Source organism: Siphateles boraxobius, unplaced genomic scaffold (assembly GCF_051911475.1).
Source record: "Siphateles boraxobius isolate OS27281-9 unplaced genomic scaffold, OSU_SipBor_1 6, whole genome shotgun sequence".
Taxonomy (NCBI): Eukaryota; Metazoa; Chordata; class Actinopteri; order Cypriniformes; family Leuciscidae; genus Siphateles; species Siphateles boraxobius.
In genome coordinates this window covers 19,358,215-19,487,500 of record NW_027509186.1, presented here as the reverse complement: position 1 = coordinate 19,487,500, position 129,286 = coordinate 19,358,215, and the positions used below count along the sequence as shown (strand labels likewise).

Genomic DNA, 129,286 nt, shown 5'->3' with positions numbered 1-129,286 from the left:
AGCAAAACATTTAGCTCTTGATTAAAGTGGACAAACTAATCTCACGTTAGGCCAGGACATTTTAAGCACTTCTGCACCATGTGTATTGAAAACAAGCAGTGTTAATTTTATACCCTGTACTTTGCTTACTGACTACAAATCAAATCCATACCTAAATATTCCATGCAGCACTCGCAACATGATGGCAAATTATCAGGGCCTTCAGGTCAGAATGGAGGATTTGCTTTAATCATGAACTGCATCTGGAAATATCAGTATTCGAGTGCAATATTCAGGCTTTTAAGCCACCCCACCCTTTTTCATCCTAGGCAGTCTTTGTCTATTCCTGATTACTTGTCATTTGTCATTCATTATATGTATTTACCCCGGTAATAGCTTTTAGAAAATACGGCGGCTCAATTTTAGTGCCTCAATTTCTAGAGCCAAAGTAAAGCAACACTAAACAGGGAGTCTGTAAAAGTGTTCTCGTCTAAAGACGGAGAACAAAAAGATGACACGAGGGCTGGTGTATGGTTCCCCTTGATTTGAGCCAGCTGTGAACCCATGCGCCGTTTGGGGTCTGGCTAAGGTTTTGTCCCCTGCTTAAAAGTACTTTGTCAACACATGCAGACATGCACACATACACCATTACTTGGTAATTTGGTAGTAAATATACATTTGAATGGCTTTGTTTACACTTAAAAATGGAATCTACCATTTGTTTTCAATCAGTGGTTGAATGCAGTGCGCTGTTTAGACCCCTTTTAAGACTATTGTAAAGATAAAAAGTCAGGTGTTGCCTTTTTTTTTTATCTACTCAAGTCACCATACAGATGTTTAAGTATGTGTTTCCTGGTTTCAGTGTGTAGAAATAATTGACCCAAGCTCAAATTTCCTTGTCATAAATAATGTTTAGGTACAAACTGCACTGGCTTTTTTTGTTGTCTTTGTTACTAAAACGGTATGCTTGACCAACCATGCACTATATTTCTGTTGCTATTTTTTGCATTGCTTTGTTTTGTTCTCCTTTGCTTTGCATTGTTTTGATATGATATGATTTGTTTTTTGTTTTGTTGCATTTTGTTTTGCTTTACATTTTGTTTAGTTTTTTTGCTTTGCATTTTGTTTTGCTCTACATTTTGTTTTGCTTTGCTTTATTTTGTTTAGTTTTGCTTTGTTTTTGTTTTGCTTTGCATTTTATTTTGTTTTGCTTTGTATTTTTCCCTTTCCTTTGTTTGTTTGCGACTTGCTTTGCCTAGACTTTTTGTTTTGTTTTGTTTTGTTTTGTTTTGTTATGCTTTGCTTTGCTTTGTTTTGCTTTGCTTTGCTTTGTTTTGCTTTGCTTTGCTTTGTTTTGCTTTGCTTTGCTTTGTTTTGCTTTGCTTTGCTTTGCTTTGCTTTGCTTTGCTTTGCTTTGCTTTGTTTTGCCTTGCTTTCATTTCGCTTCGCTTTGCTAGCAGTGGTTTTGTATGTTTCAAGCTACTTTATACTGTTATTTTTGTTATTGTAATTATTTTGTTACATTTTTGTTATTTCTCTCCAAAATCAAACTTCAATATTTAATTTTATATTATAATAATAGTAAAGTTGTCACATCTATTTTGAATATTATGATTCATATAATTTGTTAATTTTATTATGTGTTGCCCACATGTGTTGTTTCATAATTTCTTTTCTGATACATAATTGTTTTACCTATTTATATTTAGCTGAAAAGCACATGATGACATTGTGACAGTATTCCCCACTATTTAAGGTTTAAGTCTACATCTATTTGCGGTTGAATGCAATACTACTAGATGGGTGCTTGGCAAGACTTTGGTGCGTTCCATTATTGTATAGTTAGAAAAGAATGAAATATAAACCAAGATCAAGCCTGTCTGGATCACACTGTATCCATTACATCAATTAAGCTAGAGTATTTTGACAGAGTTGTAAATCACTGCAGACAGACCTGTTGAGATTGCCAGGGATGTGTCTCTCTGATATGACAGGGATTGTGTAAACAGACAGAAGAGCCGTCAAATAAGGGCCTCAAGCAGCATGTAAGGACCATTTTCTCTAAGGTAATATTAAAAAAGAATAAAACTGAACTGTTTGTTAAAAAATGTGATATGTTCCTTACCTTTTCTGTACATGTTCACAAACATCTAAATCTACCTCTTGTTATTTCACAGCAAGATGGGAAGGTTTCAGGCACTCTCTTATGCAAAATCGTCTCAAACACACCCGGCAGTGCTGTGGACTGCAGGGAAACTGGCCAAGAGAAGAGAAAAACAGTCAGTAAAGGGAGCCAATTTGAATGAGGTAAGTGACAGTTTGATGTTATGTGAAGGGACTCGACTAGCAGGTGCTTTGGAGGCTTTTTTTAAACAGACACTTGAACTTTTGTGATTTGTAAATTTTTTCCCCAAGCCAAGAACAGCGAGGTAACAAGAGTCAAATAATTGACCAAATTAATTAGCTAAATGACTTTTCATTTTGCCTTGCAATAAATCTCTCAGTATATCAGAACAAATCAATAGGTCAGACCACCGATCACAACTGACTCTTGCATCAGCGCACCAGCATAATTCAGACCACTGTCACTGAAATAGCCATGGAGCAATTTCAAAGTCTGTGATTGTGTGATGTGGCCAAAGGACTGACCACAAAGTACTGCGGCAGATCCTTCAAAACATTACCTGGCTTTTCCACTCAAGTGTTTTATAAGCTAAAACGGGCAATATCCCTCAGTTAACAAACAATTGTGCTGTGCACGTCTTGATGTTTGGGTGATAAATGCATGAGATGTGAACATTCGAAATAAGCAACAGAGTTTGTTTGGATTCTTTGCAGTCAAAAAACCAAGATGGCAATGGAAAAATGTTGTTGACTACCAGTACAAGATATAAATCAGCCAATATAAACACATTTAAACACATAGCAAAGAATTCTCACTGAATGTGAGTTGGTTTTATACATTTGATAAGGAATTTGCTTATATTTACGTGTTTGTGGAAAGTCATTGAAATGTTTTTCCAGGAATGACAGTGACATTGCAATGTGTTCAAAGCATCTTAACTGTGCTTTCCTGTGGTTTACACAAAAGCTTCGAGACAGTTGTGCAGATTCACGAGAGCTCGGCTGTCTCCACTACTTCTCTGACATGTTGGCTACATATGCTCCCCTGATAGATCATCCTAATCAGTGTTAGCATTGTGCAGACCGTAAACATTTCCAACGTAAGATTAATCTTTCAGTGTGTGTTTTGTATCTTGCTGTAGTTTGCTGGCGGCAAAGTTAGACTGACGAATCTTTTCGGTTTTTCATAGTATCCTGTTTATGATGGTTCAGCTTTGAAATTAAAATTGGTGTGACAATCTATCTAAAAAATCTATATTAAGTCTATTTTATTTATTTATGTCTCCTGTCAGCAGAGGGCCTGGATTGAATTCTTCTGATTAAAGCGGTTTGTGCAGTGCTGGTGGGGATTTATTTTGTGATATTAGTCCAACAACTAAGACTTTTATTACCCCAAATTGCTTCAGAGGGACTGTGTTTGCAATTGACTTACAGTAAATTGCTTAGGATAAATGTCTGCTAAATTATACATTTTAATTTCCGCTTCATTTTATTCGGTCAAATCAAAGACGTTGTACTGAAAGTACTTTACTCTGCACCCATTACCCTCCCTTCTAGCATGCATCAGGCTGACATGTAATAAACATTGTAAACATGACCTCATTGTGCAAAGTGTAGTGTGCAAACTGCCATTAAAGTCATAATCCGAGTCATACAGAGTAAAGGAATGACCCAGCCCCACCTCAGTTTTAACATATTTATCCGCAAACAAATAAAAACAGAATGACAGTTTTGAATTCAACAGGAAATAACTGTGGTCGCTCAGACATCGTGAATCAACTACATGCTGAAAATGAGCTTATGGGTTTACTTGGTCTTGTTGGCCTGATGGGTTCCGCTCCACCCAGATACAAATGTTCTGGTTTCCCTGCAGATCCCAATAACATTTAGTCATGTTGTAAACATTTAATTGAGAGTTTACCAAATTGTGGGCATACGTTCATTAGCTCAGATCCATTCATAGTTGTTTTGGAGGCCATTTTTAACCTGGTGCACATACCTAGGGCTTTTCAGTGTTGACGTCAATTTGACGTCAATTTTGACGCTAGCTTGGAAAGCTATTTTGTTCCTTTGGGAGTTTATAATGTGTTTTAAGCATACCAGTTGTTTTAATTTATAGGAAAAATAAGGTCTGTGATTAACATTACTTTCAGATATAGTAATAAATGACACCTATTTATACAGCAAATGTGAATTTTGAAATGGTTTAAAAATTGTAAATGCAAACATGGACTACAGCTACCACAAGGATGCATTTACATGCTTGACCAAGTTAAAAAATTAAATGATCAATTAGTTATGTCAATATATGCTTTTACATTGCTTTAACCCATCAAAATAAGTTAAGCAATTAAGTTCTACAAGATTCAACTCGTTTTTTAAAGTAAGTTTTTAAAGTTTTAACAGCAACTTGTAATTTAAGTTGAAATGACTTAAATATCCAAGTTGATTGTACCTAAAAAGCAGCAACTCTTTTTTAACAGTATACCAACTCTTTCTATTTTTGAAAACAGTACTTTTAGTGACCGTAAAAACATTTATAATGTTACAAAAGATTTCCATTTCAAATAAATGCTATTCTTTTGAACTTTCTATTTAACAATGTAGCATGTTTTCATAAAAGATATTAAGCAGCACAACTGTTTTCAACATTGGAATGATTTCTGAAGCATAATGTGACACTGAAGACTGCTGAAAATTCAGCTTTGTCATCAAAGGAATAATATATTAAATTGTAATAATATTTAAAGCTGCAGTCCATAGTTGTTCTTCTTTTTTGCCAACTTTGTTTGAAATCTGCAATTGCAGTTATTTGCGGAATTATCAACTTTACGTGGGTTGTGCCTCGGCACGGCACAGTGCGGATGAATCCAATGTTTTGAGGAGAATATGCGGCTGTCAGGCACCAAGAGGTGTGGATATACTGTCATTCAGAATCACAAATTCTACTTTTTCGAAGTATGACCAACATAAGAATTTTCACCAGAGAATGTCATCTGAACAAGTAACATGCACTTTTGTTCTGACCAACTAAGGGAAAAAAAGCATTGCAATAAATAGCTCTGATTAAATCTAACGATCGCTTACCATATCACGTCAAACCGTGCAACTTTTGACGCACGGTCACACAACCGTGCTACTTTGTTCTCAAATTGTTAATGTTAACAACATCAGCATTGCGTGATTACATTTAATGCCCTTCAGATATTTATCCTTGGTTTCGCATGGGCCCGGTTGCAGTCTGTTTTGTTCTGTAGCCACTCCAAAGTCCAAAGTCTCTTGCATTTTACAATGGGTGAATCTCCAGTTGTCACTGGTGATTGTCGTTTGAACCTTTCTGGATCCACCATCAAATTAATATGTTTAATTATATCAAGTGCTGTGTGAAAAGGCTATAAATTTATACCTCCAACATCCTCACACGCAATATAGCCTACTAGCCGAGACTCCTGCTTTATGTGTACAGATGTGACTGTGGCGAGCAGGACGAGGCCGAGGGACGTGAAGCATAAAGGAGGGGCAACAACAGTGAAGATTGAGAATGGAATGGGCCTGATTATATGTTGTGTTTTATTTCTGTTTTGTGTAGCCAGCAGTCATCCGCGAGGGGCTGCTTTTTGGATCCTTTTCTATATGTATTTCTTTTATTTTGAATATTAAAAGTATTTTGATTGTTCGCCAGTTCCCGCCTCCTTCTACCCAGAATCTTAAACCTCGTTACAGTGACGTAATGATGCAAAGTCATGCTTGAATTTCCAGTGGAAATCCACAAGTACCGCTGGAATTAAAAACATTGTTACAAGCTTGCTGTTTTGAATCGAGCTAAGGCAAGCAGATAGTTTTGAACACTGGCTGATTATGTAAGCTACTTGCTCAAAAATGTATTTTGGATAATTTTTAACCCAAAAAAATTTACGGACCGGAGCTTTGACAATTTAACTATTATTGATCAAATAAATGCAGCCTTGGTGAGCATAAGAGTCTGACCCATTTTGAATGATTGTGTAAGCTGTAGAATTAAACAGGAAAGTTTCTTAAAGTAATGTTAACCACAGACTTATTTTCTTATCCTAAGCTTATAAAACTACAAACTGAACAGCTCTATTGCCTTGTATCGATAACAGTTACATCACCACTAAGTAAAAATATTGTTAAGGAGTATAACTGAGTGAAACATACAAAAGTTTCTGACCTTATTTCCTGTCTCCATAATAGTCAGATGTCTCTCAGCCATGTACTACCGAAGGAAGAGAATCTGTATCTTTATTTTCTTTCCCATCAGCACACATAAAAAAATTGCAGGTTTTTTGGACTCGAGGGTGTATGAGACAGATTTTTCTTCATTTTTCAGCCTAACTGACTGCCAAGCCTGTCTTCTCCCTAAACTCCTTTCATATAAATAAACTATATAGTATATTTTTTCAAGAAAACTTCATCTCCTGTCTAATGTATTTTTTTATCTAGATTTTTGGCATGGCCTTGTGATCCCATGGGCTCTTGAACGTTATCACTTGATATACCATGTAGACTGCACTATATGTCGCTTCTGAAAATTCAGGTCATTGTCAAGGTTTTGTACTCTTTAACGGCGAAATATTAAATATTAATTGATTCCAAACTATTTATTTATACATTCATTTTTTTAATGAAACATGAAATACTGCACCGTTATTTCTTTAAGAGGCTTTACACAAATTCACAACCAATGTTTGTTGCATGTGGTTTAGTGTTATTTATTCTTGAAGGACTTAGAATATAGAATGAGTTCACTTACTCAAAAAAATTGAGTAAACCCATTGCCTTAAAATTATTAAGTAAATAAACTTAATGCTTAATTGAAAAAAAATAAGGTATGTGAACTTGACAATTCCACATTACATTTTTTGATTAAGCATCAAGTTTATTTACTTAATAATTTAAGGCAATAAAATCCTCAATTTTTTTCCAAGTTAAGTCAGCGGATCACTTGTTACGGTGTAATATATGGAACAAAATAGCTGTCAATTTATAGCCTGTAAAAACCCAGACGAACTTCCGGCAAATTTAGATTTGCTCTGCAAGTTAGTCTGGCGAAGAGATCATTCAAGCTCATTTCCAATCTTTCCAAATCGAGGCACCAATCACAATCGTTGAGGCGGGCTTTACAAGATGACGATCAATCTGATTGGTTTTAAAGGGATAGTTCATCCAAAAATGAAAATTCTGTCAGTATTTACTCACCCTCGTGTTGTTCCAACCCCGTAAGACCTTCGTTCATCTTCGGAACACGAATTAAGATATTTTTGATGAAATCTTAGAGCTGGATATCTCCTCCATACCAGTCCATAGGCTTCTTCAGGGATTGAATCTTGCCAACCCCGAAAAGTCATTAAAGACATTTTTAAAATAGTCCAAGTGACTACAGTGGCTCAATCTTAAATTTATCAAGCGACGAGAATACTTTTTGTGCGCAAAAAAAATAAAAAAATAACGACTTTATTTCAACTATTCATTTCCTTCTCTGTTGGCCTCTAGTCAGTTAACTTAGTGATTGCGTAGAGCTACGTCACACGTAGGCTCACTATTGGCCGACGCTGGTCATGTGGGAGATGCGTGTGATGTACAACAGCAGAAGCTTACGCTACTACACTAGTGAACTGACTCGAGGCCCAGAGAGAAGGAAATTAATAGTTGAAATAAAGAGGTTTTTTTTGCGCACAAAAATTATTCTCGTCGTTTGATAAACTTAAGATTGAGCCACTATTGAGTCACTTGGACTATTTTAACAATGTCTTTAATGACTTTTCGGGGCTGGCAAGTTTCAATCCCTCAAGAAGCCTATGGACTAGTATGGAGGAGTGATCCAGCTCTCAGATTTCATCAGAAGTATCTTAATTTGTGTTCCGAAGATGAACGAAGGTCTTACGGGGTTGGAACAACATGAGGGTGAGTAAATACTGACAGAATTTTCATTTTTGGGTGAACTATCCCTTTAATGTCTATCCAATTGCAACCATGGCATTTGAGCGACATCCGTTGGTGACGCCCCTTTGGAAGTGAGCTGTCAATGAACCTTCCCCAGAGGCCCAGACCCTAACTCAGTTACTACTGAGAAGGGTCTGGTTTTAACCAGGCTAGTCAATTTATAGTTTAAATAAGATGAATGGAACTTTAAATGATTTTTTCATTCTTAATACATGGGAAATTATCCAAGTAAGACTGCAGTGAGGTTTCCTATAGGAGGCTAAAATACATTTCTGATGGATGTATTGATAAAAATATTTGGAAAAGTGTTTTGCACCATAATGGAACTACTGAGTATGTTCTGTACAGTACAAAGTCCTTAGGAATACTTTGCCTTTATCTGTGTCAGAGGGATTTACACTCACCTAAAGGATTATTAGGAACACCTGTTCAATTTCTCATTAATGCAATTATCTAATCAACCAATCACATGGCAGTTGCTTCAATGCATTTAGGGGTGTGGTCCTGGTCAAGACAATCTCCTGAACTCCAAACTGAATGTAAGAATGGGAAAGAAAGGTGATTTAAGCAATTTTGAGCGTGGCATGGTTGTTGGTGCCAGACGGGCCGGTCTGAGTATTTCATAATCTGCAAAGTTACTGGGATTTTCACGCACAACCATTTCTAGGGTTTACAAAGAATGGTGTGAAAAGGGAAAAACATCCAGTATGCGGCAGTCCTGTGGGCGAAAATGCCATGTTGATGCTAGAGGTCAGAGGAGAATGGGCCGACTGATTCAAGCTGATAGAAGAGCAACTTTGACTGAAATAACCACTCGTTACAACCGAGGTATGCAGCAAAGCATTTGTGAAGCCACAAAACGCACAACCTTGAGGCGGATGGGCTACAACAGCAGAAGACCCCACCGGGTACCACTCATCTCCACTACAAATAGGAAAAAGAGGCTACAATTTGCAAGAGCTCACCAAAATTGGACAGTTGAAGAATGGAAAAATGTTGCCTGGTCTGATGAGTCTCAATTTCTGTTGAGACATTCAGATGGTAGAGTCAGAATTTGGCGTAAACAGAATGAGAACATGGATCCGTCATGCCTTGTTACCATTGTGCAGGCTGGTGGTGGTGGTGTAATGGTGTGGGGGATGTTTTCTTGGCATACTTTAGGCCCCTTAATGCCAATTGGGCATCGTTTAAATGCCACGGCCTACCTGAGCATTGTTTCTGACCATGTCCATCCCTTTATGGCCACCATGTACCCATCCTCTGATGGCTACTTCCAGCAGGATAATGCACCATGTCACAAAGCTTGAATCATTTCAAATTGGTTTCTTGAACATGACAATGAGTTCACTGTACTAAAATGGCCCCAACAGTCACCAGATCTCAACCCAATAGAGCATCTTTGGGATGTGGTGGAACGGGAGCTTCGTGCCCTGGATGTGCATCCCACATATCTCCATCAACTGCAAGATGCTATCCTATCAATATGGGCCAACATTTCTAAAGAATGCTTTCGGCACCTTGTTGAATCAATGCCACATAGAATTAAGGCAGTTCTGAAGGCGAAAGGGGGTCAAACACAGTATTAGTACGGTGTTCCTAATAATCTTTTAGGTGAGTGTATATGCAAACAGACCGTGATTTGTACTTTTTGTTGTCTTTTAGGATTGATGGGGTCAGAAAGTGATTCAAGGTCATGGCTCCAGCTCTGCAGCAGATGAAAGTAAACGTCCTCCAGGGCGTTCAGCATGCTTCTCTTAGACAACCACCAGATGGGAGGAACATGTTACATGACCTGACTGTTGTCTTGGCCTTCGCTCGCTCACTCTCACCCAGACCACATCGCAATTTGCAAACCTTTATGATCGATTTCTCAAGATTACTTCTTTTTACACTTTTTTTTCTCCTTATATTTTTTGGATATGTGTGTTTATTTTTCTCATGTCATGACTGTGTATTATATAAAAATGGATTGCATGGTTTCAATTAGTTATAAATCAGAACGTGAACTAATTTATTCTCACTGGTAATATTTCTGAACAAATAAACAGTAGGCCTACTAAAAAGTTAAATTAAAAGTTTGTCAGGTAGGATGGATGTACAGACAGATAGATAGATAGATAGATAGATAGATAGATAGATAGATAGATAGATAGATAGATAGATAGATAGATAGATAGATAGATAGATAGATAGATAGACTCTAAAAAATGCTGGGTTGTTTTAACCCAGATTTGGGTCAAATATGGACAAACTCAGCCGTTCGGTTACATTTTTTTATTCAAATCCAACTGTTAGGTTCATCCATATTTGACCCAAATTTTGGTTAAAAAACCCAGCCTTGTTTAGTGTGTAGATAGATAGATAGATAGATAGATAGATAGATAGATAGATAGATAGATAGATAGATAGATAGATAGATAGATAGACTGATTGACTGATTGACTGATTGATTGATTGATTGATTGAGTTAAATTTAGATTAAATTTATAGAAGACATAAATTCAATTCCTTCTGAAAAAGACTGGTGGCACTAAAGTCTGATCAAATCACGTCACAATGTTTTGGCTCGGTGTCGCCCCCGTTTGGTGAGGTCACGCTATTACCACGCTCTTGCACGTGCTATATGAATATTCACGCGGGAGTGGGACGGCTGGTGTCGAGTTTCACTCAAGGAGGTTGAGAGCGTGTGTTGGAAGTGTGGGTTCTGGAGTTGGATGCTGTTGTCGATGCTGACGGACTGATTTCATCCTGTCTGCTGCGCTCAGTTCGGAGGACAGAGCCCTTTTGGACTGGTGCAGCGTATTCTGAGCTTGACAACAACAGAGGGAATACAAAAAACTGGAAATATACTAGTGGAAGTTATTGTGGCACACGAAAGTTAACTTTTGGGAAGATGGATATAATCTAAAACGGATTTTTTGAAACGACATTTCATTTTTGGGTGGTTTCCCTGCAGTTGAACGTTGAAACAGACTGGATCTCTCTCATTGAAAAGCACGAACAGATGAGTGTAAGTGTTTCATGTACATTCTGAGATTTTATTTCCCATAATTAAGCAACAAAACTACAACGCTTTCATCTTAGTCAACGCGCGCGCTTATGGCAAGCCTTTTTAACATTAATTTCTTCAGGAATTGTAAAAATACAGCAGCCGCACACTCAAAACACTGTGCAAAATCAATTTTAAAAGCAAGCTTTCGGTCTTCCGACCTTCTTCAGGCATACAAACAAAGTATGACTTTGTTTGTATGCCTGAAGAAGGTCGGAAGACCGAAAGCTTGCTATTAAAATTGATTTTGCACAGTGTTTTGAGTGTGCGGCTGCTATATTTTTACTATTCCTGATGATTTAATGTAGCAGCACCTCTCTACAAGACATTTTTGACGGATGAGCGGTGGTTCTTTTCTATTTTTTTAACATTTATTTCTTAAAAACTGACTCGTATCTATCTTTATATTACTAATATTTTGTATTGTAATAGCTTAAATAGCCCTATAAGCCAATAGTTAACCAATCTATCTAATAAGCCACTTATTAATTTGGACACTATTTGGACAATACACTTATTAACTTGGACAGTTACCAGTAAAAATGGGAAAAACCCTGGTGTCTGATAGTGTAGAAGAGTAGGCCTATAGATTACGAATAGATAGGCTAACTAAAGAACAAGACCTCATGGTTAGTTACTGGAAATAGGAACGGCCCGGTCAATTTTGGAACATGTTATTTGTACAAACATTACAAGATTTTTGGTCCAATTGGACTACTTACTATTTTTATATTAATAGTAACTTAAAGATAGATACTAGTGAGTTTTAAGGAATAGGTATACATGTTAACACAGCTTGCCATAGTCGCTTTTAAGTGTATACTTTGTGAACTAGAATGGAAGCATGGCATAATGTCAAATTTTGTCGCTGTGCATGTTGGGTACCTGTCATACACATGAACAGAGGTTTTTGAATTTGTCATTGCAATAGACATCGAAATTTATTGATTGAGCATTGTCTACGTTTAGAAGTACATGCCCACGCATTTAGTTTTACTGCAGTGTTTCATGTGCAATCCAAAGCTTTTGTGAGACCATTGAGATGTCAAGGGAGAAGTTGTAATTCAGACTTGAGAAAATTGTTTGTTTGAGTACATTGCATTTGTTTTTGGGCTTAATACATCTTCAGGTCAGTTGTTTGCATATAGTAATCTTTCTGAAGTGGAAATGCATGCATTGTTTTTGTTTCTTGTAGACGGGGTAGAAATGGAGGTTAGGCAACTCTAAAAAAATGTTTCTTGGAACGAATAAGACCTGCACCATACTGTTAGAAAAGATAATCTGTCATAATGCAGCTGATATTAATATCAATACTAAGTTAAGAGAGATACTATATTTCTTAACCATGACTCACAATACGCAGTAGAAGTCGGTTGGTTAAGAGATTTTCTGTGGTTCACTGCTGTAGTTTGACCACTGAGCTACAGTTATTTGCACCGCTGTTTTTAATCTAGCCTTGTATTGGTGTAACCCATGTGCGGGCCACAAAAGCCTCCCAAACGTTTATTTTCATTGAGGGGGTGATTTGTATTGCATAACTTTAGTTCTTTGCTTTTGAGAATGAATTAGAGAATAAATAAAATGCCAGAGGAGCAGCTGTGGCAGCCTGTGAAAACCTTGGGAGGTGAGCTTTATAAATCTCGAAGGTTACTTATCAAACTAAAGAATAATCCCTACAAAATGAATGTATCTGATTTCAAATTCAACAAATAAAAGTGTTGCATCCACTATATCACATGCAACATTTCCAATTAAATTACAGTTTTAATTTATATTAATGTCACCCACAGCCTGACCTTTCTTGGCCAGTGTATCTCAGATTATATTTTTGGCAATGTGTTGGACCTCAGAGGAAATCAGTTGCAGAATAACAGAGGCAGATGTCCAGGGGTCATTTATTTAACTTGGTTGGCATGGCAGAGCATATAGATTTTCTGTCCTGGCAAGACATTCCTCTTAAATTGGTTGATCAGTGGAATTCTTTTGTTAGCCATAGAGAAGTGCTGTGCTTTTGTGTTGGTGACTGGCTGGGGTTCATCTAGACCGCATTCCAAATCTCCCTCTGAGGATGAGAATAATTAATATTCATCAAGATTATAAGGTTGTTTGCACTCATTCAGCTCAGTTGACTTCCATTTCTCTGGTTTGTTGGTTGCCAGTGCGATACTGCAGATATAACGTTTCCACTATTCTCGCTACTGTTTCCACCTCTCTCTTGTTGAATTTTGAGGCTATTAGATTATAACGCCCCACCCATCACCATCCGTTTGCTAAACTCCACATGTTCGCACTCACGGTTTTGGGATCTATCCATAAGATTAGTCAGTCACATCCAAAGTTAATTCATGTTTCAGTTTGTTCAGGTGAAGTCATGAGCTTGAAAATGAACCGTGTTCCTCACACAAATAAGCAGACTGCATCAGGTCGTTTATAGTATAATGGTGTTTAAATAAGAACAACATGTTTGATTCAACAGCCACAATGAAACCTTGAGAATCTAATAAATCAAAGATAAAACTAGAAGGCGACCGTGCTAGACAGGAAGTGTAGTTGATTCTGGAGCAAGCCGGGCTGAGGAAAGGTTTAGAGCTTGAACCATTTTTTATTAGTTTCTAGACTAAGCGAAATGTATAAAGTTTGCTAAGAAAATAGCAGCAGAATTGATGTCTGACCCTCAGACAGAGCAGAACCAGATCGAATGCTGAAGGGCTTTCAAGACATTCCAGGGATTATGTCACCAGACTCTCGTCCCAATGGACGATCGGTTAATTTCTCAGCTCCGTCCCTGACCTCGGACTGTCTCGGGTGAGCTGAGATCCATTCGGATGTTGGGGGGAAAAAAGCGGGGTCGTTGTGCAGTCACACACTCACAACTTTACATCACTCTTGATCTCATCCTTTTGGCTCAGGAAAGGATTCTCTGATGATCATAGTTCCAGTACCTCTGCTATTGTGTAGTTAAACCCATCAATTCAATTCAATTCAATTCAAATTTATTTGTATAGCGCTTTTCACAATACACATTGTCTCAAAGCAGCTTTACAGAAATTGCATTTCGGAAATGTACATAGAAAAATACAGTTAGTTAATCAAGTATTAATTTATGGCATAACATATCGCCGGCTTTGAGTCGTCTCTTCACAGGCGTCGAGTCGTCTCTTCACAGGCGTTGGGGCATCTGAAGTCTCCGTGAGAGGCTGGATACAAACTGGAGCTGACGAACGCTATTTACCTCGGGACTAGCGTCCCGAGATAACAGCAGAAAGGCAGATGGGAAATAATTAGCATAGCTGATGTTCATAATGTTAATGCATTCGAACCGATTCAGCAGTATCAAAGGTTAAGCATTAAGTGAATGCTTGGTTAAAGAGATGCGTCTTTAATCTAGTTTTAAACTGGGACAGCGAGTCTGAGGCTCGTACAATATCAGGAAGGCTATTCCAGAGTTTAGGAGCTAAATGCGAGAACGCCCTCCCTCCTTTAGTGGACTTAGATATCCTAGGAATGACCAGAAGCCTCGAATTTAGTGATCTTAAAGAGCGCGATGGATTGTATGGCGATAGAAGGTCTGTTAAATACACAGGAGCTAAACCATTTAGGGCTTTATAGGTCAGTAGGAATACTTTGTAATTGATACGTAACTTAATAGGTAACCAGTGTAGAGATGATAAAATAGGTGTTATATGATCATATTTTCTTGATCTAGTAAGAACTCTAGCAGCTGCATTTTGCACTAACTGTAGCTTGTTAATTGAGGATGTAGGACAGCCAGCTAATAAAGCATTACAGTAATCTATTCTCGAGGTCATGAAAGTATGAACTAACTTTTCTGCATCAGAAACAGATAGCATGTTGCGTAGCTTAGCAATGTTTCTAAGGTGGAAAAAGGCTGTTCTTGTAATATATGAAATATGATTTTCGAAAGTCAAGTTGCGGTCTAGTATAACACCCAGGTCTTTTACTGTAGTGGACAAAGTAACAGGACATCCTTCTAAATTAAAGTTGTATTGTAAGGGATTTTGTGGGTAGTTTTTTGGACCAATAAGTAGTACCTCCGTTTTATCTGAATTTAATAGCAGGAAATTACACGTCATCCAGCATTTTATATCATTTAGACACTCTGTCAATTTAGATAAGTTAGTGTTTTCATCTGGTCGTGATGAGATATATAATTGAGTGTCATCAGCATAACAGTGGAAATTAATTCCATGTTTTCTTATAATATTACCAAGTGGCAGCATATATATTGAGAATAGCAGAGGGCCTAACACCGATCCTTGCGGCACTCCATAGTCTACTGACGTTATCTTTGATTTTTCCCCATTTAGACAGACAAAATGGTAACGGTCTGATAAGTAAGATCTAAACCAGCTTAATGCCTGTCCCTGAACACCAGTGTAGTTTTGTAGTCGATCCAGGAGTATTTTATGATCGATAGTGTCGAACGCAGCGCTTAGATCGAGTAGAACTAGTATTGAGATACAGCCTTGGTCAGAAGCTAAAAGTAAATCATTTGTAATTTTAACTAGCGCAGTTTCTGTGCTATGATGCGGTCTGAATCCCGACTGGAATTTTTCATAGATATCATTTTCTTGTAAGAAAGAGCACAATTGAGCGGACACAATTTTTTCTAGTATTTTAGACATAAATGGAAGATTTGAGATGGGTCTGTAATTTGCTAAGTTATTTGGATCTAATTGCGGTTTCTTAATGAGAGGTTTTATTACTGCCAGCTTGAATATTTTTGGAACATGACCTAAAAATAAAGACGAGTTAATAATATTAAGAAGAGGCTCTTCGACTACAGGTAACACTTCTTTCAGTAGTTTAGTGGGTATTGGATCTAATAAACATGTTGTTGGTTTCGATGCAATGATAAGTTTATTTAGCTCTTCCTGTCCTATAGTTGTAAATCGGTGTAGTTGTTCTAGAGGGGCCATAATTGAGGCTGAATCATAAGACATCATAGAGGATTGTATATTTACAATTGTGTTTCGGATGCTTTCTATTTTCTCATTGAAGTAATTCATAAAATCATTACTACTATATTGTAATGGAATATTTTGCTCTGGTGATGTTTGTTTATTTGTTAGTCTAGCCACGGTGTTGAATAAAAACCTTGGATTATTTTGGTTATTTTCTATTAGTTTGCGGAGATGCTCAGCCCTTGCTGCTTTTAGAGCCTTTTTATAACGTGACATACTGTCTTTCCACGCGATTCTAAAGACCTCTAAATTAGTTTGTTTCCATTTACGCTCTAAGTTACGAGTTTCTCTCTTGATTGCATGCGTAGCACTGTTGTACCATGGTGCTTTAGTTTTCTCTCTTACCTTTTTTAATCTAATTGGTGCAACAATATCTAGTGTACTAGAGAACATGGTGCTCAAACTGCTAGTCATTTCCTCTAGTTCATCTGTTTGTTTGGGTGCACTGCGCAGCTGAGATGGATCAGGTAAGCTATTTGAGAATCTATCTATAGTGGTTGGAAGGATTGTTCTGCCTGGTCTATAACGTGGCGCAACGTGACAAATTTCAGCAGTACGTATTATACAAGTTACCATGTAATGATCAGTGAGATCATCACTTTGCGGTATAATATTTATATCAGTTGGATTGGTTCCATATGATATAATTAAATCTAGTGTATGATTTAGACGATGAGTGGGACCGCTGACGTTTTGCGTGACCCCAAAGGAGTTTAATAAATCTGTAAACGCAGTCCCTAACGCATCATTTGTATTATCTACGTGTATGTTAAAGTCTCCAACAATTATTGCTTTATCGACATTGACCAATAGATCTGAGAGAAAGTATGCAAACTCTTTTAGGAAATCAGCATAGGGCCCTGGAGGTCTATATAGGGTAGCCAAGGCTAGAGATAATATGGATTTGTTTCTTGCATCTAAGAGCGTAACATTTAGCACAAGTACTTCAAACGAATTAAACCTGTGACCTGTTTTCTGAGTAACATTAAGAATATCTCTATAGATTGTTGCAACCCCGCCGCCACGACCGATCAGACGGGGCTCATGCTTATAACAGTATCCTGGTGGAGTGGACTCATTTAGACCGAAATAATCATTTGGTTTAAGCCAGGTTTCAGTAAGGCAAAGTACATCGAAACTATTATCTGTGACCATTTCATTTACAATAACCGCCTTAGGTGTGAGCGATCTAATGTTTAGAAGACCTAGCTTTAGAAATTGTTTTTGTTCACTGATATTTAGATTTTCTGGTTTAATTACAATAAGATTTTTGCTAGATCCTACACTAGATTTATTGTTTGGCCTCACTAAGCGAGGAATAGACACAGTTTCTATATAATGTTCTACACTACTTATATCAATTAAGTTGGGACAGCAAAGACTGTGATTTGGACTTTGACTTACTAGTCATATGGTGTGTAACGTCTTGGAGATGTTGTCGGACAGAACAGCCGCTCCGATTCTGCTGGGGTGCAGGCCATCAGCACGGTAGAGCCTAGGTCGCTCCCAGAACAGATTCCAATTATTTACAAAGAGCAGTTTCTGTTCATTACACCATGACATTAACCATTCATTTAGAGCAAATAATCTACTGAACCTTTCTTGTCCTAGTCGGTACGTGGGAAGCGGTCCAGACACGATGATAGTTGCTTCAGGCGATGTGCTGCGAACCGTCTCGATCAGGCTTCTGTAGTCCTTCTTCAGAACCTCCGTCTGCCGCAGCCTGATGTCGTTCGTCCCGGCGTGTAGGACCACAGCTCCGACGCGCTCGTCACCGTTCAGGATCTCGGGAATCTGTGCGGCGACATCAAGAACACGAGCACCAGGAAAACAGTGAGTGCGCACCTTACGCTTACCTGAGGTAGCACGGACATGACGGACCATGGAAGTGCCGATGATCACGGCGGCGTCACGTTCCGGCTCGCGAAGAGGGGAGAAGCGGTTCCGGGTGGAGATCTCGAAGACCGGGAGGGGGGGGGAAGTCCTTGGTCTGGTCCTGGCTCGTGTCTTCCGCTGTGGGATCACCCAGGGTCCGTGGTGTTGCCTCGGTGCCGGAGTGAATGAAGGCAGAGATGATCGCGTCCTCCTGGGCAGAGAAACGCACGGAGTAGACGAAGTCGGAGTCAAAAAGTTACTAACCACTGACTTGTGAGCATCGGCGCGTGATGTTTCGAGCGTTGATCGCCGATCTCGCAGCTCGGCTTGCTTCACCAGCAGAACGCGGATCTGTTTCTCCACCGACTCCAGCTCCAATCGTACCGAAACCAGCTCGAATGTGTCCTCACCTGCACTCAGAGGTAACGTTAGACACACATCCGATATGTTCGCCATTATAACAGATGAACAGTAAATTAGTAGTGATACTACCAATATCACTACTAATTTAGGACTGAAATGATGGATATAACACGTATCCTTTCAGTCAAACGGGTGTAAAATGAGAGGGTCGATAGGCGCGAGGCCACGCGTGAAATGCTAGCGGGCTAAAGGCTAGTAGCCGAGATTCGGAAAGTTGGATCTAAGTAGCGATATCAAAGCAATCCGATTGTTTTTTATAAGGAATAGTGTCGAGGATAAGTTCACATGATATAAAAATAGAAAGTGCTTGTTTATAAATGAGTGGTAAAGAAGAAAATCAGCGATTAATGAATCAATTCGACGGAGCTCCAAACACAAACACAGATCGCACGCGCATGCGCATATAGCATATATCTAATCATCATTATTATCATCATTACAGGTCTCTGATAGAGCTCTAAAACCGTAAGCAGTTGCAGCATCTGGTCTCCAGAGTGGTGTACAGAGATTGCATGCCAGAGGGCTCTTGCTCTTCATCTGCATTTCTCATTAGGTTCTGAAGGGCGGTGTGTCTGTACACATGTCCTATAAAGCCATGTAGGGTCAGTTTGTGACCTCCTGAAAAAATGCCTTTGTGCCCTGCTGCTGGTTGTTTTTAAGGGGACTGCCACTGTAGTAAGTGTACAGTTTATGACAACTGTAGTATATGATAATGAACACCTGTAGCTGGGATTTTGCATAGTTATACATGTTTGTTGCCCTTAGCATGCTTAATAATTATGGCATGAATTATACATTCATTGAAACACAGAGATGGGAGATCATTTTGCGTGCGCACAAACATTCATGAGCACTTTTATTTAAGGTATAGTTCACCCTAAAATGGAAATTATGTCAGTCATTTACTCATTATTTTAAGTCATCATTTACTCACCCTGGTGTTGTTCTAATGCCTTATTCCTTGTCTTTTTCGGACCACAAAAAAAAAATACAAAGATTTCTCGTTCGTTCGCGCTGGTCCATATAATGGCAGTGAATAGTGACCAGGATGGCAGCATTAAGCTTTATAAAAAAGATGCAAATTATCACAATATAATCCAATGCAAAATGTGCCATATATTCCAAGTGTTCTGAGGGTATGCGATAGGGTTTGGAGAAAAACGAATGGAAATTTAATGTATTATATAACGAAAAATCCTGACTTTGGTCTTCTGTTCCTGGCTATGCAACGTGTGCGTTAGTGAGACTCCACTAGAGCCGCAGTTCACTCCTCCTTGCCCAGAAAAAGCACACAAGTTGTGAGAAATTAAGACTAATAAATACATGACATGAAATGCAAGTATCCGTTTGTTTTCTTTTCTGAGGTAAAAATCTCTAGGCCGGAATTCCATTTGTATGATGAGTCTGTTCAGAATGACAGTTGACAGTGTCACGACAAACACAAAGGATACGGGTACATGGACTGTATTTCCTGTCGCGTGTTTGATAATCTTGATTTCTCACAACTTGTGTGCTTTTTTTGGGAGCATAGCCGTGCACAAAAGACCAACGGCCAAGGTCAGGAATTTCATTAAATAATACATTGAATTTGTTCAAAAAGTAACTTTTTCTCCAAACCCTATCGTATACCCTCAGAACACCTGGAATATAGCCTACGACACGTGTCGCATGGGATCATTCTGTGATACTTTTGCATCTTTTTAAAAAAAGCTTGATGCTGGTCGCTATTCACTGCCATTATATGGATGAGCGTGAGCGATACATTTTTAAAACAATTCTCATTTTATGGTTAATAAAGGAAAGAAGGGCATACGCTAATAGAACAACAACAGGGTAAGTTATGACTTAAATTTTATTTTACGGTGAACTATTCCTTTGATAAATTTATTACAATCATTTATGGTTTTGTACTTTCTAGGGCCAAGTCAAATACATGGCTGTCATGTTTTCTGTAATGATTCAGGAGTGAAATCAACAGAATTACAAAGATACACAACCCCATTTCTTATAGGCTAGTGTTGTTAAAAGTACCGACTTCAGTACCAAGTCGGTACTGAAATTTAAAAAATGTGTAGCTTTGAGCACTGTTGAGCGGAATCGTAAACACATCTGATTGACCATTGTGTTAACCCGCTCATCAGATATGTCTGTGAATAGCTACAATGATCAACGCCCTGGAGCGGTTGAGAGCACACGGAAGTGTTTGAAAGTCTTTTTAAAAATGGGATTGGGAACATTTGAAAGCACAAGCAGCCGTCTATCAGAGGACTGGTCTGCCGATAGACGCCTGCTTTCAAATGCTCCCGTGTGTATCTGTGTAAGTTTTTGAACTGCTAATCATTGTAGCCAATCATCACAGACATATTTGATGAGTGCGTGAGCACAATGGTCAATCAGAGGTGTTTACGATTCAGCTCAACAGCGCTCAAAGCGTCACATTTTTAAAATTGTAAATTTTTAAAGGGTCACTCCACCCATTTCAACATTAATCTTTATTGAAAGTGGGTTATATATGTAGTCGAAATGTAAAAGAAATTTGAATTTGGTGCCCTCTTGACCGAGAAAAGACAGAAAATAACTTTGGGGCACATTTGTATGTAAGACAACAACTCCCACAATGCAGCTCCGCAAGCCACTCCCACTAATCCAGAACAGCGCAAACATCAGAGAAATCACTCTGCCGTCTACAAGAAGGCTAGCTGCCAAATGAGTTTGAAATTCATTTCACAAAAAATGTCTAGTTAGTTGGCTGTGGCGAGCAGGGCGAGGGACGTGAGAGGATGACGCGAGTGATAATGAATGACACCTGTGCAGCGGTCTCATATCTCTCACGGAGGAGCGGAAGCACAAAAGGAACAGGCCTGATTTATGTTTTGTTTCTGTTGTGTGTGGCCAGCTGGCTTATACTTTTGTTTTGTATTTGTTTATTTTACTATTAAAACGTTCAAATGTTCGCCGGTTCCAGCCTCCTTCTTCCCACAACAACGAACCCCGTTACATTGGCAAACATTAGTGAATTACTCGTTTGTATTTCTTTCTATATGGTGAATTATTGCATGATACCTGGATGTTCAGTCAGGCGAAACTAGGATGGTTCACATCACAACACAAACGTCCGTGTGGTCGTCTGATTCAGAGATTTCGTCCAGGAGAAATTGCGATCGTTGAAATTCTCTGCAGCAGACGGACTCTATCTGTGTCCGTAGCGCACAGCGAGAGCACACGCACCAGCAGCCCGCCTCAGCTCGACCCAGTCTGGGCTCCTCGTCCGCGACAGGCAGCCGCCTCCTGATCCTCCATCAGCCTCAGCTGCTCTTCACTATATTGCGGCTCGTAAAGATAGCCACGAACAGCGGATTCGAGCAGCAGAATTTCAAAATCCTCTACTTCCATATCATGTTTAGTTTCTTCCGTCATTGTCGTAACTTCCTATATCCACAGCGCTTGTTAGCTTAGCTTATAAACAAGATGGCTGATATTGCTTTCAGTATCTGCAAGTGAAGTCCCACCCACTGATCTGTGATAGCTCTGTTAGCGCATTAGGCACAACCCCCTATGGGCGGGTTTGAAAGGGTGGGAATTTGTGCTTGTAGTCTATACAGAAATCCCCCCTTTTTACACTTCCTCCTACAATGACGTCAAATGACGATTTTTGCGTCATTGTAGGAGGAAGTGAAAAAGGTAAATAGTAGATTTCTCTCGTCTCAGGGGAAAATGAAAGAATGTTGCACGACCATTCAATAGTATGACTGGTTGTCTAACAATGGACCTCTTAATGCAAATGGGTGGAGTGACCCTTTAAAATGTACCAAAGTCGGTACTTTTGACAACACTATTATAGGCCATCTCTTATGAATTATTATGACTTCATATGATTGTCTAATTAATTTCTAATGCTATTTTCTTATTGAAAATTCACTTTGACCATGAAATATATCAGGTTTCAGAAGTGATTGTTGTTTAGTGTTGATTTCTATGGAATTCTGCAGATTTGCCCCCAAAATCAGTGCAAAAAAATCTGATGACAATGTATTTTGTAGCTGTCTTTCCAAGAGACAAAGACTTAGCCTAAGATAGTACATAAACATAATATGGATAACTGTCAAAGTAGCATTTGTAATAGGCGTAACTTGAATCTCCTGAGGGACAGAGGAAGACAAAATATTGTGGTTTTGGCTTGTACGTTTCAACCTGATATGGATTTATTTGACTGTGGGTTCAACAACTCAAATATATATGGTTCTCCATATGGCAACAGGCATACCGGACACTATACCTCTCTTTGAAATTATCCGCAAATGGGATGGTACAGTCTGTGTTCAGTTAAAACTACACACAGTAAATTTCATAAACTTTGTACTGAACTCATCCGCTTTCTGCGGCCAGATGTTTCCAATTTCGCACCGTAACCGAAGCTGTATCAGCTGGTGTCATGTTCAAAGGACCCAGCAGCACGTGTGGTTCTTTGTTTTCTTCAGCACGCACAAACTCTTCCACAAACATTTCCACAAACACACTCAGCAGGTTGGAGGGTGTGGGAAAAAGATGGTCCCCTGAAGCCAGAACATCCTAAATGCTGGCCAAACCACGGCTGATAGAGCCTTGTTTTTTTTTTCCCATGGCACAAATGTATCTGATGTAGATTAGCAGTGCACATATCCGAGGCCTGCAGGGGATTTTCTTCTTTCCCACCAGCTCCTGTGGTGCACATCTACCATGGCTTATGTTGGACTACTGTACTGAGAACGTGGGGTCAGCTTACCCATTGGGTAAAGGGATGGTGGCACAAAATGCTGTGTTTCCCACAGGATTTTGTGAATCTGTGGTGGGTGGACCTTGGTCCCTCTAGGGGGGTCTGGGGGCATGCCCCCCTGTATGAAAATGTTGTAAATTTTAAAGGCAAAAAATGTGTAAAAATTTAAATTCATCAATCTGGTGCACTTTGGTAGTTCAAAATTAAGAGCTCCAACGCATATTCAGTGTGCAAATTGAACAAAGAAAAAGTAATTGACTGAACCTGAACTTTAAAGGAGTCTCAAACCTCTTTTTAGTTGTGATATTGCATCAGTCTACATTACACTACATAAGAATAAGGAATAACTTATCATTATTATGACAGTAATAGCCATATATTGTAAAACAAATGCACTGAAAATTAAATAAAACTTTCATAATTAATTTTGTCCAGATTTCTATACTTGAAAGAGTTAAACACGTGAGCTTTTATTGTAACGGAAACTGCCATCAAAAGTCAAGCTTTTATTTTGGCGGAAAACTATTTACAAACGCGTCTCATTACAAATCTAGTGAAATGCTGCAATCGTCAACTATGCAAATGTGAAAAAAATGCGTAATTGGTGCCTGCTGGATTTCCAAATGCACACTAAACTCAGCACATGCACAGATAGAGTTCACTGCATTCATTCACTGTGAACTGAGACGTCGAGCTGATCACGTGCTGATCGTGTGAGGGAAGTGCACACTTCTCTTTGCGCAGCACAAACTGACAGTCTTTTAAAAAAAAGGACACAAAGCTTTATCGCACTTTCGATTTTAGTTTGTTTGAGAGCAATGGCGTCCGCCACAAATAAATCAATGGGAAACACTGAAATGCATTTAATTAATCCCATCTGCATTTTCAAATTATTTGGATTGTTTGATTTGCCTTAATGATTCTTATAGTTTTTGCAAGGAATGGATATTTTGTTTTGGAATTGGAGTCCACTGGTTCTGCTGTACGTTTTTGGCTTCAACAAAGAATCACCTCTTATTCTTTTTCGACTTATTTGTTTTTTAATCGGACTACACAGGTTGCGCTATTTGTATTTTATTAACTAAAAAGAGTCATTCGTTCGTAAAACGGTTCCTGCATTTTTATTATCATTGTTTTATAAGGATCCGGAATAAGAATCGGTTCCTGGTTCCCAACCCTAGTTATAGGCGCAGTGTGTGCGTGGGTGGTGTTTGCAGATCTTTAAGATACTCCGTTATTGTAGATAAGTACTTCAACATGAGGCTTCTCTTGCCAAGTCTCTCTGGATCTGAGTGATTTGCTCAAACACCCAGAAGTTGTATTGGAATTGATCACGATTGGCCAGGTTGGTTGTTTTCTTTGATATCTTTCAGTTATCTTGTAAAAGCAATACAATATTAGGAAAATAATCCCAGTGTGACAGCATGTTTGCTTGAGATCAAATGATAGTCAACGTGAAGTTAATTTGGCCCAGCACTAAACATGCTTTAAAATGGATTTTTTTGAGTTGCCCAATGTTGAGATTGATGGTGTTACTTTATGGCTGCTTAGGGTTTCTTTTTTAGGTATTTTTGGCTTTCAGGGCCTTTTCTCACTCATCATTTACACTGAAGGGGCCACTATATTGTCTTTACCTCATTCGCCCTCTCAATCTAACCAAAATGAACTTTGAAAAAAACATAATTCTTTAAAGCCGTGTTTGCAGTCATTACAGTCTTCCAGCGTGAGTGTTTGAGGTGTCGTGAGCAACGTGGACGTCTTCCACTGGTTGGGAAAACGTTTTGGACATCAAGTGATAGATGATCAGTGTTGGTCTGGCCAGCTGTGGTTGTTTTCATCCCCAGCGTCTTGGCCAAAGTGGTTTCAGCTTCTTTGGGATTGTTTAACTCCAGTTTTCTGCTCTGTCAGATCTTTGGAACCATTGTGTGGAATGAAAGTTCTGGCTAATGGAGGAAGGCTGCAACACTTGCTCAGAAATATTAGTGGTCTAGATACCCACAAATCTGCTATCTTCTTTGGAATGGAAGATTTTTTTTTTTTTAAGTACAAAACTGCCCTGAGGTGCTTGGAATCAGCAGGTGTGAACAGCTTGGAGACCATTATTAAATGTTATTGTGGGCATTCTTTAAATTAGATAGGGCAGACTTGTTTTCACTTCATCTGTGTCAGATTTTGTCAAGGGATAGACTGTGCCTTGCACACAAAGTGTTTTCTTTTTTCTTCAAATGGGCCATTTTCTATAATTAAACCAAGAGCCCTTTATCATATTAAGTGGTCTGGGTTAAACACATGACCCAGAGTGCTGGAAAGATGCCCAAAGATGGAAAGTCAGAAACAGTGATGTAACACCTCTAACATGCTATTATAGAAGTAGCAAAATATTAAGATATATGGCCAACGTCTTGAATGGTTTATGAATTATGGTTTATGAATAATATGTTATAGTCAACCTTTATATTTAGATTTATGAGGAGATAGAAATACTCTTGGATTCAAAGGTATTAAATGCAAGAATAAGAAACTTATCTTGGACAAAATAGCAGTTATCTAGGTTCGTTTGCTGTGGTACATGTCCAGCCCTTTGAAGGTCTGTTCCAGCCGTTAGTAAAAGTGTCAGTGCCCGTTGAACATATCTGTGTAACTTTCTTTCAGCCTTTGACAATGTTTTGGACATTGCCTCAATGAAAAAAAAAAAAAAATCATAATATTTTTGTTCAGTAAAATTTTTAATTTTGAAAGATAACCTCAGTGAATGCATACAGTGTTTAATTACAGTTTAAAATATACTCTGTAATTTATTAAATCAAATTCACATATTGAACAAAACTAAATAGAATTCAAATATTATATATACTAAGGCTATACACACACACACACACACACACACACACACACACACACACACACACACACACACACACACACATACGCGTACATGTTTGGTTTTTATGTTTTATGGGGATATTTCATAGTCATAATTTTTTACTGTACAAACTGTATTATAACCCTAAACCTATCCATCACAGCTAAAAATGTCCCCACAAGGTCAGGGATTTCGGATATTGCCATCTTTGTGGATATTTTGTCCCCATAACGTAGGGTTTACCCGGACCACACACACACACAGACTTATGGTCGTTGTATTTAGAGGTTTGGTGCACATAATCTACGTTGGAGGTATTGTGTGTGAGTGTGTGTGTGTGCTTGCCTGTACTTTCTTAAACATATGAGAGTGTTCCTGCTCGTGTGTGTGTGTTTCTCAGTCCCTGTGATGCTGACAGACTGAAATTAGCTTTGGATTCCCATATGCACAGGGCAGGCTTCCAGCAGACCCCAATTACAATGCAGCAAAGCCAGAGAGGGTGCAGGGCAGACTGTGTGGAGCCCTCCTGGTCTGCTCCGTCGCTCAGGCACACACACACACACACTGTCACTACCACAGACTTGACAGACTACCGCAATGAGGCGCACAGCACGCACTGATCTGACTCACACACACTGGCGCTTACACGCGCTTTTATATGGACACCTGCATCATCAGACTCATTCACATACATTTTAGATTGACCACATGTGCAGATGTGTGCAAGATTCAACACCACCAGTTATTCTGAAGTTAATCGAGTTAAACCTACACATACACACAAACATTGAGACATACTTACTTACTTAATTAAAACAAATATCCTGTGGGGTTGAAAGTGAAAAGCATTAGCATTAGAATTTTGCAGAGGGGAAAAAATATATAGCTGGAGTCCACCACTGGAGGGAGCCTCTCTGATCCTACAGTATGACAGAGCAAAAGTATTTCCTGTGAATCTGTTTTTATTTACTTTATTAAAACATGTAAAATTCTGTGGTTTATAGAAAATAATTTTATTGTGAAGTTATTTTTCTTTTGCAGTGATTGAGAATGACATGATTATTTCCCTTGGCCTGAAATTTAATTTTGTGGCTTTTGGTAGTAATGCAAATGGTGACAGGCTCATCTTAAAACTGCTTATGTTTTCATTTTGTCATCATGCCTCTATATATACACGCATACACATGGGGACAAAATGAAAACACGAGCAGTTTATATATATATATATATATATACATATATATAACATACTGTATACAGACACAAACACACACATAGTAGCATGAAATTATGCAGTTTTTGAAAATGAGTGTGCATAATGTGTGTGTTTAAATCTAAAAGGCACTGGTAACCTCTGTCTAGCTTGCTTTTGAAAATAAAGGGGGCCATTGTGATTTACAGTGTTGTTTCAAGAGATTTAGTCAAAGGCAGTCAAATATGGGCTTCAGTTGTACCTTTGGATGTGAATACAATTTTCCTGTAGTACTTTTATTCCACAAAAGGAACCAGAATACTACTCAATTCATTATTCCTCGGATAATAAGCTCTCTCATAACTTTTGAAATTTCATCTCCTTTCTGCTTTGCAGATCCTTAATACTTGAAAAGCTGGCCTAGTTGAGTCGAGTTCCTCTAACAAGCAGACATACATATTTAAGCTGTGTCTAACAGAATGTTTATAATTCATTTGGAACCAGAAAGATCCAACTCTATGAATCATCTATAAAAGATTTTGTTTCATAATTTCATCAATAAGGTTGTCATATTTTGCAGGTCCACAAGCTACAATTTTATGGATGAGGAATTGCTAATTTAAAAAGGAGCTGGAGGAACACTCAGAGGAGACCTTTGTGGTTTTAATATATTAGAATTGGCCCACCAGCGTTTTTCTAGCTTCATTTTGTGCATTAGTGTTGGCATTAATATACGACAGGGTTAAAACTGAGTTGGCTTTAAAGGGTACTCTTGGCTCTCTTTTGCATCAATGTGGGTTGGAGTTGTATAGTTTTACTAATAAAGGGGGCTGATGTTAGCCACAGAGTCTCTATTTTAAACTCCTGTCCATCACTGCACTGATATTTTGCTGTAGGAGGACATTCCTTAAGTTTACACCCCAAAAGAAATGTTGATGTATTGAGTATTTTAATAAGGGTTTCAAGCTTGGATCTGGAACATACATGCCATAATGTACTAAAATAATCAATATAACAGGATTAAATATTGACTCAATTCAAAGGATATGTTCATCAAAAGACACAAACTGTAACTAAAACAATAAGACTTTTTTTTTTTTTTTTTTTTACATTTTAGTACAGCCTAGAGAAGCTTTTCGCATAAGCTGTAGCAATAACGTCTTGACTTATAAGCTGACAGTAAAATGCAGGGACAATGTGTGCACATGGTGTGCTGCTGCATTATTAAAAGAGAACCCATGGAACATGTGGAAAGCCACTTAAGCATTCTTGTCATAACTGTAACCGAGCCTGCTTGTGTAATCCATCTTTCTGTAATGCATGCTTCTTTTTTTTGATAATGTTGGACTGTTTTCTCTTAGTTCACTTATGCTTGTTTCTCTAACTAATGTCCTTTTCCATTTGTCCTGTCAGGTTTTTTAAGAAGAATTTTCAATGAAGAGAGAAGGAAGGACAATTATGGATCCACTGCATCAAAACAGGACTTTGAAGTGGTGGATATTGGTGATCCTCTATGTGGCACTACACCTCATGACCATCCAATCATCTATGGCGCCAGGAACATTGCAGCTCCAACTAGATGAAGAACAGCCTGCAGGAACTGTAGTAGGTGACATCAGTGCTGGCCTCCCACCTGACATGATTGCAACCCACTATTTTATCTCAGATCATCAGGGTACAGGTGTTAGCACCGATCTGGATATCGACGAGAGTACAGGGATCATAAAAACAGCAAAGGTCTTGGACCGAGAAGTACGGGACCGTTACAGCTTCATAGCAGTCACTATGACCGGTGTAACAGTAGAAGTCACCATCTTAGTCAATGACATAAATGATCACGCACCAGTGTTCCCCAGAAAAAGAGCCACGTTTAAAATCCCAGAGCAGACAACCATTGGCACAAAGTTTCCTCTTGATCCGGCTGTGGATGCAGATGAGGACCAGCTCACTACGCAAGGTTACATCATAAGCGATGGAAATGTAGGACAAGCTTTTCTTCTTGAAACCAAACGAGGATCCAACAAAGTCCTTTACTTGGATTTGGTGGTCAATGCGGTTTTGGACAGAGAGACAAGATCTTCGTATACTTTACTCTTGGAAGCATTTGATGGTGGTTCACCCAAGAGGACAGGACAGATGATCCTGGACGTGACTGTGCAGGACATCAACGACAACGCCCCAGTCTTCAACCAGAGTCGCTACCATGCAATGATCTCCGAGAACCTTCAACCTGGGAACAATATACTGCAGGTGTTTGCTTCAGATGCCGATGAAGGTGACAATGGGTTGGTTCTCTATGACATCAACAGAAGACAGAGTGATCCTGAGCGCTACTTTGTCATTGACTCTCGGACTGGAGTTATCACCCTGAACAAGCCTTTGGATTTTGAGATGAGAAGAGTTCACGAGCTTGTGATACAGTCTCGGGACAATGCCAGTCAACCAGAAATCACCAACGCATTTGTGACCATCCAGGTGCGAGACTACAACGACAACCAGCCCACCATGACCATCATCTTCCTCAGTGAGGATGGTTCTCCACACATCTCTGAAGGAGCACAGCCGGGCCAGTATGTGGCTAGGATTTCAGTCACGGACCCTGATTATGGAGAATATGCCAATGTGAATGTATCTTTGGAGGGGGGCGATGGAAAGTTTGCTTTGACCACCAAAGACAGCATAATTTATCTCATCTGCGTGGATAAGATACTTGATCGTGAGGAGCAAGACCACTATGAACTCCGAGTCATGGCCACAGATTCTGGCACCCCTCCGTTACGGGCAGAGTCTTCATTTACCATTCAGGTCACAGATGTTAATGACAACCCACCTTTGTTTGACCAGCAGGAATACACCCAGGTTATTCCAGAGGTGGCCTTTCCGGGAAGTTTTGTTGTACAGGTTACAGCACGAGACAAAGACCAGGGACCCAACGGGGATGTTCAGTACAGCATCCTACAGACTGAAGGAACACATTCAGATTGGTTCAGTGTTGACACAGTTACTGGTATTGTCACCACCCTGATCCAGCTAGATTATGAAACTGACCCTATACCGAGCGTAACTGTTGTTGCCACTGACAGGGGTCGACCGCCACTGTCTTCTACAGCTGTGGTCAAAGTAATCCTACAGGATATAAATGATAACGAACCTGTGTTTGGCAGCAAGTTCTACAATGCATCCATCAAGGAGAACGCCGCAGCAGGGACCTGTTTCATGGAGGTAGGACTATCATTTCTTTGTCTTCAAATGCTGAATTTGTATTATACTGATATATATGCAAAATTTTGGGACTTTTTAAAGAATGACCTGTGTGAAAACCCCAATGTGGAATGACTTGTGTATTATTAAGAATTATTGCTAGATAGCTCTTTTAAAGTGTGTAAAATGAGTAAATGGAAACAGTCATTTTAGGAAATTGTCTTGGAAACCAGCATTATGAATTGTAAGATTGAAGAGTGAGCTTAAGTAAGCTTTGTTTAGGTTGGACTACTTCAGTAGGGAGTTACTCTCCTCGGGCTGTGGGAGATTGTTTTTTCCTAGCTGTTCTTACTTACACTTCTCAATGTTTTTTACTGTATTGCATAAGGTGGTTCAGATAGGCTAAGTGCGCATTTAAAGGCAAAAGACTTCTGGTTCTGGTATTTACAAAGAAGCGGTTCTAGATTCACAACCTAACATTTCATGTGAAAATGTCATCGGATAAAGTGTGAGGGGTCAGTTGAGGTTTGGACTTTGGTCTCATCTGGCCAAGAATTCTGAGTCCCTGTTGTCTGCTTACTATAAAAGGCACATTCTGCGTTTTATCAATGTCTGTAAAAGGGACTTCAAAGTGTTTTTCTAATAAGTTTCTCCACAGGCAAATACAAAGCTCGTAATACATTTCCTAGTAAATCAAAACGTGTAATTTCACATGGTCACATATCAAGTGAAGGCACATTAATGCTTTCTCTGTGGTGGATTTGTACTGGCTGGGGTTGAGAGACACTCCAGCGAGCTGACAGAGGGCCCAGCAGACGGGAACTTGGCCCTGGGGTTTCTCCGGAGAGAGGGAGGATCGTGCCTAGGAGAGATTTTGGGACTGACTGACTGCTTTCTGCTACAGAGTGGGAATAGGAGCTGCATAGGGTCAAGTGGGAGGTCTGGGAGTAAAATTAGAGATGTATAGTGGTATTACTTAAGTTCGGAATTAGGAATCGGATCAGCAGCACTCAGGTCTACAAATCAAGTGCAAAACAAATCTGATTGTGGCTCCTGTCTTGCTGTCAGTTTCCATCCTCATTCAATGAGTGCTAATGGTTCACAGACAGTTGCGAAAAGATTTGAGTTTTCAACATAAGAACAATATGAGGAGTTACTAAGTCTATCCTTACAACCATCAAAGCAAACTTGCCAAGGACGAGGTCCAAACCAACTGTCTCTCAGGCTGTGGCACAAACGACTGCTGTAGATGGGAGCTGGCATGCCACTCAAGAGCAGTTGGGAGTTTGATGATGCACAGACTGCAGAAATCACTGCCAAATCCACATCCAAGCATCACAGCACGGCACTTGATGAGTTGCTTTTTTCCCTTCATCAGAGATCCCTGTGCGCAGAGTTCCCACTGCCTCCCTTTTTCTGAATCAAAGCTTCTGTCCAAATGCCATTACAATGGGTCTATTGTGATCATTCATTTAACATCTGAACCGGGCTTGATTTCATTTTTTCCAGTGTATTCCTCAGCAGAGCGTGATTAGTTTAATGTGTACTGGCACTGGCGGTTGACAACATTTAAAATTTTTGTCACGTTGCTGTGCGTCACTGCCGTTGGGCTGGGGAACAATAAAATTGGTTTTATTTCTCTTTTGGTGGAATTTCCACTCTTTGTAGTGTGAAAACTCTAGATACTCTCTCCAGTTGTGTTTTAACCGCAAAGATAACACGCAAAAGACTTGCGGCATTGGAATCAAGACATTACTTAATTCTTAAAATGACCATAACCCTGCTTTCAATTATTAGGCTACTCTATTATTTATAAGGCATAAAACTGAGTTGATAATCAGTGTTGGGTTGGGCAGGGTTTTTATAGTTTATCATTTTAATTAATGTTTTTATCAAGTCAGTTTTAGTTCATTTTTTTTTTTTTTAATTTGTCTCAAGTTACTTTTCATTAGTTTTTATGATATCATTGTTAGTTTTATAGTTTTAAACCTACAGAATGTTTAGTATTTATTTAAGTTTCAGAATTTTAGGGCTGCCAAAGTTAATGTGCTAACTGGTATCATTCAAAAATGTTTAAATTTTAAATTTCTCAGCAGTTTCTAGTGTTATTTGTATCTAGTAGCATTTTCATGTTTAATGAAGGAGCGTTATACATTTTCATAATATATTAAGTATCCAAAACTAAAATTATTATTTTTTTCTTATTTTAGTTATGCTAGTTTTTGTTTTTATTTATTATATCATGTAGAATATTTTCTTATGTTTTGTGCTGTAATAATTACTAAAAAGTCATTTCATCAATCGACGTCATTTATTAATACCATATATTTCTCCCAGCTGGTATCATTCCAAATCCCAAATCTTGGTAACTATCTATCCATCCCTGCTATTGTTTGATATTGTGAACCCTTTAACCGTTTGGAAAGTCTGGAGCTGTAATGGAGGACCCAGATGAAAGGCTTCTCTTTGGTATGCGCAAGAATGGCTTGAACTCAGCTGCTGTTTTGTCTCTTCTGCGAGGACACTTCACTTTTTTTAGGCTATTCACAACACACTCCAACTGCGGTCTTGGACATGTTCACCACCGGGATGACGACAGTTTTTCACTCTGTGTGAGGCAGCTGCATAATTGGTACATCTAGTCAAGTCTCCTTTTTCTTCATGATTTGAATTGAGAGCTGTGAAAAAGATGGAGTGTGGTTGCTCCACAGGTCTCCACGGCACAATAAGGCAGGAAAGGCCTTTGTCCCATTCAGATTCATTGAACGCCTTGAACAATCATTTGTTAACATAGTCTTGTTAGCGCTGCATTTTATTTCTAAAGCCATTTTTCTCTTTTTCCATTGAAACACTCATCTTTGTGCTGCCTTGTTTGTTCTATTTTTCTGTGATTGTATAATGGGCTCGAGCCAACAGTACTGTTTTCATGCACAGTAGGGCTGGGAGATATATTGAATATTTATTTACAGTATATAAGCAGTGATTTTGCAGGTGTTATAAAATTAAACAATATTATGATAGCAATGATTTTATTGCACTTTTTGTCATTATTTTTCCTAAAGACCACTCAACCCTCTACGCACACCTTGACAATAGAATCCTCATTGGCTAGTACATTTTTTGGTTTACTTGCCAGACTACGATGTCTGGTAGAACATTTAAATTTAAAATTATGATTCCTCTGAGAAAAAAAAAGACAACATTACATATGTCTAAAAGAGGCTAAAAAAGTATTGATTTGATTTTTGATTTCTCAGCCCTAGTCATCTAAAGAGGAGTAATGGCAAAAGTTAACTTGTCTTTTAGGGATGTTCTTCCTTCCTCATGGGGGGCTGTGTAGCTCCACAGCTTCTTATCTGATCTAACTTCACAGCTCATTAAGAGGGTGTCAGTACAACCACACCACCCCAAACCTTCTTGGAGAGATCTGTCAACACTGGAGGCTCTTTAAGAACTTGAGAGGAGTCTGAATATTTGAGCCAAACCAAAATATTTTGGCATTTGCCCGTTTCAGAGCTCTGAGTACAACTTGTGCGTCTATCAGTTTTCCCTTTTGCCTCAAAGACGTTTCCTGTCTAAGTCATTTCTTGGCAACTCTCGGCTGGAAGTCAACTCCAAGCCCTGCAATGTCCTTGAAAAGACATCACTGATATTGTTCCATTTATCTTCCACAGTCTTTGATTGCCCCTGTGCTTTAAAAAATACACTCACAGGGCTTTCTTTGGTCAAGGGCAGCACTATATCTCTCTGCTTCATTGCCAAGGTGTATTTGTGTTTGGGACAGTTTGGGGCAAATTACTCATATCACAGCATCAGACAAGTGCACTCCAGCTGTGCCTTTTTTCCTGAATCTTTAGACATTAAATCACCCAACTTGTTGAAATGTCAGAGGCAGAAAAAGGTTTCCGAATACTGACAGCATCTGCCCCCCAAAAACCTGATATTACCTGATACCTGATTATTTTACTCACCAATTAGCGGAACACGGTGCAGATCGATAATGCATCTGGACTAGGAAACATAAATACATTTATAAACAAACATATAAAGAGGATATAAAATAAGGCCTTTTTATTATCTATTTATCTATCTATTTATGTGTGTCTGTCTGTTTCTGAATTGGCCCTAAATGAATTTGACATATTGTGTTTAGGCACTCTAAATAAATACTCAGTACTCAAATATGATTTAAAGTTGTTAAATGCTATAAATATTTTATATATGTTTCTAAATATATATTTTTTGTAGCCTATTGCATCAAGAGTTATGCTTGGAGCAAATTTACATTGATGTTACTGCTGTGCTTTTACTCACTGGCTTAGTTTTTCTTCTTTAAATGCGAGACTCAAAACATCAACAAGCGAAGCACAGCAGGCCTTTGCATGGACCTGGTTCCTGGTCTGAGGAGGAGTGGATGTCTGCATGCCTCATTAAGCTGCATACACACTACCATATGGCATTTTTCTCTTGATCAGATGTCCAGTTTTTTTGTTTCAGAATATGCCTCAGATGCTGCCTTTTTCAACTAGTCTCCAAAAGCCATTCTCCACTTTTCAAATGACTTGGTCACACTGCTTCAGTGCACACAAAAGGCGATCATTTCTCCTGTCTGGTTTGATGCCAGACAACTTTGCATAGTTTGTGCTCTTTTTCACAATGGCCTTCAGCAACCGTATTTTTTTTTTTTATAATTTCTTTGGATTCTGAAGCAGAAACTGTGTAGAAAATGCCTGGGGAGCTCAACATGACCGCTTTTGGTTATAGAAGTTGACAATTATAGAGTCGTTTTGTTAAAGGTGCTCTAAGCGATGTCGGGTGTAGGGTTGTAACGGTATGAGATTTTCACGGTATGATAATAGTCTCAGAAAATATCACGGTTTCGCGGTTTACGGTATTAAACAATGATTATTATTATCAGCTGCAATGAACCTTAAATTAATGAAAACTGATAGGGTTTTTTGGTTGAACATATGGTTTATTAAAAAAAACTTTTTTAATCTACCTTTTGAAAAAATAAGAAAGAAAAAATAAAGCTGCAGATCTCCCATTTGAACAAACATGTTTGATCAATTGAATTAATAAAATTCTTAATTTATTAATTATTATTTAAGATAATTTTTATTTTGACAGGTTGTACTAAACTCCTATGAGTTTCAGTCGGAGTGTATTTGACAATGATTATTTTCAACAAAATTATGAAATGCTCATTTAGTTCTCTCAGAGCAGCTCTGGATATGTTCATGTGTTCACGTCCTTATATAGTGAGTGAGATGGCAGACGCTTTAAACACCATGAGCGTCCCACATACTTTAGTATATACTAGGCGAAACGGTGCTGCTCATTCACACAGACACGCTGAACAAGCAGAATATAGATTTACAGTTTTTTGCGCTGTTTAATAGACACACTCATATAGCGATTTTATTTATTGCACAGCTATATTTTAGATTTATTCATCCATCTATCAAATCGCGCATTTTACGTGACATCTGCGTTATATTGTAAATTCCCTCAGCAACACGTAAATAATATGGACTTAAGTTATAAATGGAACTTTATCTGCAGGGAGGGAAGGTGTTCGCGAATATGGGAGAACATATTTGACATATTTCCTCATTTTGCAGCCACTCTTCGTCCATATTTCTGGACACAACTGGATATCAATCTTCAAGGAAAAACCCACGTTCGTTTTTCGGATACCCAAAGTATTCCCACACTGCAGATTTTAACTTTTTTTTTCGAAGAATTCGCAGCCTCAGTCTCAGACATTTTCTCCAGTGCACATGTATAGGTGGAGTAGTCAAGTGGAAATAAGTTGCATATGCGCATTTGAGATCTGCTTTAATTTTTTTTCCAAAACCGTGGATAAGCAAATGTTCACGATATGATAATCGTACAAGTCAATATCGCGATAAACCGCCATACCGGTATACCGTTACAACCCTAGTCGGGTGACATCACTTCTTGTTGACGTTTAAGTATTGTCAAACAAAACGAAGGCTAGCTAGACCCTCCCTCCTCCTCATCCGCGCACTAACCCCCCAAACCGCACCCCCAAACCCTTCTTATCGGTTATTGGCTAGAACAGTTTGTTATGTTTCGTGGTGCAGGTAAGCCCAGTTTGTTTTTGTTGCCGTTTGTGGAGCCTGGGGTGTATGCAGAGACCGTGTTTTTTTACAGTGTGTTCAGGGGACAGGCAGCTAGCGGATAGTGAGGAGATGTTTTCTTGTATGTGACAAAAACATTTTTGGCCTAAAAAATGCGTGACCACTTTAAGCACCTTTAAGAATAAAGAAATTCATATTGAATTGACACATTTGAATGCCGTTTATTTGCTTAAATGCAATAATGATGAATCACAACGGTCAACTAGTTGACAGATCAATTTGTATTTTTTTTCTGAAATTAGTTTTTACATTTTTATCTAATGTTTTGCTTTCTGTATAGTGCTTTTTTGATTCAATATTTGTTGGATTGTTTATATTTCATGCTTTTTTTGTTTTGATATTTATGGTGTTTATATAATGCTGCAATTTTGCACATCGCTAAAATGCAGGTTTACCCCTCTGGGGTCCTTCATTTCAGGATCACACTCAGGACCTTCGGGTCCAAATGGGCCGGAAGGGTGGGATTCATATTTATTAAAAGAAAATCATCTTTTTTTTTTTTACTTGTTTTTTATAATATTTTTTCTTTTCTTTTTTGGTGTTTTGAGATAATTTTATGATTTATAATTAATATTTATGCAATAAATATGACCCATTTTCCCCCCATTTCCCCCCCATTGAATATAATAGAAAATTATAACAAAAAATTTATTTTTTTTAAAGCTGTATTTCATTTTAGAGTCAAGCCTAGACCTCATGAAAGACATTTTTGAAATGAGATGGATGCCATCAGGTGGACAAACTGAGCATTTTAAAAATGCAAAACACATATGTAATCTGAATTTATTAGTTTGTTTATGTATAAAAGTGTGTTTGTGTGTGTGTGTGTGTGTGGATGTGTCTGTTTTGCACTCTTGATGTTTTATAGATTCACCCCTTCACTGTTGTGTGCTTTTTTTCTGGATCGTGGCTGATTTGTAGATTGTACACACAAAAAAACTCGATATTTGCCATTCATTTCCTATGCGGGTCCATTTGGACCCGAAGGTCCTGAGTGTGACAATTTTTTTTACAACCACTTAGATTATTCAAATCCTGTCCCCACTTTTTTTTGGGTGTTCATATACCAAGTACCAACAAAGTCACCAAATTTCAGACCATTCCGATGAAGCTATGATTTAAAAAAATATATATATTTAAATGTTTCGGGTACATTTGGGCCGAAGGACCCCAGAGAAGGCATCTTTTAAACAATTACAAGTAGCCTCCAAATATTTGCAAGGTTTGTAGAAGCTTTTTCGTAAACAGAAAAAAAATGGCACATCAAACAGTTCCAAGTGCTCTTCTTCATGTTGTTGAATGTTGCTTTTCTAATATTAATGTTTGAGCTCCCTGTTTAGTTGTTTGCATTTGTTTATAGTCATACCTTGCAATCAGTGTAACCAGCTAAGCAAATACAACATGAGGGAAAGCCAGTCAGACATTCTTGGTGGCATACTTCTGTCCTCTCCCCTGCAGGAGCTCTATCGCTCTGGGCCAAGCCTCCGCTGTTTTTAGTTCTCCTCCGTGCTTCTCTTTCCTGCCGCTAATGCCGTGCCCCTGCTACCCCGGCTCTGTGGTTTAGCACTGTATTTACACAGAGCAGCCAAATTGCAGGAAACGAGATGTACTACTTAATGTGTTTGCAAATATAATACTTCCTCGAGCACTTCGTTTGAGGCCAAGCGGGCGCACTGAAGCGAATATAAACATGGACGCACATCTGGACATTTTGTGGGTGTCCAGGTCAGAGTTGCTCCACTTGAGGCAACTGCCTATGTTTTTATAGCACGCAGAGCCCATCAATTCAAATCCAATGCATCTGTCCAACTGTAGCAGGGGGGGAAATGTGCAGTGAAATTACTAGGGTGTGAAGAAAAGTGCTCACAGTGCACTGCTTAACAGTGACAAATTTAGGATGTGTGTCTGTGGTAAGACAACAGCAAGAAAGAGGGAGAAGACAGACTTGTGGACTATGTGGTGGTTTTTGTGTTAGTGATTTTTTTAAATAGTAACTTGGGGTGAGTTGATGAAAATTTAAGTCTGGTTTGTTCTGTGTTTTCATTATATTTGTTTGGTATTCACTGTCAGGCTTTAGGCCTTAATCAGGATAGACGCCTTATTTAGTTTGACACAAATGCAAATGAGGCTGTGAGGGATAGGTGTACCTACCGTTCAAATTGTTGTATTGGTCTTATGGTTCTATTTAACATCTAGTTTTTTCAACCTATATGTTTTTAATCCCTGGAACTTTAATGAAGGTGAACATATCAATTTTTATCAAAATGGACGGTACTCAATATATTACAGTTACGGATGCAGAATATATTGGTACCATAATGGTTAGCAGACAGTATTAGTGATTTTTCTTTTTAATTTTCCAGTTTTAGTTGATAATGTTCATGCCCATTTCCTCATTCCTATTTTTACATTCAAATTATCTTTACCATCAATTAACGCAAACTTTAGTTTAAAACTTTTTATGAAAGTTTAAACTTTCATTAAATTTTTTTTTAAAGATGATGTAATATTGAGCAAGTATCTAAATGAATATACATTTTTTTATACTGTACATTATAATGTTGTGATGCCTAAACTTACTGGTAGCATTTAAAACCATTATTTTTATTAGTTCTCAGCCATAACATGAAAAAAAATTTCAACTTGTCCGTATTGGCCAGAATTTTTACAGCCAATTGAACAAACTATATTTCTGTCCCTCAGAGCCTTGTTGACATCAAGGTCAAACATACTGTCCACCCAGAGACTAAGGTCTACTGAGTACCACTAAACCTGATGCCAGTGTGATTTGCAGTTGTTTTTCCTCTCATATCGGACTGAGTTTTCTTGAAATGATTTTTCTTGAAGCCTATGGCTGCTGAGGAACAGGATTTTACTAAGGTTTTGGGGGTCCAATGCTCACATCTGGAATCATAGTAGTGCTGTTTGGGTGGTGAGTGTCCGTCCTGCTTGTATTAGATGGTCTAGTGAGCAGGCGAGCAACACCTCTAAAGATCACCGCCAAGTTTCTGTGAAAATAGTGATGGATTTTGAGACAGAGATAGAAAAGAGGGAAAGGAAAATACAAGCATCATCTGTAGAGGGACAGTGGTGTCTGGGGTTGGAGGGTTGGAGTGGACTGCAAACAGTTTCCCAATGATGTCTCTTCCTTTGTTAAATGTCTTTGTGGCATCTATTTATGTTTCCTTTTTTTCACTCATCAACTTTTTCTCACAGGAAAAATCTTTTTCTTAATCATATTTTATATGTTCATATTTTTTTGTTTTCAAAGGAATTGTTAATGATGGATAATACTTTTTTTGGAAGCATGTTTCCACCTCAGAAATAAAATACAAAAGAAAAAAAGAAAATGTTACTCATAATTTGGACTTTTTTTTCTTATTCTATCTCACCAAAAATAGAAAAAAAGATATCACAATTATCTGTTTTATATTTAATTCTGGGGCGGATATAGGCTTCCTTACATTTTAGGCACATCTTGTTGCACTGTAATTTTATGAAAGTGCCCTCGTAATTCATCTTGTCTTTTTATATATATTCCGGCCTAAACATCATAACCACTGAGCAAATTGTCTCCATATTCAGAGCATCGCTGCTTTAAAGAATGCATCCCTTATGTCTGCCAGCAACCTCAGGCCCCTGATTAAACTCTGCCAGTTGCAATAACGAGAATGCAATAATGCTACCAAGCAGGCGGCGCTCGGGAACTGAACCGAAGTCAGATGTTCCTGGTTCTCATTCTGAATAGGATTACATGGAGTTTAGTGAGATGAGTAATTGTTAGTGTAAATGTGAAAGAACATAATTTTGTTTGATTTTGCTTCATTTATGAGTTAAGGTTGATGTTGAATAACGCTGAGGATAAGATGTTTGTAAATGTGTTGCTTACTTGGATGAAGCACATCTGTAAATCTCAGCTGCAATGAAAAAGGTTTATTAGGGCCTATATACACATAGCACAACACTCAAGATGTCCTGCGTCAGAACAGGAGGAAGGAGATCGGAAATTTTACATTTCAGTATTTTACACTTTATTTCTATATGTATTTTAGAGGTTGTGCACTCACAGCTCGCATTGCTTTTTAATTATATTAATACAAATGTCTATCTGCTGCTCCAGAAACCAAATGGCTAGTGTCCTAGGATGTTTCTGACATAGCAGAAGTGAATCCACGAAGACCACATATAATTGTGCTGTAAATCAAATGCATAGTTTCATAGTAAATCAGAAGTGAAAAAAAATCATATTGTTGTGTTATAAATCATCATTAGAAGATATCTTTAAGGGTCTCTTTGAATGTGATTTGTATAATCGTAAGGGGTATAAAAGTGGGAAGAGGCATCATAATCACTGCCCTAGATTCCTCAGTAGATTGACTTCCAATGCACCTGTGGGACTCCAAGAGGAATCCAGGAATGAACTGGATTTATCTAAGCAGGGAACCTCCTCAGATAGTCTGCGAGCTTGCGAATGAACTAGCGTCGAGCTTAGTGATCTTAGCCGCTCAGGTTTTTCTCTCTCGAAAGCGATGATACATCCGCCCTCCCTCACAGCTCATAAATACAAGGGGAATTAAACCGTCCCCCCTTGTGGTGGAAGGTTCTTTAGGACTTTTCAGCGATCGAATGGAAAACCATTGACCTTCCGCTCATGAGATTTTACTAGGTGTTTGAGTAACTGTTTTCCCTCTTCCCTTTCTCGAGCAGGGCAGTGCAGTCAGCCTCGAAGGACTTCATGGTGCATTGCCCAGAAACGTGGTCTTCAATGACAGCACCTTCATCTTCCTCGAAGCCTCCTCGGCTCCATTAAAAGAAGCTGGAGGCGGTAGCCAAGAGCGCAGAGGGCTTGTCAATGATTCTGTAAAACAGGCGCAGTGTTGCTTAGAGGGTAGCAGGGGTTGGACGTATATTTCCAGCTCCGAAACAACTCTCAGGTCAGAGTCCATTGGGGCTTTATGATAGAGTGCTGGAGAGTAGATGAACTGTCTAATGCAGTGCTTTTCAAACTTTTCCGCCTGTGATCAAATCAGAGCTAGTGGTCAACCAATATGCATTATTTTAATAACTAATATCTCAGAGAGCAGGGTGGCCAATGGCCAATACATGAGATAGCAAACTATTAAATTGAATTGAGTGGTTTAGTCCAAGTTTTTTGAAGAGACACCATTGCTTTGTATGAAGAATAGATTTAATTTAGGCTTTTATTCACATATAAACATTCATCAACGCATATCAGATATGGTAAACGGAAGCTCAAGCATGCTTGCTTGAGGTGCGAAAACCAATGAGGTTCATTTTTTCGTGTTACGCAGCACGTTTGAGCCTCTGCAAGAACCAATAAGGTTCATTCTTGTTACGCAGCACGTTTGAGCTTCTGCAAGAACCAATGAGGTTCATTCTCGTTACGCAGCACGTTTGAGCTTCAGCAAGAACCAATGAGTTTCATTCTCGTGTTACGCAGCACGTTTGAGCTTCAGCAAGAACCAATGAGTTTCGTTCTCGTGTTACGCAGCACGTTTGAGCTTCAGCAAGAACTAATGACGTTCATTCTCATGTTACGCAACACGTTTGAGTTTCTTTCAGAACCAATGAGGTTCATTCTTGTGTCTTACGCAGCACGTTTGAGCTTCTGCAAGAACCAATAAGGTTCATTCTCATGTGTTACACAGCACGTTTGAGCTTCTGCAAGAACCAATAAGGCTCATTCTCGTGTGTTACGCAGCACGTTTGAGCTTCTGCAAGAACTAATAAGGTTCATTCTCATGTTACGCAACACGTTTGAGTTTCTTTCAGAACCAATGAGGTTAATTCTTGAGTGTTACGCAGCACGTTTGAGCTTCTGCAAGAACCAATAAGGCTCATTCTTGTGTGTTACGCAGCACGTTTGAGCTTCTGCAAGAACCAATAAGGTTCATTCTCGTGTGTTACGCAGCACGTTTAAGCGTCTGCAAGAACCAATAAGGTTCATTCTCGTGTGTTACCTAGCATATTTGAGCTTCAGAAGGGATCAATGAGGTTCATTCCTGTGTTACGCAGCACGTTTGAGCTTCAGCAAGAACCAATGAGGTTCATTCTCGTGTTACGCAGCACGTTTGAGGTTCTGCAAGAACCAATGGGTTTTGTTTGTTCTCGTGCGTTAAGCAAGTATGGTTGAGCTTCTGTTTTTGTTCGCTGATCAATGTTTGAATGTGGATAAAATATTTGGACTAAACTGCTCAAAACATATGGATTAGCCTAGTTTTACGATCTCTTTATAAACTTTTTGAAATTACTAAGTGGTAGTTGCGTGGACCATCAGTGGAGGGACAGAAATATCTCAATTTCATAAAAAAAATCTTCATTTGTGTTTTGAAGATGAACAAAAGTCTTATGAGTTTGGAAGGACATGGAATGACAGGCTGAGTAATTGATGACAATGGTTTAATTTTTGGTTGAACTAACCCTTTAAAATTGCATACATAATTTTGAAATTAGAAATGTGTTTGAGAACATTAATTTATTTCCATCAGGTGCCCCTCTGTAATCCAAAGACTAAAATCTTCGGTGCACTGTCATCTTCTGAAGTTTTTTCTTAGATTCTTTGATCAACCTAACTCATTCATTCGAATATATTTCTCACATCAAAGGTGAGGGGTATCCCACACAAAATGGTTAATGCATAGCTAATGGTCTTTGTACATGGCACAGATTTTCAAATGTCTCTAATCAAAAACATTAATGCTGTCAGAATACCGTTGTTTGACTCAGGGATGAAAATGTGATTCTTCTTTCTGTTTGAAGTCTGGTTCAAGTGTAAACCTGACTGCTTTATCAAATCCTTCCTTTTCTGTTTAACAAGTGCTTCTGACATTTTAAGCAGCATCATCAATGTTTTTAAGTCAAGACACGAACCTGATCACCTCATCTCCTGGATGACATCCAGAATCTCTCAACATGAAATCAAAACAGACCCCATTTACTTTCTTTACACACTTTCCTGGTGTTTTTGCTCACAATTCTTCATTTCAAAGAAAAAATATATTTGTCTGTGTAATCTTTCATCAAAATGTAATAACTAATAACCTTTTTTTTCATTGACATCACATGAAAAGCCCAGCATGGTCTCTTTGTTTAAAGTGAACCCAAATATTTAGACATTTTTAAAGGGATAGGTCACCCCTCATGTTGTTCCAAACCTGTATGAATTTCTTTCTTCTGCTGAACACAAAAGAATATATTTTGATGAATGTCAGTTCCATAGCATTGACTTCCATAGTATTTTTTGTTCCATACTATGGAAGTCAGTGGGGTCCATCAACTGTTTGGTTACCCATATTCTTCAAAATATCTTCTTTTTTGTTCAGCAGAAGAAAGAAATTCATTATGGTTTGAAACAACTTTAGGATGAGTAAATGATGACAGAATTTTCATTTACTAATAAATTTTTACATTTATATCTCAAAATTAGTTAATGCACAATGAACTAACATGAATTATCAAGATATAAGTATTAATATTAATATTTTAATATATAGTATGAAAGTACAGTACATTTTCATGGCTCAGTGCTGTTTTTTTAACTTTTGTAATAAAGTTATTTTTTTTAAGTTACTATTTTATGTATGTTTTTTTTTTTCATTCAGTATCCATTAAAAAAAATTATCGGTTGATTAATGATTAATCCGTTATGGAGCCATATTAATCCAGCGTGGGCCAACCTAGTTACGTTATCAGTAAAATCCAACATCTGTCTACCTCTAGTAATTTTTCTTGTTTAATGTCTTGCTTCAGTCTGAAATGTCACATTATGAAAGGCATTTCATGGTGACTTACAATATTTCAGATGCATTCAGTGCTGTCACTGTGCGGTAACATGCACTGCTTATAACTATATTACAGTAAACACACCAGTGCAGTGTAACTCGAAAGCTTTGGACGCTTCGACAGAGGGACCAGTTTTCTTTTCTTTAAGTCAGTGTGGCATAAATCTGTTCTGGTGTCACTGTCCATCAACTCTAACACTGCTAACCACTATCAATGCTTACTCAAATGTGATTATTTATGACCTCGTTCTCTGGCTTTCCTTCTCTCCTAGCTTTCCAAGTTCAGTATCCTGGAGGATCCATTACAGAGGCATTTATTTCTCATTTATTCTTTATCCAAGTATCATCCAGAAACTCCATGCATGCTTCCTTTCATTGCTGAGAAGGAAAATATGAATCTTGGGTCTCAATTCAAATGTCCAGATCATTTGAATGACATTAGAAAAGGTTTGTTATAGTTGCTGATTTGCACGCACATAAATGTTCAAGCATATATAAGTTTCAGCCTTAATTGAAGCTCTGTCAGCACGTCTTCTCAGAGAACCACTTTTAGCACGCCTGGAGGAAAACTATCCATTGGTGGCTGCTGAAAAGGTTTATGATTGAGGGAGAGGTGCCGCTGCGGGATGTTTGAATATGGGCCTAATGACGTGGGTTAAAAGAGAGGTTTTTGCTGGTGTCTCACGATGGATTTTAACACAAGTAAAGGCTTTAAATATAACCATTAATCTGTGTTTTCCACCGATGAAATGAAATACAGCTATTCATCATGTGAAGAGGCACACGAGCACATGGCGTACCTTGGCACCGGTAGTTAATGGAGGGGCCGCTGAAGGCAAAGAGAACAAAGAGAAAAATGGATGTCCGAAAATGTTAGAGAACAGAACAAAGAGCAGGAAGAAGGGAGATTGGCACACAGTCTCCAAGCCTCCAAAAAGACAAGATCAATACTGATTGATGGACGCACAGATAGAGAATAGAAGAGAAAAGAAGGTAGAGGTAGCCTACTTCTCACTGTGAGCCCTATTATTCTGCTAACCAATTTATTCCTGTGGAGGTTTTCTTTTTTAGCTTTTCTTTTTCGGCCGTTTTGCCACTTGCTTGCTACTTTACTGGAACTTGTTCCCTATTTGTATGCGTTTTTCACGCAGAAATCAGGATTCATCCCTACCATTCAAAAGTTTGTGAAAGAAGATTCTGATTTCTGAAAGATTATGTGATACTGAAGACTAGTGTAATGATGCTGAACTTTGCCATCACAGGAATACATCACATTTTAAAATGTTAAAATAGAAAATGGTTATTTTATATTATAATAATAGTTTACAATATTACTGTTTTTACTGTAATTTTGATCAAATAAATGCAGACCCACTGAGTGTGAATGATAGGGACTTAATTCTTAGTTTGAGAGTGCCATTTCTTGTGATTCTGTTCCTTAGTTATGCTTCACTATGGCTACTATCACTTCTAGACTTATTACTTTAGAAAACATAGCATCTCATTTTGTGGAGTTTATCATTGTGTCTAATTCAGTGCACTCATCAAAGACTGCTTAGCTATCAGTGGATTACGTCTCTAAGTGAGTGAGTTTATTCTACAGAAAATCAATGAGCTGTTTAAGAGCACATACGTTTGTTGAGTCTGTTGAAGGTTTGTCTGAAGGAAAGCCTGCTGCGTTTGGAGAGCCCTGTATGTTTATCTAGTATGTGTGATGTATGCCTGGCTGACAGTGGCAGCACCAGGGCATGGGTCACTGAGAGCCAAACTCAAAGGACACACCGGCAGACTCATCCTCCCCCTCGCTTCCTCCTCTGCTTCTTTCTCCTCTTTGTTTCTGGTTTGTGTACATACGAGGCGACTTCCTTGTCTCGGCAGATCCGTCTCCTTGGGGTCCTGATAAAGGATCTGGGTGGTCTGATGAGGTGCCAGCGTGATTAGATTAAATTTATTATCCGTTTTCCGCCAGACAATGAAGAAATGAGACACTATTGGAGCAGACAACACTTGTACGTTTGAAAGAGACTCATCTCACACCTAAATAATGTAGTCTCTCTTATTTGTGTCCACTGATGAGACACTGTTTGACCCATCACCAACCATACAGCTGGCAAAGTCATGATGCTTATTTTTATTTGATTTTTTATTTATTTTGTTGATACTTTTTACTTGATGGTTACACCACATTACACTTTACTTTGGGTTCATAAGTGAACATTGTCAAAAGATTGGCCAAAACACACAACCCGTGAGGACTTTTTGGCATGAAAAACACTTGACTAGAGTGTCAGTCAAGGTAGCTATAGAGTTTGTGACCATTAGAAACACCTCACAATCCATCCTTTAATCAACTCTCTTAATTTTCTCCCTGGGGAGAAACCAGTGAAGCTTAAGTGATTTGATTATATGTCACCTTTTGTTGAATATGGGCCTGAAACCCTGACAATACTCCTTAGTAAAGTTGAGCTCTCCGGTCCAATAAAGACAGAGAAGTCTCCAAAACAATCCATCCGACATAATTTCATGGACATTTCTTTTTGCACTGGACATTTAGAAGTAACGCTAGAATAGATACTTGCACAGATCATAAGACAGACCATCTGTTTTAATTTGTTCAGAGAAAGTGTTGATGATTGTATTCAGAGATGTTCTTAACTATTTTTAGGACTTGGTAGCTAATAAATTACAAGCTAGCTTTGATACAGGCAAATTGTTGTTTTGTAGAAGATTAGTTCTTGTTTTTTTTGTTTTTTTTGCATGACCTGCAAGTAAAATGCAGATAGTTGATTAATACCCATTGTATGAGTAGACATTTTTTTCTGAGACTTTTCTTAAGTGCGTTAAAGTCAAAGTTTCCCTCTAACGACCACAGATTAGCTAATTCATTCTTACTTATTTGATGATGGCTTCGTTTATTTCATTTACAGAAGCTGTCTCTTTGTTTCCTGCAAGCAGGTGATTTGAAGTGCATACTATTGGTGAACTAATGTTATTTGAGATATAATAAGAAATGCAGTCCTGCAGCTTTTAAGAAAATGTCACTTTATTTTTCCACTGCATATGCTCCCTGTTGAGTTCATTAGCCTCAGAGGCTTTATTCGTGAGGCTAGCATAGTTTTAATGAACACTTCATACTCTGCTTTTACTGTCGGTGCTTTGATATGACTTGCGGTGGTGGTAGTGGCCGCTTTCTCCTGCTAAGTGCCTATCGTTTTTCCATATCACAGTCCATCGCTGGCTCAAATAATAGAGCTCATTAAATTCAACTGGTAGCTTAGATTTTGTAATGCTGGAGACACCATGGTTTGGTGTGGTCTTTGAGAAAAGCTTGGGTGGTGTGGTGACGGTATTATCAAAGTTACGTCAGAGGATCAACAATGGAAAGAACTGCGTTCTGTCTGTAGTAAGTATGACACTATTAGTGGCTACTCTTCATCTTCAAAGGACAAGCATCAAGTGTTAGCATTTTTAATGGGGGCATGTTAAATAACAGAATATACTATATCAATTATTTTTAATTATTTAATTCAATTTTATAAGTAGGGGATAAGTCAGATTTGACATAGATTTGCAAAAGATTAAAGTATTGCAAGTATTTTATCTTTATTTTTGCACTACTTTATTTTATACTTTACTTCTTTTTTTGCTCAATACTTTTATTTTTGTTTTGCAAAACTTTATTCTTTATCAAATCTATGTGGCATCGTTTTGACTTCATATAGGAAAGACCAAGGCTTGCAGTCACATAAGTTGTAAAGTCTAATTAGAGAGAAAAAAAAGATTTATATTGGTTTCAAACATTCTTTAATAGAATATTTTTTGGGGAATTTTGTCTTTCAAATTAATTGTATTATTTATTTGCTATAGCTCAACACAATAATCATGAAAAATAAAATGTTTTATATTTTGTATTATTATATTGTATTATTTTATATTAATATATATAATGTATATAAAAATATATTTTATATTATGTTATTATAATATTTGTTTGCCAAAAAATTGGATTTTACTGGAGATAAACCCAGTCTCTTCCTATATATGTTTGTTGCATTTATTTTTCACTTGTTTTATTCGTGATTAAAATAGAACAATCAGCAAGTGTTTCTTACAACATAATTAATTCAAATGAATTCAGCCGAACCCAAACCCCTTCTCTTTAGCTCCACTCTCAAAATATCTCGGAGGTTGAGAGTCTGTTTGGGCATGGTTACCATGGAGACTATTTTGATGAGGAGCAAACAACTACATTTCAATTGTTTGCATTGATCTTTCCTCATGTATAAGCTCAGTGTTAGTCTGCTAGTTGAATGCAAGTGAGCATTGGAGAGTAATGTTCTTGCATTATTTACCATGGCTGTGTGGATGAATCAGTGATAAATCCTTATTTAGAGGTTGTCGGATACATTTCCAATGAAATCAGATAAATTCCTTATTCACTACTATTGATTTTTTTAATGTAGGCTTAATAGGCTATATATGTTAAAGGTACACTACTTTTCAAAAGTTTGGGTTTGATATCAGTGTCACATGATATCCTTCCGTCCTTCAGAAATCATTCTGATATGCTGATTTGCGGATCAAGAAACATCCCTTAATACTTATTTTCAGGATTCTTTAGTGAATAGAAAGTTTAAAATAACAGCATTTATTTGAAATAGATTTTTTTGGAACAATGTGAAAGTCTTTACTTTTCTTTTTTTAATGCTCCTTGCCAAACATTTTTATTCATTTCTTTAAAAAAAAATTCCAGAACTTTTGAACGGTAGTGTAAATTGTGTGAATATGTCTCTCAAGCTACAGCAAGATCATCTCAGGATCTTACATTCTTTGATTTGAGCTCAATAGTTGCTGCTTTTGATAATCATGAGACCATTTCATAAATAAATAATTTCAAATAAAACTCTAAAGTAAAGATTTTAGATTCTGCCGATTGGACCTTTTTTTTTTTACTTCCAATGCTCCCTGTTGAGCCTCACAAGTATGACCTTTCACCCTGTTGCAAACAATGAGAACTTTAAATCCTGAGCTGTATGTTACGTGTACATGATCCTTTAAACACACAATGCTAATTCTAAGACTTCATTGGCACAAAGAGTGTGCTGTGATAAATCCACTTCTTATACAAAAAGTTTAATTGACCTGTAAATGGCTGAAATTTATCTCAACAAATTTTGTTGAAACGTATCATTTCACAAACTATGACATGAGTAACTCTGAAATCATTTAAAGTGAGGTAAATCTCTTGTTTAGACATTTATATTTGAACCACTAACACCAGGTTGTCTCTTTCTCCCAGGCGAATGGATGTAAGACAGCCATATTGTGATGGTAAACACACCGTCTGAAAGCAGAGGGACCCCCAACTGGGGTCATACACATAACCGCATTGTACGTGAATTGACTCCTCATGTTGGATTAGCTGGTTAAATACAGTTATCCTTTCCCTCAGACGCACAATTGTGACATTTAACGCATTTGAATGTGGGTCTCAAAAAAGGCCAACACGGTCCATTCAGTATCCGCCAGCTCAGTTTCTCTGCACCATTCACTGCAACTATCACAACGGCGTGCTTGGCAACCCTGAAAGCGTACACTTAAAATGCCACATGCGGAAGTATCGAGACATCCCTCGTTTGGTGAATGCACACCATTGTGGAGCATAGACGTCGAGAAAGACCGACAGAAAAGTCATCAGCGCATGCAGTGCGACAGAACTCGGTGTATTTACTCAGCTACAGCTGCCAAGATAGTTTGAGAGAAAGTTTGGCAAGGAAAATAAATACTTGCTAAAATGTATTGGGATCCAGAAACCAAATTTTTTTTTTTTTTTTTTTTCCCCAGAGACTGAATCCCAACTCACTAGTACAGAATAAAGAGGAGAGAGCTAGAAAGTTGCAAGAACTGAAGAATGGGGGGTAAAACTGGAAAATAGAGGGGTATGGGGTCTGATAGCAGCTGAAATAAAAATAGACTCTGGATGGAGATGGTGTCTTGATTAGGGCCGCCCGCTAACCTCTCAGGCGCCACACTCCTTGGCTCACGCGGGCCCCAGGAGCGGGAGGGGCCAGACCACAAAACCATCTGGTTGCTGAGGCTGTTGTATTTCTCCACTTGGGGGTCTACAACTACTGAAGAGGGGTATTTTGCTTGCGTTACACCCAATAGATAGTACTACACTCCTAAAAATAAAGATCCTATGGTTCCATGAAGATTTGTTTACAGCCATAGAACCCTTCCAGGTTCTTTATAGTGGAAAAAGGTTCTTCAGAATATTAAAATGTTCTTCATCCTGGAAAAAAGGTTTTTTTTTTTTTTAAACTGTTCACTGAAAAGTCCTTTGGGGAACCCAAAATTGTGATTTTTCGCAGTGATGTTATAGAAGAACCATTTTGGTTTCCTAGTTTATTTGTTCTTAGTGTATAGAACATTTTAATAATTGGAAGAATCTTTTTCCACCATAAAGAAAAAGCTGGAAAGGTTCCATGGATGTAAAAGGATCTTCATGGAACCCTAGTTGGCAATAAAGAAACTAGTGTCATATCTACTTCTGTAAATGGCTAAGATAGCAGCAGAGCAGAAAGTCTTCCTAACCCGGGTTCAGAGAGACGTCACAGAGGAACGGTCCAACATTTGATTAAAGAGTCTCTACCCAGCAGGCTGTGAACGGATAAAATGAGTCAGACTGATACTCATGGCTCTTAAAGCAGGCCAAAAAAAAAAAAAAAGGCTCAGCGAAGCATCAGTTTCTGTACTGAGGGGCCTGTTCCACCTGACACAACCCAGCGGGGATGCGGTGACCCTTCAGCTGATGACTTCATCACTTACAACATTGCTTTTAGGTTCTTCTCATAGGAAACAGCTGAAGGAAAGCATCATTTGATTTGCATTAAGGAAAACGTCATATTAGATAAGCTTTCAATCATGAAAGAAAGGTTTTTGTGTATGAGTAGAAAAGAGACTTTCACTTAGATTTGAGAGGCTTGAGTCACTTGTTTACTCCATTAGGGCATGCCAGGTAGCATTAGAGAATTTTAACAGGTAACTTCAATGCAGCATGGAAATGCAACAGAACTGTTTATGCATCCTCATATGGAATGCATTTAAAGGAAAAATATTTTCATAACAGTTGGAAATTTTAGATTTTAAGTGGATTAAGGAGGCTGTATGCCGTTTTTCTCTCCTCTTTTCCAAGGGACATCTGGATCCCGTTAGTTCTTTTTGGACAAGATGTCATTTCTCTCCGTATGTCATCTTGACACTGCTTTTTTGATTGTCTGTATGTGTTTAAAGAAGGACTGCTGGGTTTTTACAACACATGTTTGTGAAACACAAGGATTTTTTTTTCTCAAAGGAAGGGAAGTGTAAACTGGAGAATTATTTTATTTTTAAAACACTCTATGCAACAAAATGATTGAACATGTAGGTTATACATTTATATTAAAAATACATAAATGCTAATGTGTGCTACTGCTTGCTAGTAGTTAAAGCCATTGAGAATTATGTATTGCGTACCCGGTTGTTATCAAAGTGATATTACCCTTTGTTTCATAAGCTAAACATCAAAAATAACCCAAAATCATTGCTCTTGCAAATGTATTCTTTACGATCTGACCTGAAAACTATAGATTTCTTCTTCAGTTAATCACATTTTGTGCAGTCCTATGAACAGTTGGCTCTCATTACGTAGATATTGGTTTAGAGTGTCTGCCTTTCTATGTCTTTCTTTGATTTGCTGTGGTGTTTTTCTTCTGTGGGTCGTTTGATTAATGTGGATAGTTTTGGTTGTTTCAGATACTCCAAAAAGCACTTACTTCATTTTACTTTATAACCCCTGGCCAGTATCCTCTCTTACACTGTTGCTCTAGTTCTGGAATATCTGTAACCATTTCATTCTTCTGCCACCTCTCTTATGGACTTCTCCAACTCAAACAGTGAACTGTTTTCACTGTCTTTCTGTTTTCTCCTTAACACCTTCCTACAAGCCGCAGGTTGGTAGTCCGTTTCATTATTTCAAATTATTGAATGAGCTTTATGAATATTTAGTATGGTATTCCACTCAAGTATATGCTGTAAAGGCTGCCACATAATGTGTTGCCCTTGAAGCCTGCCTGAGTTTGTGGACTAGACGTGGCTCCACCAAAATGGGGGTTTATGTTTGCCTAAATATTTCATTACTAAGTGAGCCCTCAGCTCTGAGTCGGGACACCATTCATTTTGATATTTGAGAGTTGAGTTGTACCATCTCTTGAAGGAAAGCAGGGGGCCGATGACTTTATCTCCAGGCAGAAGTTAAGACCCTGTCATCTGGTAGCAATCTTTCCGTGAGCCCGCTTCAGCCAACCACAGTCCAATTCATCAGAAACTGTCATCTGCCCGTGGAATAGTGAAAGAAGCCAATGGATGGGGGCAGGACGTTGAGTGTAAGCGTGGGGAGGAATAGATGATCTTTTAAAATGGAAAAACACCAACTCAGCTTTGCCATTTGCATGTAATTGCTTTAGGATGAAGGAGATGCAGGTCTGGATTTGTAAATGCAGTGTGTTTATTTTAAGACGAACTCGACCTCTTTAATGCGACATGCAACCTCTGGTCAACAGTAACTGTCTGCTCATTATTCTTAAGAAAACAATGGATTGTGAGGGTAATGAGTCTAATTTAGTCCTGCACTGAGCGTGGAGTTGATTGGGTCGGCCTTTTCATGTTGGACAGGCTGCCACCATGCTCTGTTTGGTTAGAGTAGAATTAAATTGCCCACGGATTGCAGCGGCTCCTGAAAAAACAGTGTGAATAGGTGCAAGCCGTGATGAATGGCATACAGAAGATCAAAGATGGGATCCTTATTTAGAGATCTACTAGTGTCTCTAAGCCATAATCACTCAAATATAGACTATTATTTATAATGCCAAAGCCAATAATTGGATGATAATAAACTTTCATATGTTCATTTAATATTATATTTGATACATTTTTATATTGTTTAATTCATATTAATATGAATTAATGTTAAGAATCAATAAAAAGTAATATTCTGTTATAATAATAATAATAATAATAATAATGTATTAAAATGAATTATTAGTGTTTTTAATATGATCTTTTAACTAGATTATGGCAAATGCAATATAAATAAAGGGGAAAGGAGTGTAATATTGACCAGTAACTGATATGGTACTAAATCATGCATCCGTGATATATTACATTATTCTTTAGGTCCCTAAATATTATATTATATTTTTAAATTGCAATTACCTTTACGCTCACTTATTCTTTAAAAACACTAATTTATTTTAAAATATTAAGATTATTACCATTATTAGTTAATATTAACAAACTAAATATCAAATCTCAAAATGAGTATAATTTAAGTAATGATAAATGAATATATGCGATTTTAATATCATCAATTTATAGGATATTATTATCAGCCTTTTGTTAGCTTCCAGAATGTTTAAATAGAAGCCAAATGTCTGTGAATATCTTAAATGTGGATGTTTTTAAAGATAACGTTTTATAGAATCAATAGTACACTAGCTTTAAAACAAAACACAATAACTGACATCAAAGCGATGCATTAGCATCGAAATTCCAATGGAGCCAAACCGGAGGAAGAAAGTTCAACATCTTATAGTTTGAATTTATCTGGGTCAAAACTAATGCTACAAAGGTTTGTGGAAGTTTAAAATGGGCTGTAGCTATCTAAAAGATATGAGCCAATCATATCCGCTTAGCCCAAAAGACCTAAAGCACCAGGATCCCAAGTAATATTAACAGGTCTTGTGTAAAGATAAAACGCCCATCTCTGAACTTAATATCTGTCTGAGACACTCACAAATACATCCGATATGAGCCATTCGAAAGTTTCTCATCAAGGAGAACGGGGGAAGTTTAGTGCAGTCCTGCCCCTAGGGTTTGTGGGATACTGGACGTCTGCTCTTAGTTGTGCACTTGGGAGGAAATTAAGATTCTCTTCGCAAAGCCGCCCAAAATGAGTTGGGCAAAGTGAGCATGCAAGGGCTCTCCTCGCCGAAACTCTGAGAGTCAATAGGCCAGAGAAGGTCCTCTGAGATTAGTTAGAGAGTATAGAGCCATGTCAAACTCAGCTGCCTGGCATGGAAACTAGAGATGGTGCACAGATTTCCCCTTCCTTATTAAATATCTCCTGGGGAAAGCCAGGAGTGCCAGAGGTTAATATCCTTCGCTAAAGGCCTTGACCTCCAAGTGACAGACATCATGTGAGATGGCACCAATGTTTACCACAAAAATCTCCTTCTGGTTTATGATATCTGTGTGCTCCCACACTCCTCCGTGGAGTAGCCAGGGTGATACTCAACCCTCTGAGAACTTTCCAGATCGTACAGCGTCAAGGCGGCCACATTCACCCAGCTTTGAGTGGTTCTGCTGTCATGAGTAATTATGGATGAAGGATGGGCAAAATTCTTCCATGGAAGCAGTGAACTTCCTTTAGACTGGGGTCAGGTTTTTAAGTGGAGAGTGCATAGGTTCTTACCTTTCTCTAAAGCAAAACAATCACACGTTTCATGTTACAGTGTAGAGTTATGTGCCTTCAAAATAGAATTGAGAATTCCAACTGAACTTAATTTAGGCAGCAAACAGCATAAATAATTGCATTTAATTTCACAAGTTTAGTGACCTTACCGTAGCTCTTTCTAGATGGTTGTTAATAGTTGGTGTGTGTGTGTGTGTGTGTGTGTGTGTGTGTGTGTGTGTGTGTGTGTGTGTGTGTGTGTGTGTGTGTGTGTGTGTGTGTGTGTGTGTGTGTGTGTGTGTGTGTGTGTGATTAAGACAGATCTTATATGTTTTTATATATGTAATGACATCTTCTCTTACATATTGTGACGTAAAACAGAGTGTGATGGATTATCCAAAAGATGTAGGATGAGGACATTGTGTTTAAAAATTACGAGGTCAAAGAAAATGTTAAAATATTAAACATAAACATGAGTGAATCGTTCACAATAGGATCTATAACATGCATTTACAAAGTGAATTTTAATTTCATGCAGATTGTGTGTTCTGGTGATTGCCAGTGCATTGCCAGGATGTTGCTATGTGGTTGCTAGGGATTTTGTGACGTTGCTAGGGAATTTAAAGTATGTTTTTTGTGACCAGTAGTTTTTCAAATAAGAAAGAGTAAACACGCTAAGAAAGATTCTTTAAGATTTTTTGTTGTTGTTTTTGTCATCCATACAATGTCAGCAGGGTCCGGTGTGTTGTCTTGTAGTCCTCGGACATTCATTATATGGAAAAACAAACAAACAGTTCTACAAAACATCTTCTTTTGTGTTCCACAGAAGAAAGTAAGTCATGAGATATGGAAGGGCATGAGGGTGAGTTAAATGATGACAGTATTTTCATGTTTGGATGAACTATCCCTTTAACTAGATAACACCTCAACAACATACTTTACTTGTCAAACTCAAGAGTGTTGACCTCTTTTTCATTTTGTTTGTTCAGGGGAAAGGTTAGCATAACTCTCTGCGATTGCACGGAAACAGTCTGAGCGTCTGAATGCTTTTCGAGGCCAGCTGTCCTGACTCTTACTCCCCCAGCAGGCATGTGTTTTCCCCTCAGCTCAGATTTTTAATATGAGTCTCATCACGCAGTGCTTGGCCTGCTCATGCAGTTGTGTCTGGTCGTCTGAGCTCAGCCTGGTGGGATGTGTGTGCTATTATGTAGTGCAGATCATTTGCCACACCCAAACAAAGGCACACACATATGCCGTTGCCGATATGACCACACACAGCGGCACATTTGGTCGGCTTCACATATCCCGAGACATACACACACGCTTCAGTCACACCTTTGCTAAGCAGCTTACAAATAAGTGTGTTAACGAGTGTGCAAACATATGTGTACAGATTGAATGGGAATTGTTTGAAGTTTCTTTGCATTTCATTCCTAACAAAGAGAGATTGTTGTTGGGTTTAAATCTATTGGGTCGCTGGGTCTTGAGAACCGTGCTGCCCTCCCGTTCTTAGTCTTCATTCATTTACTGTGTCATTCACCTCCCAACCCCCACATCCTGAATCACACTTCTTGAGCTTGTTTATGAAATGCTAGGAGAGCACGACTCCCAGAGGATTGAATTGGAAAGGAGGGATGTCTGCGACCCACAACTATCATCACACAGGTTCAAATTGTGGTCTGTCGAGGGTAGCGGATGAACGGGCATATAAGCTGCGAATGTCAGAGTGAGTTAGTCCAGTTGCCTGTTGTGGTCTGACTAGACCGGGGAACAATATTTTTCTAAGATTGTCCGACAGGTTCAGTTGGTCTGTTAGCTTCCTCACATTCCTATAAATCGTGTGCAATTCCAGCGCTACGCTGGAGGCTCTCAGCAGGGCTTGGATTCTGCTGATTTTAATCTTTTCACTCTCACTGCTTGGCAGTTGCGTCCGTCTTTCTCAAACACTTCGGTTGAGAGCCACACAGAGGGCTTCCCATGACCCAGACTGAACTTTGGATTACAAAATAGAAATACTATTGAATGTTTGTGTTCAAAATTTAAATCAAGCACATTTTTCGCCATCAAGATACTTTTGCAAATGTCTTGTTTCTGCTTTCTCTCAGCTTGTTTACAAATTATTCAGTTGTAACTGGTATCTTAAGGATACACCAGTCTGATAAAGTGTGTGTGTGTGTGGGAGGTTTTCCAGTGCAGCCACTGCAATAACTTCCAGCCTTATCTAAGAAGTCTTTGACTTCTGCTGCTTTATTCGTTTTAGTACATTGTAGTTGTCCTCACAAATCTTAATTCACTTTGTCAAGGCGTCACCTTTTTGCCCAGTGCACCATTATTTGTTGGTGCTTGCTACAGTGAGCATCACTATTACTGATACTCATGTTTAAAAAATAAAATTATTTAAATATTACATTTCAGCATGCAACTCTCCCACAATGAGATGAATGATACTTCAAATTACGCTGCTTTTGATTTGGTCTGGTAAGCAACCATTACACTTTTGCAATTGGATAGCAACTTGCTAAAAACATCTTTTGCACCAACATAGCAATGCCCTTGTAACCACCTGGAATAATTTTCAAAACGACATGATCAAAAATCATTTAGAACACCTTAGTGACCATATATAGTAGTGATGTCCAACCATCCAAAACATTTTTGCAACCACATAGCAACTTATTAAATTGATCTGGGTGTTTTTAGCAACCACTGATCTTAACTACTTGCATTCCCTTTAGTAAATGTAACAGTCTGGTTGTTTTTTTAACTCAAATAAAGGTTTTGAATGAAATACTTCCTGTAGATATCTGCAGAGAAATAAATAAGATCATCAATATTCCCAGTAACAGTAATAATTAGATTTCTAAAATAACAGACTGATGCAATTTCTCAGCTCACTGATTTGGGCCATGTTTGCTCTCAAATAAAATCCTTTAAACTTCACGTGTTGACTGCCAAATCCCGATATTCTTTTGCTTTGTTAATAAATCACAGAATCTGATTCATCTACTCGCCCAAGTCGAACCTAATTTTGCGGCCTTTGGAAAGAAGCACCTGGCCTTGAATGCCACGACACTTGTTGAGTAACACAAATTATTCAGTTCCTGGAAGGAATTGTGCGGTCGTGCCTGCCAGTTAGCATTGTTGTTAGCTTGGCAGTCACGCAATCAGACCCAGCTGCCTGCTTTCTGGTCCAGATTGGCGGATCCGTCGAGCCCTTTGCACGAAGTTGGGAGTGCATCACATTGTAATGCCAGCTTTAGCAGTGATGCTAGTTTTTAGCAAGACTTCCATCAATGCCTTGTATGTTTCAATGCATTGCTCCAATCTGGAGCTGTTATGTGAATCCGTGATCAAATAATTGAAAGTTATTTATTGTCCTGGTTCTGTTAGGTTGTCTGTGATATTTAGCCAAATGCTAACAGGTTTACATCTAGAAGCTCCTATACTGTATGTATTGCTCATGCAGAAGTGAAGTAATATAGTATTGGCCCAGTCTGAGTGATACAACATAGAGGCTCAGTGTTTTACCTAACGTCTTTCCAAAAAAGTGGGCTTTACTCCAAAAGTTATCTTCTGTTTCCACAGCCTTTGTAAATAGAGTCTCGTTAGCCAGACAAAAAAGGACAATTGGGACATTCATGATGACTGGTTCCTTGTTTCAAAAGTAGTAGACATTGAAGCATCATTTTCATTGGCAGATTTCAGTTTTCCATCATTTTCAATCAATGCATTCAATGTATTATATTGACTGTGCAGATGAGTTATTGCCTTGGAGGCAAACGTCAGCCTGACCCCGGCTGACCTCTGTACAATCAAGAAACCAAGAGTGGTTTGTGTGACTCATACTGGAGCTCTTTTTCTTCCACAACCCAAAAAGTATTTGGACACTAAAGCCACACTTAAAACTTTTGCCTTTTCATTACAAGTAATATAATATTAAATATACGAAATATGCATTTTGCGTAAACCAGTGAGATTCAGGCATTGTTAAGTAGAGCTGCAAGATTTGTGAAGAAAAAAAAATCTAATTGTGAAATCCTTGTCCTTGTGGGGAATTCTTTTTTTTTTTTTTGGACCCCATTAGGAAAACAACTTAAAAATCACAAAGTGCTGTTTCTTGAAAATAAAAACATGCAGAATGTTTTCTGGGTAGGTTTAAGATTAGATCATAGAATATACAGTTTAAAATATACAGTATAAAATATACAGTATAAAAATGATTGTCTATTGAGAGTTCCCATAAAACATAAAAATCCAATGTTTGTGTGTGTTTAAGCTCCAGGTTTGCTGTAAGTGCTGCAATGCTGTAATTTGGTCCAGATTTTTATTACTAAAATATTACAGAAAATAATAAATATTACTATTGTAATATTTAATAGATATTTATTTGGATTAATCGTGCAGCCCTATTGTTAATTGTGGCTTAAGTGACCAAATGTGTTTTGTGGCCACTGTATTTCCTCTCCAGCGCTCTCTCATTCTGTCCAAATCTCATTTATTCTCTCATTTTGAAGACTGCATTGTTGTGTGTCTGCGTCTCCTGGGCCGCCAGCCCGCCGGGCTAATTCAGATAGCCCCCTGTAACCGTGAGAACACTTTTAGCGTGCTATTGGATTAGCCTTTGAGCACTACGTGGGCTAATTGATGAAAATGACCCCGGTGCGGAGAGCAGAGCCATTGTCTCCACTGTCACAAAGTCTCAAGCGATCAACAGAGAGCCTAACAGGATTTCTGCACACACGCCATCCATCCCTAATTTGTTGGCCCGGGAAACTGTCAAAGTCCGCTGGAAGCAAGCTCGGAAGCGGGCAGTTTGTTCTGGTTTTACTGTGGTAGATTAATCAGACGCTGCCAACCCCGAAAAGCTAAGTGTAAATGTAATGAAAGGAAAGTTGACTTATGTGATTGAAAACAAATGGGACTTGTGATTTGGACTGGTGCTGTTCCTACTATATGGTCTCTTTGAGCCTTTGATTTAGTAATGTCATGATTATTTAACAACCCCCAAGGTTTCTGATCACACCAATTATTCACATACACACAATGGGTTCTATGATGTTGTTTTATTAATTAAAAGAGCTGATTTGCCAGAGACATGTTGACGTATTTGCAATATAGATGATGTTTTTCAGATCTTGCTCTTTCTCTGGTCTTTCATTTTCTCTCTTGCTCTCCCACTCAACACTACCACACACACACTTTCTAGAGCTCTATGTGTGAGAATGGAGCCCTAAAGAGTTCTTCTGACCTGAGAATAATGGCTGGCTTTCCAGAGTGTTGCATTCATCTCTGTGGAATGCTGTAACCATAGATTACCTGACAATTAAACCCACTCATCTCACCACAAACCCTGCAATAAGAGCAACTAAATATGCATGGCTGTCAGGTAAGGCGTTGATAAACAACATTAGTACGGTAATAGCTCACAATGTTACCCAACACATGCTTGTTAGATGATTATACAACAGTTCACATATATGATGTTTATAGGCTGGATTAGCTTTGTGTGCTGCTTTTTTAAATTAATAGTTCAGCTTGGATGCATTAAATTGGTCAAAAGTGACAGTAAATACATTTATATTTATGTTACAAAATATATTTATTTAAAAAAAAAAATCAAAAAAATCATAATAAAAATTAATGATCTCATTTCAACATTAAAAATAATAATCAGAAATGTTCCTTGAGCATCAAATCAGCATATTAGAATGATTTCTGAAGGATCATGTGACACTGAGGACTGGAGAAATGACGCTGAAAATTCAGCTTCGTTATCACAGAATAAATCACATTTTAATGTATTCAAATAGAAAACATATTGAAGAAATATTGCTGTTTTTACTTTATTTTTTTTAAAATCATTAAAATTGTTATAAAAAGCCATGCCTGTACTAAATATAAGGGATTTAATGTATATTAAATGCTTTAGTTTTTTTAGATGAACTATTTGGTATTAATATTGATATAGTTCATACTATTTTATTGTGATTTAATCTGGTCAATTAACTGGTGTACCACATAATTAATTTTTAAAAAAGAAATTATTTGAAAGCCTAAATTTTAGTCCTGTAGATATTTAGGGGCTGTGCAAATATGGGTTTTAATTTTGCAATGGTTATTCTAAAAATCTTTTAATTGTGATAAATGGACATCGCTGTGATGATTTATGCGGTTAAATTACTCCGTTAACATGTCCATCAAGATGATATCCATTCTCTAAGAGGAATTCTTGGAATCTGCGTTGTTCATTCAAGTAATTGCAAAAAAAGGTGCTTTTGTGTGTGTTCACCATCATGGTTCACTGGTTTGGGCAGACCTGTCTGTTTCCTCTGCATGACAACCCATCGCCCTGGCAACTGTTGACAGATTACCCCAGCAACTCACTGCTGATGTCACAAAACCTGCAGGCATTCACATTTATACCTTTTTACATTCATCTCCTTCTTTTACAGTGGTCCATTTCACTTGTTTTGGTCGCTGCTGGTAGAGACAAAACTTTTATCACTTTATCATGTTCCGTCTGGTAGGGACACTTTGTTACCTTGTATTTCTTTGTTCCTTCTGGACTTATGTTTGAGACACACTTAAGTTTATTTAAAAACACACAAAATAAACCAGACTGATTGGATTAAATTTCCCCTGCCTCCTCCTGCTGGTTGATGTAACACAGTTGTGAGTCGCCTCAAACCGACACTAGGCTACATTACATCCAATTTCCCATGAGTCCCATAAACGCACAAGAAACTACCACAGACACTTGAGCAGACTCTTGTTTAACCAGTTGAATGAACTTTTCTAACTTCATATTTAGACATACAGGCATATAGATACTTGTAACATGTAACCATTTTGTAGTACTTTACTTTCTGAGGGTCAGAATCTGATGTTAATCTTTATTTTACATTTATTTTGACAAGTGCAACCCCATTTTCAGTGCAAGTCTCTGTGAAGTTGTTCAACATTCTCCTGTAGTTTGATACTTGGACTTAATCTCCCTTGTTTTTTTATATTTCTAAATGACTTCAAATCAAGGTCTCTCCTCAGGCATTTTAATTAGTTCTTCTAAGATAATCCTCCCATTTGAGATTATAATTGCATAAAGCGCTTTCACGCTTCCAGAATGTATTGCAGTTATAGGGTTTCATTGCTGTTTCTCAGAACACAGATTAATGACATTTCAAAATGGTTACTAAACATTTCAGGAATGAGTATTGTATTGTTTGAGATAAGCTTCTCTTTGGCATTGATAGTGTAAAGTGACTGCTATAAAGAGGCCATGCACAGCTAATATAGGGTTTGATGCTTTCAGGACACAAAACAAGAAATATAAGAGCATTTGGGAGGTAAAATGAGTACCTAACCTTATATGTAACCATTGTAAGAAAGCTTTTTTGAAGTTTTTTTTTACTTCGTTCTGACGAGAGCTATTATGGCCTTTATAAATGATTTGACGATCAAATACATACTTGGTTGTTGTACATTGTTGTAATGCATTAATTTCGACTGCACAGTAAATAATCCCTCAGTTTGTAAAAACAAACAAACCAACGTGTTGACAGAAATCCATTTACAATGGAAGTCTTTGTGGCTATTGAACGTTTGCCCCATAGACTTCCATTGTAACCACTTAACTGTCAACACATTATTGTGTTTGTTTTTTCCAAACTGAGAGACAGTTTGAAATGATTGGTTGATCAAGCTTAACTCAAATATAACCTTGAGCGTTCATAAAGAATCAATCCAACTTCATTAGATTACAAAACAAAAGTCATGGGTCGGATGGGTTCAAAATGACCCTTTAAAGGTCACAACTACACTTTTTTCACTTTTTACAATGTAACGAAATGAGGTTCCTAAGTGTTATATATACGTTGGGCAGTTTGCCACGAGTTCACAGCGCTCTGCTAAGAGAGTCAACAATAAGCAGATGAGTAGGTCTTGTTTGTGTTAGCTTGTGTGAGTAGGACAGAGATATGAAGGAAAATACAGACATTGTAGAGTGCATCAAAAGAATTTGGTGTACTGCTACAGTAGATATCAGCCTTTTCTGAAGGCCGTTTCCCAGGGCTTGGAGAAAGACAGAGGAGTTTCTGTTCTCTTAAACAGTCCCTTGTGTACTTTAGCTTGAGAGTTGGCTTCAAAGGGCCTTGCTTTAACATTCAGTTCATATGCAAATGTATATGAATTAATGCACACCAGTGTAGGTGTAAGTTAGCACCAAAGCGCCAGTGTTTTCTTGGAAATAAGTTTTTTGACTTGGATGTTATTAAAAACCCATCAGTTGGAGAGGTTGCATGAGGTCAATATTTGTATGCCCTTAGATGCTTCTTACTTTAAATTCTGAAGATTTTTGTTCAGGGCCAGCAAATTCATTCTATATGTAACATCTGGAGAATCAATGAAGCCAAAGACATCTGGAGCCCCTCTTCCTGTACACGGCCATCAAGGATACTGAAGTTCAAAGACTGGTCAGTCAGCTGTAATTATAACCTAATTCGGTCTTTGCAGTATAGGGGAACTATGGTGTAATTTTCAGCATCACCATCAATGTTTTATGGCTATGTGGTTTCACACATGATCACACTTTGGATTGACCAGTCTTAAATTTAACTTCTGAAATTGTTTCATACTGCTTCCTTAAACTGTTATACTCAGCCTCATGTCATTCCAAACCTGTTGGATATTCCTCTGTACAACAAAAAAGAATACACTATCGTTCAAAAGTTTGAGGGTTTCTAGTTTGATCTAAAATACAATAAAAACAGTAATATTGTGTAGTATTATTATTACAACTTAAAATAGGCTAATTGTTTGTGAAAATGTGAATATATTTTAAAAATAATTTATTCCTGTGATGACAAAGCTGATTTTTCAGCATCATTACTCCAGTCTTCAGTGTCTCCTGATCCTTCATAAATTATTTTGATATGCTGAATTTGCTGCTCAAGAAACATTTCTTATGAATGCCAAGTTTGAGAATTCTGTAATGTACTGTACAGAAAGGTCAAAAGAACATTCAGGTTTGTTACTGCTTGTCGTGGATGCATGTGTACCGCAGATGAAACTTCGCTATTTAGTTACTTAAAAGCTGCATTTATCTTCATGATACTGTCCCTTTTACTCCACCAAGCTTCAGTTACCTCCCATTTCACCTCCAGGATCTTTGGGAGTACAGACAAACAGTGTCTCAAGTACACTTGGGACCATATTTCCATTCACGTTGACCTTATTTTACATGTGGATTATTTACAACACACGACTCCCTAAACCCAGAGTGAACCCAATCTTGGATCACCGTGTTCATGGAGTTGTCCCAAGTCTTTATGAAAGGCATATGCTTGCATAGGCCATAATACAAAATGTAGCATACATCTTCATTCTGCACATCACTGATTACAGTTAAGTGAACATTAGTCACATTCCTGTTAGAAAGGTTGCAAGAGGTCATGTTGTCTTCGGAGGGGAAGTTGTTTAGAGAATATAGTTGGCTTGATAGTTCAGGAAAGGTTTACGCTGGGTTTACCGTGGTTTTCTTTGTAAAGATTACCTCATGCATTTTCAATAGCTTGAGTACATACCATACAGATTTAGAAACGTGTAGGAGCTGATGTAAATACTCATTTATCATTTGTAAGGGCTATTTAATATCTAATTTGTACCACATTCAGGTTATAGTCGCTCATGTTTCAGGTTCAAGGGTTTCAAGAAATTGTGGTTAGTTCATATTCCTGAGATGTTATGACATGTTTTACATCATTTGTATTAGGTTTGTTTCCCAGTAGATATATCTTGCCTGTCATAACATATCTATACAGGCTTTTATTAGTGTACCTGTAAACTTTTCGTTTGTCACCGATACGCTCTTGGCAAATCTCTTTTTGGTTTTCACTGACCGCTGTACCCAATGCTCTCTGCCAATTTGTGATTTCATCTGCTTCTCAAAAGCCCGTTTAATAAGGAGTTTGATCTTGAACAATACCGTGTTGCTTTAGAAAACAAGAAAAAAGCATATGAAGATTGCACAAGATAGATTGCAAAAGCCATGAAGGAATGATGATTATATAAATGTTTACAGGTGAGCAGATGTTTGTCAAAGGTTAGTTTTAACTAACAAATGCTGTATACATTTTAGATTTTTAAATGTAGCAAAATGTAAATAAAAATGTCTAACATATTTTCTACGGCTGTCATTTACTGTTTGTTTGAACAATTTTAATTAAATTACGAAGTACCTTTATATTATTTAATTTTTTTCAAAATAATCATTATAGTCAATAGTTGATTTGAAAATGCCTCATTGAAGATAATTCATATATAGTTTGGCAGACTTGAATTTGCATTGTGTTCTGCATCATTTTAGGATGTGCCAAATAAAAAATATGAAAGGAAAATTTCCCAATAGGATGCATATTTTTTACTATTATTATTTTTACAGTTAAATGTACAATGCACAACAGATTTTAGTACAGTGTATTGTATGTAAATGGAGTCTAGTCTTACATAAGCTTGTTACTGCTAGCTAACAATGTTTCTCTCTGAATGTCTGGTATAGAAAAACAGTATTATGTGTCAAATGGTGTTGATATATATATAATGTAAAACCAGAGAACTTTGAACATGGAACAAGAAGAGTGGAGAAACTGTTCTTTTTTCTATGGGAAACGCGGTTAACTCTGCACTTGTGGATATTGTGTAGTCCAAGGAATTTTTTTTTTTTTTTTTGGCCATTGCATACAGAAGATTTGTTTGAGGACTGCTAGCACAGTTGCATATGTCCTGCCTCCTTAAATGTGTAGTTAAACGTGAGATATAGGCTGTCAGAAATAGTCTCTGTAAGCAGCGATAAATCAGGACAAGTGCTTTTTTCCGTGACTTTGTCAAGAAAAGGCGAACGAACCAAACTAAAGTGATTTCCCTACCATAGCGGTTTCTATTCACATTATGTTGCGTTCCTTGGATAGACCTCTTTGTGGATGTAATCGTGAATGGACAAAAGTGTGGTGTCAGCTGTGTTCATGATTGATGAGGAGAAAAAAATGTAAGAAACATGCCATCCACACCACCCACAAAATCTTTTCATGTTTGCATCATGTTGAAAAAACACTTTGAGAAAGAACTGTATATTTGATTTAAAAATAAGGCAACTCGTATTTGAGGTGTAAGTAGTCTTGATATTGTTTTTCCGCTTTGAATATGTGTTATACACACTGTTAAAAGTACAGCAGATGTATTGAAACAGTACCGTCACACTTCTACTGGCTCTAATTAGGCCGTTATGTCTTCAAAAACAAAGAGCTAGCTCTCGGGACACAGATAATTAATGGGATACAAAGCGTATTGCAATTGCAGATCTTTCAAATGTAACTATGTCTTTATGCCATTATGAAAAATAAAACCTCGCTGTAGCTTATGAAACGGCCCAGTTGGATTTTAAAGGGGAACTTGGCAACTATTTCAACTTAATAAAACCGTTTAGAAATCATTTGGATGGTTTAATAACCTGTTCTGGTGAGAATGGTGACTTTCCCCGCACCCCACAGCGTTCCCAGCGGAAAACCAACCTTGCAACATGGGGACTAACGTCCTGGTAAGTTGGAAATAGGAAGTCTCATGAGAAACGAGAACTAGCGAGAAACATGAACTGCTTTATGGCAATTCGACATTAACACACACGCCATATGATACTGTGCATGATGTATTACCCACCTCGGTAGACATAGCTCCACATGATAAAGTTGGCCGGCTCTGATAATAACAAATGCACATGAGCAGCGTTTGAAAGGGGGAGGAGGGGCCGCAAGTGAGTTTTTTTACGACAGTGTTGTGAAATATACGCCCCACAGCTGTAGGAGGAGCTCGTTGAGACAATATGCGACAACAAAAGTAAAAATCAGTGAAGAAATGGCTAGAGTTGCCAAGTTCTCCTTTAAATAGTGCGGTTTTGAAGTTAAGATTAGTAGTGAAGGCTCAAAAGTTTGGTCTTATGTCAGCTCAACCCATCTTTAAAGCAACCAGACCGCTGGGATGACAGCTGTGGCCCTCCATTCTGTCTTCATGTATTATAAAAGTCGAGCCTCCTCTCCTTTTTTAGGTCCTCGTAGCCTTTATCTGGTGGTGTCAGCTGCCTGTAGCCCTTCGCCATGTACTAGAGATGAGACGTAATCCTCTTGGTTAGTCATTGATTGGACCCCTTTTCCCTCTCCATACCCTTTACACACTTTCTGCTGTTATTTCCACCTAAAGAACATTGGCTATCATGTGAGACCTGAATCTTTAACCCATCAAATGAGCTTAGGTTTTACTAGTGAGGCAAAGTCCGCTAGATCCCATGATTCATTATAAATCCGGCTCTCCTTTCGCTTTCTTCATCTCTCTCTCTCTCTCTCTCTCTCTCTCTCTCTCTCTCTCTCTCTCTCTCTCTCTCTCTCTCTCTCTCTCTCTCTCTCTCTCTCTCTCTCTCTCTCTCTCTCTCTCTCTCTCTCTCTCTCTCTCTCTCTCTCTCGCTCGCTCACAAGTAAATTTTTTTGAGCAAGTTCAGCTTTTCTTCTTAACACTTCCCCTGTCCTGAGCGCTCCCTCAGTCTTAGAAGCATGCATTTTCAAATCCCTCATTAGCCCCAATACTGCTGTTCATATTGATAAGTACCTTAATTCCACTTGTTTGTGTTTTAAGAACTTTTTTAAATTTTTTCTTATAGGCTAGATGCAGAATAGTTTTTTTTTTAACACTTTGCATCTAGCTGAAAGAAAGAATTTAAAAAACTTAAAAATCATTCTAATCGATTGGATGATGTAGTTGCAAGGCCGGCGCTATGGGCGGGCCTTAGGGGGCCGGGCCCGCCTAGAGAGCTCCTGTGCCCCCCCCCCTCCATCCAATTTGCATTTAATAAATTATTTTAATAATAATAATTTACGTGCAGTATTTATATATTTATTGGTGTGTATTTAAGTGCAATGTTTGACTCATAGGCTAATCTTATAAAAAAAAACTCCCGGAAGTTTGACTGATTGTTTACAAAAAAGGGGTTTCCCGCTGAGCCGCTCTGACCGCAGCATCTCGGTAAAGTTATAGCGACGCAACGTGCTCGGTTTTGCCTATTCAGAAACGAATGGAAAGAGAAACTCATGAGATTCCAATCCCAAAAACGTCGACTTCAGCTGTATTAACAACGTGAGTAGGCCAGTTGGTTTTTTACTCTTCGTAAGTTGCACCAGACGTGGTGTAAATTATGCATTTGACACTGATATGCAATATGTGTGTGAGTGTGTCGTAGTTGATTATGCATGGTTGATTTAATACTTAACTTGAGATTTGTGACTATTTGGCTGTTATTATAGGAAGTTGGCTTATAGCATGCTGTGTTCACGGAACAATGCAGACAAGGTTCATTCGTTAACAATAGTTAATGACTAACATGAACTAACCATGAGCGATACATTTGTTACTGTATTTGTTAATGTTAGTTAATAAAAATACAGCTGTTCATTGATTGTTCATGTTAGTTCACAGCCTATAGGCTATAACTGTAACATGATATCTCATGATAGCCGAAATATGATTGGGCAATAGGCTAATTATAGTTAGGATATTGAAATCGCTGTGAAACTGTTGTAGCTAGTGTTGCCACCCGTCCCGGTTTTTCCGGGATTGTTCTTCTTTTTAACAACCTGTCCCGGGAAATTTATAAACTCTCCCTGATATACAAAAGGCTCATAAGAATTATGATATACAAAAGGCTCAAAAAAATTTCAAAAGGCTATGTGAATGTCCCGGTTTTCGAAAGGCTACGAAGAATATGTCCCGGTTTTCGAAAGTCTACGTGAATATACGTTCAAACAGCGCGCACGGCAGAGAGGTAGAGAGCGCGAGACCTTGCGTGCATGAAGCGCATGTAAGCACCCCCCCCCCACAATTTATTTGGTTGTCATAATTAGGCCCCCCCAAGAATATTAAATGCCCGTCCATTGATTTGTTTCTGCCGCCGGCTCTGTGTAGGTGTCTTTTATTTCTCCAGTAATACAGTAAAGAAGATTTTTAGCTGAAACTATAGTCCTTGGTGATATAATTCAAGTCAACGGCTACCGTCACTTTGAGAGTCAAAAAAACATTGACATGCAAAGAAAATTAATACCTGTTCATGACCGGCTCTTGACGACGCATTAAAATCGTATGAATTAATTTTGTTTTGCCTGTATATGTTTTTTTTTGACTCTCAAAGTGACGGTAGCAATTTACTTGCATTATATGAATCAACAAGGACCACATTTTTAGCTAAAAGTCTTCTTTAATGCTCTACTGAAGAAAAAAGACTGAGAGTGAGTAAATTAACAGCAACTTTTCATTTTTGGGTGAACTATCCCTTTAAGGCATCATCAGAAGCAATCCTGATGTGAAGGCTGTTCCTGAAGAAACCTTCTTTTGGCAAACAATCTAAAACAGAATTGCATGTTTTTGCTGAGAAAACAATCCCAGAATGCACTGTAACGAGAGGTTTATTTGAAAAAAATTACACATTTAATTCAGTACTAAAACATTTCAATACAAAATAGTTAAATCTAGTTGAAAATGGTACTGTTTTACCCACTTTGTGTTATGTATATTATGTATTTCATTGTTTATTTTCTGTATGCACATGCATGGCTCACAAGATTTTGGAACATAATCGTACTTTTAATTTAAGAAGCGACTAGCTATTGGTGATGCTTTGGGTCTAATAAACTAATCCAAAATTATGTTATTCGCAACATGTTATTTAAAAAAAAAAAAAAAAAGATGCTTCTTGTCCTGTTATTAAAGACAGACCTGGACCTCCCAGGTTCACTTATCTGCCATGTTTTTATAGGTGGTGGTTAGTGACCTATGATGATTATCACTGCTAAAGTTCCAATAAAATGTAGCGTAATGCGTACAGTAGTCTACATAAATTGTTCTTACTCTCTTTTTTGGAAAATGCAATGCTGTAGATTTGCAATTTCTGCTAAATTATTAAAGTGAACCTCAACCTAATATTGGCTCCATGTAATTTAGGGTCACATACTTGTGTTTTAATGTGGTTTAGTGCCTGTAACTAGTGGCTTTTCTCTGCCCCATCAGCAGATTTCCCCAGTAAGCCGGAAAAATAGAAAAAACATAATTTCCCTAAAGTGTAGCAAAGCTCCTGTAGATTTCAGTCCAACACTCTCAAATCTTCCCATAAGAACTATAATGTCTGCAATGCAAAGTTGAAGTTGGAACCTTTCTTCCTTTATTGTTTCATATTTTAGAGTTTGTCTGTTTGTTGAAATTATACTGATCTACCAAAAAGAAACTTATGCTTATACGTTGTTTAAAATAGTAAATTAGTAAAAATAGTAAATTTTATATTTATTTTTTTATATTTATATATATATATATATATATATATATATATATATATATATATATATATATATATTATAAAAAGTATTCAAAAGTATTTAAATTATATATGCTTTTGTTTAAAAACAAAACAATGTCTTCATCCTTTTTTTCTCTCTTTTATGTCTGCTGTCTCTGCTTGTTGATGGTTTGGGTCGGTAAACCTTTGAATATTGCACTATAGCAAGGCTACATCCGGGCTGAGGAAGCATATTGACAGTTTTATACTGAGAGGCCTGCTTTGGAAAGAGGCTTGAGAAGCTCCCCCTACAAAGCCAGAGCAAAACACACGCGAATGTGGACGCCTTTCATGTTACAGGTGCTTTAGAAATCTAGCCTGTTTACCACTACTAATATGAAGACCATATGTGGCCTCACGTGGATGTCCATATAGAGGTGTATTACAGACGGCATAAATCTTCCTGTCTTGAGAGCACGTTCTCTGTTATGCACATTCATGCTTGTGCTTGAAGTCTTAAAATGCAATTCACAATATTGCGTAACCTGAGAACAGATGGATGGATATCAGGATGAAAGGGAAAGAGGAAGCAAAAAGGATGATCTTGTAGGAATGTGGTCTTAGCTGAACCTACTGACCCCTAACAGTTGAAAAAATAAAGCAAATACATTTAGTTGAAAATTGCATTTATTTTATTTTAAAATATATGATTTTTTTTAAATGAAAAATTATTTTCATAATTCTTTAATAATCTTTATTATTTTTTAAAAAAAGAAAGAAAAGTATTTTCACCTGAAATCCATTGGTATTCAAATTTAATCTTCCTAGATTATTTTAGCAAAATAATTGCTTTTACATTGTAATATCTACATATGCATGTGGTCGGAAATAAGATGATTTTAATAAGTAGAATAGAGACTGTAAATATCTCAAAGATTTTGAGATGGACAGGGAAAATAAAGTGGTTGAGGTAGATATGGAGCACGTCAACAGAAACGGAACTTTTGACACTTTTTTCCTTTTTTATGTCTAGTTGTAGTATGCTGTGCACGTTTGGTGAAGTCATAGCTTTAAATGCAACATGAAATCAAAATTGTGAATATTGTAAATGAAATAAAAATGCTTATTTTCTTTCATCAACGTGTAATAACTTTCTCTGAAGCCATTTTTTTTCTGTGGACGTTATCAAGGTTATGTGGGAGAGGCGAAATATTATTAACCAATAACCATTTTCCCACAATGTCATAGCCTATAAATCCAATTCCAATTAAATTACAGTGAATAAGTCTTTATATCTTTACTCATCACTGATTATTTTGTTTTTTTGATTATTTTCATCACTGATTATCACAAGTATTTCTTGTGATTCAGCATTATACTTTCATATAAAGCTTCTTGAAAGCAAACACAAGATATTAATTGCAGTCTTAGTCAGCATAAACCTCATAGACATGTTGTCATTATTGGATCTCGACTCAATTAAACAGAAGTGGAATAGGCCACTGAGTCAAGTTACAGGTCAAGTCCCTGGAGAGCTGCGAGCCGCTGTCAGCGAGCTTTTGAACATGTGTATGCTGGATTGGGTGGTATGAAAATGTGTTTGTGTCAACCGGTAGAGATTTAACTTCAGCTTTTCCGTACACTCTTAAAAATAACGGTTCCAAAGGGTGATCAGTAACGTCATAAGAGAACCATATTTTGTGCCCCAAAGAACCTTTCAGTGAACAGTCCTTAAGAGTAAGGATAAGGACATGCAGTCTCATGAATAATTATGAGACACAATTGAGTCATCGATATATTATGGTACAAGAAAACGTCACATCCTATGACATTAGCACAAAGACGAATTTAAACCCGTAAGATGAAAATAGCGCAAAAATGCTTAAAATAAATTAGTTTGAACTTAAAGGGATAGTTCACCCAAAAATGAAAATGCTGTCAGTATTTACTCACCCTCATGTTGTTCCAACCCCATAAGACTTTCTTTCATCTTCAGAACACAAATTAAGATATTTTTAATGAAATCTGAGAGCTGGATCACTCCTCCACTGGCTTCTAGGTAATTTCATCTGCCGGCCCAGAAAAGTTAGTAAAGACATCATTAAAATAGTCCAAGTGGCTACTCTGGCTCAACCTTAAGTTTATCAAGCGACGAGAATATTTTTTGTGCGCAAAACCCCCAAAAAATAACGACTTTATTTAACTATTAATTTTCTTCCGTGTGGGCATCTGATGTTAGTTAACGAGAGCGCCACGACGCATGCTTGAGAACTGAGAAGATGACGCTCACGATCATTTGATGGGAAAGTGTGAAAGGTAAGCCATTCATTTTGCGGCATTGGTAAGGCACTTTTACGTTTTCTCGTTGGTTTCTCACGATTCGGAAATCCAGGAAATGCACACTTAAGAACCATTTTAAACACTACATCGAGACCCATCTGCGTCATCTTCTCAGTTCTCGCGCATGCGTTGTGGCGCTCTCATGAACTCACTGAAAGACCCACACAGAAGAAAATGAATAGTTGAATAAAGTCGTTATTTTTTTTTTTTTTTGCGCACAATGAGTATTCTCGTCAATTGATAAACTTAAGGTTGAGCCACTGTAGTCACTTGGACTATTTTAACAATGTCTTTAATAACTTTTCTGGGCTGGCAGATGAAATTACCTAGAAGCCTATGAAGGAGTGAGCCAGCTCTCAGATTTCATCAAAAATATCTTCATTTGTGTTCTGAAGATGAACGAAAGTCTTATGGGGTTGGAACAACATGAGGGTGAGTAATTATTGACAGCATTTTCATTTTTTGGGTGAACTAACCCTTTAACGAATGGTAGCATTGTCTTGAATGACGTTCAACACACTGTCAACGTATGCATTTCCATATCTCCGCGCACCCTCCTTGTGCAGATATCACACATCATCAGCACATCATGTTCTGCAAAGTTAGACAGACGTCAGTCACCAAGCACCGCAACTGAAACTGCAGCCGCCTTTTACAGTTCCTCCTGAACCAAAACAACAAGCTTATGCTGCGTTCACACCATAACTACTGTAATTTGTAAAAGATGTCAACCAGTGACTTATACTCCAAGTGGTTCGTGATTCGAATGTATGCGTTTCAATGGCAACACTATCAACTATGAATCTGCAGCAGTCAGATGATTCAGGTCAGTGCTCTTTAAGGTATGTTCATTATTTATTATTGTAATGTTTTGTGCTTTAAGTCAAAAGGTAGTTTAACGCCATCTCTTGTGATGCTTTTGTTTGTTCCCTGCTGTACGCATTCATGTGTTTTGAAGAAGTCGTGCCTTTGGATACACTCAGAAGGGAAGGTGGGATATGATGCTTCCAAAGCTAGCTCGCTATTGCTAGCCTCTCCGAAAATTGCCTACTCTACATTTAAAGGTTCTTCATGGAACCATCGATGCCAGTAAAGAACCTTTATATTTAATAGGGGTGTCGAAATTAATCGTTTCTACGATGCATCGCGATGCAGACGAGGACGATTCGGTATCGGTTCAGTAGTAGACCATCACCGGTTATTTGACGCGTGTGTGCTTTGTCGCGGTAGCATACAATGGCAGAGGAGGGGAGATGCGAGTGCGAGTAATTAAAAATGCTCTGAATACTTTAAAAGCCTACATCTATTCTGGGCACATTTCGGCTCTAATGAACAACCTGGTAAGCACGACCTGGAGAAGACACGTGCTGTGCGCGCTCATGTCACGCACACATAGAGCTGATTTAAGTATCCGAACCCGATGGTCAAATTACAATTATTCTGTGTTGTTACGCGTGATTATAAATGGATGATCGTTACCTTCAACAGCGGGCTCGGCGACGGTTGATGCGCACATCTCTATGGTAACATCATACACTGATGAATGAGCGCTGCTTTTAAATGAACATTTCTTTACAACAAAATTGATTTGACAATTTCATTTACTAAATGGCATAAACAGGCTTTACTCCCTTGAAACTTAAACTGGAATGTCAGTTTCTGTCAGTGCGACTTCCGGAACAGAACAGGCGAACACGCGCGTGCGCACGCACATCACTTTTGGAGTAAAAATTTTAATTGCAGATGCAGTGCACCGCGATGCATCGCGATATCGAATTGAACTGAATCGATGACATGATAATCGTAATCGAACCGAACCGTGAGACCAGTGTAGGTTCAAACCCCTACTGCGTGCACACTGTCAACATTTGAAAATCAAACACACGCGTCTTGACTTGATTTTTATGGTCATCTCTTTCATATGCCTAAGCTGCTGCATTTAATATTTTCCTGGAGATAACAATATATGCCCTGACATTAAAAGGCCCAGATGTCTTAACTCAAAACTGTGACTTGCTTAAGTAATTTGAGTGACGAATCACTCATAACAATAGAGCAGGCTGTGACAGAGACTTTGATTTATGAGTAACACAAGGCTCATTGAAAAAGAAATGCTTTTAGACTGAAAAAAGTCACTTCAGAAAAATGGCACAGCAACAGTTGAATCTCATCCCAGCCTGGGATGGGGTTGTGTGGTTCAGACAATCCTCAAGGATTCTGAATTCGTTCTGATGGTCCCACCATAGAATTAGACTTTAAACAGCACTGTTTCATATTAAGGCTGAAAATTTATATTTGTGCTCACTAAAAACTCTCCATTGCCGGGTCTCTCCTTTAATAATGAAGATCATTTGCTTTATTTAGAGGCATGAGATATTACATACACCTAATTACAGAGGCAGATGGAAATAACAAGGTTGTGAAAAAAGCATTTGAATTTAAAGAAATTTGAAGTAAGATAAAATAAATCATTATATGACCATGGATTTGCTTGCTGCATTTCATGGAAAAACATTTGATTTGGAAAAAAAAATCATAAAATGGGTGGTATAACCCAGTACAAATCCACAAGCTAAATCCTATTATAACTTTTTTTTTTTCAAATCAATATATATATATATATATATATATTTTTTTTTTACATTTAAAATAATTTTTTGTAGAAAAAATTTATTTTAGATTGTAATAATATTTCACAATATTACTTTATTGTGTGTTACCTTCATTTGTATAAACAGATCTAGACGTCTCAACTATCCCATCTCAATGTAGGTATAGACGCCCACATGTGGTACGTGCTTGGGTCACACATAAAAGACAGAATGGATAGTGTTGAGGTGAAAGGTCACAGGGGGGCAGGTGGCCGTTTAGGTGACCTTTGATCCCAGACCTCACATGAAAGTCACACCCACTGACTGATCAGATTAGACTTAATTTACCTCGCTTATGCGTCTGTGTAGAAAATCTGCCATGAGGAGGGAATATAAAACATAACTGTGAGCACTTAGCCTTAGCAGTGTGGCAGCTAAATAGTTTTATATCATTAAATGGGTTCATTATTCAGTTCCCTGACATGCCTTATCTGGTAAAAAATAATAAATGGTCAAAAACACTGTCACATAATATTTATGTCTTTTTAAAAGTATTAGATGAGATTGTGGTTTGTGTTGGTTAGGGTTATATGATTATATGTGTTATACAATCTCACACGCACACACACACACACACACACACACACACACACACACACACACACACACACACACACACACACACACACACACACACACACACACACACACACACATATATATATATATATATATATATATATATATATATTCAATCAATTATGGTTGAAAATGATAATATATATTACTAATAGCAACTACTTAAGCGAACACCTTGATATTCATAAGCCAATCTGATAACTCACAGATCGTTCCTATTCTTCAGTCTGCACGTATAACCAGAAACATTTTTAGTGACGTATCTCTATATCTTGGGAATGTATGATATCACAATCCTCACTTGTGTCCGACACATTCTCTGGCCATGTGCGATCTAAATGTTATATCATTCGATCTGAGATAAATTAGGTTTGACTGTGGACGCCCTGGTGTGCCTCGGTTTGTTTATTATAGGGAATTTGTTATCGCCCCTTGTATATACCATTAAGCAACCTAATAAATGATGCAGAGCGCACCCACGTCTTATTAAATAAACTTATGCTGAAGGTTTGTTACATCTCTCACTGCGGGCAGCTCTGAACCTCAGAGGAAGCAGTGTTAAAGCGTACAGTGTGTGACGTTCCTCGAAAACACACAGCAATAAACTCTACGCTGTAGATTAGCTTATGTTTGTAACATATGAATCCCGAAAGCTTGTAAGTGTCAAAAGTTTCCTCTGAGAAGGATACTGTAATGATCTGCTTCTCAAACTTTTCTCATCAAGAAGTGGGATATTTAAGCTTAATTTGACTTTTTTTTTTTTTTTTTACAAAATTTTAAAGAAATGGCAAAAGTTATCAAATTATTAGTGTTTATGTAAATGAAACAAATTACTTTTATTAAAGCTGACAGAAAGTATAATAGTATATTCATTCATTCATTCATTCATTCATTCAATCATTTTCTTTGTGAAACTTAAAGGAGCTGTATGCAAGAATTAATCATAAAATGGCCCTGATATGTGACTAGACATTAAGAAATCATGTTCATTGCAAATACTTATATTGCTGACAACAGAAGTCCGGCCAGGATATTGTCATTTAAAAAGTGAAGTTGCAGCCCTCAACTGATGTTGATGTTGTCATATTGTGTTTTGGTCTGATGCGCCATCCTCCACCTATCTTCCAATCACGAAGTCAGTAGTGTTGCGGCATCCGGATTGCCAGCTCTGCTAGATACCACAGCTGCAGCTACAACCGTGTCGGAATCAGATTAAAAAAATGTCTAACGTTGCGAAACCAAAAAAAACTTGTTATGAATCCGAAATACTTCGTGACAAAGTCCGAAATAAAACAATGATCTGTATAGGAGATGCCTTTGAAAGATGGAGACGGCTGAAAACGGAGAAGAATTTGAAGACAGACGTGAACGTTGCTTATTTTCTCCTGGACAGGTAAGATTCATCTATGTTTGGCTAACTTGTACTTGATGTAAATGGACTTTTCAAATATTCATGACAGTCGAACAAAGTTATGCGTGTTCGTGCAAAGTAACGTTACGTTAGCTCATATGGAGGAGGTGGGTCATCGAATTGAAAAGGTAAGGAATTGTTTGGGTAATAAAAACGGCGAGGCGTCATTACTAACATTAGCAATGCATTATCAGAGCCCGTTTCTCTGTCATTATGATGACACGCTGAGGAAAACAACATTAGCACGCCCATTATTGTTTATCATGCAAGTTCTACAGCCAAAAATAATAGAATGACACATAATCTTTCACATCACATATTTTAGCGTTATGGACATGTCAGGGTAAGTTAAAAAATACAGCTGGTCGCTTTCACTTATAGCGTCAGGTAAATGAATATCTGTATCTTTGATATCGGTTACACACAGTGACAGAGGCTTGTGCTTGTACTTACGTTAATGACAGATACCTACCGTTACAAGTTAGACTAACAGCTACTGTTCTAACAATGTACTGTCACATACGAGCGTACATCTTTACGATTATATTTGGCTAATCGCCATTAGTAAATTTTTGCGATATATAATTACTTCGCAAAACATCTCTCATTTGAACCATAAACATAATTAACAGAAAAAGCTTCTTGTAGCAGCCTACGTTCCTGCTGGATCCTGCAGCTTATCTGGCAACCTCGAGTCAGGGAGGAGGGAGAGGGGATACTCCGCTCTACAGTAATTTGAAAGTGATTGCAGTACCAGTTTTGGCCACATTCTTCCATACGGCTCCTTTAATTCTCAAAACAATGAAAAAAGGATGATTTTTTTCTTTTAATTATTTTTACAGCTAAATAAATAATCTTTAAGACATCTCCTGGATATTGCTGACACAGACCCATAATAACGGTCATATCCTTTTACAGTTGAACTCAAAAGTATTTATTGCCATCGTGTACTCATGGCTGACCCTCGGGTTAAGTGCATTTGGCTTCGTTTTTTGAAAGACTAGCAGGCAGTTTGTATGTACAAATTCCATATCCACAAGAATCATGAATCAGAATCAGATCTGTTTATTTGAGTATAAGTAGGCCTATACATCAGATGTGCGGCAATGCTTAGGATACTCATCAGTATCAATGGAAGAAAAGCATGCATGTTACTGTGTGATCTATATACAGACAGAAAACATAAGACAGTGCTAAAGAGAAAAAAAATATTTCCGTCTAAGTGTAAAATATATGTTAGTGATACTTTTTCATATTTAGAAAATCCCCCTGGAGTGATAACGTGATGGAATGGGAGGATGCTGAAGATTTGAGGATGTTTTATGTAGATCTCGACCAGGATGGGAGAGATGATTATTTTTTAAAATGCCTCAAGATGTGCATCATCTCAGTGTCTCAACTATAACTGTGCTGTAAATTAACAGGGGGCGAATGAAGTGATGTAGAGTTTGATGGGCTTGTCTAGTTGATTTAGGGTGAAGTGCATGCAAAGTCTAACAGCATTTTCCACCAGTTTGCTCTGAGAACAAAATAAGATATGTGAAAGAAGTCCTGAAAGGGTTCAAATGGTCAAACCAGTAGTATTTTATAGGGATGCACCGATACCGATACCAGTATCGGTATCGGGCCCGATACCAAGCTCATGTACTTGTACTCGTACTCGTAAAAATACCCCGATACCAAAGACCGATACCTCACGTATATCCTTAGCTTATATTTCTTAATTCTTATGAACACCCTTCCTGCAGTTATAGTGTTGCTAGAGTTAATAGTACACTCTAATATTTCACTTTACACTTTCGGCTGTGATTACATTGTTACTCAGTGTTATGTTAAACATTTGTTCTGTGATTTCTTTGGCACTTTATGACAAATTTGATTGTCTTGTTGTCTGTGATTTCTTGAGCACTTTGACAACTTTGTGACAGGCAGGTAAACATTACATTCATTATATCCATGGTTTTGCCCTTTGGAGGTTATTGGACACAGTGAAATTTGGGCTTTTAAAATTTGTGATAAGCACAATAAGATTTATTTTTTTAAGTTTATTTAAGTTGTTGAAAATAAAGATGCTGATATGTTCATTAGTCTCATTGTGTTGTTCTTAGAAAATTGCCACATAAAACGAGAACCGCCCCCCAGTACAACAGGCATCGGTATCGGTATCGGCGAGTACCAGGAAAAAAATATCGGTACTCATACTCGACCCTTAAAAAGTGGTATCGGTGCATCCCTAGTATTTTAGTATCAATGTGGTTTTATTTGTAGTTTTAGCTTACTAAGATAACCCTGATCAGCACGAACGTGGCTGAAAGTAAATTATCAGGTATGTCTGTGTATTATTATTATTATTATTGTTATTATTATTATTATTATTATTATTATTATTAATGTCTGTGTATTATTATTATTATTATTATTATTATTGTTATTATTATTATTATTTGGTCCATCCAGTAAAAGCCAATGGGGACCAATGTTTTTTTTTTCTTTCTGGATCCCAACATTGCTGAAAATATCGTCTTTAGTGTTCCACAGAAGAAAGAACGTCCACATTTTAAAGATGTTATAATAAAATTTTTTGCTTTAACTATCTTTATAAGAAAGACCTGTCATCATACTATGAATGAAATCCCCCATGGCAATAATCCCCACAACATGTAAAAGCATTTCCGGGTTTCCAGGATTTCACCGTCCAAAGTCTCGTGCATTGCTTTTGTATTTATCTAAGGTAATATATATATATATATATATGTGTATATATATATATATATATATATATATATATATATATATATATATATATATGTATATATGTATATAAACATAATGTAAAGCTAGCAGGAAGAGTCAAAGGTTGTGCAAAAGATTTCAGATCTGGAGCGCAGTGGCTGGAAATAGCATTTATATCTGGGCACCAGCTGTTGTTTCGTAAGAAAACACACTGCATTTCTTTTTTGTTTTCTCACTGAGGAGGCTGTTGTGATCTGCCTGAAGGCTTGTTCTGTACAACAAAAAATAGAATATTTGGTTTATTCATTTCATCACACCACTAAACATTTAGTTTTCCTCACCAGTGATGTAATGTTGACGTCTTCAACCAACAAGTGCACCTCAACGTCACATGACACATGCTTACCCAAACATAAGAGGGTTTATTTGCTCGGGTTTAAGCTGGTCTAGGTGGTCCCCAGGCCTTACAGACTGTTTTTTTAGCTGGTTGGTCAGATTGTCTCCCAGCATGACCATCAGCTGGCGATTGAACTGAACCTGGGCCAGAATCTGGACCAGAACTGAGAGACCATCTAAGACCACCAAGCCCCTGCTTAGGCTGTTTTTAGACTCTAGCCGTACGTTCACACCGCCGCCGACTTGAGCGTCAAAGAAGCTCTGGACGAACTGTCAAGGACGCTTGTCAAAAAGTACGGGGAAGCTTGTCGCTCTGACGTAGCAGGGAGAAGAGAAGTGGCACAACATGAAATGTCACATGAGATTGGTGTTTTTGCATTCCACTTCACTGCTTTTCTATTTAAATATGTAAACAAGCGCTAGACTGTGTGCTCGAGCTTTGCGTCTTTTGCCGCGTCTCGCGCATGTCACAGCGTTTTAAAAAACGCGTCATTCAAGTTAAAATAAGTTCAACTTTAAGAACAAAAATGTAAACTATCCCAGCTATTTTATCCCATGCCTCTTTCTTTTGTAACTGGTCCCTATAAGCAAACAACGTCATATCATAAATGTTAGGAAACCCAGCAGCGGCGATTATTAGCTTATCTGAACTAATGTTTTGGTAGGAACGAAAGTTTACATCGTGTGTTTCTCCGGAATCAGCCAGCGCGGGGGACGTCTATATTCCTATTGGTTGCTGGCTTTTGCCGCTGCTTGCCGCTGAACCGCGTCATAGCTCATTACCATAAAGTTGAGCTACTTTCAACTTTCTGATTGACGCTCAAAACGCGACGCCGATGGATTTGACGCTCCTTGCAGCTGAGAGAAGCCAGCTTCCATTGAAAATGAATGACTTCCGGTAGCTTTGGAAGCTCAAGTCGGCGGCGGTGTGAACGTACAGTATGAGTTGAGCCTTGGAGCTTTTGGAGCTCTTCATGAGTGTTAAAAATTGCATTTTGGTTACAAAACCAGAAGTTAAGACATAGCAGAGGCTGCAAACTCTTTCCACCGTCAATACAGTGAGACTTTAACATGTAACATGAATGACTAAAACATGATATTAAATGAGAGAGAAAGCATCAAACTGCACAGTTGTTGATGGGCTACATCCGGTTTAATGGATTTATTTGTCAAGAGAATGATTTATTTGTCTCCTCGCAATGGTATATATGATGTATAGCTTATTTTAATAATATCATTATGCAGTTAACTCAGTTTTTTAGGTAAAACACTATAGTATACTGAAAGATGTGTGCCTGTATTAAGAGTGACTGTTACATAAATTACAAACATCATAATAAATTAGGCTTAAGTTAAATATTTCACAATGCAAACATACATGCAAAAGTTCATAAATGGGTCCATTGATGCAGACGGCTTAATTATTTTATATCTGAGAAGCGGGGTTTCTTTTTTTTATGCTTTCAAACGCATTTGCAGCTGTGCTCGCCTTGCACATACAAATGTGCATTAGTCACCTCATCTATCATAACGTTCACCACCCAGATTTGTGTCACACCTTATAATATGCCAAACATTAATACTTTCCAAGCTCTAAGAAACTGCGGAACTCCTTTACATGTTTTTTATTACAGGATGTCTACCGACTGTTTTTCTGTCAAGTCCACTGTCATTTTTCACAGAGGTTATTATTTCTCTAGCGACAGTGTGTAGGCTGCTAAATGAATAGCCTGTTTACTTGCGCAAACAAGTGCCAGCGAAACCGAAGAAATTAATCTAAACACTCTGGGCTGTGCCGTCTCCTTCACTAAACTGTGTATTTTTCTACACTCGACCCCGGCTTGAACCGGAGGAGGAATGACCTCCGCCGGGACCGTCCCACTGCTCTAAAAACAGACGTCTGAGGGCTGCGGCCCACAGCGTCGTAGCACGGTTTGGCACACGTCGGTAACCAGCCCCAGCGGGCCTCACAGAAAGCCGTGTTTATCGGCCAGTGGCAGGGGCCCATGTGTGTTTATAGGGACGGCTCCAGAGAGCTGATATTAACTGTGTGACCTAAACAGTTATTTTAAAACGTCAAGCCACGCCACACACAATATTGCCCCTTTATATTGAATGTTGCTGGTTCAACTCTTAAACTGTTCAGGGGTCGTCTTACACTGTAATCCAACATTATTTTTGAGATTAAAAAATGTGGGAAAAAAAATATGAACAGGCAGAATAAAAGAACTGTTGGAAAGGGTATTGAGAACTTTTCTTAATGAAGGACAAGAAATACCAGACATTATATGAGACTTAAAAGCTTATTTAAAGAATATGGTACTTTATTTATTTTATGTATTTTATTTTATTTATTTTTTTATTTTTTTAATAGATTCAGTATTCATTTTATTTCCAGTAAGTCATTTTTAGTGCTTGAACTTATTGGCATGCTCAATTTAATTTTAACATATAATATTTATATTTTATTTTCATTAAGCAGAATATTTAATACTTGTATTTTTTGTTAACAATATTAACTCTGATATGTTCGTTATGAATACATTGAATATATTAAATGTCATAATTTGGATTTTTGTTAGCTGTTGGTACTTAACTTAGCTTTCATGCTCAATGTATATACTGCACACATTGATTTCTCATGCCACGTTTCAACTCTTTTTGTCCATGTTATCAAAGTCAGTAAGGTCTTAAACAACATTGGACTCTATAGTATGGAGAAAAAAAACCCAGACATTTTTCAAAGTGTCTTCTTTTGGGTTTCACAGAAGACAGAAAACAAAACCAAATGGGCTTTTAAACATAAATGCTGTGTAAATAGAAGTTTCCATTCCCATACTATGCAGCAAATATGAACTCTGTGTGCCAGCTTGTAATGACCTTGAGGCAAGCAAGTACTTTGCTCTCCAGCAGAAAGAGTGATTAAAGCCCAGGGAAATTAAAGAGCATGTTTGTCAAGTGTCTCCTGGGTCCCTGCGCAACAGTAAAGCACCTTTCCATTGTCATCTGTATCTGGACCATGAACTGCCTGCAGCCACAGAGAGAGAAAGAGAGAGAGAAAGCGTTTACTGTGTTCCATTTTGGGAGCTTTTTGGACAATGTTTCAGAGTGTCATGTACAAACAATGGAATTATGCTGAGATCATTCTGACATTCTGATGAGATCTTGTGGATTTTTATGATCTAAATATTTATATTCAGTCAGAAGAGAATAGATATACACAGTATTATGAGCTAATAGGTTTGTGCATGTGGAATGACGCATTGTGAGTTTGAGTTCATCTTGTCATTTTTCTGATCTAGTTCTCCTTGTTTCATGTCTCCCCTCTCACTGTTTCTAGCAATAAAGTGGCAAAAAGTTAAATCAACCGGTATTTCAAACTACATTTTTACATTGTCTGTAGAGAATGTGATTTGTGCTTAACCAAAACTTGGGAAGACTTTCTGTGAGGTTTTTACCGTGTTGTTATGCAGTTTCTTGGGAGTTTTGGGTGGTTGCTAGGTTCCAAAACTAGAAGCGTAGTGCCAACTTTCATCTCACAATGTGGACGAATTATATTTAATGGTTATAGGTTTGTTCAAAAGTGAGAGCAATAGTGATGCTCACCATAGTGACGCCATGTATTATGTGTTTGGTGACAGCTGTAAAGTAAAAACAACAGATCTTTTATAGAAGATCTTTTTTGATTGAAATGTTTAAATGCATACTTTACTTGGCATGTTTATGGTTTCCTTTAAACTCATAATAGCATTTGTTCAATAAATATAAGATCCATACCACAGAGGCATGGGGCAAATTTTTGTGGGCATTGTTGATTTTGTTTGTTTTCTCATAAATATATGCTTTTAACGTTGTTAAATTGGAAACAACCATGAACAAATAGGGAATAGGGGGGGCCATAATTCAATGTCTAAATTAAGAAATTGTGTGACGTCAGTGTCGCTACTCGGCACACTTGTTGAAATGATAGCGAGGGGATTAAAGAAGCTGCCAAAGCTCCAAGCATCATTAAAGAAGCTCCAAGGTTTGGCAGCATTTCACATTTAAAATTACGCGTCAGAACGCCCTCTGGGTGTGCCAATTGTCTGAAGCCCATATTGAATCACGCCAATTCATTGGCTGATGGCGCGGGTGCCGCCTCAACGCTCTTACGTCGTCATATTATATTGTTCCTTAGATTTCTCTGTCGAAAAAGGAAGCTTGTCGGCAGCGCGAGGAGCTTGGCAGCGAATGCAGCGTCTCGTTCCCTATTCAGTGAACATAGGTTACGCCAGTAACCAGAGACGTTCTCTTCGTTCATAGGTTCACTCAACGCTGCGTAGCTAACACGGCTAAGAGGATCCCAGCAGCAACCTGTGCAGCTCTGGTGAACTCCATACCCAGGAGGATTAAGGCAGTGCTAGATAACAATGGTGCTCAAACAAAATATTGACACCTTGGACACAGTTTTGGCATGGTCACTTTGGGTGTACTCACTTTTGTTGCCAGCTATTATGACAATAATGGCTGTATATTGAGTTATTTTCAGAGGACAGTAAATATATACTGCTATTCAAGCAGCACATTGACTACTCTAAAATATATATTCAAGATTCATTTCTATAATATTGTCCCTTGAGAAGATATACTAAAATGTTTGCTGAAATGTGAGGGGTGTACTCACTTTCGTGAGATACTGTGTGTGTGTATATATATATATATATATATATATATATATATATATATATGCAATTTTGAATTATACTGTCAAAACTTACACTGTCACCAACATTTATAAAAAAAGAAATTTCCAATGGGTTTGCTCATTAAAAAAATCCATTTGTTTAAATTGCTCAGCATTTAAGGAGAAGAGGGAAAAGGGAATAGTGAAAACGACCTTAGTTTCCATTAGATGTAATTCCAGTATCTCTAGGCTAGGAATATGCAAATTATTAGGCTGTCGGTAGCCACTCACAGATGACTTTGGAACGACAGTAGGAAGTAGACAACCAGTTCTGGCTCCCTCTTCTGAGCTATGCAGTATTAAAAGATTTGAGTGCAGGAGAATGGCTATTAGCTTTTGCCTTGAGAACATTATGAGTGATGTGACCACTGACTCCTACTGACCACGTCTAAAATGACATTTCACTGAAAGCAATATATCTAGCACTCAAATGATGTGGACATACTGTCAAGTCCACTTACATTCCATGTATTTTCATGTAGGCCACAGAAACTTTTACCACATTTATACTTTAAAGCACTGACCATACTACATTTAACCCGTATAAAAGCCGTGCTCTCTGACTTTTTCAAGGAGACCATGCAAAGGCCATAATGCATCGGAAAAACCCTGGTGTTCTCTGCAAATGGCCTTTCAACAACCCATCCGACACTGGTGCCAGGCGGCAGGGCTGCGGGTGGAATTTGCTACCGTGTGCATGTTGTGTTTGTGCATGCAGTCCTGCGAGGGAGTTATTGACCAGCAGAGCGGTGCCATAAGCCACATCAGTACCGTTAGATCCCATAGCGGGCATGGTTCGCATTATTCCGTCTTTGCTGACATGCCTTCAGCATCCCACTAAACTCTCAATGCAATTCATCTGGGTTCATTCAAGTTCCTGAAAAGCCTAGCTGGTTTACAGCTTCAAAGCAAATAATGGTCACCAATATGCCGGGAGTAAATAAGCTATTTGTTTCAAAATTTGGCCCATTTTCCCAAATGAGTGGTCAAAAAACCCACTTTTTTAATGTTTATTTTTTATTATTTATTATATTTTATTCTATGCACGTATTATAACATCAATGTCCACATCCGCTTTTAAGTTGTCCAAAATTATCACCTTCTAATATTCTTGATTTAATATTATTATTCAAATTTCATCTTATCTAATATTATGATTTTGCCTTTTCCTTTTCTGTATGAAAAATAACATGTTTTTTTGTGTGTAAAAGCACAAAAGAGCCATGTCGCTTACTGTATGTGGCATTTCAAAAATAACCAGTGATGCCATAGAATTGACAGTGATTGGGACTCCAGCATAGAGCTTCTTCTGTAAGGCATGATGGGGTCAGTGCAAAGGGTCACCAGGCTTACATTTCCAGAGGTGCTTTTTTATTTTTATTGTTCCTGTTAAAATGACCACTGGAAACGCTTGGGCTTTAAATTCTCATGGGTAAAATTTGTCAGAGGTGGCACAAGTCTTAGTTTTGTTAGGTTGGCTTCCTGTTCACTCTGAGCTTCAGTCGACCTCAGGGGTCACTGGTAAACACAGTCAGCTCTTAAAAACATCTTATACAAGTGGATGACCAGCCTGTAAAGACTTTAATCAAAAGCAATGATCTGTCTGCTATATGCATACTAAAGCATTGAGCCCAAGATGAGAGATGCAATGTTTGCGTTCTTTGTGCTATATTTGAGTTTTGACTGGTGTATATTAAATTTATATATCGTTTTTTTGTTTGTTTTTTTTTGTTTGTTTTTTGGGATGTAGCACATCACCAATATGGACTATTTTTATTAACCTAATGGACATGGCTCATTATGGATTGTCATTGTATAGAAAGAGCTCGATATAACCGAGCTCGATATAATAAAAAATAACCGCCTCCGGGTTTGGAACATCCTGAGGGAGAGTAATTACTGACAGAATCTTCATTTTCAAGTCTTTAATTTGATCTCTTGACTAAACTGCTCGGAGATTGTCAACACATCAATGTTTATTCAAATGCATTTTCAAACATTTATTTGACTTTCGAGTTCTCTGAAAGCATATCAAGTTATTATTACCCAGAGTCCATTTTGAGCCCATTACTCCTCTTGCAGCCATTAACCCCTCTGTCTCTGCTTCTCCTCGCTGAGATCCCCAATCTATCACTTTTTTTTGCTGTACATATTTTGATGCCTTAATCACCTCCAGCTGTGAGGGCCATATGAAAGACAAGCGCACACAGTTATGGAGAGATGAGAGAAAAAGGGGAAACCATACTCTATAGTCCCTTCGCACCAGTCCTCCTGGTGTCATTAGTCCTCTTTATGCTGAATTGGCCGTCCTGTGATCGCCTGCCAAAAATCTGCACCTTACCCCAGCCGAAAGTACCTGCTGCTACCCCTCCCCGTCACCGTCAAGGCCAGAGATGAAAAGCTCAAAGCTGTGTTATTTTAGAAACCGACACCTTTCTAAAGTCTTCCAACCCCAATATTTACATCCAAATCTCAGGCCTTTACACCATACCTGACATAAATTGTGGTTGACTACCAGAATACAAGTCTGCATCTGATAAAAACGCAAAACAACAGTGTCGGTGATCGGTGTCGATCCAAGACTTTTTGACCCTTTCTGGACATTTCCTGATGACAGTGTCCTGGCGGGCGGCTTATACCGGCACGGCTCCTAGGATGAAGCCAAGCTTCCTTGCATGAAGAAATAATTAGGGTGCTCAGTGATCTTGACATGCATATGATGTTTTACAGGCATCCCATTATACTGCAGATCCCTTTTAATGGACATCTGGAGAGTGCCGCGTACTTCACAGATCTGGAGGAGCAGTCCGATGATGTCATGCTGATCCATTACTCAAAGGAAATATGTACAAGAGATGTTTGCTAATACGATACCACCATATTGCGGCCATTGACAGTTTGTTCTTTGGTGTAAAGTTGCAGTAGATGCAGGTCACTGTGACCTTTAGGGTTTCTGCCAGCCACTTGAAAGGGCGTCATAAAAAACATTTAGTACGTAGAGAATGCATCTGGTATGTTTCATAACACGTGTCTGTGTTATGTTATTAGCTGTTTTTGTCCAAATGGACATAACATTGATGATTGTTGAGCAATGCAATGAGACCAGTGCAGTGCAATGCAGTCAATCTGTTATGTTTTATGATTTTGACAGCATATTTGGAAGATGTGATTGTGAAAAAAAAAAAACAGCTGTCATAATTTATTCACCTTCATGTCATTTTAAACCCATACAGTATGAATTTCTAGAACATAAAAGGAGATAATTCAGAGAACATCTGTGAATTTAATTCCATGGTCTATCTATCCATCCATCCATCCATCCAGTGGTAATTTTGGGATGGAAATACTGCTTTATTTATAAATATTCGAGCGATATTCTGATTTTTCACATAAAATATATTTGCAACGGAAGAAAAAATGGCTATTGTTCATGCTCACTAGTAGATTTGTGTTTCTAGACTCAGTCTTGAACAGGCAAGCCATGTTACATGTCAAATGCTTCAGCTCTTTAGCTTTAATGAGCCGGAGGGATGTGCGGCATTTACTCGGCCGCCGGTCAAGAGGGCCAGAAAGTAGTAGGAGGTTTCCAGTTTCCCCCTCTTCCTCAGCTCTCTTGAAGTGATGCCAAAAAGAGAAAGAAAGCGATCTCTCAATAAACAGCTGTAATAACTCATAGCATGTCCTTCAATATATCAGTCCATGTCTTTCTGTCACCTTTCACCGCTGTCTGCCAGTTGCACACATCTCTTTACAGTTCCATCCATCTATATTTTCACTCAATGCCTGCTTTCATATTTGTATTTATCCATCAGTCAGTGTTTGTGCGTGTCCTCCCATGGGTTTGGGAATCGTCCATCAATTTTTTGTTTTTGTCTGTCTGAAGTCATGTGATTTGAATGATAGCCTCAATAAAATGCTGTATTGAAATTATTCGGAGCATAGTATGTTTATGGTGTGCTTGGCTTTGTCTGTAAGTATCCTTCTGAGAAAAGAATGTGCTGTTTTCTGTTTGATCTCTTATCTCCCCCGCTATGGAATAAAATGAGATATAGCACCAGATTGAAAATATGAAAGCCATATTGTGGATTATACTGAGAGACTCTAGATTTTAGACAGGAGTTGTATCCTGTATTTGAACACTTTTGAACTAGAGGCCTTAGTTGGTTAGTTTACCCCCAAATTTAAACCCTGTCATTTCACTCTTATATCTAGAAATGTCTAAACCTTACTTTCTTCCATAAAAAAGGAAATATTTTGCATTTGCTCTTTCATATTTTCCCAACTAATCCATTGCTCCCATATGTGGAACTTGTGTCAAGTTCCTGCAACATTGAAATAAAAACCATTGACAACCATTGCTTTTTGTCAAAACTCAGAACATTGAACATTAGCTGCAAAGAAGATGCTTGAAGCTGAGCTTCTCTTTTGCGTGAGATCAGGCTCTTTCTGTTGGATCACTCTGTAGGTTTCTTGTTATTTAAGTAAAGTCCCCACTGTACTCTCTCCATGTCATGTTTGTGTTAGAGACGCCGCTCCAGATGACCCCAGTGCCAAGTTACACCAACTTGCTGCCTTGTACTGCTGTTATTTGGGGGTTTTGTCTGTGTTCGGGTGATGTAATTTGTGATATCTTTGGTTTTATGTTTATTGATGTCTTTACTGAGAAGATCAGTAGTACAGAACGGGTCTTACGAAACTGTTTGTCAAACAGACTCTGATTGGATTGTTAGCAAGTTCACAAACTGTTCTGTCGGCTGCAATGTTTAGTTTGGCTACAAAAACTTCCTGATCAGATGGGTTGGTCTTGAATTCTGTAAGATGGTTTGTTTGACTAGGAACGTGCCACAGCTTTAAATGAAGCGGTTCTGAATGCTAAATGAACTACACTTAGCAAATCTACACAACTTGCATTGTTGTTGGATCATAGATCTTAGACATAATTTGCATGGAAATTGTCCCACGGAACAGTTTCAGAGTCCTCTATCAATCACTGTTCCATGCAATACTGTTATCATATGACTAACTTACAGGTAACCTTGAGTCAGTGGTTTGTCGACAGACACTTTACAGACATCCAAGTAAAAGTTTTGCATGTTCATTCCAAGGTGGTCAATTAACAAACCATAAACTTCATTATCATACACAGCATTTCCTTTTGGGAAAGCATCAGCCAGGTCGCTTACCCACTAAATGAGCTGTGTAGCCTTGAGGAAACCCAATGCAGTGAAACCAGATCTATTGCATTAGCAAAAACCAACGAGAACTGGACAAGCTTACTCTTTCTCCCTATTAATCTTGTATTCGCTTACTTGAATGTTTCTTTTTCTCCCCTAAGAAAGGAGTCAAGAGGAATGGTGGGTGAACCACAAAACTCCACAAGTTAGCATTGGATTCCTTTGGCTTGTTCTACGGTTACAGTTCACCCAGCCAAAGTCTCGCTTGGCTCGTTCAGGGCGGTTCGCATCTTTCGCTCGCACGTGGAGAGAGAGATGAGGGTACTGTAACAGCTAAAGAACGTGTCCAATATTCTCACTCTTGTCTCACTTTCACATTCTGAAAGTAAATTATGTAAGACGATTAAATCACACTCAACATAAACACCAAACCTCTGTTTGTTTGAGCATCCTCACGTTGGGCTCAACCAATAGGGTGAGTTTTGGGGCGGCACTGTCTGTTTGTCCAACCAATTGCAGATGGGGAGAATATGTTTGAATGTTTGTAATTCACTTTGGTGGTTCAAATTTTAACTTTTTTAGACCACTGTGATGTAATGTATGTAGCTTTTGAGATGATTTGGGAAATTTATAAGGTGAAATTCAGTTTTTGAGGTCATCTCGTGCATTGTGCACAGTTGGCGTGTCTTGAGTCTGCGTGTCTCCATGAATTACGGTGAGGAAAAGCACAGAGGATTTAGCAGAGATTTTGAGAAAGCAGCTCAAACTCACTTTGACCCACTTATGATTCAGTCAAGATTGAGATTCCACTAAACTTCTTATGAACTGTTATTATACTGGCAAAGGCAACCCGCTTCTTAAACAGTTCATCTCCAAATCCCTCGGCTCCTGTGTGTGCGTGTGTGTGAACATGTATATGCATGTTTTTGTGTATGCATGCACTTTAGGTGCCCCCTTTAGGACCCGAAAAGACAATCATTCAATCAGTCATCATGATTACTGGCATCTCACCACATATTCAAACACACTCTAGAAATTATGAGCTTGGGTATCTCCCCATTTTTGAGAAGCCACTTTATTTAAATCCTTTTTTGTAGGAGAGATGGAAAAAGAAACCCAATCCCACTTCTGGTTTCAGTCTTCTACCTTTGAAGGGTTTACGTGCTTAATACGGATTGTTTTCTGCCGTTTTATTACATGTACCATGCATATAGTCAACCTGACAGATGTTTGAGTACAAATATATGATTTCTTATTGTGACCAACTTACTTACTTTTCTAATACATCTTCCTTTCAATAGCTACTACGAACAGCGCAACGACCAAGAGGAAATATTTATCTTACAGTGCTGCTTTGGAGCTCTTTAGTTAAACTATATTGAGACCCACAAGTCCCCCAGACATTTCCCTGCTTTCTCTGCTCAAGCCAGGCTTTCATGGAAAATGGCTTTGTCCATGAAGCAGATCCTTGGTCAAACCGCCCTTCCAAGGTTTGTTACCTCAAACTCTCGCTGTTCAGCTCTCAGGCGTCCAACTTCTGTCAAGCTATCGTGAAGGGAATAAGGATAGGTAGTGTGGTGTTTATGAATATCATGCCCACCCTCCTGCTCGGTTGTAAAATGTCAGAGTTTGCTTCAGGGCCTTGGATGGTTAAAAGGTGGAACATCTCTCCGCTGTGGGCTGGAACTTTTTGTATTCATGATGATTATTTTTCCTACACTTGCTCCACAGCCTGTGCCAGGACCCGATCTCAGACTCGGATGCCCTCATCTCAATGTCATTAGAATCTGTTACAGCCGTCATCCACTCCAGACGGCTCATGGACAAGGTGTAATGTTGTTTGAGAGTAAATTTCAGAAGCTGAAGCAGTATTTTTCATTTTATTTGATGAATAAGAAGCTGGTTAGAAAGTTATTACGCTTTCCGTGTTTGCATTGAATGGCAATTCAATTTATCCTAGATAGTCATCACCTCAATACAAGTCTCTTTCTGTCTGTCTCTCTTTCTTCATTTGTTTATCTGTCTGTCGTTCTCTCCTGAGCTGTTTGCTGTGGCTGGGAAAGTCTTTATGTCTGCAAGCTGCCAGTAGCTTCCCTCCTCTTGGCTTGGTTGATCAAACCCAACTGTAGCCGAAAAGCTCTCCATGTGCTCTCTAAGTTTACTGCAGTATATGTACCTGCTGCAGAGCACCAGAGCAGAGTTTGAGTGCCAAGGGCTGTGAACCAAGTCAGATAAATGTGTTGTGGTATTGCTCAGTGGAGTCTCAGGTTTATTTTTGACAGGAAACTGCTGAGTGGTCTTGGAATATGAACATTTAAATTAAAACAAGAGCTGGGGAGTATATTGAATAGTCATAATATTATTTTTATAATTAAAATATAATTAAAAATAATTCTATATTTTTATAATTAGGCTATAGCTATTTTATAGTTTATTAGCTGTTAGCTTTTTTTTTTTTTTTACTTCATTCAACATTGAGTATTGTAATAATGTTAATGCACTTTTTATTTGGCCATTATGTTTCCTGTTTATCACATCATTTGATGTTTCACAATCTTTCTTTGGCTTGTGATTTTTGAATATGACAGCATTTAAGACTGATGTTTTAATATATAGTTTTATGTCTCAACTTATATATTTAACAGTCTCTCATTTCAATTTCAGTAGCAATGTTTCATTTCTGCTAATCAGTTCAAGTGGTTTCAATGAACTGATTTTAAATGAATCAGATTAAATTATTTGTTTGCGTTTATACTCAGTCTCTTTGAGACACTTTATGTACCTACATGTTTTAATTAAAAATATATGTAGGTAAATATTGATGTTTATGTTCAAACTATTATCATAATGGTGGATTTAAATGAAAATTATTTAATATAATTTTCCCTTTTTTTTGAAAAACAGTAAACATAACTTCATTATTTTAAGTAGATATTTCTTTGTTATGCTTACATTTTTTATTTAATTGGCAACAGTTTGTTAAAAAAAATATTGTTCATAAAAAGTATCACCCTTTTAAATGATTTCAGAGCAAATGCATAAATATTTATATCGTATACCATCAAAGGGCTGAAAATATTGAGATATTATTTTTAACCTACCCCAAAAAAAGGTATATTGATCCTTATATAATTATTCCTACTGAGTTTAGAAACAATTACTGGTTAACATGAACAAAGATCAAGACCTGTGATTAAATCCCATTGAACCATGGTCCCAAACACTAAAAGTGTCTGGCTTCTCTGCTTAAGCTCTTTGTTACATTTGGCTGAACTTTAATCTAATGTGTTCTCCCTTCTTCCAGGTTACAGCTACTGATGCTGATGGTGGGTCTTTTGGCTCCATCTCCTACTCTCTGGGATCTAGTCCAGGCTCAGTAACCCCGTCTCAGTTCACCGTTGGCAAGCACAATGGACAGATCTGTACTACCACCAGCCTGGATCGTGACCAGGGTCCAGCCAACTACGACTTCACCGTTACAGCTGTGGATGGGGTGAGTGTCTCAGCAGCCACATCCCTCACCAATACAATTGTGTCATCAAATATGACTGGATTGTTTTCAGAGGTGCAGCAAATTATGTCCATTTTGGCAGCAAGTGAAAAAAATAGCATGCATAGTAATTATTCAGTAGTGGTTTAGCATCCTGTGCCTAAGTAATACTTTAAAGCATACTTAAATACCTTAAAGGAAATTTCAGCAGACACATTAAAGCGCTCAGAGGCAGCTGGACCCTAAAGAGCACCATCTTGTAATATTTAATAAGTTGGGGATTTTTCCTGACATGCCATTTGCTCCAAATGGGATGCCTGGCGAGCAAGATGTTTAGCGACAAGAACTGTATCCCATGTGTACATTGTCCCCTCGGCAGATTGCAGTTCTCAACAGGGAATATAATCAATCTAATTCCTCCCCTCGCAAATGTTAACTCCGTGATTTTTTGACTTGTACAGATATTCTAGGGAATGTTTTCTGTTTTTTAAGATTTTTAAGCCTGTTATGTAGCCAGCCTGGTTCTATAATTTATTATCTAGTTAGATTTGATTTGTATATTCTTCAATCAGACCTTTAATGACCATTAAAGCAAGTGTTAACCGATTTATTCTAGGGTGGACTAAGTTCAGTGGCATACGTGCGGGTGGACCTAATAGACATAAATGACAATCGACCAGCGTTCTACCCTCTGAGCTATGCAGTGAGCCTGAGTACGCAGAGCACCCCAGGTACCTCCGTCCTGAAGGTGACTGCTCATGACGCAGATGCTGGGGAGAACGCCAGAGTGACGTATCGTACTGTACCTGGAGGGAGCTCACCTTTCTTCACCCTCAATAAAGATACTGGTGAGAAAATCAGATCTACCCTCATTTAAAGTTCAAAGTACAAGTTCAAGGACCATAATGAGTGCACTTCAACATTAGCCACATTTGCTATCATATACTAGATTTTAAAACCACATAAATATATTTGAGGTCAGTAATTTATTTATTTCTTGTTTTCTTAAAGAAGTCTCTTATGCTTACCCAGGCTTCATTTAATTATTTTTCAGGATTCTTTGATTATTAGAAAGTTCAACAGAACAGCATCTATTTGAAATATTGTAACAATAAAATGCCTTTATTGTCTCTTTAATGTGTCCTTGCAGAATAAAAGTATTCATTTCTTTGGTTTTAGGGTATTCAGTATGGCTTGATGTATTCAGATACCTTTCAACTTAATAGAAATATTTATTTTGGTTGTGCATTTCCCAGGAGTGATTTCACTGTCACGCGCTCTACATGGAAAGGCAAACTCAGTCATTACGATGGTGGTCTCAGCCCAAGATGGTGGGGGCCTTACTGCTCAAATCAATGCCAGGGTCAACATCAGCATAGTGGCAGGATTGGTTGCACCCCCTGTGTTTGAACAAGCTCAATACTTTTTCTTGGTCTCTGAGGATGCCCTACGTGGAACACAAGTTGGAGTTGTGCGGGCCAGCACTAAGAATGGTGGGTGAGCTAATCTCAGAGGTTTTTCAGTCCCCCCCCCTTCGGTCATAAAAATCCCAATTCAACATGTTTAAACACAAAATAGACCTTAATGCATACCCACATTTATCAGTCACGTTGGACTGTGTTCAAGTGCGCTGACAGATGTCTTCTGGTTTTTTTCTCCATGGTGCACCACTTGTACAAATAGGCATGGAACCACTGTACATACCTCATTTACAATCAACATTAATCATTGATTCTGTTTCACCACTTGTTTTTTTTAACAATTTGCTTTGGATATTTGAGTCACTAAAGTCTCAAGTGTTGAAAAATAACTCTTCGTCTTGTTTTCTTGCTACAATGTGAATTGATGTGTTTCTGGCCATTTGCCTCTTGGTTCTCAGGTGTCTCGAAGGATATCTCCTACACTATTAGCTCTGGTGACCCAATGGGCTACTTCACCGTGGATTCAGAGACGGGGGCTTTGAGAACAAGCTTGCCTCTGGATCACGAAGCCCAACCCAGCTTGAATCTGGAAGTCCAAGCACACTGCGGTAACCCCCCGGCCTTTGGCCAGACCAGGGTACGAATTACAGTCTCCGACGTCAATGACAATGCGCCTGTCTTCTTGCCCTCATCCTCCGAGTCATTAATTTTACCTGAAGACACACGGATGGGTACAGTGGTATACAAGGTCCAAGCAGAAGACCGTGATTCTGGACCCAATGGTCTTCTGAGTTTTGACATTTTTAGCGGCGGTGCCCAGAGAACCTTCAGCATTGATCGCAACAGCGGGCACATCCGCCTTATTGGCAGTTTGTCGTACGAGACCATACCCCGCTATGACCTGCAGGTGATTGCCAAAGATAGTGGCGCACCTCAGCTAAGTTCTACCTTCACCCTGGTCATCCATGTACAAGCCGAGAATGGCCAAGGTCCCATGTTCGATAGCCTCACGTACCGAGTAGAGCTGAGGGAAAGCACACCTCTCAACACACGCTTCCTGCAGGTTCATGCAGTAAACCGAGATGGCGGCATCAACGCTGGACCATCTTCTACGTCTTCCACCCCACTAGCCTACCACCTGCACCCAGACGGTGATGCTGCAGGGTTTGGCATTGTGTCCGAAAGCGGCTGGCTGTTTGTGAAAAGTTCTTTGGATAGAGAAGCCAAGGAGATGTACCTGCTCACTGTACTGGCCACGTCAGGCAACGGACAGCTGAAGAAGACTGGTAGTGCCACAGTGCGTGTGTCAGTGATGGATGAAAACGACAACACCCCACGATTTACCCAAGAGAGAGCATTCTTGGCATTGCGCGAGAACCTGCCGGCAGGCAGTGGTTTTGGCCGAGTGTCTGCCAGCGATCGAGATGCTGGTCTCAACGGTCGGTTGAGCTACCGCCTGCTCCATCTGGATCGCCACTTCCAAATCAACTCCCACACAGGTGAGAATCAAATATGGCAGACAGTCCAACAGACCAAAACGACTTTGAGTGACAAGGTCAACTTGGCACCTACACAAGTTCTCTAGTGGTTTGTGGTATCATGTTTGTCTGTATTGAGTAAGAATGTCTAAAACTACATATGTTCAAATTTGACCAGTTGGTGAGTTGTGTATGAATTAGTGAGCTATTTGGTCTTGAGGAAGCACTGTATTATTTGGCTGGTTTAGGGTCATGTCAATTAGCATTTCTTAAAAGTTAAGTAACAGCTTTCTAAAGAGACTTTTGCATGCTGACAGTTACTGAAAGTTAGCATGCAGACTGACAGATATTTTGCTAATAAATAGGTAAAATAATTACTATAACCTTACATTTCAGAAAGCTATAGATCACAATCCTTACAAAAACAGTTATTTTACTGATTGTTGCATGCTTCTAAGGAGCATGCTGTCTTAGAAGTTTTACAACTGCTTACATAAAGCTAAATGTATATAAACTAGCCAACCTCAGTAATCCATTAGTCAGTTGTTGAACGGCTATTTGACTATTCTGACCCATCCTTAATGTGGAGCTGTTGAGCATATACTGGACATCACACAGCTCCAGACTTCTGGCAGCTTGCTAACTGTGGGGGTTCTTCTTGTTGATGTCAGGATGTGCCATCTGTGCCTTCTGCCACTGACATTTTCCTCTGCAGTGAAATAGTTTCTCACCCTTTTTCTGTGTTTTCCATCTGTCCTGCTCTTTTAAAGGTGAGATAAGCACAAAGCTTTCCATGGACCGTGAACTTCAGTCCAGCTACCAGCTCATTGTGGTGGCTCAGGATGGTGGGACCCCTGCACGCAGCGCTACAGGCACTGCTTTCATCACGGTTCTAGATGAGAATGATAATGCGCCCTCCTTCAGCCATGCTCAGACAGGGAGAGAGCTATTGCTGCAGGTATGAGAGCTAATATAAGCTTCATTATCCTCAGAGCTACATCTTCTAGAATACAAAAACTGTACATAATGTGTACAGCATAATGTTCTACAGGTTCATTGTGTCAACTTTTAGGAGTTCGCTAGCATGTAGGTGTCTTAAAGCTAATAAACATGGACTAATAGCAATAAAACTTTAATTTGATTCAATTTTTTTTAGATATTTTAGATCTTGCTAAGCTGATGAGATTTCTTGAAACAAGGCAAATATGTTCAAAAGAAATAACTTTACTGTTAAAAAGTTTGGCGTCAGTAAGAAAACAAATGAAAACCTTTATTCAGCAAGGTGAATATTTTAAATTTGCAATTTGAAATTGTAGTCATTTTTTTTATCAACTAAATGCAGACTGGGTGAATATAAGAAAAAAAATTAAATGAATCTTACCATCCCCAAAGCTTTGCATGGTAGTGTACTATATGTTCTAAAATTTCTACACAGACTACTACATTGGGAAAATTATGCAGATTTCATATATAGTAGTGAGCTGCATTGATTAAAAAAGTTAACTGAAATCTCTGTACAGGCGCTAGAAGGTCAACCATCTGGATTTCTACTGGGAACCGTTCATGCAAAAGACCCTGATGAAGGAGAAAATGGAACTATTTTCTACTCTATGTCTGGTAAGAACGATGCATTAGGGAATAAATCAATTATTCAAAAACATCTTGTAACCACATGCAAAGTTTACAACGATAAGCATTTTGTCTTGACTACTGAACAAGAAACTGCTACGCAATATGACACAGTCCCAGCTAATCAAAGGATATTTAATGATAAATGTGCTGTGAAGAGACATTTCTGACCAATGAGATTCGGACCGGACCGGACGGGACAGGGCGAGGTGGGGCTACCTTTTGTGATGCCGCTCAAATAGAAAACAAGCACTTAACAAAATGATTAATTCCGTTGCAGCTGATTTTTAATTTTAAAAATACAGTTTTAGTTTGTTGTTAAGATTGCACTGCATACTTATACTTTAAAAGTATGCTGGTACCAAAAATACCTCATATTTGACCCATGCGATAATATTCTGTTATTTATCAGTTTAGGCAGCTTGACGTGAAGTGTAGAAGCTAATGTGTTGATGCGTGAGATCATTAAATATGTTTTGTAGCTGATTTACTGAATTGGAGACAACTATTTCATTCTGTATTAATCAAATCCAGATGGGATCTCTAACAACACGGAGGTCATATGCAGCCTTTGTACAGTAGTGTAATGGTCTATCCAATCATTCTTTATCTGGTTAGGAACAGTGTTTAGGGGTAATGCGAGTTACGTAATCAGATTACTTTTTTCAAGTAACTAGTACAGTAACACATTACTTTTAAATTTGCAACAACATATCTGAGTTACTTTGTTTTCCCATGAATTGACTGACAGCTCTCCGTTCCCCATGTTGAGAGAAATCGGGTGTGAGATGCAGAGGCGTTGTGTGTGAATATGATGCTTATTGTAGTTCTAGACTGAATGTGAGCACTCATCTCACTTGAACAAAAATAGATTCAGTATTCCTCAAAATGAATAAAAACAGTGAAATGCAAACTCAGAATATTACACAAACCTGCTATAATTAAATATAACACACATATAGTGTATGTATTTAATCTCAATTTATTTACCAATGTATTTGCTGCTGACTTTTGATGGTTCAACCATATGAATAGGCAAAAATGACTTTTAGATAAACATCATATTTGTGTTGAATTTTTTTATTGCTGAAGTAAATGTTTTTTTTTCTCATGTGAGAAAAAGTAACGCATTACTTTCTGTAAAAAGTAACCAAGTAACACAATTAGTAACTTTTTTAGGGGAGTAAAGCAGTATTGTAATGCATTACTTTTAAAAGTAACTTTTCCCCACACTGGTTAGGACATACAGTGATGCACACAAACTTGTCTTTTATTGCCCATTCCATCCTGTCTTTACCATAGGTCCTAGAGCTGAACGTTTCACTCTGAACCCAAACACTGGAGAGCTGCGGTCCTCTTCCCCTTTGAGTCATTCTGAGCGGCCCGAGTACAGTTTCATCATTCTGGCCTCGGACAGAGGTTCACCCCCTCAGAGCTCCACCATAACACTGAAAATACAGGTCAGTCTCCCTCCAGGAATCAGACGGGACATATGAAACAGTGGCTAGGTTGAGATACACCTAGAGTCTGTGAACCAATCTAAATCATGCTATTTTAATCCACTGGAAGACAGATGGATTAAACATTCCCTCTGGACCCTCATTCTTTGGCAGGTTTCCTGACAAATATTCTAACAATGTATATTGTGCCTTGATTAGTTATAGCTATAAACCTTCAAAAATGGAATTTAATACAAGGGTCTTTGGTCATATCAGAGATTGACTTCATCGTAAGTTAAAAATAACACCTTCCGCCACATGGATCTACTCATCACCTTTTCATAACATGCAAAATTATTTATTTAATACTGTTATATGAAAATATGAACTTGTAGATTATTCTCTACAGGAATGGATCCGTTTACATCCACTCTCAGGTTAAACAGCATGTGAAGGAAATATGGAATGATCTAGTTGGCCTAATCAAGGCTTACATTCTTGCATTGCAAATTTCCATAGCTAGCTCATCTCTCCTAGTCCAAGTCTTGTAACCTTCCCCAAGCAATGCCGGGAAAAATACTCTCAGCTGGCTAATTTTAGGTGCTCAAAGATGAATGTCTTAGCCTTGACTTTTTTTCCTCTCCCTCTAGCCGTTGTTGTCTGCAACATTTTAAGCGTTATATTACGGGTGTAAAACATTCAAAGTAGGAGTGACCATCTCCCAGCTGCACCGATACAAGTGCCAGCTGTGCTTTCTGCTATGTGGTGTCAAAGTCTCGTAATACAGTTCAGTAGCCCTTTGAAGAACAGAAAAGCTCCATGTGAAATACCCCAGTGATCAAATTAATATTTCTCCAACTAGTCAACAGAGTGGAAACAGACACAATGGACATCAACGGTAGTAAATTCCAACATGCAAATGCCTGGAAAACACATTTATGCTGTGTAACCACTTAATATTGTTATGTATGTGCCAAGACAAATAATGAAGTTTATAATTGATATCTAAATAGAATAAAAAAGAGCTCTGGCAAGGTTTTTAGAAATCTTTTAGAAATCAACTGTTTGATTTAAAAGCAGCTGTGCAGAAAAAAAGGGGGAAAAAGTTGGAACGTGCTTTGACGTGTCATTTATTGCTTAATGTGGGATTAATTACTCCTCTGTCCTATTATGTTTCATTAGAAGACTTGGCCTCAAGAATCTCTTTATGGACAATATACTAATCATACTGCTGCGTAATGATGATTTAGACATTTAGAAATTAATAGGTTATTCATGAGCACCTGTATTGCAGTGCTTACTTTTAACACATAGCTTCCTAAGAATTAGTAACTTGCATGTCTCTGAGTTTGTATATGTTTTTTCATCTAAATGTTTGTTTCCCTCTCTCTGTATCTGTCTGTCTTTCTTTCTTTCTGTGCACATCCACACATCCACAGTCTCTAGTAACTACCAAAACAATGTCTCATCTGTGAAAAGAAACTGTACATGCTTCCATATTAGGAAGTGAGGTTCTTTTGCTTTGAAGTGAGTCATCTATGAGGATTCTGTATTTTTATTAAGAATATTTGCACATTTGAATGTTCTAACAGTTTCCTATTCTGATTATGTTTACTTTAATCCAGTATTATTTTTCCTGGCAGGCACAGAGCCATCAAATTAACTCTGATTAATGCTAGCAGGTTTGTTGTTTGAGCTTGTAACCCCCCCCCCCACCAAAAAACTTTTATTTTTCATTCTCTGTAAAAATAATAGAAAATGTGGCCTGCAATATGTTCCTGTTTTGTTGGATTTATAGTCAACTGGCAGGACTAATGGGTTGTAGGTCTGTTCTGATATGTAGTTAAAATAACTCAAAATAAAAATCAAATAATAAACCAAAAGACCCAATGTTGGATCTTCTGTGGTTTATAGTAATAAAAATAATATGGGACATTTTTGCTTAGTTTCATTTCTATTTGGCTTGTTTGTCAGTTTTGCATAGTATCAGTCCTGTGTGGTTTAGGCAAGTCAACAAAATACCTTTTTGTATATATTTGTACTATAAACAGTGTTGGTACTGTGTTCGCAATTTTAGATCCAGTGTTGTTTTAGTATCATTGATGTAATATTATAGTTGTCAACATTTTTAATTAGATATTATTTTCATATGGTCTGTTTTTGAATTTGCATATATATATGAAAATAATATCTAATAAAAAATGTTGACAACTATAATATATATAGTTGTCAATATATATATATATATATATATAATCTAATCTAATACATACATGTCTTTCTCTACAGGTTCTGAGCTCAAGTAAAGGATCGGCCACCGCTAACTCCCAACCATTAACGTTGAATTCTGTGGAGGGAACTAAACCCGGCTCTATCGTGGGGTCTGTACGTTCATCTGATTCTCAGACCCTTCCTGAAGCAGACCAGGTCACGTACACCGTGGTGGGAGGAACAGACTTTGAAGGCACATTTGTGATAGAACGCCAGACGGGTGACGTTTACCTGGCCCGTGAGCTTGACTTTGAAAAAGCTCCTCGATACACTCTCCAGGTTGAGGTGGATGACTTCTCCACGCCCCTCCCTAAAAGTCACATTGTAACATTGGTAATTGATGTCCAGGACAGCAACGATCACGCTCCCGAGTTTCCTGAAGACCCCGTTATCATAGTCGTCCCTGAGAGCGCAGATCCTGGGTCGACTATCTACACCTTCCTGGCCATTGATAAAGACGGAAGTGGACCCAACAGTGAAGTACACTATTCCATCCTTCAACAGTGGCCAAACGTCCCAGATTTCCTGTTACTGGATCCAACTACAGGAATTCTCTCTCTGGGAATGATGCTGGATCATGAGAGGACCTCTTCACTACTCTTGGTGGTTCAGGCGACTGATTCGGCCCCCGATGTCAGTCAGCGGCGGCGTGGGACAGTTACAGCCCGCATATTTGTCACTGACGTGAATGATAACGGCCCTGTGTTCATCTCACCGTCTGTGGTGAGTGTGATGGAGGACCAGCCTGTGGGCTTTGTCGTGGTCTATGTCATGGCTGTAGATGCAGACCAGGGAGAGAACGGACGAGTGACATACCGTATCCAGAGCGGCAACACCGCAGCAAAGTTCAGCCTTAACCCAGATACAGGTAAACCAATCAGCAACTCAGTCTGAATGAAATGAGTGATGTACACTATATATTTTTGTTCCCTTTTCATGCTCCTTACATCAATTTGAAGATTCTTAAAAATTGCATTGTTTATTTATTTATTTAGATTATTTTTTTTACTGCAGCCCTGGTGAAGCTTTTTGACAAAACATAATATTGTTCAAAGTTTGGGGTCGGTAAGATTTTTTTAAAGATGTTTCTTATGCTCACCAAGACTGCGTTTATTTGATCAAAATACAGTAAAAACTGAAATAATATTACAGTTTTAAATAATTATTTTCTATTTTAAAATATATACAAATTTTATATATTCCTGTGATTCATTTTAAGCATCATTACTCCAGTCTTCAGTGTCACATGATCCTACAGAAATCATTCTAATATACTGATTTGGTGCTCAAGAAACATTTCTTATTTTTATCAATGTTGTAAACCGTTGTTCTGCTTATTATTTTTGTGAATTCTTTTTTTTTTCAGGACTCTTTAATGAATAGAAAGTTCAAAAGAACAGCATTTATATGAAATACAAATATAAAGAGATACGATATTTGCCGATACCTCAATAAATCAGGGCTATATTGTTCGATGTATTGATATTTAGATATTATGTGCCAAGTTTACACAATGCATATCTATGCACGATCCATATCGATGTATTGTTACACCCCTAATTAGTCACATTTGATCAATTTAATGAGTCCTTGCTGAATACAAAAAAGTATAAAAAAAGATGTACAGACCCCTTCTTGAAAGTACTGTAATTATTAAAAAAATATTTAACAATACAAAATTATAACTGAATTTAAGCACATTTTAACTCATTCTTATTTATAAAACAATGCTAAACACCACAAAGGTGCTGTGATGGGAATGTAAAATGATAAGAAAGGTTAGCACTAATGCAACCAAAATTGTGCATATTGTTTGTTTATCTTTTTAAACCTTGTTATTTGAGGTGTCTTGCATTTTGAGTGATTTTCAAATGCTGTGGCCAATTACTCAACCTACAAGTAACATTAGAACATGCAGCAGTGATTAAATTGATATGTGAACAGGATGTTAAGGGATTAGTTTTCGGTCATAATTTGCTCACCCTCATGTCGTTCCAGACTTCCATGATAAATTGCATCGCCTGCAAAATGCACCTTCATGTTGATTCTGCATTTCTGCTTGACTCGCATCTTTCCTCCCAAGTCAGAATTCTCTAAATGCCCTTTAGTTCTCTTAATCCTAAAAACTGCCAGCTCAACATCTCCTCCATTCTGAGAAATGCTGTCCTGTCCTGTGATTTCTGAACAGTTTCTCTCATTTCTGTGTGTGTGTGTGTGTGTGTGTGTGTGTGTGTGTGTGTGTGTGTGTGTGTGTGTGTGTGTGTGTGTGTGTGTGTGTGTGTGTGTGTGTGTGTGTGTGTGTGTGTGTGTGTGTGTGTGTGTGTGTGTGTGTGTGTGTGTGTGTGTGTTTCTGCATTAGTGCATCATTCATGACATAAAGCAGGAGTGTAAGACAGTACACACCACTCAGCTGGTAGCTATTTACAGCATGTTCTGCCACTAACAGAAAGCTCAGTTTGTCTTCCTCTGTTTGTTGTGGACCTTTATATGCTTGATATACCACACGATATTAAGGATCCGAAATGTATTGTAATGTAACTAGATCAAGTCTGTACTTTAGCTTGTGGTCACAGTGCTTGAACCTGCTGTACTGGTAATTGCAATAACAGACTACAGAAATAATTGGGCAATCAAATATTTAAAAAGGAATTTGAAATATAGGCAAATATTATATAAGCTTAAAGTGATTTTAAGTTTGATTGAATCTCTGTTCTATGCAGTGAAAGTACAGTAAATGGTCACCAGAGGCTGTCATGCTGTACTTGGTTTCACATAAAAAAGCTTAAACTAGTCCCAGACTCAGACTGTATGTTTGAGCTGTTTTAACTGAAAGCAACTTGCACTGGCATATCTTAAAATATGTCAGTGCAATTGTTTTGTCTCAAGATGCACACCAGTAATGTGTTGTTTTTTTCTAAGGAACATTCATAAGCTACTTAAATGTCCCAATTAAACTAAGGCCTAATCCTGGTCTAACAAGCCCTGTCTTTTAGCCTAGAAATCTAGACAGCCTAGTGGCAGCATATGCAATTTGCAGCCAGGGTCGTCTAGCACCTCTCCGTTGGCTTGCGAGCTGGAAAAACCAAACTCTAGTCAGGCCAATCACATCGTGTGTAGAGTCGGTGAGCAGGCTTAACATAATGACGGCAGAGTGGCGACGGTTCCGCATGAATTCCCTGCTACTTGAAAGCAAAGAAGATGCTGGAGCTGCTGCTGGCGAACAGTGGTCTTTCAAAACGGCTTTGGCCGCGACTCTAGAAGACTTGGAGTTAAGCTTTTCTTTGAGAAAAGAAAAAAGAGCGGCACTAAAGTCCGTTGCTCTGACTACGTCACCTTCTTCGTTGCTCTGGCTGGTTGTAGCGCTACCTATTGCGTGCAGAGGGACTTTGAAAGACAACCGTTTATCCCGCCTCTCGGATTGAGCCCTGCCAATGGTGTGGGTCGATGTGGGTCTGGCTTGTCAGATCAGACCTATCTTCGAAACCAGGCCAAAAACACCATAAAATGAGTCCATACTACTAGTGTATTGTATTTTAAAATATTTTGAAGTCATATGTTGGTTTGTGTGAGAAACAGAGTGAAATTACAGTCATTATTCTCTTCTGAGAGTTTTGAGGTCATCAGATATGAGAATCAATGGCAAGCATCATTGAAGTCAAAACTGAAGTCAAGACAGGTGAATGATATTTGAGAGCTGCAGCAGATGAAAAGTTTTTTAGTGAATAACTACTGAATTAAAAAATAAAATTAACTATCGTATGGCTTCTGAAGAACATTTATGATAGACTAACTTTATTATACTTTTGTGGTTATCACATTTGTGTAGCTTTGAAAGTTGTTTGTCTGCATTCACTTTCATTGTTTAGAAAAGATCTGCATCAACTTTTCATCAAACTTTTGTAATCCATGAAAGCAAAAAAGCATACGTGTTTGGAACGACTCAAGGTTGAGTAAATGATGATAGGATGTTCATTTTGGGGAAAGCAGTCTCTTTAAAAAAAAAACATTTGTCTGCTTTGTAAATGACAAACCCTCTGTGCAAACTCTTTCACTTACTTTGGAAGCTCATTATTAATCTTCTCCGCTATTAACATGAGAATAGAAAAGCAAAACATCTCCATTCTTCCTCTTGGGTTCTCCTTAAGTTATCGAAGCACAAATGTTGAGGAGTCAAATTGTCTGAAAATATTCAAGCTGGCAATACTAACCAGATTAAAGCCTCAGAGGCATGTTAGCTCAGCGTTATGGAGATAGAAGAGAGGGAAAAATAAATCAAGACAGAACGAAAACACCCTCTAGTGTCCTAGTTCCCATCATGCCTTTACAGCCTGCTTTGAATCACTTCGTCTGGTTCTTTAAAAGCATGAAATTGAGATTGGATCAATAGGAGCACCGCTCGCTTGTGGTAGGCTAACGACACGGGCGCTGGCACCCCCAAATTTGAGCAGGGCACGGCAGGCAGGCCCATTGCGTGTCTAGAGTGCTTGTTTATGTGCTCTTTCTGTTTGCTGTGGAAAAAACTCATAAACTCAGCCATATAGTTGAGCTGTTACAGTGGCTTAGCAAGTGTTCAGGTAGGGAGGGCTCTGCATGGGAAAAAAATGTATTATTTAAATACGTCGCATGACTTACACTCATTTGTAACACAGCAGAAAGGCGTCAACTTTTCGTGCTGTGATGTTGCTTATGCAAGATCAAAGTGTGCTACAAGATGGAAATCATTCGTCGTGCGAGCGTGTGAATGAGGCTTTGCTTAAGCGCGAGTGGTTTTGTTTTAAACAATTTACATCATGGCTTCATTACTGTGTAATTGTTTAAATGCAGTTCAGCAGGCGATCACTCAAACGAAATACCAGACACAAAGCTTATTACATTCATCATATGGTAGCCTAACACTTTTGCTTATTTCTTCTTTAGGTTCTTTGTCTATTCTTAGACCAATTGACCGTGAAGAGCAAGACCTCTACAACTTGACCATAGTGGCAGAAGACCACGGTTTACAACAGCACAGCAGCTCCCAGTTACTGTCAATCCAGGTGATTGACGTAAACGACGAGGCGCCGTACTTTGAGGAAAGTGAATATGAAGCTTTTATTGCAGAGAATCAGCCTGCAGGAACCACTGTGCTGGTCGTTTCAGCTTCTGATATGGACCAAGGTAAAATATACTCCTATATATATATATATATATATATCGTTTTGTATAAGGGCCACTGGTGGATATATATATATATATATATATATTTTTTTTCATTAATAAATATTTTATTAATATAATTAAACCATCTCTTTGGCTGTTATGTACTTTAATCTTGAATTAGTCTGATGATAGGAAAATTCCTTATTACAGAATGTACATATGAGTCAGGAGCAGGATTAATTATTAATTATCACGTTTTGGTCTTTTTTGAATCACACTAAATTTACATGTTAAATTAATGATAATAATAGTGACATGAATAATAATAAAATAATATAATAATAAAAGTGACACGAAAGTTTGTTTATGGCTAACATTTCCCTAAAAACACTGGATACCACAGCCAAACCCATCACAAATAAAAGTGTGTGGTTTTAATTGGTGCCAGCCGGGTTGGTGGTGGAAGGGGAGTGCTGCATTCTCTTGGACTTACTCAGGGGCAAATAAAACAGAAGGATCATAAACTTTCTCTCCATGAACAATTAGCGAGGTAAACAGGTGACACTCTGCCAGATTGTTCGCCTTTTGCACGCGATCTGCCATCCAAGTACCAGGGGAGGGCGATTGAGACCAACTGCTTAGAAAGCAGAATTAACTACAAACAAATAAAAACAGGGTGTGCTGCGGTGTTTATTCATTCCGTGAGAAAAGTCTATTGTAAAAAGTGAACATATTCTCTTAAGAATGATGGCTTTTTTTTCCTCAGATGTGATCATTTGAACTTGCATTTGGGTCATGCCTTTATGCTTTTTCCATAGGGACTAATGGAATCGTGATGTACAGAAGCATTGTAGGAGATGATTTCAGCATTCATCCGGTGACAGGAGTCATAACCACCTCCAAAGCTTTAGACAGGGAGGCTCAAGGGGTGTATGCTGTGACAGGTACTTCAGACAGAATGCAACTGCTCAATTGCAACAGAGAATCTATTCTCGTATGTGCTTTTATAGCAATTTTTTATAGCAAATGCCAATGTCATGTCACGGTCGGGCACGCGTTTGTTTAGCCAGTTTATAACCTCTTTCTCATAAACAGTTTATGCCAGAGATGGTGGTTCTCCTCCCAATTTCGCCAAGACCACAGTGCGCGTCACAGTGCTGGATGAGAATGACAACAGGCCGGCTTTCGGGAGAGTGTACTACACTCTGGAGGTGCCTGAGAACCAGGAGCCTGTGACGCTCTTCACAATTAGAGCCACAGATCAAGACTCCGGGGACAGTGGGGTCGTGCTCTACAAAATCACTGGTATTAATGCCATGAGCAAAATTATTGTTGTTGTATATGTTAAATATTATTATATATTTTATACAAACAGCTGATTGTTCACCCATGTTTTGTAATGCCAAAAGTCATTTTCAATTCTACAAATACCCATTAATCCTTCCCCCAATGTTGCAATATTTGGTACAACCTCATCAGAACTGTCTAGACAACAACATTGACTAGGTTAGCATTGCTTAAATGGAAGTGAATAATCCAGGCTGCATTTATTTGATCAAAAATACAGTGAAAACCGCAAATATTATTAGAATTTAAAATAATCATTTTCTATTTTAATATTTATGTAAATGTAATTTATTCCTGTGATGGCATCATGTTAAAGCTGAAGTTTTCAGCAGCCTTTACTCCAGTCTGCAGGAATCACTCTAATATGCTGATGTATAGAGTAGTGCTCGAGTAACATTTTTATTATTATTAATGCTGAAAACACTTGTTGCTTAATATTTTTGTAAAAACTTACGATTCTTTTATAAAAGTTTAAAATAGTATATTTTATTTGAAATTGCAGAATAAAAGTATTCTTTCCACAAACAACCCCAAATGTTTAAATTGTAATGTACTTTTAGTCACATGGTTAAATATCTTGCGTATCATTTTACAGAAAACATTAATTATTCCACAAAAAGGTAGCCAAACATTGTGAACTATCTGAACTATAAATAAGTGTATTTATTTATTTATTTATCTATCTATCATTTCCTTTATTAGATTACAGGATATAGTAGTTATGAAATAAGAAATTATGAGGAAAAAGAGATTATGCAATATATATTGAACACTTCACAGATCAGTGTTGATGAATTAAACAGGCCAGATGACAACATTATTTTTTTATATTTCTTTTCTCAGAGGGAGACCATTTTGGTGATTTCCACCTGGACAGGAAATCAGGTGTGCTGTCAACCTCTAGGCCTTTGGATCGAGAGTCCAAAGCAAAGTACACCCTCACCGTGGAGGCACAAGATCAGGGTATACCGCCCCTCACAAGCACTGTCACTTTGGACATCAATGTGCTGGACCTGAATGACAACAGCCCAGTGTTTTCCAGCAGCAGCTACTCTGTGGAGGTATCAGAGGATGCTTCAGAAGGGTCTCTTGTTCTGGAGGTTTCTGCCTCTGACAAAGACGAAGGGTCCAACAGCCAGGTGGTCTACTTCATGAGCCGCGAATCCAGAGGTATGTTCATTGTGGACCAACACACAGGTCGCATTATTACAGCGGCAGCTCTCGACCGAGAAAAAGTGGCCTCCTACAGCTTCCAAATCTACGCCATGGACTCTTCAGCAGCCAATCCCCGTAACACTTCCGCTGAAGTGACCGTCCAGGTCTTAGATGTAAATGACAATGCCCCCTTCTTCATCACAGACCCACTCATCATCAATATCTCCAGCAGTAGTCTCTCCAACCATAAAGTGCTTGCCACCATGAGAGCTGAAGATAAGGACTTCGGTGCAAATGGATCTGTATTTTATCGGTTTGCGAATCCTGTCAAAGGCTTCACCATAAACTCCTTGACAGGGGACATCCAGGCCACTGAGAAGCTCCATGCGCTGACCCAGAGCCAGCGGACCCTCATTGTGGAGGCCATGGATCAGGGTAATCCATCGCAGTCCTCTCTGGGAGTGGTGGTCGTGTACATCCGAGAGCAGAGTTACCAGGGCATCCGCTTCTCACGCAACACTAGGGATGTGAGCCTGCAGGAGAATGCCGCTAAAGGTATGATAATGTCTAATTGCTGTTCATCAGTGATATCCAGCTGTAGCTCAAACTGTATAGCATGAGACTAGCAACACCAAGGTCATGGATTTGATTCACAGCTGATAAAATGTATATTTTGCATGCAAGTCATAATGCCAGTGTAATATAAAAACGGGGGAAATGAGTTGCACGGCTAAATATCCAATGTTGTCCGGTATGATGAATAAAAAATTGCAATATTGGATGACACCCTTTATAGTATTAATATTGTACATCACTACAATCTCTCATACATGCACAAGTTGATGGAAAATGTCCTTTAATCATCAAAGGTCTTGTCTTTTTCATAGGTACAGCAGTTGTTCAGATACAGGCTCACTATCCTGATGGATCTAGCAGTGGCATCAACTACAGCATTTTCAGTGGCAACAAGCTGCAGTCTTTTAGCATCAGCCCCCACGGAGGTATGACAGTAAATCTAAGTCTTTGCATCAATATTTTTGTGATAGTAGTCTTTATATTGGGAAAGATGTTTCACTATTAATTATAATAAATTCATTATTTTAGGTGAGATTTGGGTAGAAAGTTCCACGGGTCTGGACTTTGAGGAGACCCCAAGACTCCGCCTGGTGGTCAAGGCTGAAACCGTATCCTCCAGCTCCTTCATGGCAGTCAACCTTCTCCTACAGGATGTCAATGACAACTTACCACGCTTTCAACTTCACAATTATGTTGCTTATGTTCGTGAGGCCCAAGGTTATGATCATCCTATCATTCAGGTGCAGTAATCTCCTGTATTTTTTCTGTGGCTTGAGTGTTCATAAAAGTGTTAAGTTGTGGAGTACAACATCCCTTGGCCTAAATACAGCATATTTTCAGTGCAAGCTAGAAGAGTTTCCTTTGCGTTTCCACAGTGTTTTCATTGTCCATGGTGAGAATATAGGCTTAGCTGTCCAACATAGCCACAACCAATTCCCCTTTTCAACTTTTTTAAAAATAATTTGAGTTCCAAAGCCAACATTGCTCAGAGGGTTATGTTACGTTCGAGCAGCTGTTGCAAATCTGCCTGTGTTTTTATTGCCAATTTCACCGGTAATTTCCTCAGGTGTTGGCAAATGACCTGGACCAGGGTCAGAATGGGCAGGTGACCTACTCCATAAGGTCATCATCCATGAGTGGCCTCTTCAAGATCGACCCTGTCACAGGCAGTATATCCACTGCTGCCATCATGGACAGAGAGATCTGGACACAGACTAAGTATTAAGTTCTTCCTTCCACTATGTTTATGTTGTTTCCTTTTAACTAAGAACAAAGAGTCTGTAGATCCTTAAAAATGTGTGATTGAAAAGTAGTCTTAAATTCACTTTTTATATATATTATATTATAATATATTATATTATATTATATTATATTATATTGAATAGCTAAGAAAAAAAAGCCATGCCTATGTATTTGTTGATGGAATGACTGAAGAAACTTCAGTAGAGGCAGATACGCTGATGTGGCTTAAACCTTGATAAATAATTGTTATCTTTGTTTTAATTATTTTTAGAATTTGCATTTAAAACATTGTACATTTTTTTTCCCATCAACATGAAAATAGTCTGTGAGAATGCCCAGACTCTGACACTAATTTTATTGTTGTGTCTCCAGCCTGGTTATTATGGCAACGGACCGAGGCAGTCCTCGGTTAGCAGGTTCTGCCACTCTCACAGTGATCATTGTAGACCTGAATGACAACAGTCCCACCATACCGGTTCCACATGAAGTCCGAATCCCTGAGAGTAAGTTGACTGCTGTTTGAACTCAATATCATTGATCTAATCAATTAACTAAATTTCCTATTTTTTTCTGGCAGACAAACAATGAGGCACACCGTGCTGAAAGATTAACTCAATTGCCAGGCGTTTTTCTCACCAAAGTCCTCAATGGTTATTTCCTGTCACTGATGTTGTACAATGTGTCCAATAATGATTGCCGTTGTCCAGCCAAACTTAATCATTTTGCAAGGTGCAACCACAAATGGAAACAAGTTAATTACATATTACACAGGGTTATCAAGATTGTCTATTTCTTTCTCTAGATACTTTGATTGGAACTGTGATCACTCAGGTCACAGGGAATGATGTGGACTCTGGGCCTGCTCTCTCCTATTCCCTTCTTCTGGACTCAGACACTCAAGGGAAGTTTGGAATACACCGCTTTGGAGGAGGTGTGTCTTTGACCGCCTCTCTGGACTTTGAAGAGAGAACATGGTACATGCTGACCGTCAGCTCCTCAGACACCAAGCAACAGAGTTACGCAAATCTGACCGTGCTTGTGGAGGATGTGAATGATAATGCTCCAGTCTTCTCCCAGGACCTTTACGAGGTACGTCAGAAGAGATCACAGGTTTAGGATGAACATTGATAGAAAAACTAAATTTCTGTAGTTTACTTTGAAATTAAACCCAATATAAGATAATTGAACAGTTATTTGACCAATCAGAATTAGGTTCTCCTGAGTAATAATAATAGCCGATTACATAAGCTTTGATACTCTATTCTCTGTTTAATGAATCAGTTCCTCTGGTTAACATCCTTAAAAGCACTTGCAGTTCATTTAATTGTCAATGAGACATATTTTTATTCAGAAAATATTCCCTGTGAGCACCACATTTGAAAAATATTTCTTGAAGTAAAAAGAAATATAAATTGATGCTATGTTCTGCTCAAAGCAGTCAGTGTTAAGGCCGATTTATGTCTTTGGCAGGTGACTCTAGCAGAACACTCGCCAGCAGGAAGCTCAGTTATCACAGTAACTGCTACAGATAAGGACTCTGGAGAGAATGGAAGGATAACATACAGGGTCATGTCAACAAAGGACATGTTCTACATTGACCTAAGCAATGGTAATTTATCCTTTTGTTCCTGTTGTTATCCTTTTGTGTTTATTGTTCTTCATCCAAATCATTGTCAGATGTCTTGTAGAATTTATTTGTAAGAAACAAGACAGTTGATGCAGTGGTTCTAAGGTGTTTTTTCTTCAGGGCCCACATTGTAGGAAGACAAGTGGCAATCTAACACTATCAATTTAATTAGTCAAACGAAAACACTGAATGAATAGAAAAAAAATGACTGGAAATTTTGTAAATTATGAACAACATTAGTGTGATTTACTAGCCTAATGCATTCAACAAACACTACACCAAATATTGTGTTGCTATTACCCATATTACCGAGGACAGATACATTTTTGCCTAAAGACTCTAGACTTAGATGCATGACAGTCCAGGACCCCTTTCATTATTATTATTGGGTTGTCAACCACCAGTTAAAGTACCACTGTTTTGAAGCATATAATAAAAGCACTGTTCTTACTGTGAATCTTATCCTGCAATTTCTTTACATAGGTACTCTGTTCATCAAGCAGAAGGTTGAGTTTGACTCGCAGCGCCCTTCCATTTTGGTGGTGATTGAAGCCAGTGATAGTGGAACACCACCATTGAGCACCCTTAGCACAGTTCAGGTGCATGTGTCTGATGTCAATGACAATGCCCCTGTCTTCCACCAGACTGAGTACAGAGCATCTGTATCCGAAGACGAAGTTCCTGGTTCGACCATTCTAACCCTGGAAGCTGTGGATGGGGACTTATCTAGGGACAACTGTGGCTTTGATTTTGCCATCGCCAGTGGGAACATTGGTAACGCCTTCCAAATTGAGAGCAGTGTTCGCTTCCTTGAGGGCCATGGATTTCAGACAGTTGGAACGCTGATATTAGTTGATAAGCTTGACTTTGAGATTGTGAATGGCTACAATCTTACTATTGTGGTCTCAGATCGTGGCATACCACAACGAAGCTCAAATGTTCCAGTTGTAATCACTGTAATGGACACCGATGATAACCCACCATCCTTCAGTAGGGCGGAATACAAAGTTGTTGTCAATGAAAGGGCAGAAACAGGAACAGAAATACTTCAACTTTTTGCTGTGGACCCTGACTCGACACCTAATGGAGAGGTTCAGTATTCAATCAGTTCTGGAGATGAATCTGAGCTCTTTTCTGTAGATCGGTGGACTGGGTCCCTTCGTCTCCGGAGGTCTCTTGATAGTGAGGAAAAGTCTTCTTACATGTTCATTATTCAGGCCTCGGATGGTCAGGGCCACTTTGCTCTTGCTCCTGTAACTGTCGAGGTCAAGGACGTCAATAATAACCGGCCTTACTTTCCTCTTAAATCACTTACTGTGAGCATTCGTGAAAACCAGCCCCAGAATGCTCTAGTAACCATATTACATGCCATTGATCGTGACAAAGGAGCATATGGAGAACTGAGATATTTCCTTATGTATAATTCTGGCAATGGTAAAGATTCCTTTCTAGTGAACCAAACCTCCGGTGAGGTGCGAACACGCTTTACATTCGACTTTGAGAAGATAAACACTTTCAGTTTTATTGCCATGGCAATGGATTCAGGCAACTACTCTTCTACAGTCACAGTGCAAGTTTTTGTGACTGGTGAAGATGAGTATGACCCCATTTTCACTAATTCAGATTTCACCTTCCGTATACCTGAGGGTGCCAAGAAAGGACAAAGCATCGGCCAAGTAAATGCTAATGATGAAGATGGAGGGGTGGACGGCATAGTTCTCTATTCACTCGCAAACAGTTCACCTTACTTTGAGGTCAACGCATCTACTGGAGTGATATCCCTCAAGATGGATGCCTATCATCGTCATATAAGCCGGTCTAAAAGAGAGACACGTCAGATGACGTTGGATGTTATTGCCCACAGTCCTTTGGAGAATTCCCGAAAAGCTTCTGCCCAGATCACAATTGATGTCACTCATACATCCTTTGGCTTGAACACAGATATGAATGTGGTACTTGCCAGTGCTATAACAGCTTCATTGGCAGCCATTGTGTTCCTGATCATAGTTGTTGTGGTGATATTCCTCTTGAGATCCCAAAAGTACAAAAAACAAGAGACTTGCACCAGAATAGTCACCAACGGTACTGTTCTGGAGAGTCTTGAAGATTCGAAAGTACAAGGGGATGATAAGCTATATCATCAGACCCTTCCTGGGTATGCAACAGACCAGACTGGGAACGGAGGAGGTACCTACACACGAGGTGGGTCTCTTGACCCATCTCACTCCAGTGGACGTGGTTCCGCCGAAGCCGCAGAAGATGATGAGATTCGGATGATTAATGAATATCCACGAGTTTCTAGCATCTCCTCCTCTATGCAGGAGCACATAGCTGCTCGTGGGCCTGACTCCGGTATCCAGCAAGATGCAGATCAGCTGTCTGACATTTCCTGTGAGCCGGGGATGGATGCAAACCAATGGTTTAAAGGGAAGAAACTGGCAAGTTTAAGTGGGACAATGTTATCAAGCCAGTTGCCAAGTTATCGGGATGAAGGAGGTGGATATATTGGGGTTGGAAGGGGGCTTAACATCTCACATCCGAAAGATTATGCTTTCCCGGAGGATGGTAAGCCTGCTGTCGATGGTTCTCTTACAGCAATCGTGGCTAGTGACGAGGAACTGAGAGGCAGCTACAACTGGGACTACCTTCTCGACTGGTGTCCTCAGTTTCAGCCTCTGGCTAATGTCTTCACAGAAATTGCACGATTAAAAGATGAGAACGCACCACCTAACCCTCGGCGACCATTTCATCCCAAAGCAAAGACTGATCCCAAGCCCATAATTGACCCTCCTCCCCTAATTACCTCTGTAGCTCATCCAGGGGCCAAAACTGTTTTGCCAAAACCTGCTGTAGGCCGAACATTTCCCCACCTTTCCTCATTGCGACGATCTCCTATTGACCATGATGACTCTGTTTCCTCAATTGCCATGTCTCCAAGTTTTTCACCATCGCTTTCACCACTTTCAGCACATTCCCCTGCCATCGCTTCTTTTGGTGGTCACTCGTCCTCCATTATCAATAAAACTGACCACTCCTTTGAACACGAGGAGACAGAACTGAGGATTTAATGCAGTCTAATGAAAGGATTCCCACCTGACTCAGGTTCTCTAAAAATGCCTCTCCTCTGGCATGGTCATCAACATCATCTTGTATGTTATGTCGCCCCACTGGCTGGCCAGAGGTTTCGGTGGTTTTGTCATTCTTCTTTAGACATACTGACTTGAGTTGTAAAAAATGATTTTTTTTATAATGCTGTTCTAATGATCAGGAAGATCAACTGACATTTTTATTAGCCCAGCATTTGCACATTTTAAATGACAGTTATGTTTGATGTCAATGTTTTGTAAGAGAAAACACTTTTGTATTCTATATTTTTGTACTGATGTTTTTTGTTTAAAAAGAATGACATATGTCAAGCGGTTGATTACATAGCCTGTGATTTTATTGACATTCATTTATATTTGTATATTTGTGGCTGTAACAGTATGTTTGTTATCAGAGCTTGTTCTAGTTTATTAACGGTTGCCATTCTAAATTGTTCTGAGTATGTTCAGTATTAAGCTCTTAAATGTTTGGGGAACATGTTTTGCTGTCAGTATTTATAAAAAAAGGTTACAGTATCTGCAAAATGCCACTGTACAGTCATTGAAGGTTATGCTGCAAACCAGAGTGATCATTAATTTCTACATGCTGCTTCCCCTCCCTTAGCTTGACTGATGGGAACTCAATTGTAGTTATAAAGCTAAATATATATATATAAAAAAACTTAACACACTAAAGGCCTTTTTCATTGTTTTTAATTGCTGAAGCATAACAACATAACGCAAGAACACAAACTATCTGTATTATTTTTTTAAAAACTGCAAAGAAATTACAATAACAGAAATGTTAAACATTTTTATGTCAGCACGTATCAGCACCTTTGAAGAGCTGACACAACCACTATAACGTAACTGGAAATAACGTGTTGTCCTTTTTTGTTCTCATGTTTGTTCTCAAGTGGTTTTCTGAAAACATATTTTAACAAATATCCTCAAGGCCAGTGAAATTTTAATGTTGTTATTACAATAAATAGGCTCCAAATAGCAATTTGATGTTCAAATTTCTTGGCTTATACTAAACTAATTTTTACTGGATGTTAATGTTTGAATAAAGAAATCAAGCTAATAACATATATAATTTGACCAAAAGGATTCTCTCACAACTCCACTTCTCCCTAGTCAAGGTACTGTATAGGTAAATTTTTTGTAGCATCTTTCATACATTGCTGTGGGTAAACAATTGGTAAGTTTATTATTCCACAAAATGCTGGATTACTTTGTTTTTGTGTATGTACATTACATGGCTCAATAATGTAATGACACTCATATTTGTTAAAAAGCACAGGTGATTTGATTTTAGTGACACCTACCATGTACAGTTTGCATTAAAGTTAAAAGAAAAAGTAAAAATATTTTACACCAAATAATGGCAGCATTGTACATTCTCCTAACAGGATTAATTTGTAGCCTTTTAATTTGCTTAAGTGATTGTGAATCATTTTTTGTTAATTATTTTCTAATACTTCAAATATTATTGTAAATGTTGCCATATGACCATACTGTGCTGTGCTGAAAAAAAGTCAGCATGCTTTTTTTTCCCTGATGCTCATTGAAAGGCTCAACTTGTAATTATGAAAATTGACAGTGCCTATTGAAGAAAAACATTGTGTTTATAAGTGATTGTTAAAATTATGCTTTGTTCAGATTCATTTTTTGAGGTTTGCCTGATTTAGCAGGATATCTCTCTACTTGTTTACGAATCCTATATTTATGGCAGATACTTCACTTTTGTACACAAACAATTCCTCACTCTTAACTGTGAACATGTTATACTCATGCTACCTTGAAGGAAAATAAATAATGTTCAGTTGTTCTGAGTTCATTTAAAAAAAAGTGTCTCATAATGTTTGAATCACTGTTCATAGTGTTTTACATGAATGAAATCTGTTTACATGAATTTTGAATAGCACTGTGGTCCAAAAAATGGCCAGCTGTTTGTCTTACCTTTGTACCCAATATAATCCAAAGGGCATTGATGATACAGTAGGTTGTGGTGTTTTTATCGTAAATGATGACCAGAAAATATTTAATTTTGTTCAGTTTCCACCTTAAACCTTTTGAAGAGTTTTGTGTGTGTGTGTGTGTGTGTGTGTGTGTGTGTGTGTGTGTGTGTGTGTGTGTGTGTGTGTGTGTGTGTGTGTGTGTGTGTGTGTGTGTGTGTGTGTGTGTGTGTGTGTGTGTGTGTGTGTGTGTGTGTGTGTGTGTGTGTGTGTGTGTGTGTGTGTGTGAATTTGACAAAGTGCCTGATTAAAATGAATTTCCAATAACGAGCCTTAAACATCATCTATTTCTTAATTATATGTATATTCAGAGTTGATAAAGTTTATATATTCTTTTAGATTAGATTAGAAGACATTATTTGAACTACATTGGAAATTTGTACTGTTTTTCAATTGTAAAGCTATGTTACAATATATATTTTCACCATGCTTAGCTAACCTTCAAGTCATCTTCAAAATTGCTTAGATGCAGAACCAGAGCTAGATGAGGTAATTACCATAGTACAAGGACTGGGCAGAGGTAAAGCCGCTGGGGCTGATGCCATACCAGGTGAGCTTCTCCAAGCTGGAATTGAACCCCTAGCCAGCCATTTCCATCGACTCATTTTAAAGTCCTGGAGCTCTAAGCATGTTCCCCAAAATTTCAAGGATGCAAAGATCACCACACTATACAAGAACAAAGGGGACCGTGGAGATTGTGATAATTACCGTGGCATTTCATTGTTGTGTGTCACAGGGAAGGCCCTGGCCCGCATCTTACTGACTCGCCTTCAACAGCTAGCTGAGGTCATATATCCCGAGTCCCATTGTGGTTTTCAGCCCAACCGCTCCACAACAGACATGATATTTGCTGTGAGACAATTACAAGAAAAATCAAGAGAACAGAATCAACCACTCTACTTTGCTTTTGTAGACCTGCTCAAAACTTTTGACTCGGTCAACAGAGAAGCTCTTTTTATGGTCCTGCAAAAGGCTAGCTGTCCCACCCGTTATACCACCCTAGACGATGAGATTTTAGTCAGGTTGGGGAAAGCGGCCTCTGCTTTTGGACGTCTGACAAAACGTGTATGGTGGAATAAGCATTTATCTGTCTGCACTAAAGTAAAAGAGTATGAGGCATGTGTTCTGACATTCACCGCCACCTACTGGCAATTTTAATTTCTAATTTAGAGTATAATTTTATTTGTCACCCTCATGTTGTTTCAAACCTGTATGGCTTTCTTTAACATAAAAGAAGATATTTTGTTGGTAGATAATGGAAGTCAATGGCAACCAAATCAGTTGACTTCCATTGAATGAACCAAAAAAAAACACATTTCTTAAAGTATATTATAGAATAATATAGAAATTTTCATTTTTGGGTGATTACACATTTTAATACCCAATTAAAACACATTAATCTAGTGGCATGATGCTATTGTAGGCTAATTGCAGTGTAAATACATTCACGACACCTCTGAGCTGCAATAAACAGTCTTTAAATAAATACCAATTTAGATGTACATTTAACAAAAAGTTTATGTGTTATAAATTCTATGTTGAATCAAGTAAAATATCTCTTTCTAAAGCCAATTTTTCTAATGTCTATTCATGCTTTTCTCATTTATCACAATAATGACTTTAAATTATTTTTTGTCGGTAATTTCCAAATTTGATGTGTGATTAATTAACCAGCACACCATGTAATTAATTAGATTTAAAAAAATCACTTGACACTTAGACCCTGATTCATTACATACGTTATGGCAAAAAGGCCAATTGTATTTTGAACTTCAAGAATGTTGATAAAGCATATATCTGCAGTCTGGCCATCTACTGAACAACTTCAACATGCAAAGTCAAAGTGACAAACAACTCCAAATAGAATCCAGATGTTCAGCCAGAAATTTGAGAAATACTGATGTAGATTTATAGTTTGAACGTCAAATAAAAATATGTGCGATTCCCCCTTGAATAAAATAAATACTATACATATGGGATGGTTAATATGTGGTTCATGAATGAAACTGCAGGCATACAAAGAACGCAGGATGCTAGTTTAGCTAATGTTTATGTATTTCCATCAGGTCTCAAAGCTCATCCACAAGCTGATAGGGGAAAAATTCAGTCTTCCCACCTGTCCTGAAGAGGAAGTAGCAGATCATTTGTCTCTTCCAAACTGTCTCTATAGAGACCAAAGTTATACAGCACACTAGATACTGCAGCCGGGGCCTTATAATTAATTCTTTAAAAAGCCAAAAAAATAAGGGTTTAAATCATGGAGCCTATAACAGTTGCAAAAAAATGGGGCAGTAACAAACCTTGTCACACAAGAGGAAAAATTTAGTCATTATTCATGCATATTCAGACCTTAATGATTTGTGGATCTTTCAGAACATGTCATTAGAGCCCTGCCATAAACAGCTTGGATTACAGGACATGTCATATACTGCAGACTCTCCTGTGAAGTATATTGCCTTGAAAACACAAAGAACCATCTAAGATAAAACCACAAAATACTCCCTGAAACTAGATGTTGAATGTGGGTTTGACTAAAACATTTATACTGTACCGAAGCACATTCTAAAACTTTAAATAATCGTGTTTAACAGTGGACTTCCTGGTGAACAACTGTGTTACCCATGATGCTATACACAAAATTACACCAATAAGAGAGGCGATAACAGCAACATGCCCCAAAATAGTTCTTTAGCTCCGCCCACTCCCATGAGGCACTGCGAATTAAGTAATCGAGTCGATGCCCCTATGTTCTCAAATTACTGAAATGTTTGTATATATATATATATATGCGTATTTTGCAATGAACTTAAAATATTGTTTTTATACACATAATTAAGATTCGTAAATGAGTAGTTTTGTTTTTCTCCATTTTTTTTAACCCGATTATGCTGCTAGCAATGCTTCATGGGATTGTTGTTGTTTTCCTCACTAAAGCCGTTTAGTACACTGTCTTGAACCTTTATCTTTTTGTCTGATTTTCAAAAACTTTTTTGCTTCAAATCAAAGTTTGTTGTGTTGTGATTCACCTCGTAGAGGATTGGCTTGGTTCATGGCTTATAACTCTTCAACAAAGTCTATTTTAAAATCTCTATCGGAAAAAAATTAATTCAATATATCATGTCCTGAACCAGCGCCGCAGACACTGTTGCACTATATGGGACTAGGAATTATGGGACTAGGGGACTGGGACTAAGACCAGGACTAGGACTATGACTAGGGACTGGGACGAGGACTATGGGACTGGGACTGGGACTAGGACTAGGACTAGGACTAGGACTAGGACTAGGACTAGGACTATGGGACTGGGACTGGGACTAGGACTATGACTAGGGACTGGGACGAGGACTATGGGACTGGGACTGGGACTAGGACTAGGACTAGGACTAGGACTAGGACTAGGACTAGGACTATGGGACTGGGACTGGGACTAGGACTAGGACAAGGACTAGGACTAGGACTAGGACTATGGGACTAGGGACTGGGACCAGGACTAGGTTGACGGGGACATTAAACGTCATCAGCTGAACAGGTAAATTATTGTACTAGCTAGTCCGCTTTCACAGTAAAGTCGTGTTTATAATTGTGCTCATGCAAACTATTCAACTCAAACTTTCAGGGAAACATGCTTTTAAACACAGACTGAAAGAGTTGTCGGAGGCTTAGTGATGATGACGTTGAAGTCGAGCGACCGTTGTGTTGTTCGTTTATATCCTACATTTAGTTTTTGACTTCGGCCGATTGTATTTACACTTCAAAATTGATTAAAGTTGTCTTCATTTGTGAAGATTATCACGAACAAATCATGTAAAAATCATAAGCTTTACTTAGGGAACTTTTACACGACAACAATATGCTTAAAACAGAGAGGTTTTTCCTTTAGGTTTTTAGTTGAAAACGGTGTCGTGTAAACAGCCCCTTAGTTACAGAGCTTGATTTCTGCAATGATCCAAAAACCTATGGAAAAATCCTATTGGGGTTTTGTCGAGGGAACTAGGGTGATGCTAACTTCCGGGTTGGCCTACGTCATCCCGGCACCACTATTCCTCAGCAAGTTACCGTTGCGTATTGCGATTTTAAACTCAAGATCACGTTGGCTGCATCCAAAAGCTTAAAAATGCTGCCTTCGGAGGACGCATTGCAAGGTAGTAAGGCATCAAGGCTAGTGATGGCAATTTCAAAACACTGCTTCATGAAGCTTCGAAGCCTTTAAGAATCTTTTGTTCCAAATCAATGGTTCGGAGCGTGTATCAAACTGCCAGAGTCACGTGATTTCAGTAAACGAGGCTTCATTATGTCATAACTGTTTTGAAACACTTCGAAATTTAAATGATTCACCGCTGGGGGCGACGAGTCAACCCATGAATCATGAGGAGTCATTGAGAACTAATGAACAAGTGTCTGTGGGTTTTACCTGATCTCTGATCAGTTTTATACATTTGTAGATGTTTTATTTAGACATTAGTATAATTAAAATGAGGTACTTATTGGCCTGTTTAGCTGAGCCATTCATAGGACAAGCAAAACAAACCCTTAAAATTGATAGAAGAACATGTTTACACATGATAATCTTATTAGATGATTAGATAATTTCATTTGAAAGATTTTACTTTAAGTAAATAATTTGCAATAGATTGTAAAAGGTGTTTTAATGCATGTTTGACCCGAGGTTTTTTTTGCATTTACACTGTTTTGACCACTAGGCTTCACCGTGGAGACGGGTGTCGGATTGTTTCGAAGCCTAAGCACAATATGGCACATTTGATTCAACTGTTTCACGAAGCCTCGATCTGCCCACCACTAATCAAGGCACGTCCGAATCCAATGTTAGCTTCACTTCCTGTCTCCTGAGATACATTCATCTAGATTTTTTAAGAATAAAATTATATCAACGCTTTTGCATTCTCTTGCTGTCTTGTACTGTATCTGTTCTGACACAGGGTTGAGGATCCAAACACAGTCTTTATTAAGGGGTAATCCAGAATTGTAATACATAAACAGGCAGAGGGTCAAGACCAACGCAAGCAGTACAAAAAAACTGAGAAGGAAACACAGGGTAATACAATAAACCAGGCAAAAGATCCAAACCATGAGACAAAGAAACCCAGAGAGAGTGCTCAGAGATGCAGTGTACACACATACGAGACTACGAGTGACTGAATGAACCAGGCTTATATAGGCAGGGACTGACAATGTAATGAGAAACAGGTGAGAACAATCATGGATGTTGAGACTGGTTAGGGAGATCTGGGAAATGAAGTCCATGTTGGAATGAAAATGAACAAGAGGGGAAAGCCCTCTGGTGGATATCAAGGGCACTCCAGCTGGTGATTGTGATATTTTGACATTATTGTGACACAATATTTTGCGTTTCACTGGGAAACTTTGTTATCGCTTGCTTTTGTCCTTTGTGAGTGAATGCAAAAGCTTTGTAATATTTTTTTTTCTCCCATTTAATATTTTTCCCACCACCATGTCCCTTTAGGGGCACTGTAGAAATTAAGAAAATTAGAAATGTAATGATAGTTTTATTTTGAAATCATGAATGCATTAAAAACATATTTGTAGCCTATATAAACTGCAAGGATTCATTCATAAATTCATGCATTCTGAAACTATTTTTTTAAGTTTAAGTTAGGAGAAACATTTAATTTACCTTCAAAATAGCATTACATCATAACCATAAACCATAAAAGAAAAAGGTCTGCATCAGCAGCGCCAACCCGGAATTGTTGACACTTGCTGACGTCAGCAAACAAGGTATGAATATTCACTGATGTAAACTATTACAAAAATATATTATGCTTCTGTCAGCAATTGCACTTGGCTCTATTTAATTTTGGTTTTAGAGTTCATTGAGCATTGAGCATTGGCATTTTGTTGAAAGTCAATGAGGATTAATTTGCTCCTATTACTTAAGAGTTTGATGGAGAGTCTGTCTCATATTTGGTGCATCAGTTAACTCACACATACAAGAAGTTGTGTAAACTCTGTTTAACATTTTTTTTAATGTCTGATGGAAAGATCACAGTTGGAGAGATTGTTTTTTTCTACACCAGTTTCTGTTGACACACTCTTTGTGTTTGCTGAAGCTAAACACCACTGTCAAATAACTCAGGCCATGTGGACTGTGTTTCTGGTCATAACAACTCTCATTCGAAAGCAAAAGAGCCCTTAAGAATGACAGTGTTATTTAATTGTGAGGCTTTTGATGATGCATCATCAATTTTGCTAAATGTTTGTGTATGGCATCTGACTTTTTTTCGCTTTGATGAGGTCAGTTTGTTGTGTCTGCATGGGTCAATATGGAGACACATTAAGCCTTGTTGTGATGGTGCCACTTAGAACAACTGGCCTGAGACTAATTTATTCTGACATATTGCTTTGATGGCTTTAAAAACGTCTTGTGGCCCTTCATAACAAAGTTAGTAACCTTTTATTCAACCTTTCCAAGGGGCTCGCTGGCGTTCTTCGCTGGGTAGGCTTGGCATGAGTCTTTAAATGTAATGACAATAACGACTGTCGAATTTAATGATTTTAGCAGAAGGGGAAGAAAAAGAGAGTCTATTTTGCCCTTTGTCTAAAGGGTTCTTTCATAACGATGCCGACCAAGCTTGGCAGACCCACAAAGATGGATATTTCTAGCCGCCAAGGGCCCCATAATGTGCTGTCTTTAAATTTTGTCTAGATTTCCATTCATCCGTTTGCAACTCAAATCTCTTTACTCCTATGAAAGAGAGCTTGAATGTCAAAATGAGACTTCATATGCACTTTTACATCTGTCATGTGATGTAAATTCATTGTGGGGTGGGGTCTCAAAAAGCTATCCTGCCCACTTCCATATTTGTGCACTCCTTAGGACCTATTTACACCGGGTATTAAGATGCGTTTTGGTCGATCGGATAACAAATTGACGTGTCGGACACATACTCGTTTACACCTGGTGTTTTAATCCGTCTCTTTTGTCCTAATTCACTGTCCTGCTTCTTCGAGCGAGGGGTCTATGGTGGGTAAATGTTTTTTTCAGACCTTTTAATCTAGTGGACAAAATTTGCTCAGTTTACATATGAACGCGTCCAGAGATGATGGAAAACCATACGGAGTTGATAAGCTTTCATTTCTGCTCTGACATCCGCAAGACCACGCTGGTGAGTGTTAGAAATCAGGAATGGTGAGATAACATAATTGAGCTTGGTACGTTTTTCGCCTTCAAACCACATTAAGTCAGTAGGCGGTCTTATTTGCCCGTTCGAACACATTCGACCAGATGAGTTTACAATACAAAAGCAATCCGGTCGAATGTGTTTTCGACTACCTTAGGAAGTGGTTGAAAGTGGACAAGCTCGAAACGTTTCAGACCCCGTTATTAAGCGTCGTCCATGTGATCCGATCGACAAAAACCCATCTTAATACCAGGCGTAAACAGGGCCTTAGAGATACAATAACCTTTACAACTCCCAGAGGGACTTTTATCTTTCCTTCTGTCCTTTTGCGTGTTTTTGTTTTTTACTGCCTTGATTTCCATAGTCTTGCCAGGCTACTAGCGTGACTAGAGGGAGAGAAAAAAAGTGAAGTCTTCAAAACCCATTGGCACGCGATCCCTAATCTATTTTTGGAGCACGTTCCTTTTTTCTCTCAACTTTAGACACACACACATAAAACAGCCAGGGGAAGAGAGCCAATTGTTGGGTTGAAGGGGTCTGGTTCTCATTTCAGGCCGCCCTGCTTCCCTGTCTTGCCCTGCCAGAGTGAGAGCCACTGCGGTGGGGAGAGAGAGACGGCCGGCTCGGGAGGTGAGCAATTGCGGCCCAGGCTCTAGGCCTGCCACTCAGCCGCTGTCACTTAGCAACCACCTGCGGCTGGTTCTCATTAGTGGCCCCAGCTGCTTTTGTTTCAGACTTCCACGCTTTACTGTATTTTGATTCATTTAGTTTCTCTCTTTTGAAGGAAAAGAGTTCGCCGTGATGAAAATATGATTCTTGGTGTGCCTCAATCTCTCGCAATTCGTTTTCATTAACTAGAGTCTGGCTTGGCTACTGGGTCCAAAGCTGACAAGGACTAATTGATGACAATACTTATTATTTTGAACTCACAGACACTATTTTGTGGCCATATCTACTCATCTAGCATCTTTTCTTGGTTTCACTCAATAAGAAATTTATAGGAAAATAAAACAAATCTGATTGTGATAGCTGAAATAACAGTATAAGCGGTCAGTGTTTCTGCACTGTCAATTAGGTCAATTAGCACTGTTTTTTCACCCACCTCCACAACTCTTTCATAACAGACCTGTGACCCATTTTTGGGTCATGACCCACTAGCTGAGAACCTCTGTGCTGAATGATAGAAACCACTGCTCAATTTTTTTGTATGGTAAAAATGAACTTTTCAAATGCGTTTCCTTTCATAAACACTCCTTGGGTTCAGTTCAGGTACTCTCTGATGACTTGTAAAAACTTTTGCTTGATTAAACTGGTACTTGTGGCAGGCCACTGAGGCTGCACTGCATACATCAGCAATTGGCATAATACAAAAACAAATTACTGAGTGGAATAATAAACTTCACAGTCCTATATAATGTGCCCAATGGACCATTTCCCACTCGTGTATCAATCATGCATGTGATGCATCATATGCATCATTTTAGAAATTACAATTATTTTATAGAAAATATGAAACCCCGGAGTCTCTGAAAAATAAGTTATTTATTGTCGCATTGTTATTCTTGAGCATATGTCATGTTAATCTAACCTTGCAAGTGAAAGTTGGGTTATTTTATTTAGTTCCATCTCCATGGGACTTGATTAGAGCTTTAGTTTGGGGGAGAGAGAGAAGAGAGAGAGAGAGAGAGAGAGAGAGAGAGAGAGAGAGAGAGAGAGAGAGAGAGAGAGAGAGAGAGAGAGAGAGAGAGAGAGAGAGAGAGAGAGATTGATGGAGTGAATGCGGACGGCTTCCAGACATCTGGTCATGTGACTCAACAGACAACTTAATCCAGACACTCTGTAGTAAGACTGGAAGTAACCTATATATGAATTTTCACAGAATAGCCCCTTTTATTTCTGTTGCCACATTGTTATAAATGTGGTTATCATCACACTGGCCTCCCAAAAAAGGTAAAGGGCAGAAATAAAGAGAGAGCGAGGGATCAATAATAACATGATAACACTCAGATGCATGATAATAAATGATCTTATTAACTCAACTCACAACATCATTGTTTCAGGAATCTTCATTATGGAAATTCTAATTTTCCAGGGTGTGACTGAACAGTTACCCTTGGCTGCCTGTGAAAAACAACAGTGGAAAATTAAGAACAATGCCAGAATGTAACTTGGACTGGTAATAAAACAAGGTAAGCCAAGTCAAACTTGATTTAATCACAGTCAGACCATTGAACACTGTCAGTAGTTATTCTACAAAAAAAAAAGCAGGAAAAACAGGAGCTCAATGCTGCAATACACCAATATTCAGATGAGCAGTGAATTAACAAGACTCTCCTGTGGTCTTTTCAATGCAAGAATTTCTGTTATTGTTTAATGGTTTGTTCTAAACTTCCAATCTCGAGTATTGATGTCCGTCGTGTAACTTATCCTTGACATTTTGTGCTATGGATGTGAAAAATACCTCTAATTTTGCAGCTTTTTATATAATTTAACCAGTTCAATTTGATTTAATTTAGACCACAAATCTTCATAACCCCTTCGCAACGGCCTAGCAACCACCCACAACATCATAGGATTATGGTTTTGCAAACTCACTACAATGCTTCATGATATTTTTCAGCCTTAATTAGTTAGTAAACTACTAAAAGTAGTAGCTCTGATTGCATCTCTTTAAATCTTAATGAGGCCATCAGATACTCCGCGCTCTTAATCTTTGCCTGTCAAACTGATGGCTTTCATGAATTAAAGGCACATTTCAGCTGAAACATGCTCTGGGGTGTTTTTTTCTTTCTTTCTTTGTGCTCATGTGAAAGTCATAAAACAGGTTACTCGACTCCTGACTGTTTTATTACCAAATTCACAAGTGAAAATTTAAATGGTTTTACGATAAAGTGGGGGGGGGATATACATTAACCCTTCAAGAAAATAAATCTGCTTTGACTTCACAGTATAGCTGCTGGAGGAAAGCCAACATTTAATGACACTTTAAAAGCAATAGAGACGTGGAGGTTAGAATAGCGCTAAAATCAAGGGCTCAAAGGAGAATTATTTGTATCCACGGTGGCTAACATTTAATATGATTAAAAATCGGCTCAACCACAGCATAGAAGTTATAATTTGGTTTCAGGCAGGGTGGGCTGAACTTAAGAAAGGTGTTAGTGAAGAGAGACGCCAAATATGATTGGTCTTTGGAAAGGCCCTGTGAGAGAAGTCCCATGAAGTCAGAAGTCTAATGTGTGGAATCGCTCAGCCAAAATCAAGAGGGTGCAGCCAGTGGAGAGAAGGCCACTGTGGAGGAATTTCTCCATCTACCAACTCACACAGTGCTTAAACTGCACACATACAGTATGCTGTATTTTCTTAAGGAGCACTTATAGACTCTTTATGCTTCAGAAAAGATGAATAGGGTGTTGACAATAAATGGCATGCAAAATTTGTTCTAAACTATGCTTTGAAAACAGGAACAGGAGCTACTTCATGCATGCATATAAAAAGATGAATGCAACAGAAAATAATAGAAAGTAGTACCTTTTACAGTCTGCTTAGACAGTAAAAGTGCAAATAATGCTAAAGAGTAGCATTGGCAATGAACTAAAAGAATGCAAATCATTAGAAGTAATTCTACTATAACCAGTGCCTAATTACAAGCATCTGTTTTTTTTTTAGCTTTTTTTAGCTTTTTTTTAGTGTCTCATAATTAATATTCATGAGGAAAGCAGATAAGTTTTATATTGTCTCCTCTTCACTTTTCAGATCATTCCTTTTCCCCTGGTTCCTCCGAGACGATACGTTAAAATGGATATTCCAGACCACTCTTGGCATTTACTTAGAAAATAATTCAGTCAAATAGTTGGACAGACACCTCAACGACACAATGAAGAGCTCTCCCAAATCTAAGGCTCTTACAGTCCAAGCTCTGCTTGGGCCCCAAAAATGATAAGCCCACCCCTTAGTGGGCTGATTTCTGTTTGAGGTGCAGTTGA

General features: G+C 38.3%; 2 protein-coding genes across 2 annotated transcripts; one reads left to right on the top strand and one right to left on the bottom strand.

The window, feature by feature from the left end:
* The first annotated feature begins 10,688 nt into the window (after positions 1-10,688).
* On the top strand, positions 10,689-118,261 carry dchs1a (dachsous cadherin-related 1a). The gene is made up of 21 exons (XM_077208092.1): positions 10,689-11,077; positions 28,621-30,429; positions 93,533-93,721; positions 94,335-94,566; positions 94,975-95,211; positions 95,598-96,638; positions 97,388-97,575; positions 98,138-98,234; positions 99,549-99,706; positions 101,975-102,824; positions 106,874-107,113; positions 107,914-108,039; positions 108,191-108,400; positions 109,286-110,152; positions 110,485-110,598; positions 110,702-110,913; positions 111,240-111,391; positions 111,788-111,918; positions 112,218-112,504; positions 112,886-113,024; positions 113,526-118,261. The coding sequence occupies exons 2-21, from the start codon at positions 28,642-28,644 to the stop codon at positions 116,108-116,110; spliced, it is 9,843 nt and encodes a 3,280-aa protein (XP_077064207.1). The 5' UTR covers positions 10,689-11,077; positions 28,621-28,641; the 3' UTR covers positions 116,111-118,261.
* LOC143715609 (uncharacterized) lies at positions 14,092-18,536 on the bottom strand. The gene is made up of 2 exons (XM_077207389.1): positions 17,506-18,536; positions 14,092-14,355 (listed from the first exon to the last, which is right to left on the bottom strand). Exon 1 carries the CDS (start codon positions 18,430-18,432, stop codon positions 17,509-17,511), a length of 924 nt encoding a protein of 307 aa, XP_077063504.1. The 5' UTR covers positions 18,433-18,536; the 3' UTR covers positions 14,092-14,355; positions 17,506-17,508.
* Positions 118,262-129,286: the final 11,025 nt, after the last annotated feature.

Coding starts and splice junctions, on each gene's coding strand:
- dchs1a (XM_077208092.1), top strand. CDS start 28,642: ATGAAGAGAGAAGGAAGGACAATTATGGATCCACTGCATCAAAACAGG. Junction 95,212..95,597: donor GCGGGCCAGCACTAAGAATG/GTGGGTGAGCTA, acceptor CTTGGTTCTCAG/GTGTCTCGAAGGATATCTCC. Junction 98,235..99,548: donor TATTTTCTACTCTATGTCTG/GTAAGAACGATG, acceptor TCTTTACCATAG/GTCCTAGAGCTGAACGTTTC.
- LOC143715609 (XM_077207389.1), bottom strand. CDS start 18,432: ATGGCGAACATATCGGATGTGTGTCTAACGTTACCTCTGAGTGCAGGT.